Source organism: Talpa occidentalis, unplaced genomic scaffold (assembly GCF_014898055.3).
Source record: "Talpa occidentalis isolate TD23 unplaced genomic scaffold, MPIMG_talOcc4v2.1 talOcc4.2, whole genome shotgun sequence".
NCBI classification, from domain to species: Eukaryota; Metazoa; Chordata; class Mammalia; order Eulipotyphla; family Talpidae; genus Talpa; species Talpa occidentalis.
The window spans coordinates 78,100,632-78,244,810 of NW_023602073.1; the positions used below are offsets into that span (position 1 = coordinate 78,100,632).

General features: G+C 37.8%; 4 protein-coding genes across 9 annotated transcripts; 3 read left to right on the plus strand and 1 right to left on the minus strand.

Annotated features, from left to right (window-relative positions):
• The first annotated feature begins 2,034 nt into the window (after nucleotides 1-2,034).
• On the plus strand, nucleotides 2,035-5,743 carry LOC129146471 (uncharacterized). The gene is made up of 2 exons (XM_054698908.1): nucleotides 2,035-2,277; nucleotides 5,648-5,743. The coding sequence occupies exons 1-2, from the start codon at nucleotides 2,239-2,241 to the stop codon at nucleotides 5,741-5,743; spliced, it is 135 nt and encodes a 44-aa protein (XP_054554883.1). The 5' UTR covers nucleotides 2,035-2,238.
• Nucleotides 5,744-6,088: 345 nt separating this feature from the next.
• Nucleotides 6,089-11,042, plus strand: PTP4A1 (protein tyrosine phosphatase 4A1). 2 transcript variants are annotated; one of them, XM_037519921.2, is made up of 5 exons: nucleotides 6,089-6,193; nucleotides 7,358-7,450; nucleotides 7,778-7,908; nucleotides 9,061-9,135; nucleotides 9,611-11,042. In XM_037519921.2, the coding sequence occupies exons 1-5, from the start codon at nucleotides 6,089-6,091 to the stop codon at nucleotides 9,804-9,806; spliced, it is 600 nt and encodes a 199-aa protein (XP_037375818.1). In that variant the 3' UTR covers nucleotides 9,807-11,042. The 2 variants fall into 2 exon arrangements, with proteins under 2 accessions (XP_037375818.1, XP_037375815.1); XM_037519918.2 differs by having other exon boundaries at nucleotides 9,607-9,742.
• Nucleotides 11,043-40,310: 29,268 nt separating this feature from the next.
• On the minus strand, nucleotides 40,311-41,401 carry LOC119251451 (collagen alpha-1(III) chain-like). Its single transcript, XM_037518735.1, has 2 exons — nucleotides 40,776-41,401; nucleotides 40,311-40,641 (listed from the first exon to the last, which is right to left on the minus strand). The coding sequence occupies exons 1-2, from the start codon at nucleotides 41,399-41,401 to the stop codon at nucleotides 40,311-40,313; spliced, it is 957 nt and encodes a 318-aa protein (XP_037374632.1).
• Nucleotides 40,542-117,763, plus strand: PHF3 (PHD finger protein 3). 5 transcript variants are annotated; one of them, XM_037519923.2, is made up of 16 exons: nucleotides 40,701-40,865; nucleotides 52,123-52,391; nucleotides 84,558-84,719; nucleotides 90,985-92,767; nucleotides 98,414-98,723; nucleotides 101,305-101,488; nucleotides 104,636-104,783; nucleotides 104,865-105,021; nucleotides 106,780-106,896; nucleotides 108,496-108,627; nucleotides 109,245-109,380; nucleotides 110,622-110,817; nucleotides 111,317-111,464; nucleotides 112,322-112,411; nucleotides 114,468-114,663; nucleotides 114,906-117,763. In XM_037519923.2, the coding sequence occupies exons 2-16, from the start codon at nucleotides 52,148-52,150 to the stop codon at nucleotides 117,026-117,028; spliced, it is 6,126 nt and encodes a 2,041-aa protein (XP_037375820.1). In that variant the 5' UTR covers nucleotides 40,701-40,865; nucleotides 52,123-52,147; the 3' UTR covers nucleotides 117,029-117,763. The 5 variants fall into 5 exon arrangements, with proteins under 5 accessions (XP_037375821.1, XP_037375820.1, XP_054554880.1 ...); XM_054698905.1 differs by lacking the exon at nucleotides 40,701-40,865 and adding an exon at nucleotides 41,306-41,493; XM_054698906.1 differs by lacking the exon at nucleotides 40,701-40,865 and adding an exon at nucleotides 41,517-41,532.
• The last annotated feature ends 26,416 nt before the right edge of the window (nucleotides 117,764-144,179 follow it).

Sequence of the window (144,179 nt, forward strand, 5' to 3'; positions counted from 1 at the left end):
GAGAAACTCACTTTCCAATTTGCATCACTGTGCTCACCATATTTTGGAGAGTAACTGTACATTTACTGCACTATTGTATATAATAGTCAAGCTTTTCATTATGATAATATCTCTGACTATGCTACATCACCAACACATTCTTCCACTGATCATTTATACTTTAGCTTTGTCAAAAGTATTTTGCCACATGAAGGTTTTTAATTTTTACACAATGATATATTTTTCTTTATGACTTGAGTTCCCTGAATTTTTTTTTTTTTAATCTTATATATGAGCCTCCCTGGTGGCCTAGGGGCTAACTCTCAGCACTACCACCTTGATGGCCCTCGTAGATGGCTTGAGTTGGATCTCCAGCCAGGGAGCTAACCCACATGTGGTGCAACAGAACTCTCTTGCTGCTCCTTCAGCCATGTATTTCAGTAGATCTGCCTGTTCTGCTCCCCACTCTGTCTCTGGTGAATCCTCACACCCCCTCCCCTCTGGCCTATACCCCAGTTCTTCTATGCATAATCTTTAAAATAAATAACTCTTCCTATATATTTTAAGACTGAAGTCTTTAAAATCTATTGTTCTTATCATTTATTTGCAAAGGAACAAAATGCATTTCTCAAGCTCTTTAGTTTTCCTTAAATCAGATGAAGTCAAATGTTTCCTAGCTGAGCAATTTTCTTTAAACTTTTGTTCCTATAAAAGCCTGACTCAATTCTTTTTATCAAAAGCTCTTACACCGTTTACAGAGTATATGTTTATAAGAAAGTTTGATGTAAGTATACGAGCAGTCTCTAAATAGAAGTTCTAATAAATCCTAAGATGCAGCACTACACAGACTGAGAATACAATTTGATCCCTAAAGCTCTCTCCAGTGAAAACAGTCAACAAAAGACCTCAGTGTTCATGGAAAACCGAGTTCTTCAAAGCAGGTAAAAAGTCCTGTTTACGCCTTCCAGAGAGCAGAAGAGAAAGGGCTTTCAGATTATAAACGACAGAGTTGCCCTTGTGTAGCTCTGAACAAGTGTGACAAGGCTTTACTTCTTCAGGGCCTAAATCATGAAGACAGTGGAACAGCGGGACTGAAAACGAACAAAAAGGAAAACTTCTAGCTTTGACGCAAAGCATTGCATGGGTCCTTGACAAAACTGAAGATTTTTAATTTTTAAAAACTGCTTCCTTTAAGCAGTGCCTAACCTTTAATTATCTGTGACAACACGTCAAGTGAGCAGCAGTACAAAGGATGCATGTGATTTCGAAATGCCACAAATGGAGCCAAGTGCAGTTGCCCGCGTCTGTAGTATGGAGGCGTGACCAGAAATGACTGTAGGGAGCACGGGGCTTTATCTGCATCACCAGACACCACCCCATCTTCTATAGGTTAAATTTGTGAAGATAACTTTCTCCCCGCTTGGAAGTGCCCCCGGCGACAAGAATTCGCCTGGTCCAAGCTAAGGCCCTGGCGTTCAAGGTGTTGAGTCACCGGGGAGAGCGGTCCTGCGACACAAATATTACTTGATGACGGAGATGGCAGGGATGCAGGTGCCAAGGTAAACCTCTGGCGACGACGACTCTGGTCATGACTTAAGGCGGGAGCAAGCGGGGTCGGAACTACGCCACGGCTCCTGCCCTAAAGGGATTGTATTTTAAGTTGGAGGCAAACTTCAAGTCTGCACTTGTGACACGGGTGCACGCCGGCGTGGTCTTAACCACCAGCACAAGGGCCGGCCGCAGGATCCCCTCTCGTCGCTAGAAGGGCCTCTTCCCCCGGCTCCACGCGGTACCCCACCCCGGGCTTCTCCCCCCTCCACCTCGGAGTCCTCCCCCGGCCCCTTCCCTCCCCCGCCCGCGAGACGCCCGGACTGGAGCACAGCGCCATTCATCAACCGGTTCACACCGGCGGCGACCGCCGCGCGGTGACGTCCGCAAGAGGCGGGCCTCCGCCCCCGCTCCCCGGCGTTCGGCCGGGAGCCCCGGGCCGCGATTGGTGGCCGGGGCGTCGCACGTCGCGCGGACTATAAAAGGCCGGGCTTGTGACGCAAAGGCGCCTCGGCGCGCGCATTGGCTCCCTCGACTGCGGGCCGGCTCGGCGACGCGCTCTCCTCGGAGCCGCTCACTGCATGGTAGAGTCTGGTGCCCCCGCTGCCGCCTGCAACGCCGCCGCCGCCCCGCGACGACCGCCGCCGCCCCCTGCCCTGCAGCCGCCGCCACTGCCGCCGCCTGTGTCGCCGCCGCCTCGGGACCGGCTGTATGATTAGGCCACAATCTTCAATGAGTAAACATATTCCTGTGAGTATCCGTCGTGCCGCCGCCGCCCCCGGGGCCGGGGACCCGCGGCCGGCCCCGCGTCCCCGCCTTTGTTCGGGTCCCGGCGTCCGCCCCCCGCCGCCCGGCCTGCGGTGCCGGCGCGTCGGGCGCCGGCGGGATCCGGGCCGCGGCGGGGTGGCCGGCCGGCGGCAGCCGGCGGCGGGGCCGCGGGCGCCGGGGCCGCGGGCTGCGGGGCGGCGGTTGGCCGGAGGCGCCGGCTTCCTGGTCCCCGCCGAGCCCGGGGCGGCGGGGGCGGTTTGGGCCACCGGGGCGGGCCGGGCGGGGCGGCACAAAAGCCGCTTTGTGACCGCCGCCTCCGCCCTTGGCCCTCGGGTCCGGCGCGCCCGGTGCGGGCCCGGCGGGCCCCGTGGCGTCCCGAGGCCCCTTTGTTTGGCCAAAAGAGAGCGGCCCGCCCGGAGCGGGAGACGTGGCCCGGGGTGGGGCGAGGGCGCGCGTGTCACTGCGGAGCCGGATACGGGGAGGGCGCGCCGGCGGCGGCGGGGTCGCCAGCGGACCCGGGCCGGCGTGGGCTAGGCGGGCGGCCCCGCAGGGCTGGTAACGGTCTCGGCCGCGGCTCCCGGGGCTCGGGCGCCGGCGCGGGACGGGAGCCTGCCGCAGCCATCCCTGCGCTCCGCGGCCGGGACCGGCGCCTCAGACAAAATGGCCTCGGCGCTCGCGCCTGACTGAAGGCGCGGCGTGAACCCGTGATTGCGGCGCGGACTGGGGCGCCGCGGGCGGGCCCCGTGGGTGCGCGATCCGTGCGGCGGCCATTGGGGGCTTGCCGAGCGCCGCAGCCCTGCCGGGCCCTGAGCTTTGCTCTGCTAGGTGAGGAGATCGGCTCCCTGCCCCGCCCTGTTCCCTCGGTCTTCACCTGGTAATTCGAGCTGTTCCGGATTTAATGCCCCACTTCGGGCTGAGGAGAACGGGAACAAGTCGAGTCATGTCCTTCCTTCGGGGCTAGTCGTTCGGGAGCGGGCCTGGGTCTCGGGCACCTTGGAAACGGCCGGGGCTGCTGTTGCGCTGAGGGTGTCCCCGGCTGGGCACCGCCGGGCACTTTCGCTGCCAATCCCGAGGTGGCCCGGGATGGCGCCTGGGAATCCGGGACTGTGGAGAAAGAACAGTTCCTGAAATCCTTGGTGTAAGGAGTTGTTGCTTCCTTGTCGGCTGGTGGCAACAGTAGCCGGCGAGAGCCAGGATTCTGAGGTTTATCTGGTGTCGGTAGAAGCCGCTACCATTCCCAGAGTATTAAGTTGCTGTTTGCACTGGAGTTACAGCCGTCTACCTGCGGGAGCCAGATGCAGAGGCAATGCTTCCGGTTAAGTCTTTTTACATGAATTTTGTTTGCTGGCAGTAAATCACAGTTGAAACCCAGAAGTCTAGCTCACTCGCAAGTGTTAGCAGTATTTTATACATGGCTTTATTCTGGGATGCACGACCTAAAAGGTGTGGCATAAACTCCAGTGAACTGTTTGATAAAGTGGTTCCCGATACTGCCTTGACTTTACGACCTGACAAATTGACTCAAGCTTCTGCAAAGAATTTGCTCTTTTCTCCACCGTGTTATAGTATTGTGAGTATGTGCAACTGACTAGTGAGAGGTGGGAAAATACCTTGGTGTTTCTGAGCTGCCAATCATCAATAGTGTTCCCCCTCCCCCCCCATTGGAGGAAGGGCTAGCAGAAAGATACTAGTTACTAGTGGTCACTGCTGCTCTGTGGAAGTCCCCAGCCACTGGGTGGCTCCACTTAATAAAAATAAGTGGTTGACTAAGTGAATTATTTTTATATTGTTTCTTCTGCAGCTTCATGAAACTGCTTACAAGATATGGCCTAGACTCAGCTGTAAGAGAAATTTTGGCTGTTCAATATACATTGTTGAAATACTCTAACAAATCAGCTTTCGATTGAAAAAAAAGACAGTAGAACCTGTCAATTAAAAAGTAATGAAGTATAAGAGTCAGTGTCCTTAACAGTTTACATGTGATTTTCTTTAATTCTTTCTATGTCCTTGGGAAGGTACCAGAATACACTTTTTATTCTAAGGAAGACAGTTTAGGATTGAAAGTGAAAGTATCTTTTATTTAAATGATTTCCAGATTACTGCAAGCCTGCACTGCAAATAGAGTGTATGTTTGGTCACATGCATAGTCCTAATGTTAATTTGATCACTTTATTTTCTCAGCCCAGCTAGCAAGTAGATGAAATAACAATCTCTGAGGACTTTATGTGGACAAATTTTGAAATCATGAAAGTTTATCTTAAGGGATGACCTTTTAAAAAATTCCCCCTGAGGGCTAGTTCCTTTGTTTCCACAGGGAAAAAAAAAAATGGCCTGAGGTTTTTTCCTGTGATCTGCTGGAATTCCATATGATTATTCCTGAAAATTTAGCAAGGTTTTAGAAACTGTAGCTATCATGATTCTCTACTCAAAGGTGTAAAATTAAAATAGTTATGATTTGATTTTGTTTGGTTGTTTTCCCATAAAAATGAAATTAAGGTATTTTTTGTAACAACTGGCACTTAGTACCCTTGCTAATCTATTAATATTCCTTAGTCTTATCTGTATTCCCCACTACACAAGTTCTTTATAAATTACTAGCTAAAAGGAAACATTAACACAGATAATTTCTGTGTACATATTCTGAAAATTTGAATATTCATGTAATGTTTGATATTAAGACAAGGCTGGCTTAGTTTTTTACTGGGAACTTGGGGAGAATATAAGCATATTTACAGTGGTACTTTGCTTTTGACAATTAGATTTCACTTTTAAATTGAATAAGTGAAACTGGTTTTAAAATGTAAGAGTATTAAAATTATAAATGTCTTTATAGTTGTAAATGGAAATTTTTTTTAAGATTCATAAACATCCTTTCAGTACTTGACATACAAGTTGTTTAACTTCCAGAGACTCAAATAAGAAAAGTCTGTTAAATTGTTGAGGTCCAAATGAGAAGTGTGTGTGGAAGAAATTTGAAACCCTGGTTTCTTTTTTCTCGTAAGAATATATTAAGTCTATGTAAAAATAAAAATCAATATAGAAGGGTGTACAAGAGCTTGTAACGACGTGGAACAACCAGCCATTAAAAGAAAGAATATAGACGACTATAAGTGATTACCAAATGTAACCATATGATAATCTTTGTGTGACCCAAGTAATTTTGATTTAAAGTAATATGTTTGGATACTTATTTTATACTTTTTTAATTTAATCTGTTTGAGTCAGGTAAAAGTTGAGAAGATGGCTTGGGCTGAAATTTGAAAAGATACTCAAATACTTTGAAACATAACATGATCCTTTTGAATTAGAAAACAACTTTTTTTCTCTCTTTCTCTCTTTTTCTTTTAAACAGCAGTTCTGTGGTGTTCTTGGTCACACATTTATGGAGTTTCTGAAGGGCAGTGGAGATTACTGCCAGGCACAGCACGACCTCTATGCAGACAAGTGAACTGTAGAATTCATTACTACTCCACCAAGAAGCCCCCATAAGAGTGGTTAACCTGGACACAGAAGTGTTGAATTGAAATCTACAGAGCATTTTACAAGAGTTCTGACCTGGATGGGGTAAACCTCAGTGCACTTCCTTTCTATTGCCTCAGTATTACTGGATTGAAGAATTGCTGCTTCTTAGGAGGTTCATTTCATTTCCCATTACTTCCAACTTCATTACTCAAAGCACTGAGAATTTCAAGTGGAGTATATTGAAGTAGACTCAAGTTTCTTTGCATCATTTCTGTATTCAATTTTTTAAATTCTTTCATAACCCCATTGAGTGTTTTTTAACTAAATTAACATGGCTCGAATGAACCGCCCAGCTCCTGTGGAAGTCACATACAAGAACATGAGATTTCTTATTACTCACAACCCAACCAATGCAACCTTAAACAAATTTATAGAGGTAAGGTATGATTCTTTTTTTAAATGTCCTAAACTAATTGCAATTTAATGATGGTGCTTTTTATCTGACAAAATTAATGCTACTTTGGGAAATTTGAGTTGGTATGCCTATAATTCAAACTGATATAAATGAAATTTCACTGTCTTTAGGTTAGAGATACTGTTTTACACATTTTGAGAAGAACATGTACTTGAATTGGTTTGGATTTGTAAGTTAATGTCCAGTTCTTCATGACTCAGAGTGTGCTTAATTTAAATTTGCATGTGGACAATGTAACGGTATGGCTCTCACTTGTAAAAAATTTATAGGACAAAAGCTGCCACTTAAGAATTTTTCATGTATTTGCTTTAATACATTAAGTCTAAGTAAGTTGGTGTCTTCGAATCCACTTTTCACCTTTTAGTTCTGTTTCCTGGTGTTAGCTAAATAGCCAAAGTTCCTTGCCGCCTACCTCTTGACTACAAGGAAGGAATGTAGTGCTGAGTAATTCATTTGGATGAGTACACATTTTATTTCATACATACCTGCAGAAGTTCAGAAACAAATACTTTCCGGATAATAGGGGAATATTTTTTTTTTTAATTACCATCTATATTATTTAAATGCTAGGAGTTACGAGTATTGAATTCTGTGGTTTTAAATGTGGTTTAAATGGCATAGAACTTTTTACACTGTGTTTTGGGGATTTTCAAGTTTGTATATACTTGAATGACTTGAGTGTGTACTACAAATAAACATCTAAAGAATTAATTGAGTCAGATCACATTACATACAGTCATGAGTGATACTTTTGACTCTATCTACCTTTGCCCCGAATTGCCTCTAACCCTCTTTGTTAGTGCTTCATTTCTGTCTAATCAGTGTTAACATAACTGTAAATAACTTAATACATGTATGAAGGACCATTGTATGTTTTTAAAAAAAACTTCTGATTTATTAAGAATATATGTGCTGAACACTCCCTTTTCCTTTTGTGTTATTCTAGTATTGTCTATTAAAATTAGATTTTGCTTCCTCTTAAACATTGCATGTGTTATACCTTCCATTCCATGAGTTTCTGTTAACTAGAAAACAGCAATTAGGAAAGAAATCAGAATGGCAAATTGTGAGTAGTAGTATTTGCTTGTGTGAATACTTCATTGTCTTCTTATGTATTTTACCCAGGAACTTAAGAAGTATGGAGTTACCACAATAGTAAGAGTATGTGAAGCAACTTATGACACTACTCCTGTGGAGAAAGAAGGCATCCGTGTTCTTGTAAGTATTTAATAGTGACTATGGGTTTATGACACTGTACTACTAAGGTTTATTCAAAAAGCATGGACTTCAAAAAGCTTAGTATTTTAAGTTACTACAAAATTGTACAGTATCTTAATTTCCAAATAAAGATGAAAGCTAAGGAAAGGTTTGAAGTAATCAAAGACCTTTATAATTAAGATTCAGCATTTATTTGATTGATAGGTTTAATAAACCACATGTTTAAACATGTTCAAATGCTTTTGAAAACATTGGGGTATTAGAAACTTGAGATTATTAGTGTGGTTTTTATATGAAAAATCTAAGATATTTATTCTTTCGACTTAGGATTGGCCTTTTGATGATGGTGCACCACCATCCAACCAGATTGTTGATGACTGGTTAAGTCTTGTAAAAATTAAGTTTCGTGAAGAACCTGGTTGTTGTATTGCTGTTCATTGTGTTGCAGGCCTTGGGAGGTAAGAAAATTTTCCTGAATCCTTTTAAAATAATTGAATAATCCTTTAAAAATTATCCTTTAAAAATAATCATAGATCTAGAAAAACTTGATTTTTGACTTCAGTAAGACTCAGTTATCCTTTTGTGAATCAATTTGCTTTTGTAGGTTGTTGACTGAACTAAATTAAAAATGAAAATGTGGTGAATGTAGTAGGCTGGAATTAACAAGCTGTAACTGCAATTTACATTTGTCTCTGTGGGCAAGTGTCTAGATGTGTTAGATTTTATCAGTGGTATTGGAATCATTGTCCAACTTCTTTGGGGGAAAGAGCTCTTAAAGTGTTTCTTTTACATTGCATGAGTTATATTTTGATAGCATTGTTTATCCTGGAGATTCTGATTTAGTAGGAGCTCATTACCCAGTGGTGCCCAAATACACACTTGCTACATTCCTATGAATCCATAACCACCACTTTCACCCCCCCCTCCCCTAAAAAAAAGCCATATTGTGGCTTAAAAGTCAAATGAAAATCCATAGGGGAGAGGGTGGGTGGGTTTAGCTTGCAACCATGTCAGAGTCTCATTGACAATAAAGAAAGCAAACTTTTCACTGCTTGGAATCACTACTTGATTAATCCTCAAAATAAACCTCCAATAACACACTTGTCTTTTTTAAGATTTTATTTATTTTTGCATAGAACAACTCGGGTGCAGGCCAGAGGTGCGGGAGGTGAGATGATTCACCAGAGACGGAGTGGGAAGCAGAACAGGCAGATCTACTGAAATACACTGCTAAAGGGAGCAGTGGGCGAAACAGAAGAGGTCTGCTACGCCTTGTGGATTGTTAGCTCCCTGGCAAGGGATTGAATTCAGGCCATCTCTGTGGGTTTTCAAGGTGGTAGCGCTGAGACTTAACCTAGGCCACCAGGGAGGCCCTAGAATTATTTATAAATAGCCAAAGACATAGTTCATTTTGGGTCTAGATAAAAATCTTGGTCTGATATAAAAATAAGGAAAAGTTTGTAGATTAAAGATTAGCATAGAGTCAACATTTACTACCTTTAATATAGAAGTTTGGCAGGTGATAATACTTTTGGGTTGGGAATGTTTGGAGTGATGGGTTTCTTAGTCCTGTATTTTGAAAAGCTTTATCAAAATCCTTTCTTTATCAGAGCTCCAGTGCTTGTTGCCCTAGCATTAATTGAAGGTGGAATGAAATACGAAGATGCAGTACAGTTCATAAGACAGTAAGTATTTAATGAAATTTTCATTTTGTCCTTGAAAGTCAGTAAGTTTAAACACTTAATAGTTCATCTGACCATTAGTTAAGATAATAAATATACAATAAATAGGTTTCAAAGATAAGTAAGTTGACAACTCTCAAATTAAACCAGCCACCTTGTAGTCAACTTGCCTGTCACTAGGGACAATATCTTTCTGACTTCAATTACCATATTTTAATGTTGTCTTTTCTTGGACTTCACATAAATGGATTCTTAATGTTTAGTTATTATAACCACCACTTAAAGAAGTCTAGAAAATTAATTATTTACTACCATTTACACACATACCCTGTCTAGTTCTGTGTTGTGACATCAAATTAATCAAAAGATAAATTGCCACAAAAGAGGTGACAACTACCTGTGTAGCACAGTAAATGTTAATGCAGTGAGATTTTACTTTAATTACTACAGAAATTTGCCTTAATTCTCTTTCAGAAAGCGACGTGGAGCATTTAACAGCAAGCAACTTTTATATTTGGAGAAGTATCGCCCTAAAATGCGACTGCGTTTCAAAGACTCCAATGGTCATAGAAACAACTGTTGTGTCCAATAAAACTGGGGTGCCTGATGCCATTGCCTTGGAAATGGAACTTGAGACAGTACTTAATTTGTCGTACATATGGCTTGCTGAATAAGTCTAATGAAGCTTCCGTAGGAGCATTGAAAAGCAGTTTTACCAGGCCACAAAGTTGCAACCTCTATATTTGGGTTACAATCAACCTATTTGGACAGTTGACAAGATTCTTGCTGTTCACCATTTAAAATGTGCTTATCATTTGTACCAATTGATCTTTCCTGAAATCATGCAGTTTTGAGTTATGTCTTTAAATCTATTCCCATGCCAGAATCTTACCAATATATAAGAAAAATTTAGAAAGATTAGGTGCCAAAATACCCAGCACAATACTTGTATATTTTTAGTATCGTACAGAACTAAAATCCCAGGAACTATGAACACTCTGGACCTTATGTGGTTTACTCCTTCAGTCATTTCAAACAGAAAATAGGGCCTATATGGTTATTTGCCTGCTCACTTTATGTTTACATCTCCCACATTTGTGCCGGTAATACATCAGGTTTGCTCAACTCCCCCCCCCCCCTTTTTATTTTTAACCAAGTCTTACAGTGATTATTTAATGTCTTTCTATAAATCTCATTTTGTGCTGTTATGGAAAAACCTCCATTTTGAAAATTTACATTGTACAGAAGCACATGTCTTTAACTGTCTCCAGACAAAAAAGCCTTACAGTTAATTTTAATGTTTGCACTTTCGGGTGCAACTCTTAACAGGGAGGGCCTGAAAAAAGAATGGGAAGGGGCTATTAAGTATTTTTAGGAAAATGTTGCCTTTGTCTTGTGCAGAACATGTAGAATATGCTCTTTAATTTAGTAAATATTTTTTTAAACTGTAGAGATGCTTTGTTATTGTAGCTAAAATGATTCTTAATCATAAAATTTCTGAAATTCTTGTTATTTTTTTTTTTCATACTTACCTGAGGTTGTTTACCAACTTATTTCTGTTTTGGAGTGTGATTCCCCCCCCCCCCTTCCCAACCTCTCTTGCAAAAAAACAAAAAGTGGGTTTCTGCTAATGAATTGAGCAGACATCTAATATTTTATATGCCTTTTGAGCTGTGTAACTTAATATTTGGATACTTGATAATTTGTTTTATTATGTAATTGATAAAATGGTGATGTGTATTAATGTTAGTTCAACCATATATTTATACCGTCCGGGAATGTGTGGTTATAGTTCTGTGGGAGAAATAATTTGTCAGTGTTCACCAGCTTGTAAAAATCTAGTGCGAGAGCTTAAACATCTAAATAAATAATGAAATGCATTTACCATTGAGATTGCTTAAAGTTAATTTATTTTGTATAAGATGATGTGAATGAATTTGTGCTTCACATAAGTACCATTGAAGGTAAAGTATGTAGGTTTTTTTGTTTGTTTTTTTAACAAATGAAGGATTAAGTGAAGTTGGCATTTTAGTTTTTAGTAAGGTCCTTGTAGATGTTTTATTAAGGTCATGAGAGTGTTTAATGTTACAGTGCTTTCAATTATAAATTTACTTTGTAAAAGTTTAGGTAATTTTGAACCAATGTGCTGAGGTGAAACAATGTATATAATAGAGGAAGACCTTGACTTGAAATTTTTTTTTTTTAATAGAGGCATGTTTTATTTATTTGTTTGTTTTGTTTATACAAGCACTGGGTACAGTCAGAAGCGCGGGAGGGTGAAAGAATTCACCAGAGCCAGAGCAGGGAGCAGACCAGGCAGAAGGACCGAAGTGCACTGCTGAGGGGAGCAGAGGGCGGCAGGAGAGGTCTGCGCGCCATGTGGGACCCTCCTCCGGTGGCCGGGGAGCAGCCGGGGATCGAACCGGCGCCGCAGAGGCCGCGGGCAGCTTCGCAACCCAACACTCAGCCGCTGCGCCACCAGGGAGGCCCCCTTGACTTGAAATTTAGTTCCACTAATAGTGGTTTAGGGCAGTTTAATTCTTGACCCTCAATTTTTTCACTTGCAAATTAATTAAATACCTTTATAGGTTTTTAAATTAATTTGAACATAAGTGTTTGGCCCATAAGAACTTAATGTTTCTGTAACCTGACATTTCCTTTGCATAGCTCCTACTAATTTAAAAGGGACAGATAATGATTTTCTTTGCAGTAAAAGACTCAAAGTATGAATCGATGTCTTGTATTTAAAAAAATTTGCTTTTCTTTTATTTATGCCAGTTCAGTACTTTATATATTCCATTCTTAAAACTTAAGAGTATAGGGGACAAAAGTTAACAAGAGGGGCCTCTGGAGACCCTTGGTTTTCATTTTTAGTTTTTCGTTTTGTTTTTGAAGTAACAACGGTTTACAACATTGTGATTTAGAGATATAGGATCTCCTTCAGGTGGTGTTACCACACCATACCTTACCACCAAAATGCCCACATACCTCCATAATTGGCTCTTTTTTAAAATTGAAAATAGTTTATTCAAAGATAATTTTGTGTAACTGAATATGAAATAATTATTACCATACACCCCATAAAAATGTGTGTGGTGAGAGAAGGTACCATCATGAGGAATGAAAAATTCTTTGAGTTTGAAACTGTGTTTGCAGTGTTGAATTGTATACACAGTGCTAAGAATTATAGACCATATCTGTATAATATACAACTTGATAAGATTTGCTTTTCATCCAAATACTCAGTGACTTCAGATATGGGTAGGGGTATCTGTAACACTTGTAGAAATTAAGTTGAAAGTAAATAGAATTTTAGATAGAGTTAAGGTCTTGAATACCAGAGGCTACCAGATGGTATCCTAAAATATGGTGGTTTTGTATAACAAATCTTCCTCAGTAGACTGATGTGACTAGTTGAGAAGGCATGTCTAAGGAACCATAATGTTGCTGACATGTAAGTAATATGATGACTAAATTACAGACGATGCAATCTTGTTTTGTAAAGGAAAAGCTTGGAAATAAGTCTGTCTCATTTTGTAGCTCACTTCATTATTCCTACTTGTGTCCTCCTTTTCCTAGGACAGCTCATTTTATTCCCACAATGTCATACAATTCCATGCCTAAAAACATCCAGCCTAGGCATGGTATCATAGCTGGTTACATTCCCCTCTAGCTTGAGCACTTCAAAATTATGTCAGTCCCCAACTTGACTTCAGAATCTCAATCTGTTTTAAAATGCCATTCTGTTCATTTAACAAATCTTTTTGCTAGGCATTAATGACTGTCAACATTAAAGGTGGTAGCCCCAAATTTTGTTAACCAAGTACTGAGCCTTTTCCATAAGAGATTGCAAAATTGGGGTTTCCGTAATATATAAATTTATTTTAAAAGTTTATTTATTAAAAAAGTTTATTAAATGGGTTTGTTTTAAAAAGTATATCCACAGCAACACACACACACACACGCGCACACACACACACACACCCCACATAACTAATATCAAATATAAGAGGATAAAGTTCCTAAGTAACCAAAGTAAATCCATGAAATTTTGGCACTAAATTGAGTTTTAGAAATTAGGTATTGAAGTCTAATCTTTTTTTAGATATAACGTTAGCAGGCGATGGTAATTTGGTTTCCTGCCAGATTAGTGATAGTAAATATGAGGTGGAGTCCAGGGGGAAGAAGCACATGGGTAGTGATGATATATACTTGCCTGACATTGAGAGACTTGGATTAGAGAAACTAAATTTAAAAAGCACAGCCAAATAATTTGGGACATGCCAGTATAATAACAGCCGTAGGCTTACCTCAGTAGACCTTCAGGCTGGCTTTGTCTTACACACCACACAAAAACTAAAACGAGGGCCTCCCTGGTGGCGCAAGGTGTTAAGATGCAACCTATGAAGCTATTTGCAAACCACTGCAGCATGAGCCCCAGCCAGGCAGCTACCCACGTGGCGCCCGCACACCTCTCCTGACTTGCCCGCTACTCCCCTTAGTAGTGTATTTCAGTCAATTTGCCTACTCTGTCTCTGGTGAATCCTCACCCCCCATACCTCTGGCCTGTACCCCAGTTCTTTTATATATTCATAAATAAATCTTTAAAAGAAAAAACAACTATAATGATTACTCTTAGTCAACAAGATTATAATCAATCAAACTTGGCTTTATGTATTTTAGGGTGAGGAATCTTAGAATCCCATGTTTTCAAGGCAAGTTCTTTTTATTAGGGAAATGTTGCCATGAATAAATGTTTAGAAAATGCCGGGCTACACATTATTCCCATGTTATTTATAACCTTAAATGTGCTAATAAGGATTTGAATCCAAGAGTACAATTTAATATTTAACCATTGTATAGCCTCCAAGAAGGAAAGAAATGTTTCACTCAGAGTGGGTAATTAAGAAACATTTGATAAAGGGAAGTCAACTAAACAGAAAGCACTATTAACATCTCCAGGCCTAAAGAGACAAAGTAGGGGGAATAGTTAATAGAAGGGAAAAAAGACAACCAAATGGAAAGAACTATCTCAAAAAACTGACCCGTAGTAAGGAAGAGGGACTACCAACCAATGGCACTCCAATAGGAGGAGGAGGAGTAAAACCTAATCTCCAAAGCAATTTAATGTCCTACCCGTCTCCCATTCTTCCTTTTAACCAAACTCAAGAGGAAGACAGTTAACAGGAATCTTCAGTCTATATGCAATCCATTCATTGGGCACATAGCAGAAGCAATGGAAGCAAAATATCCTGAACAACTATGAACACTTTTTGTCCACAGGTGACTGGGACCTTAGTATTTTGCAGAAAACACACATTGGGAAAAGTTGGCATTAGCTATAAGAACGCCAAACTTACATACATAACTGTACACTCTTTTTGGTGGCAACATGATGGAAGAATCTGCATTCAAATTCAGTTTAATGAATCAAGTGTTGATTGGGGGTGGGGTAAATAGCGTATGGTTTCTCCAACAAAATGGTAATGTAGGGCCTCCCTGGTGGCACAAGGGATAAGCACAGCACTGTGAAGCTATCCAAAGCCTCTGCAGCATGAGTTCGATTCCCAGCTCCTGGTCAGGGAGATACCCACATGGCTCAGCAGACCTCTCCTGTCTTGTCCCCTACTTCCCTCAACAGTGTATTACAGTCTGCCTGTTCTGTTTCCCACTCTGCTCTGGTGAATCCTCTCACCCCCAACACCAATGGCCTGTACCCCAGTTCTTACATGCATAAACAAATCTTTAAAAAAATCTTTTAAAAATGGCAATGTAATGTCCATTTTCATATATACACTGCAATAGAATAGCATTTTTGCAAAAATATTTCAAGGCTTTAATTTTTCTAAAGGCCTTGATTAACTATTATTCAGATAATTTTGTTTTGAAGTATCTACTATAGTACTCATATAAATTTACCTGTTTTCAATTTTTAATTGATTTAACTCCACTAGATGTTCATATGATAATTTTTTGTGATTTGAGCAGTTCTCCAAAATCACTTCTCTGACATCATATGATCCTAAAATTTAAATTTCAGTTGCATGTGTTTTCATTATGTTATTGGTTATACTGGTTGGTAAGAAAATGACCCACTGTAGGGTAAGGAAAAATGCCAGGCTTTTCTGCCCTCCCACCATCAGGATAGATGATGGATCCTTGTGGTCCTGAATACATGCCTGATGGCAGGTACCTGGGATAGGGTGTGGGCATAGGTAGATGGGATTCACCTGGGCTGAGACTGGGCTTTTAAGGGCGGCGTCACAGGGACACCAGTAGAAGCCAAAAGAGAAGCCGAGAGAGAAGAAAGAGCAGCAGAAGCTGAGAGAAGGCCGGAGAGCCCAGAGTGAAGACCTGCTGGGGGCTGGGAGGCCTGCCAGCCTCCCGGCCCCCCAGCACCTCTGCCTGCCATATGCCTGGTGAACCCCAATAAAAGACCTGCAAAACCCCTGAGGGCTCCAGAACTCCTCCTCTACCCGGTCTGCATGGCATCCTAGAAAACCTGCTCAGTGGCCATTCCTGCTCCCCACACCCACAAATGCTTTTGGATGAGGTAATCATGTTAATTGGGGAGAAATAGTAACAATAAAATATAAAAAACTAATTTTAAAAGTGGATGTTCATTCACGAAAATACTTTTGCTTCCCAAAACTGAATTTGCATAAGAAATCAATGAGTATACAGTTATAAAGATCCCTTCATCTGTAGGATAGGCAACATGAGCTCATCTCCAATATCACAGTGATAGCTGTGACTTAGTGTAATTCCTGTATTCAGTTGTCTTTGTTCATTGAAAACCTGCTCTGCTAGCAGTCTCCCAATACTGTTAAGATAATCTCACAGAACTTAACTGATAAATGCCATTTCTTGTCAACCAGGAATGAAGCCCGAGGGAAACCACTCATCAGTTGATTTCTCTAATTCTCATAATGCAAACTCTGCAACATGATAATACCTGCAACTAGGTTTGTCCCCAGTTTCAACATATTTAAGTACCTATTTCCTGTTTTAGGGAAATCTCTGCCAGGTATGTGCCTAATTTGAATTCAGTCACAAGGAAATCAGACAGCATATGTAGGGTAAGGTTAAAAAAGTGTCAGGCTTTTCTGCCCTCCCGCCTTAGCATTGGTGATGGATCCTTGGGGTCCTGAATGCATGCCTGATGGGGGCACCTGGAGTAGGGTGTGGACATAGGTAGATGGGATCCACCTGGGCTAAGACTGGGCTTTTACGGGCGGCGTCACGGGGACGCCAAAAAAACCCTGAGAGGAGCAGAGAACAAGGCCACGAGAGAAAGCCGGAGAGTCCAGAGTGATTTGATGGGGCCTGAGGCCTGCCATCCTGCCAGCCTCCCAGCACCCCTGCCGGCTGTTCACCTGGTAAATCCCAATAAAAGCCTGAAAAGCCACTGAGGGCTCCAGGACTCTCTCTTCCTTTACCCCATCTGCTCGGTTCATAGAGAAACCTGCCCTGTCCCCTCCTGCCCCTTTCAGCATACTAAGAAATCAGCCCTGTAAGACAGTCCATTCTGTTCTGCTTTTACTAGTTTTATATACTTATATGACTTGTTATGTTTGCTAAGATTTATTCAATTATTGAATGTCAAATGTGATTGTTACTTTTCTTTATATCAGTTCAATTCAATGTGTGTATATGTGTGTGTATATATATATTTTTATATATTTATATTCCAGGAAGGGCATCGTTTTTGGAGTTGAGAGTTTCTGAGGTTTGTTGGTAGAACTAGAAATAAGGCAAAATTCTAGCCCTGAGAAAGCTATTCCATTTTTTAATTTACTAGACTCAAAAAACAGTGCATTAGCTCCACAAATGTTCATTGAGTGAACATTATGTAGCATGTATTTGGCACTGTAGACAAAATGATGAGAACAATCTTGATCTCTACCTTAATAGAGTTTTGAGTAGCACATCAAAATTTAAACCTGAACTACTGGGTATAGCATATTAAAAACAAGCGTATCTAAGGCAAAAACAAAAAACAAAAAAAACCTCCCACTTGTTCTGGATTACAAAGGAAGTGTTTTCTAATAACTCAAAAGTAATTTCTACAGTTAGCTATTAGGTAAATGCCATTAAACAGTTTTAAATAAAGCAAATATTTAGACACTAATTAAATGACAGTTGTGCCTACTAGATATGCTGTTCATGAGAATCCTGCCATGTTTGACAGGGCTCATCAGTGCCAAAATACTCAAACCCATTACGGGAGAGCCATTCAAATAGCAAAAACCTGACAGGATAAACTTTCAAGTATAAGCCTTAGCTCTGAGTTAATTGACTAAGATATACAAATCTGGTGGTCCTTGAGAAGGATCTAAAAATCACTAATAGGGGCCTCCCCGGTGGCGCAGCGGGTTGAACACCATGCTCCAGAGCTGTTCATAGCCTCTGCAGCGCAGGTTCGATCCTGGCCAGCGGTGAGAATCCCACATGGCGCAGCAGACCTCTCCCGTTGTGCCTGCTGCTCCCCTCAGCAGTGTCTTGGGTCTGGTCTGCCTGTTCTGCTCCCCACTCCGTCTCTGGTGAATTCTCTCACTCTCCTGCACCTCTGACTGTACCCCAGTTCCTGTACAAATAAATCTTTAAAAAATAATAAATAAAAATCACTAACAATTTCTACTTAGAAGATTGTTCTAGCTACTAACTCTATGTCCTGTCGGATAAAAAAAGCTATTGTGATACTTAGTTATAATAACCCTGGGGGGCCTACCTGGTGGCACAGGGGTTAAGCACAGCACTGTGAAGCAATCCACAGCTACTGCAGCAGGAGTTCGATCCCATCCAGGGAGATAACCCACACGGTGCAGCACCTCTCCTGCTGCTCCCCTCAGCAGTGTATTTCAGTCAATCTGCCTGTTCTGCTCCCCACTCTGTGTCTGGTGAATCCTCTCACCTGCCTACACCCCAGCTTTTGTATGCATAAATAAAATAAATATTAAAAAAAGAAAATTTAATCTTTTATTACTAATACTAGTAACTTTTCATTGACAAAATATGGTGTCATATCAATCCTAAGCACTCATGACATGTTAAATATTGCTTCTAAATTCAACACAAAAGAAAATTTTTTTCATTTTTATTTATATGTTTTATATCGTTCATTTTTTTCATTTTTATTTATATATTTTTACATCGTTATTCAATTTTTCTACAATGTTTTATTTCTCCTCTCAGGTGTTGTCCCCATAAAATTACCACCACCAAGACACCTGTGAACTGTCACCATAGACTTTCATGCTCTTCCCTCCGGTTTTGATCCCTCTCCTCCACCCTCCCCTGCTGAATGTCTCTGATTTTTGTTTTGCCTGCCAGTTTTGTCTTTTTTTTTTTCCTGATCCCTATGTTCCTCCTGTAATTGAAACCATCCGATATTTTACAAGAGAAAAACTCTTACACAGTGACTACTTTGTTGGAGTCCTTTTTGGTACTATCAATTTTTTTTTTTTTTAAGATTTATTTATTTATTTATACATGCACTGGGTACAGTCAGAAGCGCGGGAGGGTGAGAGAATTCACCAGAGCCAGAGTGGGAAGCAGAGCAGGCAGAAGGACTGAAGTACACTGCTGAGGGGAGCAGCGGGTGGCAGGAGATGTCTGCGCGCCATGTGGCACCCTCCTCCGGTTTCCGGTGGCCCGGGAGCAGCCGGGGATCGAACCGGCGCTGCAGAGGCCGCGGGTAGCCTCGCAACCCAGTGCTCAACCGCTGCGCCACCAGGGAGGCCCGGTACTATCAATTTTGATGCAACTTGTTTTGCAGTGCTTTTCTGTTGGAAAACTGCTTCACTTCACTTTTGAACTTGCTTCACTTACTTCTCCCAAGAATGTGAACCTGGGAAAGCTAATCTATTCCCCTACATGTGGAAGGCATGAGAATGATTAACAGAGACCTTCTTCTCAAAACTAAGTAGTCTCTGTCCCTTTGAAATGAAGGTCTTGGCGGGGTCTTATCCTAGTTGAAATATACAAAAATAAATTCCCAAACTCAATAGAAAGTAACATCATTTGCTATAATTGTAGTCCTTCCAACATCTTATTTCTTTCACTGCTTTTCAAATTTTCTTATTTTTAGGTTTTACCATAAATATTTCCTTCCCCTGAATTATGGTCCACCACTTAGTGTCTTGGATTATGGAAGTCAGAGGATGGATGGAGTCCTGACAAGCCATTGGGTCAACGTGGTAGCCTGTTTTTAAAATGGTTCCTTGTAGAGTAAGTAAAGTATCAGGCTTTTCTGCCCTCCCACCGTTAGGATTAATGATAGATCCTTGTGGTCCTGAATGCATGCCTGATGGTGGGCACCTGGAATAGGGTGTGGCATATGTAGATGGGATTCCTCAGGGCCAAGAGACTGGGCTTATAAGGGCGGCATCATGGGAACGAGAAGCCGAGAGAAGTAGAGGCCACAAGAGAAGGCTGGAGAGCCCAGATAGAGTGAAGACTTGCTGGGGGCCGGGAGGCTGGCACCCCTGCCTGCTGTGTACCCGGTAAATCCCAATAAAGGCCTGCAAAAGCCACCAAGGGCTCTCAGGACTCACTCCTCCTTACCCCATCTGCTTGGATCATAGAGATCCTGCTCCGCGTCCTCCTGCCTCTACACTCCTAATCATCTTACATTTTGCTATTGTATACATCAATGGTGCCTTTCTATATTCTTCCAGAATTTGTCTATGCGACCAACAGAATACGGCACAAAAGATGGTACGTCATTTCTGAGACTAGGTTATGAAAGAAAGCATCTTCCATTTTGGACTCTGCTGGGGGAAAACCAACTGCCACTACTTGAGGATATCCAAGCAACCTATAGAGAAGAATGAAAATGAGGCCTCTAGTGGCAGACAACAAAGAAAATAGGTCAGTCAACAACCAGCCAACAGTTCTAAGACTAATCTTAGAAATAGATCCTCCAGCCTCCAGATGACTACAGAGACCCTGAGCCTGAAATGTCAGCTAAGCTACTTCTGGAATCCTGACTCACAGAAAACGTGAGATACATGCTTGCGGTTTAAAGTCACTAAATTTTGGGGTAATTTGCTATGCAACAGTAGACGCTAATTAATACTATTTACCCACCACGCAGGGTTGTTTGAAATAACTATCAGCTATAATTTCATCTGAATATATTTTGGTGTATGTTTTTAAAAGATAACTTATCTTTTCTAAACATACTGAAGTCATTTTTGGAGCTATTGGGTTCAGACAGTGGGTTCCTTGGGTTTATTCTGGGAAAAGTTTTTTTTTTAGTCTAATTTTTTTTAAGATTTATTGTTTTTTATATTCCCCATACAATTGCACCCTCCTCATTTTGACCTCAATCCCTCTTCTCCCCTCGCCACCCCCCCATAGTGTGTCTCTGGTTTATGGTTGCTTGTTGATTTTGATTTTTTTCTTTCATATAGTTATTCTTTTTCCTGGTCCCTTATTTAGGTTTTCTAGATTCCTGCTATGAGTGAGACCATCCGGTATTTTTCTTTTTCTTTCTGGCTTATTTCTCTGAGCATGATCCCTTCCAGCTCCATCCATGTTGCTGCAAATTGCATGAGTTCATCTCTTTTGATAGCTGAGTAATATTCCACTGTGTATTATATACCACATCTTCTTGATCCAGTCATCTATTTTTGGGCATTTGGGTTGTTTCCAAAGCTTAGCTATTGTAAATAGTGTTGCTATAAACATAGGGGTGCAGGTGCCCTTTTGAATTAATGTTTCTGTGTCATTTGGGTAAATACCTAGGAGTGGAATTGCTGGATCATATGGAATCTCTATCTTTAGTAGGTTGAGGAATCTCCACATAGCTTTCCATAGTGGTTGGGCCAGTTCTATTCTGGGAAACGTTTTGCCAGAGCTGCCCTTTCAGCAAAAATGCTGAGTTTCTCAGGCAAGTTTCTCCATGACACAGAGATATTAGTTATATCTAAAAGGGCAGGTTTATATAAAAAGGGAGAGAATAAAGGTCACTTGCATAGACATAAGCGGGCAGAGAGAGCTGCCCAAAAGCGACAGGTTTGCTAAGAGAGAGGCCTGCATGGTCACAGGCGGGCAGCCTTGAGGAGCTGCCTCTGCTGCAGGTCAGTGAAGAGAAGCCCTGGCAGGGTGCACTCACAGGCAGGCAGGAAGGCTGCTGCCCTGTGGAGGGACAGTTGGTGAAAAGAAGCATCTGCATAGTCCCAGGTGGGTAGAAGGACTGCTGCCCCTGCCAGGTCAGAAATTGCACAGTCTTTTTCTCCTTGGGAGGGGCTCATTCCTTTGTGGAGTGACCTGTTTGCTGTGATTTTGGATAACTATGTAAAATTTGAAAGGGACTGGAGAATTTACAATGGCCCACAATCTCCACAATCTCTTTACCTCTGGTCTGTGCCCTATGACACTAACAGCAGTCTGACATTTTGCTTGGGTCTGTGCCTTGGCACCGGAAGGATTTTTAGTTCCTATAGCTGGTTTAATGACTATGTTAATCACTTCTACTCCTACCTCCAGCCCCCAGCATTGTGTGAGCCAGGTTTCTGGTCTTGTGGCACCTTCTTTCTAACTTTTCTGTCCTTATCTTCCATCAATACCACAATATCATTAATCATACCTAAAAATTAACAATTTTCTTAATATCAATTATCCAATTCAAATTTCTCTGATTGTCTCATGCATTTTTTTAAAATATGCACAACTAAGGATTCATATAAATTCCATGTAATGCAATTTGTTGGCATGTTGCTTTTAATTTAGAGGTTCTCCTGTGGAGCGAGATAGACTTGTAACAGGGTGGTCCCCAGGAAAAGCAGAGGGAGGTTCCAGGTTCCCTTCCCCACCCAAGGGAGGGTGGAGCTGAGCAGGGAGAGAAGAAGCTGCAGAGGAGATTGAGAAAGAAGAAAGCAGGATGGAGAGCAAGAAGGAGACCTAAAGGAGGCGCATGGAGCCTAGAGACACGTGAAGGAACGACGCTTGCCTTTTGGTGGTAGACTGGGTGACACAGATGTGGGTGAGAGACCCATGGGGAGGTGACCATGGCAGCTTTTATCTTGATTTTGATTTTGCTCTTTTCCTTCCAGGCTTGTCTGGTTGTTTCTGACCCTTTTCTGTGGGTCCCCATTGGAAGATACGTTAGACTTGTGGCAGGCTTTGAGGCCTTGCTCTGGCCAATCCCATTTGGATGGACTTTTACCCACAAGGGGATGGGTAACTTTGGGTGCTTGATTTAGAAACTAGATTCTTTGCCTTTCCTGTATTGTTTCCTAGTTGTATTAAAGTTGCTTCCCATTGAAGTCTCATGTTTTGTGTTGATGTGGCAGATGGCAGAACCCATTTAGAATAGGCAGGTTTGCAGGGTTTGGGCTGCCCCTCTCCCTGCCCTGTAACAGATGGAGGGTCTTCAAGTGTAGCACAGCACTTGAAGTGGGAGCCTATGCCTCCAAAGCATAGATAACAATGTAAACCAGTGTTACCTTAATTGAAAAACCAACTCAATTGGTTTTTTGACAATTTGTTCAAGATTTTGGGTTGTTTGTCTTATAGAATCCCCCGTAATCTGAATGTTATTCATTACATTTACATGGTATCACTTAACATTTTCCTCTGATTTTCATATTTTCTATAAATTGGCAGTAATAGAGATTTGTTCAGATTAAGGTTTGATTCTTTTTTGGTAAGATGACATCATAGGTGTTCATTTTAAATTTTGAATTATGTGAATAGATTGACTATTTTAAACAGTTTTAAAACCAACATTCTTTCTGTAAGATAACTTGTTGCTCAGTTAAAGTACAGCCTGAAGCTTCTCCTATTGTCAGGCACTAATTAAGCATGATTTTATTTTAAAAAGGTGAACTTTGCTTGCCAAACCCTAGTGAACTGGTCAATTGAAAGTTAAGATGCTAATGAGTCCCAGTGAATATAAGCTAATGCTTGATATTTACTAGAGCTTGGTGTATGCCTTCCTATGACTAATATTCTTAATAGCTGAATTTGATCCTAAAGTCACGAACCTTGATGTGTGTTCTTTTCTTCAAGTAACCTGCTAATTGGAATACATAATGTCTTACATCTAAAGTTGCATTTTTTCCTTTCTGAAGATCATAGCAAAAAACACTTTGGCAAAGATATAACTGGATTGGGATATTCTGATTACTGTCAGCTTCAGAATATTATAATTTTGTGGATTTAATGGGAGCATCTTTTATCAAATCCTGGGTAAGTTTAGGAGAAATTTCTGGAAAGCACATAAGATTTCTCCTGATAAGGAGAAATGTTTATTTACCTTTTGAAATTTTATGTGCCCCACCAAGGGCTAGTTTTTTCTTGAACTCTGTGAAATATGGATTGATAGTATAAACAGGATTGTTGGACCTCTAGTAAAAAGGCAGGGGAGAGTAGCTGATCTATTGTTATTCTTAGAGTTAATCAAAATGGAACATATGAATCAAATAACATATAAAACATGGTTGTTATTTTATATGACGTAAACTAAGTGGGAATTTTAGTCATATTCCTATCCGTTCTATAGATCATCCTTAGATGAGGTAATCTAGATAGATTTTTTTAAAAGACATTCTCAATTGCTGGCCCTACAGCTGTTTCTACCTTTGTCCTTATACAGAACTCTGATTTTTGCATGTTGTGCAGCAGCTCTGGAGAATGAATGACATTTGATCCAAGCAGTGTTTCCCAACCATAACAGCACTGTGGGAGAGAATTTTAATTTTACAAAGAATTGATTCTAGGGCACCACCCCCAGAACAATTAAATCAGAATTCCTGCAGGTTGGGTGCAGGTGAAAATATGTTTTAAAAGCTTTCCAGGTTATACTGATATGTGTTCAGGGAGCAGGACCAGAGATTTAAAGCAATAATGATAATTCATCCCCTTTGTCAGACTAGAGAAAGGTAGAATAACCCTACTCTGATTGATGAGACTTAAAAAAAAATTGCTAGAAATTTCTGATAAAATTTCTCCTCCCTGAAATATGAGAAGAATGTAAGAGAGTTCCTTTAGAAGTACTGGTCCTGCTTCTTACTTGGGGCAACATCACCAGGAGCACAATGCATGGTTTATGGTAGCCATTCTGCAGCCTTGAGCATAATCACCGACAAAGCAATAAAGACAGAGGTGCAGAAAGAGTAAAAGGTTCCAAGTCTATCAGTAAGAAAACAGCCACTGTGAATATAATAAGAATAAGAACAACTAGACCTTCCACATATGGGGGGGAAAGTTGTAAAACTGAGTATCTAGAAAGGGAGTCAGAGGATCAGAGACGTCAGCATCAAACATTCCACCTAACGCTGGAGAGGGAGAACACATTGGGAGCTCACAGAGGAAGTCAACAAACCAAGTGCAGCTGGCCCAAGCGAGTCTCCAAAGGGAGTGCTCAGTGCAGAGATCTTTTCAGTTGTTAGCTCTGGGGAAACAGTTCCCTTTGTGTAACTAATTTCTTTGGAGACAACAGCCTTATCCTTTTACAGTGAAGGGTCAGGGGCTGCTATTGGTCAGCAGTACCAGCAGATGGCAAGAGAGGCAAAAGAGAATGGAGAAGAGAAAGAACGGGGCGTGGCTCCCTCTGCTGTTACCCAGTCTGACAGCAAATGACATTCTAAGCATAATTGCATCACTTTTATTCACGTTCCAAATCTCATACAATTTTTTTCTTTTATCTTTTATCTTTTAATTTTTTCTTAACTGGGACCATATGGAAAAGGGGATTCTGGGAAATGGAGTTCCTAACCTTAGCCAAGACATGGGGATAAGCAATCTGTAATCCTGCTGGGATGTCTAAATTTGCTGGTAATAAAGACAAATTTGGAGATGAGACCAGGTGCCCATCCCTCAAAACCTTGCCATTCTGCATTATTCTAAATGAATTATCAATTTCCTTTAACCTGTAGGACCAAGTCTCTTTCAGTTGATTTCTGGTACTCTCCTACCCAAGTATATCAATCAGTAAGCACTGACTAGACACAATAAAGAAGAAGGAATAAAAATTCATAGGCTAAGAAAAAAATTTAAATGGAATAAATTAAAACTTAAAGAAGCAGACTGATATTAAAAAATGAGGATAGATAGGAATTTAAAACACTCAGAAAAAAATAGGAGGTGGGGAATAAAAACAGGAGGTTTCTATTTTTAAAGTTAGATGGCAAAATAGAGGAATATAAAAGGGGAACAAAAATAGCATGAATTTAAACAAGATTTATTAATTAAAATAGTCATCTTTGGAATGAATTATGATTAAATCCAGAGGTACTAACACTGAGAAAAAGTTAACTTGACTCCAGTTCAACCAATGTATGCTGCACCTCCCCCTGCAGTGACCTTTAGGGCTAATGGCTATTGCCAAGGTCCCTAGGTCCGGCTGGGCAAGGAACCAGAGGGCAGGGGGAGAACAGCAAAAACTCCCTGAGGCAGGGGAGTACAGCAAAGTTCCCTGAAGACATGGATAAGACAGAAGCTTATCAAAGGATTACGACCACCAGAAGTTAAAACCTTATCTCGGTCTTTCTAGAACTACAAACTTTATCCCTTTATTGTCTTTCTAAAACTTCCTTTTTTCTTCTATAAAGGTCATTTGTTGTTAATTAAAAAATCATATGAAATCCTTAACACAAGGCTGACTCAAATGAAACGTTACTAAACCCTGTAATAATTAAAATATAGTATAGGTGAAAAAAGTAGTTAGTAAAACAAAAAATGCGATCATATAGCTTAAAAACAAAACGAATGGATTATCTACTTAAGAAAGAGGCTAGGTCCAGATGTAAACCACTCAGCGATAAGCTAAATCCATTCACTGCTCCTGTATATATACTGGCGACTAACTTAAATAAAATTGCGCTCAGATTTACACTCTCTCTTGAAGTGTGTCTGTTTGTCATTTCTTCAGCCGAATCCCTGACCACCCTGCGCAGTCTCTCAACCCTGAGACGGCCTCATCGTTCACTGCTGTGCTGGTCCGCGGCAAATGTAGATAATAATTCTAAGAAATTATTATGCCAACATCTCTATTGAATATTTTTGCAAGGCCCTCATGAAGTGTCTATCATAACTATCACAAATCTCACTACTTAAGAAAACTTATAAGTAAAAAGTGGACAAAACTGCAAAATTTACAGAAAATATTTTACAAGTTTTATTGAATATTGACTAGCAAATGGAAGTAAATAATGGATTAGTGTTTGCATACAGTATTTATTTAGAAATTATTTCCTCTTAATATATTTTAAACAAATATTTAAGAAAGGATTGAAAGGGACTAAACTAAGCAATAGTTTTTGGTTTTTTTTTTTAAAGATTTATTTTCATTTATGCATACAAGAACTTGGGTATAGGCCACAGGTGTAGGGGGCTGAGAGGTTTCACCAGGGAGAGAGAATGGGAGAAGAACAGGCAGATATACTGAAACACACTGCTGAGGGGAGCATCGGGCAAACAGGAGAGATCTGCTGCACCATGTGGGTTAGCTCCCTGGCTGGGCATAGAACTCTTGTAGCAGTGGCTGGCAAAGCTTGATAGTGCTGAGACTTTAACCCCTTGTGCCACCAGGGAGGCCCTGGTTTTGTTTTGCTTCTTGAGTCACAAATAAGCTTCAATCAGCCTGTGATAGATCTGCCTTGCCACTTCTTGAGCTATGAGAATAGTCTTCTTTTCCATACACAAGAAATTGGTAACAGTGGTTGCCTCCTAAGAAGGTAAGCAGTATCTGGAGAACAGAGGTGAAAGGAAACTTTGCCTATGCTCACTGTAGACACTATACATGTTGTACTTTATTAATGTTTTGCTTAGTCAAAAATAATTCAAAAATATAAAATTTCAGTTTCTCCCCTTCTCTTCCTGAAATTGACAATCACCCTAAGGATGAAAGAAATTTCAAATTCTGGGTTCACCTCTCTGGGATTCTTTTTGTCCTAGAATGTGTTTCACAAATTGTCATTTCTTTGGTTACTCTCTGATGCCTTCTGATTTTTTTTAATCATTTATTATTTTTTAAATCTTTCAGTCACGTGTCTACATAATAACTTCAGGGTTACATTATTATTCCTACATCTATGCACATAACTTTACTCAACATCCACCAAACTTTCAGGGCAAAACCCTAGCCCTTTCCTTCCCCATTCTCTTCTCCCACTTCCCTGTTCCCTCTGGTAACCAGTGTATTTTTCACTAGGTCTAAGAATTGTTTTTGATGTGCTATGCCAGTGTGTGTGTGTGTGTGTGCGTGTGTGTGTGTATGTGTATTATTTGTATCCCACATATAACTGCTGATTATTTTTATGTCCACCTCAACCTCAGCTTTAAAATTTGTTTTTAGTAGGAAGATTGTACCAAAATACCTAAAGCAGAACTTCCATGATCACTTTTATTTTTGTGTGTGCTCGAAGTGAAAATATTGTAGTGGTTTCCAAGTTACAAAGAATTTAGTAAATTCAAATGTTAATCAACAAGTATTTCATTGCCCTCCAAAACAAGAGGAGAACAAGGACAAACGAAGTATATTCATCTCCACAGCATTTATTCAAAGCTGGCATTCACTTTGTCTGCTATAAGACAGACCCACTATCAAATGATATTAATACATCATTTTATTTAATCTTTATAACAAACTACCTGGTATTTATGATCAGTTCTATTTTAGAGATAGAGAATCACATCTCAGAGATAAGAAATATTTTTTTCTGAGTTATGTAGCCAAAAATTAATAAAACTTAGTTCAGATTTTACCACATTTTACCAGGCTCTGCAAAGCACTGTGCCATATTCTGAATTTAAAAAATAAAGGCATTAAATAAGAGCATTAAAGAAACTAACAAAAACTGCCAATGGTGTTATTTAGTTTATTTTCTGTTAAAATGTATTACTATATTGAATATACAATTTTTGCAAGACAGAGTTTGTAATTAGGAGAGAAAATTATCTCTCCTAATAAGAACACATCAACATGGAATTATTTTTCCCAATCTCATTTCCCCAAACAAGACATTTCCATACTTGCAGTGAAGTGTGAAATTCTGAAGGTGTAACACAGAATAGGAGGCGTCATCTATTATCCATTTGTTTCTCAAAACTGCTTCTGGATGTTACCTTTATACTTTATATCTAAGGCCCAAGCTGGCTTCCATTTCCTCCACACATCAGAAATGCTTAAATTCCCAGCTTCAAACAAATGCTTCCCCGGCTTCCCAGGACTGCCAATCACTTTAAGTACTGCCAGCTCTAATTTCTTGAATTAAAATCAATCCCCTTTAATACTTTTCTGCTACTGTGAAAGTTTATCCACATTATGTCACAGTCCCCATTTCTGAGTCATACTTTGTCATCTATCCGGAACCTTCATTCTTTCTTATTTAGGGTACTTGATTTCATTAGTCCCCTTCCAAAATCTGGATTCAAAACCTTAAGTCTTGTTTGAGACAAAGAGTTAGGAAGTGGGAGGGAGAGGGGCCAATGGAAGGGAGGGAAGAGCACAAAGGATTATGGTGATGGTTCTTGGGTGCTATGGTGGTGGGAGAACTATAGGCACTACACGGGAGGGGAGAACAATGATGTAAGAAAATAAAATTTAAAAAATAAAACAAAAAACCCTAAGTCTGAATCACTGTTGAGTTTCTAATTCAGTGCCAAATGCCTGCCTGCCTGAACCTCTTTGTAGCCCTCAATGTTGACCCTTGCTGGTTCTGTCCTATTGACTCCCAACACCCCCTACCCAATACTCCTGTCCTCTACTTAGTGGTCAATTGTCATTTCAGTCTACTCTCCCTGAAGCGCGATACCCTCTGGGTACATGTACCTTTCCCTATGCTGTTGAACCAAGATGCTATTTCACAAAATTACATGTAGAATGTTTTACCTCCTGGATGAATGAATTAAGCAATGAAAATTGTTTTAGAAGTAAAACATTTACTTAAAATATTCTAACCTGTCTTAATCTTTTAATGTGATAGGTTGCAGTAACCAATAGCAATTAACAACTAATCATGGTGTGACAACATACATCAGAAGAGGTCTGATCCTATACCTTTGAATCATATACAGTGTTGTAAACCAATGATAGTTACCTCAATTGAAAAAAAAAAAAGAGGAATTGGGGGTCTCCCTGGTGGTGCAGGGGTTAAAGACAGCTCTATCAAGCTATGAAGTGGGCCACTGCAGCCTGAGTTCGAGTTCATTTCCAGGCTAGCCAGGGAGCTAACCCACATGGTGCAGCAGACCTCTCCATTCTCACCCACTGCTCCCCTCAGCAGTGTAGTTCAGTATATCTGCCTGTTCTGCTCCCCACTCTCTCTGGTGAATCCTCTCACCCCTCCCCTCCCTCACACACACCTGGCCTGCACCCCAGCTCTTGTATGCATAAATAAATCTTTTTTTTTTTTTAAAAAGGACTTTATAGAGAGACAAATTCCCTAAGAGGCAATAGAGAACAGAATGAAAAAGTGTTTGAGAGAACAGATAATAGTATGAAATAAAGAGAAAGAAATATTTCTTCCAAAAGGAAGACTTGGATATGACTTAATAAGAGAGAGATAATTTTTTTTTTCTTTTAAGATTGGAGCTATTGAGTGAGAGTTCCTTTCTCTGCTGAGGATTTGAGTTCAATACCTGCTAACAGGAGAGGAGAAAGTCAATCTTGGGAGTGTGTGGTGACTAACAAGCAAAGGAAAATAAACCAAGAACTAAGGAGAAAGGAATAAAAAGGAAGAGAGGGTTGGAAAAATGACCCTAATGACATTTGAGTCCCTGGTTCCATTCATCTTTAATGCAAGTTTTTCTGTTTTTCTGAATAAAGTTCGTTTACATAAACCAACACATACTTTTTTGACCTAAATTAGTTTCCTAAACTGCGATTTTTGATTGGCAAACAGGCATCATAATGAATCTGATTACAGAGATACTATTTGTTGGGTTTTTTTTTTTTAAGATTTATTTATGTATACAAGAGCTGGGGGGTGCAGGGCAGAGGTACAGGGGTTGAAAGGATTCACCAAAGACAGAGTGGGGAACAGGACAGGCAGACTGACTGAAATACATTGCTGAGGGGAGCAGCGGGTGAGTCAGGAGAGGTCTGCTGCACCATGTGGGTCACCTCCCTGGCAGGGGATCCTACTCCTGCTGCAATCAGTGGCTATGGATAGCTTCATAGTGCTGCATCTTAACCCCTTGAGACACCAGGAAGACCCCTGATTAGAGACACTCTTTGGAATCTTACTCAGATACTAACTTTATTAATCTCAGCAAAACTAATGATCTTTTTAATGTTTGATTTGGTCATTTTTAAATTAATTTTTAATCATTCTTCCTTGGGAATCATGCTTTCTAACCTTCTTTCGAAGGTTGTTATTCCACAATTTGAAGACTGAGAAATAATAATGCATAGGTAGGATTCCCAGGAACAAGGATTACACATGCTTGTTCTTCAAATAGACAGTAACTAAAAAGTTCAGATAAATCACTTGTATTTTGAAGACTGAAGTCAGTACACTAAGTTTTACATAAGTGTGTGTGTGTGTGTGTGTGTGTGTGTGTGTATGTATGAAAGAAAGAAACCACCATAACACAAAAAATGAAGTTAATTTAACTTTTAAGCAATGAAAACTAGCAAGGCAGTATACTGGGTTGATTTACAAAAATGGTGCATTTCCTGTTTGTGGAAAGAATGAAAGAGTATACAGTATTAATTATTTTCCCCCCAAAGCAAGTTTTTAATGATGGGATAAAAGTGCTCAGCTGCTCTAAACTATTCCTGTATTTAACAAACATTGATTGTTCTCTCTTGATGGACATAACATTGTCAAGGGCCAGACCAAGACACTATGCACACAAAAAGAGGAAACAGGGAGCTTTCATTATTAGTAGTAAAACCTAGAAACCAGGGGCTGGCAAGTAGTCCTATCCTCTCTTCCACTTTTTTTTTTTTAAATATTTATTTATTTAGGCATACAGGAATTGGGGTGTAGGTCAGAGGTGCCGGGAGTGAGAGGATTCACCAGAGACAGAGTGGGGAACAGAACAGGCAGACTGACTGAAACACACTGCGGAGGGGAACAGCAGGCGAGACAGGAGAGTTCTGCCCCCCTCAGCAGTGTAACTCAGTAAATCTGCCTGTTCTGCTTCCCACTCTGACTCTGGTGAATCCTCCCAGTCTTCCGTCTCTGGCCTATACCCCAGTTCTTCCCCAAAATAAGTAAAATCTTAAAAACAACAACAACAGCAACAACAAAGTCCTGTCCAGATTGAAAGAGAGAAGTCAAAGCCTAGACACCATCTATCAATGAAAGGGAAGAAAAAATCATATTGTAAGATAAGTAGGTAGAATGAGAGATATTGTTGTGCCTATTTTTGGAATAAAATAATCTGTTACTCTACATGTTTCTTTTGACATTCATTTTTTCCTCCTTTGTTCAAATCAATTACTCCATTTTCCCCTTTGTTTTACTTATTGATCTAGTGGTTCTTTATGAATTCTACTTGTTTGTATTTTGACTATGAATTTTAAATTCTTCTAGTTTTTTTTTTTTTTTGGTGCCTCTTGTCATACAAAGTTTCAAGTGTTATTGTACCCAGTTTATCAGTTTTCCTTTGTGGATTATGGTGTTTGTGCTTTAAGAAATTCTTCCTTGAGCCTTCCTAGTGGCACAGGGGTTAAGTCTTGGTGCTGATGGACTGTTGCCAGCGACTGCAGCATGAGTTCAATGCCCAGCCAGGGAGCTGACCCACTAGGAAAACTCTCCTATCTTGTCCTCTGCTCCCCTCTGCAGTGTATTTCAGTAGAACTGCCTGTTCTGCTTCCCACTCTATCTCTGGTGAACCCTCTCACCTCCCGCACCTCTGGCCTACACCAAAGTTCTCCTATGCATAAATAAATAAAAATAAATCTTTTTTAAAAAAGAGAAAAAAATTCTTCCTTGGAGCCCATTTGCTTGATTATGTCTTCATAGAGAAGGGAATAACAATCTTAAGATTACTTTTGAAAATAATCAGAAATCTTTTAAGTAGTAAACAATGCTTTATATCAAAGGATTGTCTTAAAATATATACATAACAAATCAAATCCAGGACTAAAAATAAACCTGTACTTTAGTCAATCACTACTAGAGAAGAAGGAAAACTTAACTCCTTTAGCACATCACCATCAGCGGTACCTACAATGACAGACCAAGTCACAAAAACATGTAGCTCCTCTAAAATATCAGTTGAAAGTATGGGCCTCCCCCGTGGCACAGCGGTTGAGTGCTGGGTTACGAAGCTGCCCGTGGCCTCTGCAGCACCAGTTTGATCCCCGGCTCCTCCCCAGCTACCGGAGGAGAGTCCCGCATTGGCATGCAGACCTCTCCTGCTGCCCACTGCTCCCCTCAGCAGTGTATTTTGGTCCTTCTGCCTGTTCTGCTCCCTGCTCTGGCTCTGGTGAATTCTCTCACCCTCCCCCACTTCTGATTGTACCCAGTGCTTGTATAAATAAATAAATAAACAAACAAATCTTTAAAAAAAAAAAAAAGTAAATCATTGAAACACCTGTTAAATGCTTAGTTTCACAAATGCATATAAAGTGACCATAAGGGCAACATAGTGTTGAACAATAATTTTAATTTTTTTCCTTGCACTGTCAAAATAAGAGGTTGTAGTTCTTGCACGTGAAATGTTGCTGGCATGGAGGTGGAGGTAGAGTCCATTTAGGATATCATACACTGACTCAGTTGCTCTTCTCTGCAAATTGTTCTAATGATTTCAGAAATCCTTAAATCTACTCACCAGCCTTACCTTCTACCATTCTTGCTTTACCATTTATGGCACTGAAATTTTTCTACCTCATTCAGATACTAACCTCTTGAATCCCTTTCGCATTACACATTATCTCCTTCCTATCATTATTTCCTGTTACCCAGTTGTAGTACAGTATACATCATTATTACTTCCTAAAAACTCTATTCAACTGATTGTTTCTCTCTTCTCTACTACACTTGTCTAGCAAATCTCAACTTAAATTGAATCCAATGGTCCACATTTTCAGAGCTTGTGCCTGAGCAGCTGACTTGCTGGGGGAAATCATGCAACCCAGCTAGTTTGTCTCATTTTAAGCTATAATCACAAATCTTAAATAGGCACCCAACACTACCCAGAATATCTCATCCATCTCCCTTGGAAAGCTTGCTTTTCCACTCAGAGACATAAACTTCACTGCTTCTCCTTCTCATATATCTAATATGCTTCTGTTGCTAACTCTTGATCATTACTAAAGAACTTATCCATCATCTCACAACAACAAACCAATACGTTTACCTGCATCTTTACCCGCTCTTCCCTCTTGTTAAAATGGTGAGATTATTGTTATACCTATGTAAGTTTGCTATGGGGCAAATCTGGGGACAAAGGGAATGACCAGGTTTGTGAGTCTTCACCCATACTCTTAAAACATAGGAAAAGACACAAAAGCAGATTTGCATCGGGATTGCGAAAAGGAGAACTAAGAGATAGAAGGAAAAGAAAATTTATTGGCCAGCACATGGCAGGATGCTGTCTATTTTACCAGTCTATAGCATCCGCTAAGCAGAGACAGGAGTGTGGAAAGATAGTGGCCCACCTGTGTTCAGTCATTTTAAGGTCAACTTGGAAGGTCTGCTCTGCACCTAGTTTCCAACAGCCCCTTTCAGGGAGTCTGAGGTTCAGTTTAGAAAGCTCCACCTTTTATCATCAAGTTGGCTATGAGCACCACTCACTGGTTTGGAGGGCACTATTGTTCCTCTTATAAGGTCATGGGCTTATCGTTAGTGGACAAACTGAACACACACACACACAATTTCTCCTGCTATTGCTTCATTTCAATGCTTCCCTTAACAACAAAATTTCTCCGCTCAGCTGTTATACACATTATCTCTGCTTTCATGTCTATTAGTGATCATTAGCCACTGTTTCTCCTTTAATATCTATGGAGGAAGCTTTAGCTGCAAATCCACCTGTCTTTATTATCAAGCTTGAGACTGTTCCTTTGTTTTTTATGCACCAAAGTTATCATATGACTTGCACATCTTTTGTCACGCACTATGAGTCAAAACTGTTATGAGTACTCTAAAATGAGTTACATACGGAAAATTTCAGCAAAAGAAAACACACATTTAACAGAATATAATTGAGAAGAAGAGCAAAACTTTAAGTGCCTGGGAGGGTGTTCAACATACTTTTCACTAATGCATATTAACTAAAAATTTACAACTTACTTTGTCTAGAGTCAGTTTTCAGTGTCTTAGAGTGTGCAGTTGCACTCAGAACATACACAAATACACAAATATATCCATGTCTACTATAATGGACTGCTTTATATATGCATAATCTTAAAGAAAAAATTCAGAACCAAATAACATTATTTACAAAAAGGTACTGTATGGCGAAAAGTATTAATCAAATGAATTAGGCAACATGCTCACTGCTAGGGACATAGAAATGAAATGACATGCCAATTTGCCAAGAGCTCAAATCCTAATGGGAAAGGCGGGAGCCTAATCAGTTCTATAACAGAGGTGTGTACAGGATAAAAAGTGGAAAGTAAAGTACTGTACTTTAGGAAAGAGACAAAATAGGAAAGATTTTGCAAAAAATACATCCTGTGACAGATAGGATTTTCCACTTGAAGCAGCAGCACAGACAAATAAATGTAGGCCTAAAATCATACAACTTAATTATGAGGAGTTTGGTGATTGGACCATAGGAAGCAAGAAAAAGACTGGTGAGTTGAAAAATGTACATATTTGAAGGTTTTTATACATGTTGTCAATTTTTTTGGTAGAAATTAATTTACATTCCATCCTCAGTATATGACATTTTATCTGTGCCCACATCAACACTGAGTAGGGACATTTTTTAAGATTTTACCTATCTGACAAATAATATATAGAGTATGAAGTTGGTAATTTTCTGATACATTTATTAAACATTTTCTTCTTGAATATCGATTATATCTGGAAATTCTTTTGTCATCAAGTGTGAGGTTGGAATACAACTGTCTCTTCCACTAGCTGTTGCCAGTTATGACAACCTGTATCAGTCCTTTCCTATAGACTTGAGTTGTCACCTTTCTTTGAGACAAAATTTTTATGTACATTAATTTTTCTGCTTCTAGATTTTCTTTTTAACAGCTTTATTGAGATGTAAGTCCACATTCCATGCAATTAACCCACTTAAAATGTTTTGCTGGTGGAAGTGGTAGAGTAATATATATATGAAGAGGTACGAATTTATTTCTCTAATTCATACACATGTTGTGAACCAATGTTATCTCAATAAAGAAAAAACAAAAATAAAGAAATTACGTGTCCAATTTAATAGTTTGGGGCATAATTATATTATTGTTTCTTGTCAAATTGTGGGCAAATGTATATAATATAAAAATTGCCATTTTCACCATTTTGAGCATATAATTCAATAGCATTAATACATTGATAAACTTGTACTGTTTCCAAAAAATTTTCATAATCCAAACAAAAACTATATAACCAGTAAGCTAAAAATCTCCCTTTTCCACTGTTCCTTGACTTCTTATTCTGTTAATTGGTCCTATATTTCCCAGACAATCTCATGCTGTATTGATTATGATTAATATATATCCATATATATATATTCTTATACTTGGATTAAACAGTTCACCTACTTCAGCACATAATCAAAAAAGTTTTGATAACTCTAGTAACTCTTTTATTCTCCTAGATTAACTCTAAAGTTCACTTGCCAAATTAAAGATGCATTATTTTAGGGAGAATTGACATGTTCATTCTGTTTTTTTTTCCCTTCATAGAGTGTAATATATATTTTCATTTATTCAAATTTCCTTTAAAAATAAATTTTATTGAGAACATTTACATACCATATGATTCACCCATTTAAAGTGTACACTTTGGGGCCTCCCTTGTGGTGTAAGGGGTTAAGACGCATTCTATGAAGCTCTCCGCAGCCTCTACAGTGCGAGTTCAATCCCTGGCCTGCCAGGGAGCAACCCTCATGGCGCAGCAGACCTCTCCTGTCTCACCCTCTGCTCCCCTTAGCAGTGTATTTCAGTCAATCTGCCTATTCTGTTCCCCGCTCTGTCTGGTGAATCCTCTCACACCTCTGGCCTGTACCCCAGCTCTGGCCTGTACCCCAGCTCTTGTATGCAAATCTTGTATGCAAATCTAATTAAATAAATCTTTAAAAAAATAAGTGTACAATTCAATTGTAGATTCAGTTAACCATCGTGGCAGTCAATTTTAGAACATTTTTTTTTCACTTTGAAAGAAATTCTATACCCTCAGTCATTACCTCTAAGATACAGTGGTAGGTGGGATGGTGGTGGTGCTTTAGGGTCAGTTGGGACCATAGCATTCCTGAGAGAAGACTTAAGGTTGAAAGACAGTATATATGTGTGTAGAAAACAGTAAGAAATTAGATGCTGCTGTATTATAATTATAAAAGCAGAGACTATGGAGAGAAGAGGCTGAAGAGTTGATGAAAGACCAATTCCAAAGGTTCTTGATGACCATATTAAGAAATTTTTATTCTTTTACTTTGAAGAACCAAGGAAGGATGCCAAATAGGCAAATGACATCACAGTCATTTTTATTTTTAAAAAGATTTTATTTTGTATTTACTTATGCATACTAGAACTGGGCTGTAGGCCACAGTGTGGGGGTGAAAAGATTCACCAGAGACAGATTTGGGAGCAAAACAGACTGATCTACTGAAATACACTGCTTAGAGGGGCAGCAGGCAAGACAGGAGAGGTCTGCTGTGCCATGTGGGTTAGCTCCCTGGCCAGGGATCAAACTCATGCTACAGTGGCTGGTGATAGCTTGATAGTGCTGAGACTAACCCCTGAGCCACAAGGGAGGCCTCATAATCACTTTTGATTTCAGTTATTTTTATGGCTAGAATATGCCCAACCAAATAATGAATCATTTGCAATTCGTAAAACACACCAAATCATCTGGAACTTTCTTGATATTGAGGCATACCCTCTGCCCCTGTCCACTGCAGCCCTGGTAAAGCATAAATACATGTCTTATGCGGCAGCTGCCGTCAGAGCATTTACCAGGTTGCATTGTAATTGTCCATTAGCCCACCTTTCTTACTCTTTTGATTTCCTTGAGGCCAGGAACAATACCTTTACCTCTAAAACCCACTGGAGTCTTTCCATTTTTTCCTAGGAAAAAATGTAGTTGTAAATTGGTATGGAGAATAATGAAGAGGATTAAAAGAAGTTAGAGCATACAATTTAGTTAATGAGAGAACTGGTTAGAATATTGGTCTCAGGTCACACTTTGCTCCTTCATTGTACCTTGGAGTTGCTGAAGTCTGCAAAGGTGCTTTTATGCTATGCCAAACTGGGTGCACGGACAAGCTAGCCTTTCTAAGCTACCCTGAACTTTGGTATGCTGGGCAAATTATTTACCCTGGGATGGAGCGTGCACTTCTTTTTTTACCCATTGTTTTTTTCTAAAAGCCTGAATGACTGGAAATCATCTTTTTTGGAGAAAGTAGGTAAAGAAATGTGTGGGAAGGGACCAAGTCTGACCTGAGGAACAAAGTGTTCTGGATTAAGCCTCTAAGTTCCAAGATGATCTTGATAAAATGAGTTTAGGAAAATTTTGATCCCACTGTTTGATCTCATGTTAAGAATAAATTTATAGTTATTTTAAACTAGCATGAAAGTGTGTCTGGGTAAACAGAAAGTGTTTTCCAGAAAAACCCATTAAATAAATTTAATACTTTTATTGGTTTCCTATTCAGTGAAGTTAATTTTTCAACTTATTTTAATGTTTACTCTAGTGAACTTATATTGTAGGGACCAATATTACAGTGATGACAAGTATTTTTCATATCAAAATTAACTTTTACCTCTGCATCATGAGCTGTCTTCCATGGCCTCATTCGCTGTCATGCTCAAATTTCCTTGGCAAAGTTTGCAAAATCCAAATTTTGTCAGTTTTCATCCTTTCATATATTTTTAAGTCAATTACAAATATTGTCAATTTTAGTCATGTTAGTTGCCTTGCTTTGCATTCTATCAAATTTAATTTTCCTAAGTTAATTTGCAGTTTTTAATGTTACTAATAGGGTCTAATTTCCCTACTAGCAGTTTAATCACATTCCCAATATAATTATGCACGTTCCTTCTTCTAGTAACCTTGCTTGGATTGGGTAAAAGAGAGTTCGTGTTCATGTCTGTGTAGGGGCAGGAAGGGCACAGATGTGGTAGGGAGGAAGAAACCAGGTACATGGCACGCAGGGGTGGGGGTGGGGGTGGGAGAGCGGGCCAGGAGGCCAGAAGGCCTTCAGGCCCCAGGCAAGACTTCACGCTGGACTTCTCTGGCTTCTTTTCTCCCCTTCTCGCTCCTGCCTCTCTCCTGCTTCTGCTTCTCTTCCTGACTATCTCAATACTCCTCCCATGGCCCATAGAAGTAAACAAGACAACAATGTAACGATGTCAGGTGCCCCATCAGGCAGGGCAATCCTAATGGTGGGGGGGGGGGGGTCAGAAAAGCCTGAAAACCATTTACCCTACAGTCTGGAAGTAAAAAGCAAAGATTATTAGTGGATAAAGGTAAATCTGGGTGCTTGGCTGATTCAAGTTAATAGAATCAAAGCATCATGCTTCATGGCAAGCTTGTAGGGTTTTATAGGATTAGAAATCTTTGTTTTGTAAATGTAACAGGCTTATGGATCCTGTATTTTCTTATACTTCTATTTTGTGTTTTCATAAATTTATGAAAATTTCTCTAAGATAAAATGTCCCCAATTCTTCTAAGGGAATTTTCTGTCCAGTCAATTTCTACAGTGAGCTCTACTCTAATGAATTCCTTCAGAGTTAAATTTTGCTTATACCAAAAATCTTGTTTCCTAATGCCTATTTGAAATTTCATATTGAGTTCCAGAACAAGAGTAAGGATAATTTGATACTATATTTATTTGTGCAATTCATCCCAGGTATTCCAAGTGAAAAAAAATCTTTGATTACTCATTTCTATTTGTCTTTCTCAAAAGAACCCCATCAAAAATTGTAAAATGAAGTTTTGAGGAATTGATGAATCAAGGCAGGAGATGGAATTCTAGGATTCCGGTAGAATTAGGACAGTGTAACCTTTGCAGAAGAGCTCTTGTCATTGGGAGTGCTTGAATTACCAGAAGACTGGAGACAGTAAAGAATAGAGCTTCACCACAGGCCTGTGAGCTATTATTCTACATTGCACAAATCTTACAATGTGGCCTGTGGTTGGTGTGAGGCTTAAATCTACAAGTAATGGTTTTAGAAGAGCACAGCAGGTGCTGGCTATCATTCTTTAGTAGGTGCTGTAATGGTCTCTGCAGATTTAAGATACAATTCCTGTCTTTCAAGGGCTCATTTTGGTCAGGGTGATGGCTAGCACCAATTACCTCACAGTGCTTATTAAGGGCAGAGATAAGGGTCAGCCTTCGCTGCTGTAGAAGCACATAACCTAGACCAGCGTTTTCACATATTTTGGTCTCAGGACACGTGCAAGCGCGTGCATGCACACACACACACACTCTCAGTGAGGGACTTCAAAAAGGTTTTGTTTGCATGGGTTAGTTTCCATCTTTTGATATTTCCTGTCTTAGTAATTATACCTGAGAAAAATCAAAACATTAAAAAAGCCCAAACCCGTTGTTGTTATAAATAACACATGTATTATGAAAAATACATTTCCAAGAAATTTGATGGAAAGAGTGGCTGTTACTTGAAATTTTGCAAATTTCTTCCATATCCGATTTAATGGAAGACAGTTGCACTGTCACACCTGCTTCCAAATTTAGTCGGCTGCTACAAGTAGCTTTGATTGAAGATGAAGAAAAATTGGTTTTATACATTATGTATGCCAAACAAAGCTCCTCTAAAAGGTCAGGAGGACCCCTCAGCTGATCTGGCCACACTTTGCGAAATGGTGACTTAGGCCAGGAATATCTCCTGGCAACTTGAGTCCTGAAGAAAATCAGTTCTCGAGGGGCAAAGTAAAGGTGGACGTGGTGAAACATGCAGTTATTGTGCAGATCCAGAGCAGGGATGCTTGGGCAAGGGGCTTATCTACTCCACCCTATACCACGAACCACCAGTTCATGAAAACCACCCGGGGTGTGGGGTGCAGACTGTCCATCAATAGAGTATTAATTACGAAGTCCTAGTGCTTATACGATCGAGAAGATGAGCCCATTCACGGCCTCACTCTTCCAGGCCGCCCCCGAGGCGAAGGCTGGAGGCCCGCGGGCGGCGCCGCGTCCTCACCAGGCAGGGAGGGGCGCGGAAGCGCGGCGGAGCGCGAGGTCCCAGGCCCCATGGAGGCGCGGCGCGGAAGGGCACGCAGCGCGCAGGCGCGGCGACGGCGGCGGCGCAGGCCACGGCCTCGGGAACGGTAAACAGTGAGATCACGTGACGCGGCCCCGCTCCTGCCCCCGCGCAGCCGCTGCACGCCGATGGCTGCGGGGTCTCGCGTCGCCGCACGGTCCCCACGAGGCGAGCGACCCTCGGGCCCTGGGTGGCGGCGGCTGCAACGAGGAGAAGCAGGGCGTCGCGGAAGCCGAGACGGTGTCGTCAGCAGCCGCCGCTCGGCCCCGTGAGGGAAAGCGGCCGTGGCAGCGACGCCGACGTCCTGCGCGTACCCCCTCTCCGCGGCACCCACCGGGCCCCCTCCTCCTCCCGCTCGGCGGCGGCGGCAGCGGCCACCATCTTCCTCTTGCTGCCAGTGGTAGCGCTCGTCTGGCGGAGCTGGGTGAGTGGCGGCTTCGGCCGCGGCCAGGGAGACGGGCAATCCTCCCCTCCCCCAACCCCTTCCACACGCACGGCGCCTCCGCGGGCCTCCCCGCCCCTCCCGCGGCGGACACGCCGCGCCTTTCTCCCGCGCGGCGGGGAAAGCTCTCCGGCCTCTTGCGCAGCGTCCTCGGCCTGCCCGGGCCGTGCCTCTCCCGCCCCGCCGTGCGGACCGCGGGCTGGGGAGGGAGCCTCGCCGGCGAGGTAACCGGGCGGAGGGCCGGGACTTCGGCCTCTCCCCGCCCCAGCCGCGGGGTCCTCGGGAGGGGGTGGGGGGGGAGTGTGCGCCGCCGGCGCGCGGGCGCGCAGGCCGGGAGGCGCGGCGATCGCTGCCTGAAAGGCCCGGCCCGCAGGCCCACCGACCCGGCCGGCCCGGCCTTTCCCTCCCCGGGATCCCCGGCTGCAAGCTTTAGGCCTTGGGTCCGGGCAGCTGGGACGGGCTTTCATGGCCAGGCCGAGCCCGGTCCCGGCTCTTGAAGAGTGGAATTGGCGCTCCATCCCTCCATCCGCTACTGCGCGCTTTGTGCTCGGGACCCAAACTGTCGACTGCTTTTGCTGACTTTGAAATGAGAAGCCTAGACTCTTACCTGGTGATAATTCGTGTAATTTAATGAACCACTTGTCGATCCGTGCGTGTTAATGGTGCTAAATAACTGGTCACCTGACACCGGGGGGGAGCCGGGGAGGAGAGAAAGGGAGAGTGTGTTGGCTCGGTGCACTGTCCAGTGGTCCCGCTCTCCCCCAGCAGGGTATTGCTGGGCCCGAGGACCTTTTTTTTCTATTCGGAAAAATGCCTTTCTTGGAGACTCTTCGAGGTAATTAGAGTGTGATGATTTGTGCTGCTCACGAATGATTCGCACAATATGACCATGGTTTGTCATTAATGTAAATGGCAAAAGCGCTTTAAGATCTGCTTAGACCTAATCTTCATTACGTGTACAGGTAGCCAGTTCAAAATGAAACATCAGTCATTGATCATTCCCCAAATACGAACTTTATCTTCTTATTTTAAGTTAAAAAAAGGTAAACTAGCAATACTTAGGGAGTTCATTGTTCTACTTAATGTTTTGGAGTCGAACTTGTCTTTTTATCTAATTGGTTGTTTGAGATCTTCCAAAATTGTGCCTCCATTTCTCATTCATTTCGTACCATTTTTTTGAATCCTTGAATGAAGTGTTTGGGATTGTGAAAATGTTAGTAGGAAATGTGTCTATTGTGGTAGGAATGATATGTGAGTCATTTTAGGAAATCTTTGCCGCTTTCATCTGACTTTGAATTTATGCTTTGGTTCCAGAGCACAGAAGGTGTTGTGTAGACAGTATTATTTCAAACAGTAACTTTTAACCTTCAAATTTATTTTTTCTTCCCCAATTCTTCCGTTTACTGGCTATATATACAGTGAATTTTTTCTCCATCATAATTACTATTACTTTAAAAAAAATACTTATTTTCCCCCATCATAATATTTTATTGGGGGTGTGTGTGCATTTAGGAGTTATTATTGCACTGATTAAGCCATACATGTTCAGTTATTCATTTACGTCTTAGTAGCAAAACACTTAAACTCAGCTGAAGTGGACTCGTTTTTAAGTATGTAGAATTACAGACTTAGATTTTAAATCTCACTTGATATTTGCATTGGTAATTTGTTTAAAGGATAACAAATGATTTGGTGATGGGAATAGTTTCCCCCTGTTCCTTTATGCTTTGTAGGTCCATTTATTGAAAAACATAAAAATTAATTTATTTTATCCTTTGGGAGGTTAGTGAGCTTCCTTATCTGTTATACTAACTTAAGCATTTCATGCTCTTGGATAGACCTCAGATACCTTTGTCAGATTGATCATAGGGTAGACTCCTGTATTGTGTATGTTTCGTCAAATCTATGAAAAATGGTCTGTGTAAATCTGGGTGAAAAATCGCTTTGGCAAAACGCAAATTTCGTGATAGAAAAATGGAAATTGTCTTCAAATTAATCATTTTAAATCATGCTGTTAAGCTATATATTGCAGTGGGTTTTGGAATCAGCTAGGAGAGGTTGATAATCTTGGATTATGTGATTATTAATAAAACTATTGTTATAAATTGGAAGGCAGAAAGTGACAATTTGGATTACTACAAAATGATCTTAAATTAGGTTTTTACATATGCATTATATTTGGGGAAACAGGTGAAGGTAAATTAAGTATATAGTTCTTTTTTGGCTACTAAATGAAGATATATTGTGGTTATCTTCCTTGATGTGGTAATATGATATTTACCTTTTTCATAGATTTTGCTTTGTTTTTTAAAATTGAAGTAACATTGCTTTTTCACATACAAGTTTCAGATGTGCATTGTTGAAAATCAACATTTATACTACACATTTTGCTTTCTTAAGTGTGCACTGTTTTTTTTTTAAACAGATTTTTCATGAAATTAGTTTTGGCTGGAGGTAAGATCTGTATTTAATGAGATAATGAGGTTTACTGTGTGGCATCTCAGCTTGTGGGTTACCTATAATCAGTTAACTATGTAGTATCAGGGAGTTCAGGGTTCATCATGTGTTGATTTCTAAATATTTTTATTCATCCAAATATTTCAGGAATTCTTTAACAAGTGGTGCTGTTTTTCTTTTTCTTCTGGAACAGTACATCTTGGGCTCTTATTTCTACTTAGTATCTTTTAAGAATCCTTGAGTATTTTTTAAGAAACATGGGTTTCTATTTTTTAACTGCAAAAATAACTTAGCAAGTTATTGCACAATTATGATACTGTTGCATTTTTGAGAACAGTAAATACATTCTTTAATTGTTGCCTTTGATTACACAGCGAAAGATACTGAGAGTATTTGATACTAGCTATTTCAGATGTAGGAACTTAATACACAAGGAACATAATCTAAATTGAGAAACAACATTCAAAAACAGGAGATTTTAGATCAGTGTATTAAGAGTTGAAAAAAGAGGATATTTCAAGAGTAATGTGGCATTGTATGAGGACTTGCCAAATGTATGATTATTGCCATGCATTGTGTATTTAATTTAAATAATTTTTTAGTGGTCAGGAAATTTATTTATTTTTCTTTTATGGGATATCACTGAGAAAGGGGAAAGGGGGTTTAAAATTTTAGGATCATTTGTATAATGGAGAGGAGGTGAAGAGGTAGTTAAGTAGAACTTTCAAAATACCACTCATAGGCCTCTGGGGTGGCACAGGGCTTATGTCTGAGTGCTATCAAGCTATTGCCACTTCGTCATGAGTTCCATCCCCCGGCCAGAGAGCTGACCCACATGGCACAGCAGACCTCTTTTGTCTCACCTGCTGCTACTCAGCAGTGTATTTCAGTAGATCAGCCTGTTCTGTCTCTGGTGAATCCTCTCAACCCCCCCCCCCCCAGCCCCCAAATGGCCTAGTTTGACCTAGACCCAACTTTTTGAATGCATAAATAAATAAAATAAATCTTTAAAAAAAGTATCATTTAGAAGTTTTAATCTGATGGCACAATCTAACTTTAGTAAAGTTTTGAATGGCACAGTAGAATATAAGGAAAAGCCACACAATTTTTTTGTAATTCATTCATAATTTGTGTGAGCTGAGCACACAAAAACATTCCAAAATTGTACACTGAAAATAAGTCTCAAACTGTATAGTTGAAAACTTCCTAACTGATGATTATAGACATTGAGAATAGTGATTTAGTTTTTAGTCTGTAGGGGATGGCTAAGTGCACATTTCCTAATTTATTTTAGAAGGGTACCTCATTTTATTGCCGGTAGTTTTTTAAGAGACTTCATTCATGATATGTTGATAACATAAACATTAATAAGTTGTTCAGGTAGAGTACATGAAATATGGTAGCTTGAAAGTATAGATTCAGGAATCACTGCCTGGATCCCAGTTTGGGTCTACTGGGTATGTGGCCTGGGGCAAATTACGTAATGGTCTAGACCTTACTTTGCTTATCTCTAAGATAGAAATATTAATGGCACCTACCTCACAGGGTTGTTGTGAGGAACTAATGATTTAATGTATATGATATACTTAGCGTGGAGTCTGGCACATACTACAGTGTTAAGTACGTTTTAATGTGGACTGTTATTATATAGGCCATGGTTTTAATGGGGAGTTACTTCCACTCTTCCCTAAACTGATGATGCTCCCCATAATGTCAGTAGGATATAGTTGTAAACTTTGAAGTAATCTCCTACTACTGGGTTAGTGTAATTCTGCTTTTGAAATTTCAACTTGCACTTGATAGGTTTTATACTTCTGTTTTGGTGTTCATACAGAGATACTTTGGAATCCGTCTATAGTCTCTTTTATCTGCTAAATTCAGAAAACAAATTCCTATGAAGTCTTGCTAATAGAGTCTAATCAATGAAACTGAACCAGAATTTGAGAGATATGTATAGAGCAGATGACTAGATTGCATTGCTTTGTAGAATATATTTTGTAGACTTGTGGGATAAGGCAATGTGTTGACCATTTAGTGAATTCCTTGACTCTATCCTGGAAGGATAATCTATTATTCTTTCTTAATGTTCTTATACTATAGTGGTTAAGAACTGACGATTGTCAGTTCTGTCATTTAGCTGACACAGTTAGCTCTGTCATTCTGTGATAGGGGGCGTAACTTTACTAAGGTTTAGCCCTTTGTAAACTGAGAATACTAATAGTACCTCTTTAATTGTGTGGTTTTAAAGATGAGGTGCATTTAAGTTTTAGCATGGTGGCACATAACACACATTCAATAAATTTAACTTTATGAAAAGATAATACAAAGTAGTGGTAAGTGCATTGATGTGAATGAAATTTTGTGGGTTCAAATTTCACTTCTGCCACATATAGCAAGTAATTTAATTTTTCTGATCTCAGTTTCAAGTTTCTTATGTTGTATGATTAGGATTGTAATAGAGCATTTTTGCAAGGATTAAATTAGTAAATTAAATGTAGGGTTTCTTAACCTTGACACATAATTCTTTATTGTGGGGTTTTCCTATTGTATTGTAGTATATTCACTAGATGCCAGTTGTGATGACCAAAACTGTCTTAGATGGTCATAAGTCTTGAGGAGTGACAAAATCACCTGATTGAGAATAACTGATGTAAATAAAGCATGTGAAACAGTGCCTAGCATGAAGTTAGAATGCACTTAGTTTTATGTCTTATCCTCATCATTAGTAGTCATCATTTACCTTTCTACAGCTGCTGCTGATTAGAAATTTGTATATAGTAAGCATGCCCGATGAATCAACAGCTTGATTTAAACTAGGTTAGGAACTGCAGGCCATTGATCAGTTGCATTCTCAGGGCCTTTGCACTTAGGTGTTTGCCTGCATCCATGCTGTTTGTGCGTGGAGCACTCCCATATCATGTATTGCCCTCTTAGCAAGGCTTTCATTTATCATCATGTACAGAAAGAATGCCTTCCCCCACCCTCTCATCACTATTAACCTTTTAATATTTCTTCATAGATTTTAAGATCTCCTGATACATGTTTGTCCCTGTCCCCCTCTCACTTCTCTCACCCCCTCCATAACACTCCCCTGTAATCTCCATTCTCTTTCTCTCATGCACATACAAGAATATAGACTACAGGAGCCAGGATTTCATCATGGGATAACCTTTAGGGTCTTTGATAGCCTTAGTGATTTATTATTAGGCTTATATGTACTATTTAAAAAAATACTACGGCAACATACGTTGTTTTACTTTGAAGATGTGTCTGAAAAGTTGAATCAGTTGTAATTTACTCTTAATTTAAAGAGCAATTTTGTAGAAGTACACTTTTTTTAAATTGTTGGTACTGTCTAAATCTTTCTGCATTTTGTTGATATATGAAACACTTAGAACTAACAGTATGCACAGTTTTATCAGTGTGAGCTGAATTTGCCTGTAGTATAATTTTCCAACAGATTAAATAAACATTTAAAAGTGAGAAATGTCTTTGAACTTAGAAGAGATTTTATTTGGAATGTTAGTTCTAATTCTTTAATTGTATTCTGAAATTTTGTACATGGTCCTTTAGGGTCAAACTCAGTCATTCATAATTAGCTCTTTTGCCTGCAATATCCTCTGGACCTTCAGGATCCAGCTCACATAGCCTCTCCTTATCTGTTCTTGGTTTCATGAATTTCATCTTCCTCTGAGAGACTATCTGCAACCTCTCAGTATGACGCTTTCTTATTTTGTGATGTTTACATTTGCGTTTGTTTGTCTTTATTCTATCCAGATTGCGAATTCCTTGAATTGGAAGCAGTTTGTTTTCCTCATACCTGTAATACTTTATAGTGGATGCTAAAAATACATGAATAAATTTGAATTAAACAGATTATTAAATTCCCTGACGTAGCCGTAAACATTTTGCTGTCTTTAAACACAAGGCATAACGCAAGTTAAACTGTAAAGCCAGAAATAATTTCTAATATTTGGTATATGTTTTCTCAGATTATTAGTACTCATTTAACTGCACAAAACATATCATTACCCTAAGACATACCTAGATAGACTTGTCATGTTTTTTTAAATTTATAATATCAAATATGAAGAAACATTTAGTTTCAATGTAAGAAACATGAATTCATTTAAATCAAGCAGTCTGTTTAAGAAATACTAAGTTAGTTTTTTTCCCAAAGATTTATTTATTTTTATACAAGAACCGGGGTACAGGCCAGAGGCACTGGAGGGTGAGAGGATTCACGAGAGACAGAGCAGGGAGCAGAACAGGCAGATGGACAGAAATACACTGCTGAGTGTCAGCAGGCGTGACAGGAGAGGTCCGCTGCACTATGTGGGTATCTGCCTGGCCAGCTGGGAATCGAACCCACACTGCAGAGGCTGCAGAGGCTGCGGACAGCTTCACAGTGCTATGCTCAACCTGCTGTGCCACCGGGGAGGCCCCTAAATTATTTTTTAAATTTCTTCCTTAATTAGAAATTAGATCTGAGTATTTTTGTATATCTGCATTACTTGGCATTTCAGGGCATTGTAATTTAGAGTAGTTTTCATCTTTAGAAATAGTTTATTTTGGGATGATTTTGGATTTATAGAAAAGACACAAAGTTCCCCTATCCATTTTCTTTGGTGTTACATTTGACATAATGCCTTTATCAGAACTAGAGATTAACATTGGTATGTTACTCTTCACTAAATTCCAGACGTTATTCTATTAATAATATCATTAGTTTTCCCATTACTTTTTTCTATTCATGTTCCAAGTCAGGGTTGCATAATAGTGCATCAGATTAGTGTATTCATGTCAGGTGATTTAATATTTCTGTATCTGGCTAACATTTGTGTTTTGGTTTAGTATGGGGAGTTTTTATTTTATTTTTGGTAATGAGCATTTGATATCTGAAACTGATTTTTTAAAAAATAAAATTATGTTCCAGATAGTTATAGGATGGCTGTAAACTATCATTAGGACACATGTACTTGGGATGTCCCAAAACTAGTTGGAAGTGTTTATGAAAATCAGTTTTACTAATTTATAGCAATTTCACAAAACATTAGTTATGCGATCTCCTGTAGAAATTGTCTTCTTCGGACCTATACGTTTGGGGTGCTTTATACTGTATTCTGTCTTGGAAGATTCTCAGTTTCTTTGGTTTATTAAAAGTTCCTCACACAATTGTAACTGCTTCATAAACTGTCAAATAAGTAAGATATTGTTAAAGAAATGAAAGTTTGTTATATCCAGACTTTCTAAACATTTGATGGTGAAATCCATTTTTCTGATAAGCTTGTTTAAATCGAGGGAAACACACTTTATAAGTCATACTAGTTTTGACTAAAAAAAAGTTTCTGAAAAGTTAACTCATTTATAATATGCTCTTCTTTCTTTTTTAAATTGATCTTTAAAGATTAAATGTTGTCTTGTTGAGATTAAACAAGATGCCACAGGATCTGAAGGCACTTTTACTAAAGATGTTTGGGGATGGTTTGCTAATATCAATTTTAGTGAAAGCTATTTAGATCATTATTTGGAAATGGCTGAAATTCCTTAGAGCTTTGTGATTTCCAACCATGTGACCTTTGCTTCTGAATGTGGTGAATGTCTCTACAATTTGAAAACTCATAGCCAGAAGTCAGTGCAAAAGATCTCAGGTGAAGTTTATAGAATTTACCAGATTCGTGCTGCTGTGGAATGAGTGCATTTACAGTAGATTTAGCTTAGTGTTTTTAGAAGGAAAGTTAACCATTTGTTTTTAAAGCTAGAAATGTATTTTTTTCTTATTTTTCATTCATTTGAGGAAAAAAGTTACTTTTTGGGATGCAACTCTGAACAGGAGATTGTTTTGATATGCGGTGAACTTCAGATTCCAGCATACCTAAAATGAATGAATTTATTGGTAATTCTATCCACTTAATTTTGTAAACATTTAGTAAATTTTTGTACATTTTTAATTACCAGAAACTTTCTGAATTAAAATTTCTTTGGAACTAAAACCATTAGTGAGGGCCTCCCTGGTGGCACAGCAGTTGAGCGCTGGGTGGCGAAGCTGTCCACAGCCTCTGCAGCGGCCGGTTTGATACCCTGCTGCCCAGCGAGGGTCCCACGTGGTGCGCAGACCTCCCCTGCCTCGCCCGCTGCTCCCCTCAGCAGTGTATTTCGTCGGTCTGCCTGTTCTGTTCCTCGCTCTGGCTCTGGTGAATCCTCTCACCCTCCCGAGCTTCTGACTGTACCCAGTGCTTGTATAAATAAATAGATAGATTTAAAAAAATAAATAAATAATACCATTAGTGAAAGTAATTGGTGAATGTGTGATCTTTGAGCCTTTCTTAGAGACTGTGATCAGATAGCTTTAGGAAATTAAAACTTTCGCTGACTTTTCATCAGCATTGTGAGTTAATTTTCTTTTAATGTCCTTAATAATACATGTTGATAACCGGCATGTTAATAGTATAGTTAGTTACTATTTTGCTATTTCAGTGTTTTATTAGTACTTTAATATAAATAATTGAAAATTTGTGAGGAGACACTGAAACCCCTGATTAAAAGTGAATTAACTTCTATAAGTGAGGAAATTTTCTTTCTCTTTAAAAAAAATTGAGTTCCAATAAACCACATCCATTTAAAATGAACACATTGATTTTTTTGTGTGGATATATATACTCATAAACTCACTACTATAATTAAGAATTGGGATATTCCCATCATCCCCCAAATTACCTTCTTGTCTCTTTGCAGTTCATTCCACTGTTAATCTAAGGCCCCAGACAACCATTGATTTGTTGGGAAATTATAGAATATTGTTTTTATTTATTTTTGAATATTGTTTTTAAAGAAGCGCTACTATAGATACACTTCTTTGAAGGTAGCATGTCCTCTGTCCCAATTGTATGCACTCACCTTGGATTGCAGGTCTCAGTGTTCTGTGAACTGAACTTCCTCAGTGGGGGAGTGTGGAAACTAGGGGTAAAACTGAGTAGCCAGGGGAAGTTATATAACACCAAAGACAGTTGGGCTCTGAGGGGGCTCTTGTTTCTGTGGCATTGACTTGCACCCAGGGATTTGGGGGATGAGTTGGAGGGAGATGTATGGAGCAGAGATATATATAGACACTTGGAAGAGACACATGGGAAGGCTGTCCTTAGCAGAAGCAGTGGCAGCTGTTACCCTGATTTTGCATTTTCTTTTGTTCTTTTTGTCCCAGACCTGCCTTACCAGACTTGTGGCAAGCTGTCTGGCCTCAGCTGTCCCTCTTCGGGCCATCCCTGTTTGGCCGGGCATTTACCCAGGAGGGCATGGGTATTTTTGGCAGTTATTTTGGGAAATTATTATTTTTCTTCTCTTTTTCTATGTACAGTAAATCTATTAAAGAGCTGTCACACTAATAGATTTCTTTGCTTTTTTGCACACTGATGGCCAGATCCCTTTAGACCCCTGCCTCCCTTAACAGTTTGGGTTCCCTGCTTGTCCTTCAGTTGCTTGCTGTTAATGAGTTCAATCTTGTGAATTTCTAGCTCCTTAATTCATTGTGAAAGGGTAAGAGTTATGAACATAGGCTGTAGAATCTTGAAAACCTGGGTTTGAATCTTGGTTCTATTTCATGCTTTGGGGGAAGACATTTAAGTAATTTTAATATATTTAATTTGTGAAACAAAAATAATAGAGTTTTTATTATTGGAGAACAAGTTAATTAAATATAGGTAAAATGTTTGGCAGCTTATAATATATACCAGTACATTGTAGAGTATCTTTGAAATTCTTCTTCTATAGAGGATAGAATTCAAGGTTATTAAAGAAAATTTTGGAAGAATTGGAGCTACTTTAAGGAACTTTGGCGCCCAAGATATTCTGGGTTAATTTATCCTAGAAAATGGAATTTTAATAGATTTTTTTTGTTGAACCCCTACCCCCAAATGTGTTGGGTTGGTTCAGTTTTCTCTAAAATCCATATTGAAAATAATTCAACTTCTGATAATTGAGACTTTAGAGCATGAGGATGTCCTTTGTATTGTACATACAGTTTACGTAGAAGACTAGCTTCATAATCTGTTTAGACCACACATCTCTAAAATAAATCCTCTGATATGTTGTTTCTTGTCAGTTACAGCATTAATCCTAAAAACCCCAGCTCCCCCTCCCCACCCCCAAATCTGTGTGTATGTGCATGTCAGTGCCTATGGGTGTATAGTTTATTGAGTTTTGATTTGTTGGGTTTAGGGTCATTGTATCTTTCCGTTTTTTCCCTGCCTCCACAAAGAACTTTTTGTGTGTTTATATTATCTTCCTTTATGTAACTTAAAGGCTTCATAAATAAAGCAAGGCAATTTTACAGTTTTAATAGATACGGGGTAATAATTTAAATGGTTTGCTATTAGTGCTTTTATGTGGACTTTATTGTAAAAGCAGTGTCTGATTTTCAATTTATGAAAATGTAATGGTTAAAAACATGTGGTATTTATGCTTTAAGCCATGTAATTCTTTCAAATGTGTCAATTAATTAACTATATACATAGGTTTTTTTCCTCCTCCTAAAAATAATGAGTTGAGTAAACATTTAATAGGATTTCTGGTAAAATGATATTCTACATGCATGATGAAGAAACATTATGTAGTACAGATTTGTTCTACATATCCAAATGTATATTCTAAAAACAGTGAGGGCTTTTTAAAAAACAATTCAGAAAACATTGTGTTCTTAGACTCAAAACTATTAAAATAATTTGGTTTTAGGTGATTATCAATTGATAGCTTTATTTCTTATGGTATTTTTTTTGTCTTTCTATAGGGCTGAAAGACACACAGAAGTCTTCATGGATATAGTTGATACATTTAATCATTTAATTCCTACTGAACACTTAGATGATGCCCTATTTCTAGGATCCAACCTGGAGAATGAAGTCTGTGAGGATTTTAGTACAAGTCAAAATGTCTTAGAGGACTCGCTGAAGAACATGCTCAGCGATAAGGATCCTATGCTAGGATCTGCAAGTAACCAGTTCTGTTTGCCTGTTTTGGATAGCAATGATCCCAATTTCCAGATGCCTTGTTCAACAGGTAATTCTTACTTTTTTTTTTTTTTTTTTAGTCTGCAATTTAAAATAAAAACAATTTTCAGCAGCATCTTTTTTTTTTTTTTTTTTTTTTTTTGGATGAGAGTAGTACATTTAGGGTTCTTTTCTTTGAATTTAGAGCTTTTCCAGGCATCAGAATTAGAATTTAACTAAATTTTCTTTCAAGGAGTGTGGAATTTATGAGACTAGGGTAACATATATTATCCAAAGTGGGGCATTTTTTGAGAATTTCAGGGGGTGCTGTTATAATTATATCATGACAGCAGGTATAAATTGGAATTCTCCCTAATATAGGGATTGCCTAAAATTATGACATGATGCCACCTTGAGCTGCTAGAGTCAAGGGCAGTAGCTGATTTGACCTTTCTTAGTGTCCCTTCTGTTCTTCATATTTAATATATCATGCAATCCCACCAGATTTTTCAGTATTTTATACATGTATTTCAAATCCAGAGAAAGAACTCTAGACCTGTGCTGTCCAACATAATAACCACTAGCCACATACAACTGTCACTTTAGAAGAGTCTTGTCCTAACTGAGATGTGCTGTAAAATGCACACTAGATTCTAAAGATTCAGTATGAGGAAAATAATGTAAAATATTTCATTCGATTTTTTTTTTAATGTGATTAACGTGTTGAAGTTATATCTTGAATTTTTTCAGTTAAATAAAATTTTGTTGAAATTAATTTCACCTGTTTTCTTTTAACCTTTTCTTTAAAGTGACTACTTGAAAATTTAAAATTACATATATGGCTTGCATTGTATTTCCATTGGATAGCACTGATCTAAGATCCATAGTTGAGAGATTGAAGCTAGTAACTTTCTAGAAAGCTAGACTAATTCATAAGAAATTACGTGAGAGAAATATATTTATAGTTTTTTTTAAAAATAAAGCAAAATCATATGGTAAACTTTGGGGCAAGTAGTTATTCTTTAAGGTAAAATTAGATAAAAGAAAGTTTCAAAGGGGGAAGTAAGGCTTTCCCTCATTATTCCCTGGAGTAGCTCAACAGATTTATGTGGTGTTGGTCTGTTTTTCAATGACTCTAGACTTCTGCACTAGTTTTTCATTATATTGTTCATTTCCTTTTAATATTTTCTACCTAATATTGCAATATTAAAGTTTGAAATAGGTGGCTTGCTATTCATCCATAAATTGTCAAATTACTCTGCCCAAAGATCTCCACACTTTGGCTACTGAAAGTCTTCATTTGAATTGCTGTTATAGTGTATTTTTGAATTATCTACATTGTGTTGTGTTACCATATAGGTTTACATTGTTTTTGTTGTTGTATTCTAAATGTTTTAAAACTTCAAAAATTTTGTTTTATGTATGCATTGTTCAAGTTTTTTTACTTTGGCTCCTGTGTCAGTACAGTGTATTTAATTATCTTATTGTCAAGACAGTTTGGTTGTACAGAGTTTTACAGTTCAAACTCAGAAAAAACGATTATTGAATACTTAAACGTGCTTGTTACTGAAAATACAGTTACTGTCATTTATGTTATACTGGGCCTGGAAATCAGCAAATATATCATCTTGTTAACCTTCTTTACTTATACAATTCCAGCCTTTTAGTAATACCAGTATTACTACTTGCTACCTTTTTTTAAATTGAATTTTGTTGATATGAAAAGCTTTAATTACGTAAAAAGTCTCTTTTTGTTGACTATTTCTTTTGCTAATAGGAGACTTAGAGCATCTTTATTAAAGTACTTAATTTTTTTTGAGGTATGATAATTACTGTGATTCACTTATCTAGTAAATTTTAACATTTTATTTAAGAACTTAAGTAGAATTATTTTCTAAGTTTTCTTATTTTAAATTTATTGCTACAATTTATCTTTGTTCTGAAGCAGAACTGTTTGTGTGTATATATGTATATATAGTATGTATGACTTTAGGATATGTAAGAGGATATGTGGGGGAAACTTAAAATACAAAACTGTCTAGAATTGTTTAGATTTCATTGTGCAATGAGGTAGGGTATTTATCTTGATTGCTTCGATGTTACTTTTTCCCATGGGGATATTTGATTTAGTATATATTTTCTAATGATAGCAAAATGGAAAACACTTTTTTAAAATTTTGTTTAGAAATAATTTTAGATTTGAGAGTTGCAAAGAAGAAATGTTATTGTAAATCATTTAGTGAAAACCCTCTGTGGCCAACTTACAACTTTCAGCTATACAAACTATTTAGCATTTTGCTGTAGGATAAAAAGGACCTAGTTCTACCTAGATGTTTGCTTCTGGCTCTGTAGATTTTTACTAATTGTCTTGACTTCTGAAGCTGAGCAGGGAGATGACTGTCAGCGTTCCTCAGGCTTTCGAGTGAATCCTATTGATTATGGTTAACCTTGGTTTTGACAGTGCTAAAATTAGCAAAGAAAACAACTGCTATATCTTGTTCTCTTACGCCAAACCAAGCTGATTTGTTGTAGTTGTTAAGAACAGTTTTTTGTTGACATGGTTGAGTGACCTTCAATATATTCCAACATCTCCGGAATCATAAAGTAACTTTTAAAATTGTAAGACTCGGAAAGAAACAGGAGATTACTTCTAGTGTTGTCAGAAGCTCAAAAGTCAGGATGCTAATTATTTGATTTTGATTCTTTTGACTGTAAAGTTTTCTTTATGTAACTGCAGTGTCAGCATATGGGTTTTAGATTTGTAATGAAGTAATACATTTTTTAAAATAAAACTTCAGTGAGAAAAATCATTTAAGTATTGGGGAAATGTTTGATCTTGTTGATCAAACCAATTACTAGTATTAAAATCCTGTTATTGTCTTTTTCCTACTAAATCTGTCCTTTTAAAAAGTAAAAAAAAAAAAAAAAAAAACCTTCTTGTTATTAATACAATATTTTCCCAAGTACTAGGTTCAAGATACTGGGGGGGAAATATAGATATATGTGTGTGTGTGTGTGTGTGTGTGTATAAAATTTTGAAAGGTTGATGATTAAGTATTTCTAGTTATACTTACAGGGTTTTGGTGAAAGTGCTATGTTTAGAAGAGCAAACAGAAAAGAGACACTTTGTAGAATTAGAGATATAATATACTGGACAAGAGGAAATGCTTGAAGGTAAAAAGAGGACATAATAGTAGCCAGAGATGCTTGAAAGTTTGTCACTTTGGCAAGGGATTTTACTTCTTTTTGGATAATGGGAAAGAACTATATCTAGTAGGTAGCAGTTAGAGAGAGGTAGAATTTGATTGGCTAAAATGAAAAGCCTGCAGTTCCAAAAAATAGCGTAATAGTTTTTCTAGGGAAATGGGATTTACCTTCTTTGGGGATATCATCCCCTATACTGAGGTTTTTTCAGGGATTTATGCATCAAATAGTTGTTCATTTAGTAGGCGACTTTAAAGTCTGTTTTAACATAGTGTCTCAGTTACTTCTTCCTTACTAAAAATTAGACCGTTTAACCCTAAATCCTGCAGGCTTGATACACTTCATTGCTGCTTTAAATTATTTGAAATACAACCTCAAAGCACAGTGATAACTACATTTATGCAAGCAGCTTTCATTGTTCTTAATTCATCACTTCTTACCATCTTATTTCTTATGCTTACTCTGTGTTATAGGCTCTTCTGTTTTGACATTTTTAACAGGACATGTCAGTTCTTCTCAAACAGGTATTTTCATTAATTAATGATTGTGTCCTTAATACCAGAATTAACAGAATTGAACTCAGTTAAAACAAGATATAACATAAATAGTAAAATACCACTGTGTAAATTGAGGAAACCAAAAGGAAGTGAGTTTCTAGCAAAGGACAAAGATTTGTAATTTATGTTTTTCGTATGTGTATTTTGTGGCTTTTGTCAGATTTATCTCTACTTGATACTGCTGACTTTGCTTTCCTTAGCTTGATACAATATAACACAAATATATTTTAATTTTACTTTGCACTGACTGAGCATTTAATTTTTTCTTCTTAATTTAAAATGTGAAATAAAATTAATCTTGTATTCATTACTGTGTTCCTAATATCTTACATTCCACTATTACTCTGAAAGCCTGTTGTTTCACTTAAAAACAAAAACCAAAAACTTTTTGTCAAGACAAGGATATAATTTTATTCTCTGACCTGCTGATTGCATTAAAACAAACTTGTATTTCTATGCTGTCACATCAGACTTCATTTTCTAAGGTCTTGGGCAATAAAATTCTAAGGCATTATGTCCTAGCCTTCTAATATCTGTTGTTGCTGATAGGTGATCTGATTCTTGCATGAGATTTGTTGTATTGTTATGTAGCCTTCCCTACACTTCAAGCTTGGTATCTTATTATCTTTTGGTGGTTAATCTTTATTTTTGTGGGGGCTCTTTGGTGAGACTTCTTCATTTGGGTAGTGATTATTTCAGCTCAGGAAAATTTTGTCTTTTCCCTACAAATCCTGGTTGATTCTTCTGGTTTCATTGCCTATGTTTCTTACCTAGTTTTAGAGATACGCTGTCATATTTTCCATCTTTTTGATTTAATATTTTAACAAATAATAATTTTAACTATTGCATTACTATTTCTGGAGTCCTTACCTTCTCTTTATTCATACTGTATTATACTGATAAGAACAGATACTACACTTGAGCTTAGCCAAAAGCTGAGTTGATCATACTATTTTTGAATAGTGTTCTGTTGTTACAGAGATAGTGTCTTTTTATGCTCTTTTTTTTTAAAGATTATTTATTTATGCATATAAGAGCTGGGGTACAGGCCAGAGATGCAGGGGGTGAGAGGATTCACCAGAGACAAGTGGGGAACAGTACAGGCAGGCAGACTGAAACACACTGCTGAGGGGCCAGCAGGCGAGACAGGAGAGGTCTGCTGTGCCATGTGGGTAGCTCCCTGGCCGGCTGGGGATCGAACTCATGGCTGCAGAGGTTGCAGATTGCTTCATAGTGTGGTGCCACCAGGGAGGATCCTTTTTTTATAGTCTTAATAACTTACTTATTTTGATTTTTCTTATATTGTTGCAAGCTTCCCCCAGATATCTGAGTAGTTTTGGTTGCTGATACCTAAAATGTGAGGATACAGAAAATTTAAGTCAAAATTTGAGTGGGATAATTGAATTTAACTAGGGAGCTGCATTTATTGTAGGGAACTTTTTTTTTTTAAAGATTTATTTTTTATTTATACAAGAGCCAGGGTACAGGCCAGATGTGCAGGAGGGTTAGAGGATTCACCAGAGACAGAGCGGAAACAGAGAAGGCAGACTGACGAAATATACTGCTGAGGGGAGCAGAGGTCTGCTGCGCCATGTGGGACCCTCACCAGCTGGCCGGGATCGAACTGGCGCTGCTGAGGCTGCAGACAGCTTCACAGCGCTGCGCTCAACCACCTGAGCCACCAGGGGAGGCCCTGTAGGGAACTTCTAATACCAGGGTGAGATGCATCTTTTCAGTTAGATGGTTACTGTCCTATTACCTCCAGCTTGTTCATTCAGTTTCAGGTTAGGGTGAAAAGATTTTCTTTCTTTTTTTCTTTTTTTTAACAATACTATTTATTTGAGTGGTCAAAGACCTTATCAAGGAAGTTGGACTTCAAGTCTTTTTTTTCTTTTTTTTTAAGATTTATTTATTTATACAAGCACTGGGTACAGTCAGAAGCGCGGGAGGGTGAGAGAATTCACCAGAGCCAGAGCGGGGAGCAGAACAGGCAGAAGGACCGAAGTACACTGCTGAGGGGAGCAGCGGACGGCAGGAGAGGTCTGCGCGCCATGTGGGACCCTTGCTGGTGTCCAGGGATCGAACCGGTGCTGCAGAGGCTGCGGGCAGCTTCGCAACCCAGCGCTCAACCGCTGCGCCACCGGGGAGGCCCTGAAAAGATTTTCTTGCCTTGTATTCAGTGCTTGGCTGTGGTTTTGCTGGCTACTAAAGTTGGGGAAGGGATAAAGTTGAGCTTTTAAAATTTAGGCCTCTTATTTATTTATTTATTTATTTATTTATTTTTAAAAAGCCCACCTCACTGCCAGTGCTCACTATCATTCTGTTCCTAGAAACTAACATTTGTTGAATGAGGTTGTTCCCTTTTCAGCTGCAAATTTTTGGCTCTAGGCTATGCTGTTCATGCTTTCTATTACTAATACCAGTTTTTCATCTTGCAGAAATATGTTGAAATCTTTCATGTTTCTTGGCTTTCTAATCCTTGTTGTTATAGAGTTTTACCTTTTATTTGCTTATTCTCAATTTAATGTGATTTATGGAGAATGAGGGGATATGCAAATCTGCCATATTCAATCAGAGGCTCTTTTAATTAAGCTGTAATAAATAGAAACATTTTGATATTCATTGATTCTTACTTGAAGATTTTGGAACCCTGTCCATTATTATCTTGCCTTTGTCAGTGTTGAATTGTACCCTGTAGTTTAATTTTTTTCAAAGTTGGTTGTATTTGTTCACTTTTCAAGATTTCTTGACCTATTAGTAATTTTAGTCTTTGGTTAGTGATAAAGCTACTAACAAACTTCTCAGAATTTGCAAGATGTTATTTAGGGTTCATCAGAGAAACAAAACCAATAAGGTATTGTCTGTGTAGGTAGAGAGTGAGAAATATTGATTAATATTGGTTTATTTTGAGAACTTTGTCTATGCAGTTGTGGAGGCTGGCAAGCTGCAAATCTGCCAGGGTAGATTAATAGACTGGAGATCCAAGAAAGAATTATGTTGCGGCTTTCATCTGAAGGCTGTCTGGAGCCAGAATTCCCTCTTTTGGGGGAACCTCTGTCTGTTTTCTCTTAAAATCTTCTGCTGGTTTGATGAGACCCTCCCACTGTATGGGGGGTAATCTTATACACTCAAAGTCTACCAGCTTAAATGTTAATTGCATTTAAAAAACACCTTCATAGGGCCTCCCTGGTGGCGCAGTGGGTTGAGCACAGCACTGTGAAGCAGTCTTCAGCCTCTGCAGCGCTGGTTCAATTCCCGGCCGGCCAGGGAGATACACACATGGCGTGGCAGACCTCTTCTGTCTCGCCCGCTGTTCCCCTCAACAGAGTACTTCAGTCTGTCTGCCTTTTGTGCTCCCTGCTCTGTCTCTGGTGAATCCTCTCACCCTCCCATGCTTCTGGCCTATACCCCAGTTCTTGTATAAAAATAAATCTTTAAAAAAATAAAACACCTTTGTCGTAACATTTAGATTGGCTTTTTCACTGAATATCTGGGCACTGTGGCATTACCAGTTTATATCAATATGTAAAATTAATTAAAGCAGGCCTACCAAACTTTGAGAGCCTAATAAATTATTCATTGAACTGTCAGTTTATGTATGTTGTCATGAAACTTATTTTAGTGTCACTTTTTGAGAAAGTGGTTTCAAAGGGGAATTTCTGGCAGAGGCTCCTTTATAAAACCCATGGGTCTTTTCTTTCATAAAGGATTGTATATAAAGAAAGTTGATAAAGTAGCTAATATGTGTGGATGTTAATGTACCAAGTGCTATAAAAAATACTTTGTCACCATTATTTCATTAACTATTGACAAATCCCTAAGACCCTTAGGTTTTTATTTAAAAAAAAAAAAACCACAACACTGAAGACTGAAGTGAAAGATTCACTGGTTCAACATGGCAGATTTAGATAAATATTTTTAATCCTTTTTATAGCTGAATAAACTGAGGGTTTGAGAGTGCTTAATTAATTTCCTAAATTCACTAATAGTTAAGTTATAGAGCTTGTACTGGAATAGATTTTAAGTCTTGCTTTCAGAGATCAGGACTCTAAACTGCATCCCAAAGTTCATTTGGCTTCATTCAGTAAGTTAAGATGAAGTTTTTTTTTTTTTTTTAATTTTGTTTTTAAAAGAACAAAGGCCATAGTTGCTATCTTTCCTTTACAAAGAATGTGTTTTTATTGGAGGGTTTATAAATGCCTGAAATAGTTTTTAACTATTTAAGACTAAGGGGGTTTTAGAGAGAGATATCAGCCACTGATTTAGTCACTCATGAATTCTAGTATACTCTAATGATAACCCTTTTTCATGTGCCAACAGGTAGAAATATAAGTCATATAAATCATAATCAGACATAATATTAAGGATGCTATTGGGTGATATATGAGCGGGAAATCTGACTTCACTGTACATACAGTTGAAGAAATTAAAGCTTACAAATAAACCTTAACTTGAAGAAATTTTGTTAAAAATGTTTTATTCACTTACTGAATTTCTGTTTTGTAGCAGTTAGTTTCCAGAGAGTGGATATAAATATTGTATAAAACAAACCTGGTCCCTGTTCTTAGGGAGCTTAAAGTTTAGTATAGAAATATTTTTTTCCTGATTTTACAGAAGATGCTAAAAAGGCTACTTATTTGACATACATTTATTCAGAGAGGTAATGTGCCATTGGCCTTGCATGTCATTTCTTGCTTGGTATGCCAAGAATGTAAGGTCCTGAAGACTGACTGAATCATTTTTGAAAGCTTGTCCATTTTAAAAACTCGTTTATAGCAAACAACCTTGAAGTATAAGGTGATGTTTATACCTTTACCCGAGAAAATGCACAGGTTTGCTTACTGGCTCTCTATAAAGGCTATAAATTTTTCACACTGTTCCTCTTCCTCTTGTATCTCAAACTCATTGTGTGTGTAGACATCTGTCTAGACCCACCAGTATTGGCCATATGGAATGTGTTCTGGGGGAAGGAGAGGGGGTTGTAAAGGGAACTAATGGAACATCAAGATCATCCTGCTTGCTCATACTACTCACCTGTAGTATCATGTCTTTCGTCAGCAACATGAATTAATTTTTTAATTTGCAAGTAGTGTAAAATCCCAGGCCCTTCATAGTTGTTATTATTGTGTTTAAACTTAGAAATGATTCATGTGGATTTATCAAGCACTTTAATCATTAAATGATAAAGAAATAATTTAAATAGTGCCATCAAGATGAAGATTGCTTTATCTGTATTGTTCATACAGGCAGTAAAGTTGTTTGTAGCCCATAATAAATTTTCAGTAAATTAAATTAAAAACAGTAGCAACAAAAACACAAAGAAAGGCAAAAAGTAGGGCTACATAGTTGCTATGTAAGTTGTTAGGATAGTAAATAACATGCTTGTTGCAGCTATGACATAGCTTTTGCTCTCAAATTTTTTGTGGTCATTATGGAAGGGGAAAGCATTCTAAGATAAAAAATTGGTTTCCTCAAGGCACAATCAAATCCAGTGTCCAGGAAAAGGAGAACTGTTTCTGACACTACAACTAGAAAAAGGTTTATCATGACATGTAATATATTTTCAATGAAAATAGATCGTTTCACTATAATTTTTCTCACTACAGTAGTATTATAAGGACTAAAAAATGGTTGGATCCAATCCCAGGGTAGATTTTAGACTATCTTTCAAACAACTTCCCTTGAATGTTGTTCTTCACACCAAATTTTTTAAATGTATTAAAGGCAAGGTGAGTTACAGAATACTTCCTGAGAACTGTTGGGAATGTAGCCATTCCCCACTACCCACCTTTTTTTTTTTTTTTTGCCAGCTAAGCACATAGGCATAAGCTTTACAAACAGAGTCCTGTATAGGATTATGTAAATTTAAAGGCTCTGATGGGGCATTTAAGTAGGAGACTGTTCTGTTCTCCCTGGGTAAAGGAGGACAGAGCTAAGATTTTCCTAGGAAAATCTTTTGGAATCCTCTGTGATATGCAGGTGGACAGGAGAAACCTTTAATCTCAGACAAAAATGAGTTCATTTTCGCATTTATAATTTTTGTTTTATAGCTCATGTTTTAAAGTGGCAACTTGAATAAAATTCATAGATTTGTGTTCTTTAGTACCAGTCAGTTATTCTTGCTGCTTTCTTTTAGTCACAGGTAAATTGCACAAACCCTTGTTGCCGTTTTCACCATAATCACTGCCTGGATTTCTTTGGTGTTTTTAGGGCCTGTGCTTTCTAATACTTGTACAAACTCTTGTACTTCTTTTTTCTTCCATATTTATTTGCCTTAGTTGGAGAATGTTTTTGAATAGATTAGGAGCTACTGGTATTGCTACTGGCCTCTGCTGTTTCTTTTCTACTCTCTTTTTCTAATTTTGATTTCTTTATTATAGGCTTGTTATTACAGTGTTTTTGTACAGCTTGAATGATGACTTAGTTACCAAATGTATACTTATATAGTAGGAGTGATAAATTGTCATGGCATGATTAGTAGTAAAATAAAGAAATAGCCAAAAATAATGACATTGTTCTAAGCATGATTGATTCACTCCTTTTTTCCTGGTAAAGTTATCTTCCTGTAACCAAAGTCTAAGATAGGGCCAGATCATTTTACCAGTTGCATTGCACAACTTCAGTGGCTACCAGTCAGAGAACACAGTGTTTATGAGTTGAGGGATAGCTTCAGGGAGTGAGCATTAATTTATACATACGTATTTTTATGTAAAATGATGTTGGGGTTGGGGGTACTTCCTGGTGGCCTAGGGGTTAAAGTCTTAACACTACCACTGCTTCAGTCAAATGGTCAAAGCAGCTTGAGTTAAACACCCACCAGGGAGCTAACTCACATGGCAGAGCAGACCTCTCTTGTCTTGCCCATTGTTCCCCACAGGAGTGTATTTCAGTACATCGGCCTGTTCTACTCTCCACTCCATCTCTGGTGAATCCTCTCACCCACCCCTCACCTCTGGCCTATACCCCAGTTCTTATACACTAAAATAAATAAAAATCTTACAATCAAGGAATAATTCTTAAAAAAAATAAAATGATGTTTGGTAATCATTTGATTGTATTGTGATTTTAAGTTTTCTAAAATAGGAAAGTGGCACATGTGACAGACAGTAAAGTAATACTGTTAGTTTGAAAAACTAGTTTACAATTAGATTTCTGTGTGATTACTGAGCTACCACCACTTGGTGGTAGTGTACTCTGATTTCAAGAAAAAAGAAAATATCTCCTGTTTTGAGTTAAAAAGGCCAATTATTTCTCTTCCCAGAATTAAGTATGATTTTATAGCTGTTCTCACAGACAAGAAATAGTCATTTTTTTGTAATTTAAAAATGTGACAAAAGTCATAAGAGCTGAGTGGCACAAAATTTGGGGGGATTACATATCAGATATTAAATGTGTATTAATATTCAGCTAAAAAGAATATAACAGACATGAGTCAGTTTTCAGAAAGTATGAATTTGAATTTGCTTTTCTGTAGTCATATTTCCAGGTTAGCTTTCTCATGCTTTTTCAAAATTCATAACTCTGCTGATACAGGATGATACTAGGGTGAGCCTGATTTCTGAGTCTTGCTTTTGTACAGATACATGAAAGTGTTTCACATAGTGAAGTAAAAATACTTCTGTGGTACTGCATATGGATAATAGGTAGTTTTTGGAGTAGAAAGATCATTTTTGTGATTTAAAAGACCCTATCATAGGGTTCTATATAATAATTGTTTAATGTGATAGCAACTATGACTTCTCAGAGTCATAGAATATTACTGCATACTGGAAGTATACAAGTTGATATTTAACTTAAGTACTAAAAAAGGAGATAATGTATGAACAGCTTTTAAGTCTTTATTACAGTAGTGAATTATTCTTGCTTGTAATTTAAAAATCTGGTATAAAGAAAGTCAAGGAGCCTTGAATAAATGCTTTTTTTTTTTTTTGGAATTTCATTGTTTTATTTTTTATTTTTTTAATTTAAATTTTATTTTTATATTCGCCATACAATTACAACCCCCTTATTTGACCCCAATCTCTCCTTTCCCCGCCCCCACCCCCCCAGAGTGTCTCTGGTTCATAGTTGTTTGTTGGTTTTGATTTTTTACTTCTTATAGTTATTCTTTTTCCTGGTCCCTTATTTAAGTTTTCTCTAGATTCCTGCTATGAGTGAGACCATCCGGTATTTTTCTTTTTCTTTCTGGCTTATTTCGCTGAGCATGATCCCTTCCAGCTCCATCCATGTTGCTACAAATTGCATGTGTTTATCTTTTTTGAATGCTGAGTAATATTCCATGGTGTATATGTACCACATCTTCTTGATCCAGTCATCTATTTTTGGGCATTTGTTAGCTATTGTAAATAGTGCTGCTGTGAACATAGGGGTGCAGGTGCTCTTTGGAATTGATGTTTCTATGTCCTTTGGGTAAATACCTAGGAGTGGAATTGCTGGATCATACGGAAACTCTATGTTTAGTAGGTCAAGAAATCTCCACACAGCTTTCCATAGTGTTGGACCAGTTTGCACTCCCACCAACAGTGCAGGAGAGTTCCTTTTTCTCCACAACCTCGCCAACATTTGTTGTTGCTAGTTTTTTTAATATGTGCCATTCTCACTGGTGTCGGATGGTATTGTAGTTTTGATTTGCATTTCCCTGATTACAAGTGATGTTGAACATTTTTTCATATGCCTGTTGGCCATTTGCATTTCTTCTTCAGAGCAGTTTCTTTTTAGTTCATCTGCCCATTTTTTTCTAATTTATTTATTTTTTAAAGATTTATTTATGCAAGATTTATTTATTTATACAAGCACTGGGTACAGTCAGAAGCGCGGGAGGGTAAGAGAATTCACCAGAGCGGGGAGCAGAGCAGGCAGACTGAAGTACACTGCTGAGGGAGCAGTGGGCGGCAGGAGAGGTCTGCGCACCATGTGGGACCCTCCTCTGGTGGCCGGGGAGCAGCCGGGGATCAAACCGGCGCTTCAGAGGCTGCGGGCAGCTTCGCAACCCAGCGCTCAACCACTGCGCCACCGGGGAGGCCCTTCTGCCCATTTTTTGACTGGATTATTTTCTTTGTTTTTGTTGATTCTCATCAGCTCTTTGTAGTTTTTTGTGATCAGTCCTTTATCATTAGTGTTGTGTGCAAAAGAGTAAATGCTTTCTTGGCCTTTGTTTTGATCTTTGTTTAATTAATCCCATTAGCTTTATTACTGGTTTTTGTTCCCAATCGGGAGAAAAATGAGTAATACATTTACTAAGCCTGTATTTTACCATCTTTTGAGGATGTTGACCAAAGAGAAGTTCTGATAAAAGGTATGAATTAGTCTGAATCTGTGATTCTTTTTTTTTTTTTTTTTTAAAGATTTATATATTTATTCATACAAGCACTGGGCACAGTCAGAAGCGCGGGAGGGTGAGAGAATTCACCAGAGCCAGAGCAGGGAGCAGAGCAGGCAGAAGGACCGAAGCACACTGCTGAGGGGAGGAGTGGGCGGCAGGAGAGGTCCGTGCGCCATGTGGGACCCTCCTCCAGTGGCCGGGGAGCAGCCGGGGATCGAACCGGCGCCGCAGAGGCCTCGCAACCCAGCGCTCAACCACTGCGCCACCGCGGAGGCCCTGATTCTTCTTATGGAATCTTGAGGATGAGACTGCTGGCTCAGTGGCCCCAGAGAGAGATTAGCTTGTTGAGGACTGTAGCTCTGGCCCAACTTCCTTATCCTAGCAGTGGATGAGTACTTTCCAGCCATGAGTTAAATTTCCTAATTTCTTTGCAGTGGCAGATTCTTACTAGAGAATACGGAATCCCTACTTACCTAGATTTCCCCAAAGATCGAGGTATGCTTATCCTTTCTGGCTGCCTGGTTTTCATTTCTGTGTTCCCTACGTCAGACTCACTATTCTTTCCCTAGTCTGTTGCTGCCATGGATTTGGTTCTTACGGGTTTTGGCTCATTGGGTCATATTAATAAAAATTTTTAGCCTTTGGTTTGTGGCTGAATTCAGCTGGGAGAGACAGAAAATGCCAAATAACAGTGTTATAAAACTAAAAATGATTTATTTTGTCATGCCCAGGAATGATTGAGAGTTGCTATGGAGCTGTATGGTATCAGAGCAATAGCTCCACCATGTATGAGTCCTGTTTCATTTCACCTCATAGTTTGAAATGGCTGTTCCAGCTATGAAGTTGGCCTCTGGTCAGTAAAAGAGAAAAGGGAAAGAGAGAGGTATGCTCTCTTTCAGTATAATCGCATCCTGAGCTGCTTGTACCATTTCTCCTTACCTTCCATTGGCTGTAACTTAGGCAGTGGCTTCATCTAACAGTAAGGTAGATTGAAAAGTGTAGTCTCTAATATGGGTGACCATGTGCCTGATAGAAAAACAGGAATTCTCTAGTGAGTGAGGAAGACTGGCTGATTGGATATTGAGCAGCAGCTAGTATTGTCAAGCATAGTTTTCAGCTGTGGCTTACTTATTCTGTCGGGAGACTAAAGATCAGTACCTCTTTCTTGGTAAGCCCCACCCCAGGTCACAGGTTATCCTGAGTAAGGGGTAGGAGTTGGGGGGAGGAGGTGTAAAATACTTCACTTGTTTTCAGAACTGTTCCTGCTTCATTTGTCAAAGACTTTTCTAGGTTACATTTCTACTTTTTACCTCTAACTAATGGAACTTGTGTCTCAGTTAATAAATTTCAGGTCTTTGTTTATAGATCATGATTTTCTGCATCAAAATTTTAGATTGGGGTTGGGGGTGAGAGAGTGAGTGTCAGAATTGCTACTTACGTTTATGAAGCTTCTTTTAATTAAGGTGGCGGTATCGAAACATTTTGAAAGAATATGTTTATCATTTTGGGATGTTCTTTGATACTTGTATGTATATTTATGCAGTTATTACATGTTTATAACCCATACAGTAAACTTAAAAATGACATGCTATAGATAATATAAATGGTATTCATACTTAAAATTATTAAAATAAATTCAACGAAAACTTTTTATTTCAGTCTGATCATTTATTTTTGAAAATTTCATTTGTCATTCTGATATAATCTTTCATATATCAGATTCTAAGTAGAGTTAATTTAGATGCTTGATTTTAATAACTATCTTAATGAATGACTGGAAGAAATTCAATTTATTCTCTACTTAGTTGTAATCCTAAATTTTTGTTTCTGTCTGCCAAGTGTGTAAATGCTTTCATTGCAGCTTAGATGGAACATTTCTGTCATCTTCGGTGTGTTTGTTCTTTTCAACCAATAGAAAGTTGTTATATGTTTTAAAATACTAAAGCATTTTGGTTCAAAAAAATCACTGAAACTTTTTATGTGTAAAAATTTCAAAGTGCTAGCTAAGAGTATTTATAGGTGCCATAATTTATTTTTAGTCACAAATTACATAATCATGGAAACAATTCTAAACATCAGTTTTCCTAGCCCAGCTTTCTTTTAGAAAATTATTTTTTTACTCATTACTAAAATGTCACCTTTATCTACAAGGGACAGATTAAAGATGTTTATTTTTAATATGACATATCACATAGAGCTATGAAGCTTGACCACTACCTCACACCATACACAAAAATCAACTCAACATGGATTAAAGAACTAGACATAAGACCTGAAACCATAAAATACATAGAAGGAAATATAGGCGAAACACTACGTGATATGCACATCAAAGACATCTTTACAGACACATCACCCAAAGCAGTGATAGTGAAGGCAAAGATAAACAGCTGGGACTACATCAAATTAAAGAGCTTCTGCACAACAAAATAGTCTAAAAATTCTTAAAGAAATTTTCTGTGAGTTATTGGAGAGCTAAGATTTTAATAGTCACTTCTCATCATTAAAATTAATATAAACCATCAGTTGTGTATCAGGATTTTTTATAAAGATGTTAAAGGAGTTCATACTGATGACATAGCAATGCAGTGTATTGAAGGCAAACCAATGCATAAGGTTATCAACTTGTACTTTATGGAATTCTCACTTAGAGTCTAGATAAATTTTGACTGATATGAATCTAGTAATATATAGCAGTTTGATTAAATGTTATTAGAGCTTAATTTCTGACCTTACGTGTACAGTCTCTTTGGAAGACCACCTGTTTGTTTATTTTTTAAAATTTATTTTAATTGAGGTAAGATTTAGATACCCCATCAGGTGTTGCCACTGTAGTGCTTAATATTATTTATAGTGAAAACTGTTACAGGGTATCTATTGAAATGGTAAGGTATTTTATTTAGAGGTAGTACTTTTTAAAAGTATATTGACTTATTTTTTTCATATATTCTCACCTAAAGAGTTTTTGTTAATTGGCTTACCTTCATAAAACCAGGGAATTCCTGGTAAAATGTAAATGTTGTAAGTCATTTTGGTCACTGTGATCATCCTTGACTTTAATTTTAGTTTCTTGCCCATAATTTTCTTTTGCTTTTTTTTTCTTATTTTCCTTCTTTTTAATAATACTTTTGCTTATAATATTTTAAGGCCACTTTACATTTGGTTTGAACAAAGTTGTTTGTAAGTCAATTACATTCTGTTTAATGCCCAACAAGCTTATTTTTTATCTTAAGCTATTATTTTTTCTAAAATGTTACTTTCGTATTTTGAAAATTTAAAACATACTGAAACAGAAAGACTAGGGAATGTATATATACATTTAATCATTATCAAATTCAACAGTTATTACAGTTTTTGCTATATTTACTACATCCATTTATTAATTTACCAACTCATTTATCCAGTCTCTCCACTTGTTTAGTGTTACTTCACTGTGCATCTTTCAAAAAGGATTTCTCAACAATACCATAAGAAAAGAACAATTTCCAAAAATCTAATGTACTGATTTGTTCAATATTGCCACTGGTCCCTAAAACAATCATTTTCACTTGATTTGTTAAATCAAGATGTAATTAAACATCTGGTATTTTATTATACTTGGAAGCCTCCCATATCCTTTTCCAAGTCACACTGGATTTTTGAAGAAATGAGACCCAATGTCAGTTAGGGATATCCCATATTTTGGACTTGGATGTTGTTTCTTTGTAATGTCTGTGGACTTGTTCTTCTATTTTTTTTATTTCCTGCACATTGTAAATTAGGTTTTAAGCTTGATTAGATTAAAGGTAAACATTTTGGTGAGAATCCTTTATAGGTGATACTCCAGTTCGTATTACATCACACCAGAAGTCTTTTTATGTTTGATTTTGATGCTAGATTTTGTTACTGGGTTAAGGTGGTGAAAGACAAATTTCTCCTTCCTAAATACTTGAGATAGCAAATAATCTATAGGGATCTAACTTTGGCAACATGAAACTATAAAGTTAGTGATTAACCATTTCTTCATGCATCCCTTGATGAAACTTGGTAGGATCAGTTGTAGCCAAGTGATGACTATTATTTACTTTGTTGCATTCTTCTGGCAAAGAAAAGTTTATTTCCTGGTTACTCTGAGTTATAGTTTCTACTGAACAGGCAGATTAAAGGGAAAGAATTAACATTTGAATACCAATTTATAGAGTAAGGAGTTCATGAAATGATCATATATAGTGCCACAGATGACATATTACTACTTTCGACTTTCAACTTTTTGTCATTAATGGCTCATGTGTTGTTAAAATAAATTGTGTTACAATCCTTTTTGTTTTTGATGCTCAAATAGTCCTTTTTTCAATGCTCAGAAAATCTTGTGTTATAAGATGCAGAATGTTTTCTTAAAGTACTCGAGTTGCCTTTTATACTCTGAGATTATTTTGCTTTAATTTTGGCTTCAGAACCCTATTTTCCTGTTCTGTATGTATATTTGCAGTCAATTTCATCATGAAAAATTTCCTGATAAACAGCTTCATCAGGAAATCAAAATGTAAAAAAGAAGTCAGTTTGGTAGGTGATTTTTCCCCAAGGATTAACATTGATAGAAATGTTTTAAATCAAGTTTGACACACACTGGTCATAGGAGAGACGAATTGTCAAATAAATGATCTTGACTAATGGAGAAAGCGATATTAAAAAATTTATGTAATATTTTAGTTGGAAAATATTCCACCTAAATTCCCCAAGATAAAGATAGTTTTAAAACCATTTTTATTTTAACCGTTTTGAATGGGTTATTTTCTAAGATATATTTGATGGCGCCTCTTTAAAAAAATAGGATGGTGAACGAAATACAGCTTTTAACTATTGACTGAATTATTTTAGGGAATAAATTTTGTATCATTCATTTTCAGTGATATTCTTAGATTCTATTTTATCAAGGTTTTTGGTCCCTACATTAGTTGAACATGAGAGAAATACACTTGGAAACAATGTTTTTTAATGACTCATTTTCCCTTTGTTGTGTATTGAGGTAATATACTGGTTTATAACACTTAATGTGATTCAGAGGCATAGTATCACACTTTCTCTGTCCTTTTATTGTATAATGTTTTGACATCTTTTAGTTGCTCTTTCTCAAATATGAGTTAATAGTGTGGTCTGTCCATCTACTTGAAAGGTCAGAAAACAGATTACTAAAAATAAATGAGCTAAAGTAAGGGGAAGTGCACATTTATGAATAAAGGGGGGGTGTGTGTGTAAGTGCACATTTATGAATAAAGGGTGTGTGTATGTGTGTGTGTGTGTGTGTGTGTGTGTAGCACATGGACCAAAATAAACCTCTTTAAAGTTGTTTTTCTCCAAGAACTGTATTTATTTGATTTTTCTTAATACAGGCTCTAGAATTAGTCTTAGCTACAGTGAACTTGATAAGGGGTCACCCACTCCAAGCCACTCATAACAGCCTAGAGAGAGTTTTTTTTTTTAAAGATTTATTTATTTATGCATACAAGAGCTGGGGTACAGGCCAGAGATGAGTGAGAGGATTCACCAGAGACAAATGGGGAACAGAACAGGCAGATTGACCAAAGTACACTGCTGAGGGGAGCAGTGGGAGAGTCAGGAGAGGTCTGCTGCTTCATATCAAAAGATCCCCTTGGCCATCAGGGATCGAACTCTTGCTGCGGAGGCTGTGGATTGCTTCATAGTGCGGTGCTTAACCCCTTGCGCCACCAGGGAGGCCCCTAGACAGAATTATTGACGATAACAGATATTTGATGGCTTCTAAATCTGTTATGAAAAGGGATAAGATATATTTTACTGTATATATAGTTGTTTCAGAGCTATATATATATTCATTTCTTTCTCATTAAAACCCTTACCTAGCCACATTTATGTTTACTTAACAGATTTTTTATATTTTATATTTATTAGAATTCTCTCCTTGTGTCTTCGAGGTTCTTATAATACATGTGTTCTAAATTTATTCCTGAGTTGACCCTTTTTTCCTTGTCTTTGAAAAAATTTCACATTATTGAGGTATAATTGACATAAAATTCTAAGATTTAAAATTCACTTTGTGTTCATTTCTTCATTGGAATTATGTAAGGATTCCATCCATTTCTGTTAGTTAATATGTCCATAACATTGTATATTTATCTCATTTTTTTGGTGAGAACATTAGAATTATATTCTCTAAACAAATTTCAATTGCACAGTACAGTGGTATCAACTTTAGTCACCTTTTACATTAGATTCTGAGACCATATTTTTCTAGATGAAAGTTTGGACACTTTTGCTAACCTTAGCCTTTCCCTGGTTGCCCTGTCCCACCCCTGCCAACCATTTCTATTCTGTTCCTGTAAGTTTGACCTTTTTTTTTTTTTTTTTTTTTTTAAGATTCCACATGCAAATAGTACCATTCAGTATTTTGTCTTAATCTGTCATATTTCATTTAGGATAATGCCTTCAGGGACTATCCATGCCATTCCAAATGGCAGGATTTTTTTTTCTCATGGTTAAATGATAATATTCCATTGAATGTTTTTCTCTTTTTAAACTATTATTTTATTTAGGTAATAGTGTTGTATATAATTTGTGGCATTGTATATAACTTGGAGATACAGCCTCAAACCTCTTCAGATGTATATTACAATACCATGTCTGCCACAAAAGCACCTAGAGTTCTCTTTCCTTCTCCCTCCTCTTCTGGTAGCCCCTGTTCTACAGTCAGACTTGAGGGTTTGTCTTGGTTTAGTTTTTGTATTTCTGTGTTTGTCTTTCTCCTTGTGACTTTGTTTAGCATAATCTGCTCCATTTCTATCCACGTTGTTGCAAATGTCAAAATTTCATCTTTTTTAATAGCTAAGTAATATTCCATTGTGTATATATATACCACATCGTCTTAACCCATTTCTCTGTTCTTGGGGACTTAGGTCGTTTCCATAATTGGGTATTTCCATAATTGGGTATAATTGGGTATTGTAATTATGGTCGTTTCCATAATCGTTTCCATAATTGGGTGCTGCAGTGAACATAGGAGTACACACACACCCCCTTTCATATTAGTGTTTTTGCATCTTTTAGATAAATACCTAGGAGTGAGATTGCTGGATTGTAAGGCAGATCTATTTTCAAAACTTTGGGAAGCCTCATACCATACTGTTTTCCATAGGGGCTGAGCATTTCTACCAAAAGTGTGCAAGGGTTCCATTTCCACCACATCCTCACTAAATTCTTGTTGTTTCTGCTCTTTTTCTTATGGACTATTCTCACATGTGTGAGATGCTACCTTATTATGTTTTTGCTTTGTATTCCCCTGATGACAGGATAATTAGCATTTTTTCTTGTACCCGTTGACCATCTTCATGTCTTCTTTGGAAAAGTGTCTGTCTAGCTTTTCCAACCATATTTTCATTGGATTATTTTCTTTTTGTGGGATTTTATGAGTTCTTCATAGATTTTGGATCTTAACCCCTTGTTGAATTTATGGTATGCAGCTGTTTTCTTCTGCTCAAGAGGGTGTCTTTCCCCCCCCACCCCCAACAACAACCTCCTCCCTCCTATTACCCCCCCCCCCCGCCCTCCAGTTTAGTTTGCTGGGCTGAAGCCATTTAGTTTCAGGTAGTCCCATTTTTTAATATTTGCTATTGATTCCCTTGCTGTTAGTCAAGTCCTTAAAGACATCACTGAGGCCAGTGTTGTGGAATGTTTTATCTATGTTTTTTTTTCCTATTTATTTCAGGGCTTCAGGTCTTGAGTTAATTTTTGTGTATGGTATGAGACTCTCCACTTTTCCTAGTACTATTTTTGAGGCGACTCCCTTCATATTCTTGGTTCATTTTAACTGACCATACAAGTGCGGGTTTATTTCTGGGCTCTCAGTTTTATTCCGCTGTTTTTATTTCAATACTATAGTGATCTAAAAACTGGATTTGTGTAATTTGAATTCTGGGAGTGTGATACCTCCATTATTCTACATTTTTGTCAGAATTATTTTTGTTATTTGTGGTTTTTTGTGGCTCCACATAAATTTCAGTAATGTTTCCTCTGTTTCCTTGAAGGAGGCCTTTAAAACTTTGCTGCAACTGCATTGAGTCTGTATATTGCTTTGGAGAAGATGGCCCTTTTGACAGTGTTAATTCTTCCAACCTGTAGACAATGAATATCTTTCCATTTCTTTTAATTTTCTGTTTCTTTTAGTTATGCCTTGTCATTTTCATCATACTGGTCTTTCACCTCCTTTGTTAAGTATTCAAATCTTTTGATGTGCTTGTAATTGCATTTCCTCCTTGATTTCTTTCTCTTCTAGTTATTTACATGCAGGAATAGAACAGATTTTTGTATATTGATTTTATAGCTTTGTACTTTGAAGGCTTATGATGCTAAGAATTTTGTCCATTACTTCTAGATTATCCTGCTTTTTGTTTTAAAGATATTTACACTAGTCTCTTATCCTCTGTTCCTGAGTTATCTGTTGTAAGTTGTCCTTTTTCATTTTTTATTCTATTTATTAGAGTTTTCTCTTTATTTTTTCCTGGTGAGCCTTGCTAAAAGTTTGTCTATTTTGTTCATTTTTTCGAAGAACCAGCCCTTGGTTTCATTGATCTTTTGTGCTGTGCTGTCTTTTTAATTTCAGTTTTATTTTTCCACCCTTGTTTTTATATTCTTCCTCCTAAGGTGACTTTTGGTTCATTTGTTCTTGTTTTCTAGAGCCTCAGGGTATACAATCTGGCCTCTCTTTTTAGTTTCTTGATGTGGGCTTTTATTCCTATATACTTTATACTCTTAGCACAGACTTTGTTGCACCCAGTAGGTTCTGATAGTTTGTGTCTTATTTTGTAATTTATTTGTACATATTTTTTGATTTCTACTCTGATTTTCTCATGTATCCAGTAATTCAACAGCATGATATTTAGTCTTCACATATTTGAGCTTTTTCTTTCGCTTTTTTTTTTCCCCTGTGATTGACTTCTAATTTTCATGCCATTTTGGTAGAAAAGATAATCTTAAGTCCTTTAGAGACTTTTATCAGTTGAACTCCTAAAGAGGCTTTGGCTTTTATGCATATAGTCTGAAAAATGCTAATTGTATCTTTCTAATTAACACTTTTGGTTGTTCATTTTTTCTTCCTTCTAATAGTGCTTTCTAAACTATTATTCTTATTCTGTGTTCTTTAAGGAGTCATTCAATATTGTGATGTAATTAGAGGTATTTTATTCTATTTCTTTTACTTGCTAAGGGTAACTTCTTAATTTAAGTCTAGTTTAATTCTGCTTTCTTGAGCTAAAAACTTGGGAGCCCCCACAAGAGAGATAAAGGTTAAAACCACAGTGAGAATACTTGTCTCATGTGTGAGTGTGGCACATATTAAAAACTTAAGACATAAAATGCTGGAGAGGATGCAGAGAAAGAGGATTATTACACTGTTGGAGGGAATGTAAACTGGTGCAGCCATTATGGAAAGCTGTTTTACCTTGAAAAGGTTCAGTTTTTACCTTGAAAAACTGAAAATGGAAATACCACATCACCCAGCAATCCTACTCTTTGGTGTCCAAAGAATATGAAACCATCAATACAAAAATCTTTGTGTTCTGCAATGCTCATAGCAGCATTATTTCAATAGGTAGGACATGGAAATAGCCTAAATGCCATGTCCATCAGTAGATAATTGGATCAAGAAGATGTGCTATATCCAGGCAATGGAATACTGTTCAACCATAAGGAAAGCTGAAATGTATCATTTTAAGCAAAATGGAGTTTGAGGGAATTATGTGTAATAAAGCAGGTCAGAACAATAAAAACAAATACTGGGCATTTATGTAACATACAATTTCCTAAAGTAAAATAGTTTCAAAAACTAGTGGATATTAATAAACACTGTGAAGACTGATGTTAATGGGCGGAAGGGAGGGGAAGAAAAGGAAAAGGGAATAAAAACAATCCTGGGACCATGAATTCTTTGTATATATTCATCATTTTTCATTTGAGTTGTGCTTAACACTGAACTTCATGTACCAACTGCTGTTCTAGGCTTTGGTGATATATCTGAAACCAAAAAGACAAATTCCTACCTAATGGAGTTTGTTTTCTATTTAATGTTGAATTAATAACCATTAAAAGTCTTTTGCTTTACTGTGATAGAGTAGAAATTGTTTTAAGTTTTATCTACTAGAAAATACATAATCCTTTGAGAACTTTTTGCTTGGCCTTATTTGTCTTTGTTTTTTTGTTTGTTTTTGTTTTGTTTTATGATTGAATAAAAGTTAACATGTTACAGAACAAAGTACCTAGTTGGGATCTAATTCTTTGAAATGTGACACTCAATATATAATGGTAAGACCTATGTTGTTAGGGTTGAGTTGCATTTTCCCAACTGATTTCCTGTTTTATGGTAACACTCTCATTAAATAGCATTCCAGGCATTAGCACCTTACAGCATAGGTCCACGGTTGTGAGGTATAATGACTTGCTTTAACATAATATGAAAATGTTAAATGTTCATTTTACAAATATTTAATACACACCCAAAATGTGCTAAACTGTTTCTAGTATTTGAGGATACAGTGGTGTTTGAGACAAAGTCCCTGTCTTCAGATACTTATAAGTATGTGTAAGGTGATAGAAAATATCTTGGTTGTTTGGTGGTGGAGTCCCTGGCTTTTTTGAGTTGGATTGTCAGGGTATACCTCTCTGGAGGTGACATATTAAGAATAACAGCAATCTTACAGATATAGAGTGCAGCTTTTTGAATATCTGGGTAAGTGAATTACATTCCATGTAGAGCAATAGTAAATGAAAGGTATGCAATAATTTAAGTGGTGACTAGTCAGTGTTTTTGTCAGGCCAAAGTAATCCACTATTCATAACTAGTTCTGGTATCCCCTTTGGTTGTGGTTTATGTAATTATATTCACAGTTTTTGGTAGACTGTGTAAATGAACTCAGTGTGAGACAATGATTGAAGAACCTAAAGAATGAAATGAAAAATTTGAACAACCAAGAAGTATCCTTAAGCGACTCAATTGCTCCCCAACACCCAAGTTTTTATCAGCAGTGTTTACTTGGTCACTGTACACTTCCCAGAGTGAGTTGGCTACCGATGGACGATCTTACTGTTTTGCACATCAAGCATAGTGTTGGAAACTGTATTAAGTGAGTAGAAGCTAAATTTAATGAATTCAATTTTTGTCACAATCATTCAGTGAAGGATGGTAATACCTACATTTTTCCAGTGAAGTGATTGAATTTCACTGTGGGAAGTGGAGGGGAAGTGGTGCTAAGATTAATGTTTTTCTGCAAACATTTGGAAATAAGACAACTCTTTAAAATCACTTCATGTATAACTTGGATAAAAAGAAAGCAATTTAAGAATAAAAAGTGTGTCTTTCCAACCTTCTGTTTCTAGGTATTCACATGTATAATCACAATTTTGGGGAATTTTTTTAAACAAAACATTTTTAATATGAGATGGACTGGGCAATATGAATAAAATTATAATGGGAAATATCTCTGAAATAACCATTATTTTTATTTTGATATGTATATATGTATGAGAATATAAGACTTGGGAGACAGTTATACTAAACCATTTGCAGTTCTTTAACTCATATAATGCTCTTTAGCATTATATTAAAGCCTTGGAAGATCTGCAGTGAACTAATTGTTTTAGCTTCATTTAACCCAATGTCTTTTAGACTGGTTTTATTGGAAAAGCCCTTTTCCATGAAATATGCTATAAAGTTATCCTCAAAGTATGAAGTTGATTGAGTTTGGCAAAAGTTGAAGTATTTGTGTTCATTTAAATTTAAGGTGTTAGAATGTATTAAAATAAGTGTGTTAGAGCATAAAGAATAGATAATATTGTTGGATTAACTAAAGATAGCATACTGAAGAAAAATTAGGTGAAATTGATACCAAGTAATACTAACATAAATAAAAATACACCAAATAGACAACACAGATGATCCATAAAGAATTTATATAAATTATTGAAAGACACATTAAGACCTGAGTAGGAAGGTGTAGGGAAAGCTAAATGTAGTCATTTACTAATATTATTTATTTTCTTACATTGGTATTAATTTTGGGCAGTGTTTTGATTTCTCCCCACTGGTGTAGTGTCCCCCTAGTTCTCCTACCATCATAGCACCCGTGATCCATCACCACAGCCCCTTGTGTTCTTCCCTCCTCTGTTTTGACTCCTCTCCCTCCTGTTCCCCTGCTGTATGCCTCAGATCTGGGGTCAGCTTCAAGTTTTGTCTTTTTCCTGACCCTTTGTTCAGTTTTTCCCATATTCCATGTGTAAGTGAATTTTCCTTCTGATTTATTTCGCTTAGCATGATCCCTTCCATCTCCATCCATATCGCTACAAATGGCATGGTTTATCTTTTTTTGATTGCTGAGTAGTATTTTATTGTGTATATATACCACATCATCTTGATCTATTCCTCTGTTTTGGGGCATTTGGGTTATTTCCATATCTTAGCTATTGTAAATAGTGCTGCACTAAACATAGGCTTGCGGGTTTCCTTTCTAATTAGTGTTTTTGTGTTCTTTGAGTAGATTCTTATGAGTGAGGAAAGCTCATTTTAAAAGGTAGTTTACACTATATGAAATACTCAGATTTTTTAGTACTAATTTTTTTCTAAATCTGAAACACAATGCCGGTGAGTCTTAGCTTTTTAAATCCCTTATAATCTTAGTTGAAGGTCATATGATGAGATATATATAGAATAGTAAATTTAAATGTGTTTGTCTTTTTGATTCAGTAAACATTAAATTTATTGTAAAGGACTCGAAGAGAAAAATAAGTACATGTAATAACTTTCCAAAGTAGGAATATGCTAATGTCTGAAATGATAAATTCATCCCAAAATGGGTAATTTGTATATAATGTACAACTTAATGTTATATATCTTTTATAACCTTTTTGGGGGGTGAATGTATGAATCATCCATGTTGTAAAAAAATCTCACATCCATGTTGTAAAAAATCTCACATAGGCAAGTGGAGGCTAGGTAGTCTTTGGTAATGTTAAATGAGAAAGATATAGAGGCTCTGTGAGGAGGATGTAACCATATATTTTCTTATTCTGTTTGAAAACACAATTCCTATAAAATAGATTCTTGTTGTGACACTGCAAAGATAGCATGCTGTTTTATCTTAAATCTAACACTTAATGCCAACTTTTATAATAGAGGAAATAACTGTTCTTGGAGTGGGTGAATTAAGGCATGTCAATCATGCCTTACTGTCCATCATGAATTAAGGCATGTCAAAAGGGAAGAGTTCTATACTAAATTTGTGATTCTCCTTTTGTAATATACTTGTGCTTTTCCTTTTGTATGGTATTAAAGTGTTTTAAACATCCTAGTGTGGAGAACTTCAGTAAATTTAATTCCACATGATTTGGTTTTACTCTCTGTTAAACCTCCTTTTCTCAGAAAGATAGATTGGAATTTGTCTGGGGTAAAGTAATATTAATATCAGAAGGATTTAGATTTAGGAGGTTAAAGCTGATTGGTGATGGGAATGGAAGGAATTTTAATGTGATTGGTACTCAGACTCAAGGAGATTTCTGAATATGTTTCTATATTTTATGCTAAAATACCAAAATGACAGTGACGACAAACTCTGGAACATGGGCGAGAAGAAAAAGCATATTATGTATGGCATGGTTGTGTACTTGCTTCCTAAAGAATTCACACCATTGCATTATTTTGGTAACTCACTGGCCACTTTTTTTAAAGTAAGATATCAAATAGTGAATCTTAGTTTGCTTTGTGGCCGTGGGAGTGGGAGTTGTGGATCTATGTAGGAGTAGACTCAGCTGTGTTCTGAAAAGAACTCCAATTCTTTTGCTTCTTTTCATTTTCTTACCAGAAGCAGTTGAATTAACTACTTTTTTTTTTAAGATTTATTTATTTATGCATACAAGAGCTGGGGCACAGGCCAGAGATGCGGGGGGTGAGAGGATTCACCAGAGACAGAATGGGAAGGAGAAACGGCAGACTGACCGAAGTACACTACTGAGGGGAGCAGTGGGTGAGTCAGGAAAGAGGTCTGCTGCGCCATGTGGGTATCTCCCTGGCCAGCCGGGGATCGAACTTGTGCTGCATAGGCTTCGGATTGCTTCATAGTGTGGTGCTTAACCCCTTACGCCACCAGGGAAGTGCTGAATTAACTCTTTAAGACATAACTGCCTGCTTGGGAGGGTCTTGCCAGTCATTCTGCACTGTGAATTACTTTAATCAGGTGAATGAATGAGAATCAGGCCTTTATTAAAAATTGAGATATAATTGATGTGCAATATTGGCTTCAGATGTGCAGAGTAATGATTTAATATTTGAATGTATAGCAAATGCTCACTTAACATTGTTGATAAGTTCTTTGAAACTGTGACTTTAAATGAAATGACATATGATGAAAGCAGATCCTTGAATAAGACATTGGGCCAGGATAGTTTTTTCCCTCATGAGTGTTAATAACAAAATGGTGTTGAAGAAAAGGACCTGCTGTATTGTGAATGATTGCCCCAATAAGTCTGTTATGTGACACCATATGTAGTTACAAGGTTGTTTTCTTGTGATTTTTAAGATCTACTTTGTTAGCATCTTTCAGACATGCAAAACAGCGTTATTAACTGGTTATAATGCTGTACATTATACCACCAGGACTTAACTAATTTTGTAATCAGAAGTTTGTACCTCTTGACAACTTTCACCCATCAAGTGCTTTTTTTTTTTTTTTTTTTTTTTTTTGTGGGACTCTGGCTGGTGGTCGGGGGATTGAACTGGCACTGCAGAGGCTGTGGGCAGCCTCGCAACCCAGCGCTCAACCACTGCGCCACCAGGGGAGGCCCCATCAAGTGCTTTTTAAATAGTTGATTTGTTCTGGAAGAGTTAAGGAAAAAAGGGAGAAGGAATATATAATTTCTGATGGAATATATAATTTTCTAAGGGGGAGGGGAGTGGATGGAACCTCAGTGCAGCATTTCAGGTTTTTTCCAGCACAAATATGCCCAGGTATTTTCGTCTCCCCCGCATCCACTTACCTCTTTTGCATTCTGTGTCTTTCCATTCCCCCATTTCCTTCTTTGTAAAGGTGATTCTCCCTATCTTAATCATCTTCCCTTCTCATCTCTCCTTTTTTTGTCATAACAAACCATGATTTGTTCCTTTAACTTGGCACCTTTTTATATGTCACAGCTGTCATTCTTCACCTAATCATTTTTTAACCTCTTGTCATCTAATCCTCTCCTGTTAGTGGATTTTTCTTCCTGTGTTCTCCCTATAGCAGTTAACTATCCCATTCCTACTTGCTTGGAAATCTTCTTACCTTTCCTTTGTGATATTGTATTACTCTGCCTGCTCTTTTTTCTTCATGCCATCAATATATCAAAGTGAATTTATTATCTTACTTCCTCAGTTCTTTCCAACTTTTCTTGGTAAGTGGAAACATTTTTCTTACTCATCAAGGTTTGAATTTTCCCAATTCTCTTTTCCCTAGATTTTTATTCAGCAAATATTTCTGGAGTACCTACTATATACCAGTTATTCTTGGATTCTTGGGTTCAAACAACAAATCAGAGACACAGTCCCTGATTTGTAAGGTTTACACTCGGGTGGAGAAGAAAGTTAAACAGATACTGGGTAGTGAAACATGTTTTAAAGGATAAAGTATGGTAAGTGATGGGAGTATATGCTGTTTTGGATAAGATTGTTAGGGAAGATTTCTCTGAGAAGCTAATGTTTGATTGAAAACTGAATGGAGAGAGTGAGCATATGGATATTTTGGGGGAAAGCACTCCAGGCAGAGGGAATAGCAAGGCCAGAGATGGCCTTATACTTTACAGTGTTCAGAAAAGCCCTGTGTGACAGGAGCAAAATGAGTCAGAGTGGTAGGCGGTGAGTTAGAGAACAATGGCTAGGGAAGATCCTCTTAGGACCTTGTGGGCCCTGGCTCAGATTTTAGACGTAAATCTAAATGTGTTAAGGGTTTGGATAGTCTTAAACTAAAGAATGGTGATATGACTTTACTTATTATAGAAGGATCACAGTGATGATTGAGTGGAGAAGTTGTGTGTGTGTGTGTGTGTGTGTGTGTGTGTGTATGTAGGGCTCGGCAGTAGAGGAACCTGGGACATTAGGAGACTATTACAATATAGTTGGTTTTGTTTTTTTCCTTCCCAATAGTACATTTTAATGAGAGATGATGGCGATTTGGAATAGAATATCTGCTGTAAAGGTGTAAATGGTTAGATTACTGATAAAATTTTTACATAGAGCTAGCAGAACATAAAAGATTGTGTGGATGTGGGATATGAGGAGAGAGGAGTTAAGAATGGTTTCTGGAGTTAATCTGTTACTGGAATACCCTAGGAAGAGTTCTATTGAGAGGTGGAGGAATGGGTGGAATGAATGTATGTTTTCAATATATTAAACTTGAGATGCCTGATGGACACCCTAGTGAAGATTTCAAATTTCACTCTTCTGGAGGTTAAATAAGAACTTGGAGGTAGAGAAAATAACTTTGGGGAGTTTTCCAAATATTGAATAGACTGCATAAGTTAACTTAAGGAGGAATGACTGTTGGTTAAGAGGAGAGATGGGGGCCTCCCTGGTGGTGCAAGGGGTTAAGCACTGCACTATGAAGCTATCTGCAGCACGAGCCCTGGCCAGGGAGCAACCCACATGGCACAGCAGACCTCTCCTGTCTTGCCTGCTGCTCCCCTCAGCAGTGTACTTCGGTCAGTCCGCCTGTTCTGTTCCCCACTCTGTCTCTGGTGGATCCTCTCGTCTCACCCCCCTCATCTCTGGTCTGTACCCCAGCTCTTGTATGAACAAATAAATAAATCTTAAAAAAAAAAAAAAAGAGGAGAGTTGGGAGGACTGACTCCGTAAGTCCTCTAATGTGTAGATACCTACAACAAGAGAAAACTGCTGTCAGAGGATATTGAAAAGTGACATAGATAGTAGGGTATGATGTCCAGAAGCTTAATGGCGAGGAGGAGTGAGGAGCCAATGGTCAGATGCTGGTAAGAAATGGAGTAAGATAAGGCCTAGTAGTTCTTTGGATTTGGTGTGCTAAATTCTGTTGATTCTGCTTTGCAATATAATCTGAAAATTCATTACATACCTTTTAACACCCTCCTAACAGTATTAATTAGACAATAACTTTTTCTCCTGGACTAGTTTACATTTTTGAATTGTCCCTTTCTCTTGTACTTACAACACACAATAATACATGCTCATTATAAAAGTTAGGAAACAGAGAAAATATACTAATGATTAGAAATACATCTGTACCTCATATCCACCTTACACTAGTGGTAAGTGGAAACACCCTGGTGCCACTTTTCCTATCTGTGCACATTTGTAATGCATATATTTGTTTTACATATGCCTTTATATAAAATTGAGGTGAAAATAGTCTTAAATTTTGCTTTTTAGAATGAACATGGTAGAACTATTAATCTTATTTTAAAAATTTATTGAGAATGTGTGAATATGGCAACATAAGTATTCTATCAAGGTAGAATAAGCTCTTAAAACTAAGTACCCCCACTTGTTTCTTCCCTCATTGTATTTTAAATGAACACAATGAATTTTCTTAAAAAAATACTCTTGTAAGCTATTAGTACATAGCATAGTGACTAAAAGCATGAACTCTTTTTATAGAGAGCATTATAATATTAGAGCAGGAAATTTGGAAAACAGGAAACCAGTCTAATCTTTCATAGAATAATTATTATAATTTTCATTTATTTCTTGCTGACTTTTTTGTGTATCTGAATGTACACACACATCTCATTTGTTACTAACGAGAATCACACTGTTTTTAGCCAGCATTTTTTTCATAATCTATTCTCTATAATAGAGAATTCCTTTATAATTTGTCAAAGTGTATTCTTCATAATTTGTCAAAGTGTCTAAGTAGTTTCATGATTCTTTTTGTCAAATTGCTCTTTAAAAAGATTGTACCATTTGAAAGTATATTTATAAAAAATTTTGTTTTCTTTAAATTTTAGGATAGACCACTATCTTGTTGAGCTCTTTTAAATGAAGTTCTACTTGGATACAAAGATGAGGACTAGATAACTTCTTGAGGTTCCTTCTAACCCCTAGGATGAAGATAATAACTAACATTTGTATAGTGCTCTAAAGTTTACAAAGTGAGTTCTCATACTTCATACAACATCTTACTTGATCCTCACAACAACCCTGTGAGGTAGGTAGGACAGGTGGTATTGTTATTCTCATTTTAGAGATAAAGAAACTGATAGAGAAGTTGAGTGATATGGTCAAGTTTTATTTAAGTATCTTAGCAGGGATTTTAATCTAGGTCTGATTTAAATCACATTCTTTTATAAAATTGTATACAGGCTACACATTTAGAATTGCTCTATATCAGCTAGTTAAATGACATTTGTTATATATAGTAATAAACTCAATGGCAATATAGTGTTAATATTTCTTACAGTGTTCTCCAATCCTTTTCCCTATCTTCCCTGCCCCAACCCTTCATTCATAAATGAGTCTTTCTTTTTTGACGCAGAGAAGGTAATTTAATTATGTAGATATTTAAAATATCTACCATTTCCACCAGCATTTGGGGGAGGGGAAAGTTTTTCTTTCCTTTGTGTGTGTGTGTGTGTGCTCGCGCGCACGTGCACATGTGCACATGCATGCTTGTATGTGTTTGCTATCATTGAGAAGTATAATCTACATTGCTTATTTTCATACCTGTGGCATAAACTCTATGCAATTTCAGTTAGAACTGAAATCTTTTGGTTTTAGCATGAATGAATCTACATCATAAGCTTTTCAGGGTATTAGATTCTTGCACTACTTTATACTTTAACTACAATTGGAATAATTGAACACTCCAGATACAGTTGCCTATGATATTCACAAGGTGGTACAATGAATACTAAGTGAGAGTAATAGTTGAGGTCAAATTGAGAGATAGTTAATCTTCTCTGACCTGTTACTTCATAAGGTAGAAGTTGGGAGCTTGGTAGTAGCAAAATCACATATATTAGGAATAAAACTAGATTTTCAGATTAGTAGGACTATATTAAGCTGTTGCACAATATTTTCTATACTGCCTTTAAATACTTAACATCCCTGATGAATTTTTTGAAATTAATATCTTCTTTGTTTTTGCTTTTTTCTTAGTTGTTGGTCTTGACGATATTATGGACGAAGGAGTTGTTAAAGAAAGTGGCAATGATACCATTGATGAAGAAGAACTGATTTTACCTAACAGGAATTTGAGGGACAAAGTAGAAGAAAATTCAGTGAGATCACCAAGAAAATCTCCTCGTTTAATGGCACAAGGTAATCCTTCCAAAGACCTCTAGCTGGAAAATCAGCGGTATTAAAAACAGATGTGATAGATTATAAATGGAGAACATACTTTTTTGGTGATTGCTAATCTGAGTATTTTGATCATTAATTTTGAGATTATATTGTTCTGTTAGTAAAATTTAAAACATTTTTATTGAAATTATGCAGTCACAAAATTTAAGAGTTTATTACTTCTATCACTTTCCAGTACTTGCCACCGTACTATTTCCCCTTTCCAGAAGAAAGTATTTTTTACTCTTCAGCTGGTTTTATTTAGTTTATTAGTATTACCTTCGTGTCTCTAAGTAACATAAATATTACTACTTTTTTATTATTCTGTAGGTGTTTATTAATATCCCACACTGGATGATGATTTAGCATTCTTTTTTCCCCACTCACACAAAAGTACATATTTTTAACCTTTAAATGTAATTTTGTTAGATCACTAGTAATTTATAGTCTATTAGAGATGATTCATTTAATTTGCTATGGTAACATTTTGTCTAATCTTGTTGCTCATTTGCTTATAGTTTTGTACATTTGTGAACACAGTTTTTTGTGTATATGTCAATAATTATATCCTAGTCACTGTAAATCTTTCCTAAAGATATTTATGCATATCAGATAACATTTTCATTTTTTTGAGAGAAGTATTTCTTTTGAACCTGCTCTGATCTGCTTCTATCAATATATGGATTGGTATTTGCTCTATAAGACTTGTGACATAACTTATCCATGGATCTCTCTTTTTTGTTCTTCTGAGACGTCTGTGCAATGTGCAGTTTCTATTTCCTCTTTTTTATTTTATTTTATTTTATTTACTTCATTTTGGTGACACACGTATTCCAGAAGTTCAAGAAAAAAATACGATATTTTTAAACCTTGTATGAACTTACTGTATTCTTATATTGAAATCTTAATCTAATTGAATATAGAATTCAAGGTTGGAAATCATTTTCCTTCAGAAATTTGAAAGTGATGCTCTATTTTTTATTAAATTCTGTGTTTTTGAGAAGTTATTCTGATTATTTTTTTTTTTTTTTTTTTTGGCTCCAGTGCTTTGATATTTCTGATGATGTGTCTTTATGGAGGTGTATTTAATGTATCTAGCGGGGTACTCAGTAGGTGATTTTAGTCTGAAAATGAGACTAAAAATTTCCTGAATTGTTTCATTGACAGTTCCTCTCTGTTTTCTCAGAATTTGCTTCTGAGACTCCTATAATTCAACTGCTAAATAGCAGGAACTGACCTTGAATTTTTTTTTTAAACTTATCTACATTCTGTCTCTTTTATCTTTTCCTCTATTTGCTGAAAATTTCTCATTTTTTTCTTCCAATTTTTCCATTAAATTTTGCATTTCTAATTTTCAAATGCCATTTTGTTGTTTTGGGAATTGTTCTTTTTGTGATGTCCTATTACTGTTTTAGGGATGCAATGTTTTCTGTTGTCTTTCATGAAATACTTAATGGTATTTGAAAAACAAATTTAAATATCCCTTCATAGTTTTTTTTTTTTTTTTTTTTTTTTTATAGAGGCATGTTTTATTTATTTTGTTTTGTTCGTTTGTTTGTTTTGTTTATACATGCACTGGGTACAGTCAGAAGTGCGGGAGGGCGAGAGAATTCACCAGAGCCAGAGCGGGGAGCAGAGCAGGCAGAAGGAACGAAGTACACTGCTGAGGGGAGCAGCGGGCGGCAGGAGAGGTCTGCGCGCCATGTGGGACCCTCCTCCGGTGGCCGGGAAGCAGCCGGGGATCGAACCGGCACCGCAGAGGCCGCGGGCAGCTTCGCAACCCAACGCTCAACCGCTGCGCCACCGGGGAGGCCCCTCCCTTCATAGTTTTAATTTCTCTTCTTCCCCCTTTTTTGATTTTCATCTTTTGTGTCGGACACTTTTCTAACTGTCTGATCCTTGATTGGTTTGCTTATGTTTAGGAATAGGAAACTAAAACTATATGGAATGTCATCTGGTTTTTATCAACTACGAGTATTATAGTGTGCTATTTTTTGGTGTATACCCTGATGTCAGAAGTTAGGTCACTCTCTTAGGTTCATTGGCTTGCTGGCATATTATGGAAGCCTTTGAGGGAATCTGACTGGGGCATCTCAGCTTTCAGTATATACTTAATTGCACAAGTTTTAGTATATTTTATTGCCATTATTTTCTGTGTTCCTTAGTATAGAAACCCTGAAACTATAGAAACTAAGTCCCCATTCTTATATTAAGACCAGGAAGGTTATTTGCCCAGCAGATGGGCTGCAGAGAAGGAGGAACTAGGGATCTAACTGCTTCTTATTCATACATTCACTTCATACTAACTTTAACTACCTTTCTTGCTTCACTTTAGGGTCAACTGGGGTTACCAATTCCTAATCCTTCCCCTCTCTATCCCCATCTGAAAATGACTACTTTTTTAGAAAATGGATTACAGGAAGGTTAAAAAGCAATACTGAACAGTAATTGGTACAGAATTGGATGTAGTCATTCAAAGAATTCATTTAAGCATATGGTAGTATAAAGATGAAAAGCATATATTTGGTGTTCAAAACAGCTTGTATATATCATTCCTAACTGATTTGACCTTTCCTAGAGCACAGGGGATGACTGGTAACAGTTCTGAAAACTTTTTTTTTTTGGTTAATTACATGACATGGTTTGTCTTTGATCAAATTCTTCCTTTTAAACCATAGGTAAAAGTATTATGAATTGATTTCATTTGGCATGTCTCCCACCTATTTTTTTCCCCCATCATAGTCCTATATACTCCTTTGACCCATTCTCCCTTCCCCCATTAACTTCAGAAAATCTCACTTTATTAGTATCTGCTAGTTTTTATAGGTATTTTGCTTTGTAGAATCATCCATTGTGTATTTGTCCAGTATTCATCTTTGTCATTCTGACTTGTACTACATGTAATTCCCTCAGCCTCCTTCTATTTTCCTGTAAATGGTAACATTTCATCTATCCTAATGACTGAATAGTTGTTCTCTTATGGTCCTTTATATTTCAGTGCCATTTTCTCTTTTGCGTCTAATTCTGTTTATTAATGTTTTCTCTATCTTGGTCTCTTTTTTTTTAGCCTAGCTAGAGGCTTATCAATTTTGTGTATCTTCTCAAAGAACCAAATCTTAGTTTAATTGATGTTTTGTATGGTCATTTTTAAGTTGATTTCTGTTATTGTTTTTATTGTCTCCATCTTACTGTTAACTTTAAATCCTGTTTGTTGCTCTTTTTCAAGTTGTTTTAGGTGTAATATTAAATTTTTTTTAAGATTTATTTATTTATACAAGAACCCCGGGGTACAGGCCAAATTCGTGGGAGGGTGAAAGGATTCACCAGAGACAGAATGAGGAACAGAACAGGCAGACTGATGAAATAAACTGCTGAAGGGAGCAGCGGGCGAGACAGGAGAGGTCTGCTGCGCCATGTGGGACCCTTGCTGGCCAGGATTGAACCAGCGCTGCAGACAGTTTCACAGCACGGCGCTCAACCGCCTGCGCCACCAGGGGAGGCCCTATATTAAATTGTTTAATGGGATTTTTTTTGTTTCTTAATGTGGACTTGTAGTTTTCTTCCCTCAAGACACTTTTGTTGCATCCTGTAATTTCTGATAGCTTGTGTCCTCATTTTCATTAATGTCAAGGTATTTTTTGATCTTGTCATTTCTATGTTTCATAGGATTCCACAACTTCTTGGATGGCCTCACATTTATGGACATTTATTCCGGGATACTTTATTCCATTGTTAACAATGTGTTTTAAACTTTTAATAATGCATTATATTTAGGATTCAAAATGACAGTTAAAGCAGTCAGTAATGCTATTATCACCTTTAATGTTCCAAATTCTATCATAATGTAATAATCTTGTGTTAACAGCATTGCAGGTGTATTAGACAGCTCAGTTATTTAAAGAAAAACCTACTGTAGGAAATGCCAAGCCTGTGTTTGTTTAATCCATTCTCTGCTATTAGCTTTCATGAACAGTTTTCCAACTTCTCACAGATTTCTCTCAGTGTCATCCAAGGCTTGATCCAGCTCATAGCAATTTTCTAAATTGTCCGTGTGTTTCTATAGCTTCTTGAAAATCATTCTAAAACTCTAAATTAGCTTTATCGTGTGCTTTCTTTTCTTCACTAATAGTTTCACTAGCAACTGTTTGCCCATCATGTGGGCAAACTTGCATTCTTGTCCTTTGGGAAATACACCATGAGAATACAAGTTCGTAATAGAACTGAGGGAGGGTCTCTGACTTTTTCCTCCTCTTTCTCTTTTTCCCAGTTGCTCCATCTCCACTATTATTTATTTCTTTTTCTTCTAGTGTTTGCCTTTTCGTTTGTTTTGCTACATCATCAGTTCAGTCTCCTGATAATTTGTTAGGTTCCTCTTGCTCTGTGGTACCCCCTTTACTACTCTTGTTTTTGTTTTCTTGGCTGCCTACTCAACTATAGAGGCACCTCTCTCCTCCCTAATGCCTGGACTTTAGGTTGCTATTCAGGTACTGTCAGGGATACTATGTCTGTTTTAAGCCCATCATGTTGCCAAATGGCATGGGAGCTATTCCTAAGCCTTTTGAAGTGTTAATGATGTTAGGTCTTGCCAACATTGTCAGTTTAGTGCTCTGTTTTTTGTTTTTTTGTTTTGATCTTCTATATTAGTTACTTGCTATTTTTTCTTTGACATCCAAAATTGTCACCGTTTTCATCTGTTTACTTTTAGAGTCATACCTTTTCAAAAAGAACCCCTTAGTATATAGTTTTAGTGGAATTTTGATAAGTAAACCTTAGATGCATCTATTTACTTGATTTTTTTCCCCCAATTAATATTTTTAAATCAGTTTTTAGATTATATACTTGTAAATTTGGGAAAGAACAGAAGAGTCTACACAGTAACAATAAATAGTGATAATCAATGTATGTCCTGTACAGCCAGGCTTCAAATTAAGGCAGTTTATATTTAGAGAGAAAAAGTTGCTTTTTATATTGCTCAGTAAATCAGTCATTGGTAGAAGACAATATTTTATCTGAATGCCATCACAGTTGAATATGGTGTTCATTTGTCAGTCTTAATTGTTTTAGGTAATGGGTATTAAAAGTTCTGTTTTATTTCAGGGTGGATGAATGATGTAGAATTGTATGTTATTATAAGCTGTGTTCAAAGCTTTAGAAATCATCTAAATATTGATAATAGGCCATTAAAGTTTTAGTTATTAAAAATTTTATGTATTTGAGCATGTAATCAACAGTTTAAAATCCACCAAATAATTTATGAATCTTATAGCTTAGGGAAATGTTCTAAATATTGGTGCATGATAGAGTTTTACATTGAATGGAGGGAGACTTTTTAAGTTAGTACTGTTCAATTTTCATGCAGATTCAGAGTGTTGACTATATATAGACTTAGAAATAGCTTATTTTATATTTTTGCTAATAGGTTTTCTACCTAGTGAATTTCTTATTTAGCTTTCATTCTTTCCAGTTTCTTTTCACTCGTGTTTCTCTTTTCTCCTGGAAACATACCCAGATAGGAGGAGGAGGAGGAAAAACTCATTTATCGATTCCTTATTAGGAATCTGTGTGCATTTTCCCACATGCATTTTCTCGATTTAAATTTTTTTCATTCTGATTTCTCTTTTTTGGACATGTGTCTAGTACTCTGGTATATATGTCATTCTTCTCTTAGGAATAGCTTGATTGCTAACATGTTGAAATAAGTGAAACACATTCATAGAGGGATTAGAGTTCTTTTGAAGCTCTGCTATGAAACTCACGCAGATCCTGTTTGTGATAGGTGGTTTAGTTCAGATTTAATTGGTACCTGAATTTGTTTTCTTTTGTATGTTTAAAAATACTTAATATTTGAAACTTTTCTATAAGATGGGCATTAGTAAAGGAAATTCATTTTGCTCTCAGTTTACTCCTTATGAAAAAGAGACTTGATGACAGTGTTTCTGTCTTGTTTGTAGTAATGTGTATCAGTCTGAATTTTAGAGAGGCATTTTCCCACTGCCAGGATTTATAGAACTTTGGTGAATATAAAATGTAACATATATATGTTTAATATATATTGTATGTTACATATAATTTAACATATATATGTTAAAATCACTATCACAAGTAACTTCAGTGCATTTTCATTGAAATGAGCAGATAGTTTTATAGCTCAAACAAGGAATTGATATATTCTAAATTGAATTGAAATAAAACAAAATGGCAACATAGCTAAGTTATTTTTATTTATTTTTTTCCCTTGTGCTAGAGCAAGTAAGAAGTTTGCGACAAAGCACTATTGCCAAGCGTTCAAATGCAGCACCTTTAAATAGCACAAAAAAAGCATCTGGGAAGACTGTATCTGCCCCGAAAGCAGGGGTGAAGCAACCAGAAAGGTGTCAAATTAAAGAAGAAGTTTCTACCACACTGAAACCTGAGTACCATAAAGAGAGCAGAAGAAGCAGTCGACATATTGGACAAATTGAATTGGTACCAGAAGTATCAGTGTCTCCAAGTCATTCTTCAGTGTCATCTTGTCTTGACATGAAGGATGAAGCTGGATTAGATTCTAAGCCGAAATGTAATAATCAGGGAGAAACAAATGTGCCATCTCATGAATTAAATTGTTCACTCCTCTCAGAGACTTGTGTTAATATTGAAGACAAGAAAAATGAACCTCTGTTGGAATGTAAAATCAAAACTGTTAGTAGCCCATTGTTTAAGTTTTCAGATAAAGAAGAACAGGAACAGAATGAGTCTATTTCTGATAAAAGAGATGAGACTATTGTTGAAGTGAGGGCAAAGGAAGAAATTGAACAAGAATCAAAGGACATAGTAAAATTGTCCCATGAAGAAGACCAAATTATTGAAGAATCTACATCTGCTGTGACTTTCTCTGGTGATGCTGCTTGTACAAATCCAAATAAGACAGAAGACAACGTTGTAGATATGTCTAGTTCTGTGGGTGAAGTAAATGAATGTAATTTGGAATTGAAGAATACCATGGATGTTTCTGATCAAACCAAGAACTCCCTTCAGAGACTTGAAATAGAGCCACTGGGATATTGTAAAGAGACAGAGTCTAATGATAATCAGTTGGAGAGAGATGAATTTAACAAATCAAATGTAGAGGTGGTAGATACTAGTGCTTTTGAACCAGAAAGTAACACTTCAGAAAATGCTATTTGTGATGCCCCTGACCAAAATCCAAAAGGATTGAATATTGTTGAAAGTATTAAAATGGGGACTCACAACACAGCAAACTTTCAGAATGACAGAAGCAGCCAGTCAAGTAGTGTTTCTTGCTTAGAGCCAAAAAACATAAAATCCAAACATATGAAACCAGTAATTCATTCTAAGCAAAACATGACAGATACTCTGAAGAAAATTGTTGTAGCAAAACATGAATTAACGCATAACAAAACTAAAGTTAATGTCAAAAGTGTAAAGCGAAATGCTGATGAACCAGAATCTCAGCAAAATTTTCATAGATCAGCCAAAGTGAGAAAAAAACATGTTGACAAAGATTCAAAACTTCAGAGTTGCAATTCTGGGGTCAAATCTGTGAAAAATCAAGCTCATTCTGTATTGAAAAAAACATCACAGGATCAAAATTCACTACAGACTTCCAAACCCTTACCTCATTCTTTGAGCGATAAGTCTCATGGTCACCCTGGTTCCTCTAAAGAACCTCATCATCCTGCACAAACTGGACACTTACTACACTGCAACCAGAAACAGTGTCATAAGCCCCAGCAGCTAGTTACAACAGTGAAAACCAATAGTCATGTGAAGGAAGAGCTTGAACATGCAGGTGTAGAGCATTTTAAGGAGGAAGATAAATTGAAACTGAAAAAACCTGAGAAGAACCTACAACCCCGCCAAAGAAGAAGCAGCAAAAGTTTTTCTTTGGATGAGCCACCATTGTTCATTCCAGACAACATAGCTACCGTAAAAAGAGAAGGCTCAGATCATAGCTCTTCATTTGAAAGCAAATATATGTGGACTCCCAGCAAGCAGTGTGGGTTTTGCAAAAAACCACATGGCAACAGGTGTGTGTGTGCGCGCGCGTGTGTGTGCACGTGTGTATGTGTGATGTGTACATTGAAGAGAAATTGCTTTTTAGGGTGGGATTGTGAGAACATTTTTATAGAAAGAAGTTATTTCCTATACAAAGACTTGTGCAGAAACAGAATCCCCTTATCAATCCTGGATAAATGATAGAAAGATGTGGAGCCACTGAATTTACAAGTATATCATCCTAAAACATTTGAAAAGCATAGCTTGACCAGCAGTTGATATATATGGAAATGTTTTTACTATTGTAACCAGTTAGAGAGTATAATTTAGTCATTGCATCCGAAAAAGTAAAACTTTCTGTTAATCAGAAAATTGTTTCACCTTGCTGGGTCCTGTAAGTTCTTTATTTTATTTGGTTTGAGAGGAACTAGTAATAAAGTGTGAAGGTTATAATTGAAATTCTTTTTTTCTTCTCAAGACTTTTTTGGGGGGTGGATAAAATGAAGCACATTCACTATGACTTAATACCACAATTTCATAACTATCAAATCTGATCTTGGAATGAAATTTGATAGCAAAAAAAATGTTAAATTATCCAGATGAATTGTATGTAACATGGAATGGAATGAAAACATGTGTTTTTTTTTTAAATGTTATGATTTGTAGAATTTCCTGTGAATTCTTATCTTTCAAGAAATAACCTTAACCTTATTGCACTACCCATTGGCATTCTTTCCTTAGGAGTCACTGTTACGTAGTCTCATGACATTGTTGGCCCCATCCACTCCCTTCCTCCAGAGTATTTTTTATTTGCTGTCTTTTTAAGAAAAGGATAACAAGAGATGAAGTGGAGTTTCAGCTATAAAATTAACCCTGTTCAAGTGTTGAGATTGCTGTTGGAACATCTATCAACGCTGATTTTATAAAAGAATTGTATCACACTGTAATATTCTTACTCATGAAAGTATATATTTGAGTAGCTTTACCCCAATATTATCAGGTTACATAAAAGTGAAATTCTTCAGGGAGAGACAGTTTAGTAAAGTGTTGTGATACATTACTTTGGTATATATGGGAGTAGGGTTTAGAGAGTTTGGTGGGAGATCTTGGGACTATGCTGAGGGAAAAAAAAAGTATTCCAAAGGTTTTCTTTTGTGATTTAACTTGTGACATATTTTCAGTGTTAGTTATAACATTGAAAATAGCGTTAAACTTTGCAACAACATACTTTAGTTTTAAAAAATTGTGACTTGTTTGACTATAGTGCACATTTGCCCTCACTTATATACTCTTTATGCTTTTTTATTTAAAATAACATGCTCATATTTCAAAGTGGGCCTGCTAATAAAGGGCTAGGTGGAACTTCCAAGTGCTCTGTTAATCAGCCCCTTTTCTGTTAGTCAGGATCATGGTGCTGACCCTGTCAGACTTATGGAATAGGAGTCTTAAAGTGAATGAGTCTCAAAAACAAACTTTGTCCTAGGTTTGAAAGCCATGTTAAGTATGTTATAATGCAGCTTTTTTTGTAGATGGACTTCTGTTCTGATGACCTGGTCCCCCTGAGTTTGTCTAGGCTTTTTATTGATGAGTACCACTTCACCAGTATCGTTATTTTCCTAAAATGAAGATTAAATGTTCAGTCTCCACTCATCCTTTCGTTACCTACTGTCACTTTTGGATCTGTTCTTTAAAACCTAGGGTTTCTTTGCCTCAGTCTGGAGGATGACTTTAAGACTATTAGATGTGTAGGGATTTTGAATTCACTCTATATGTAATTGACCTGAAAACATTGGAGACAATTTTGGAACCAACATTTCACATTAATTTTGTGAATAAAGAAACATTGTTTTTTTCTTTACATGCTTACTAGCCTTTTACTACTACTTTGATAATTGTGCTTATATACGTTGATGTTACTCAAAAAATGCACTTGTCATGCAGCATGTAATTTTCCTATATTATTCCATGTGTAATAATACAAATTTTTTCAGAATGGCATTTCTGAAAATAATTTTCATCTTTCTGATCTCATGCATTAGCTACAAATGAGAGCTATTTGTTAATATGACATTTTCTAGCTCTTGTAACAGCTTTACTTCTATAAAGGCTTGACTTCAGCATTTATACCTGTTTCAGTTGAGGTTGGTAGCTTCCTGTATGTGCTTCCAGTTGGAAATTACATTTTGTAATACAGATTTAATTATGGCATAGTCAAATGTAATGTTTGATCATAAGTGACTTCTGTACATACACTTAAGTCAGTATAACAAGTTTTATGTCATGCTGTTTTTGTTTCCATTTATTTACCTGATTGAGCCTTACAACAAAGGTGTCTTCATTACTTTAGAAACCAGTCTATTCAATATCCATTTAAAAAAAAAACAGAGTGTGATCTGTGAACTTCTTTCAAGCTTAAGTCTTTCGGAAGGAAGGAATTTAAGTCTTGTTTTATATATATATATATCGTAACTTCTAGTATTTATCTCTTCACAAGATATTTATGCTTTTAGTTTGTATTACATTTTCTTACCTAGTTATAGAAAATTAGTGTATTGGATGAATTTAAATACAAAAACAGAGAATGGATTCATGGTTTTATACTCAGTTATAAGATACCTTTTCCTTAGAAGGAAATTTTCACCCTAGAAAAAATGATTCTAGACTGCGTAGGTTAAGTTACTCAACAGATTAGATTGTTGGTGATGAAAACTGTGGTGTGACTTTGTTTGGAATATAATCCTTTATATCTCAGAAATGAGAGATATATACTCACATATATGTGTGTGTTTGTGTATATATATATCAATTTATTCTAGATAATCACTTAAAACACCAGAAATGAGAACTCTTTTTGAGAATTCATTGTCAGTGAATTTTTGACATGGATTTGCTAAGAACAGGAGTTCTCAATGTTGCCTCTCGTTTACTTTGAAGAAACAGTTTTCTAAGAATATATTTTGGTTTAAGCCAAAAAGATTACAAAATTAAGGTTAGAATTTTAAATTAATTTTTAGTTGCCTTGTCTAGCTTAGTTGATTTTTTTTTTAAATTTTGTGTGTATAACACAAAACAGGATACAAACATCTCTGAACTCTTCCATTATAACTTTCATACTGATTTAGTCTAATTAATTGTTTCTGTGCTGCACCCACACAATAATTGATTTTTTAAAATGAAAGAATTGACTCCAGGCTGTAGTTGTCCTTATGTGATTTTGCCTATTAATCAGAAATTTGAAAATGGGAGAGTAGTTCTGTTATGTGATCCATTATTCCCTCTTCCCACATTTTTAAAGCAGGAGGAATAATTAGAACAGGGAAGAGAATTATTCTCCTTTAGTAATAAGCTATCTTTAAAAAATACGGTTCATAAAGTTCTCAGTACTTTTAAGGTTTAGACCTAAAAATGTTCCATATTTACATTTTTAGGCAATTTATCAAGTGAAATCATACCCTATGGCATGGAAATCAAGTCATTTTTTTCTTGATTTCTCTTATATAGCTGCATTATTTCACATAAAATCTAGAGTATTAAGCATCTGTAGATGCCAGAGGATTTTTACATAACCTCTCAAGTTTGAGAAGACATTTCCAAAATGAACTTGTAATGAAGTATAGTGAAATAGTTGTATGTTTAATTTCATGGTCATAAAGCTATTTCATGGTTAACTAGAATGAACATTTGAAATTCCTTATTATGTGGCTTATAGTTAGATTTTTAGATTTGAATTTGGTACAAAAGCATACTCCAGGTAATGGTGTAGGTTATTTAGTGGTGTCTTACTGAAGCTGTTCAAGACATGGCTTTGAGGAAAGCATAGTATAGCTTTGGAAATAAAGGAATAAATAATATAGTTGTGGAAATAAAGGAAAATCACTAACAGCTTTCCTTCAGTGTTTCAAAGACCTTCATATTAGACAGTTACTTTTCAGAAACAGCAATTCTTATGTCTTTGCAACTTGACACAGAAGAACTTCTAAGCGCCTATATTTTTTTAAACTGTATTTTTCTGTTGACTGGAGGATCATTGTCACCAAAACTTGGACCCATCTAATCTCTAAAACACAGAGAAACCATTCCTTTTATGTAAACAAATGACCATATTATTTAATTTTTTTCTTATTTGTGCTTAGGGATACATTCTATATTTTTTACACCTAAGACATGAGGGTCCCCTCCTTCACTCCCAACTCCCAACCAAATGAGTCACTATGGAAATAGTTATTAAACTTAGCATGCCAGCACAGTCATTACCGGTTAGGGTCAAGAATGGTGAATTATAAACCTCAAGTCAAATTTTTTTAATGTAGAGTAATATTTTAATACACAACAGAGGCACACAAAGTGTTACTATTAGGGGTTGAGGTATTTGACTTGGTCATTTTCAAGAGACCCTGTATGGACTGAAACTCTGCCTTTTAGAGTTCCAGCATTATAACAGAATCTTGTAGAATTAGCCATATCACTAGTAACTTAAACATCTTTCTATTAGAACATACATTTTTAAAAGGGATATTAACAAGATCAAAGTTATCATAAAGCCTTTATATTGTAAAAGAATATGACTAAATTCCCTTAACATTACAAATATAACATTAGATGATCTGAAGAGAAAATGTTATTTTAAGCTTTTGTTTCTTCCTAACAATGGGTTGAAACATGTAAAGAAGATACTTTCCCTCAAATTTCCACACTTGTGACTTGCATTGTTACTTAAAATTAATTCCACATTCCTTTTTTAGAAAAACCTTTTAGCATCAATCTCACATTCCTGGGATTTTTCATTGGTTCTTAGATGAGAGGGAGTAAAGAGAAAGCTTTTATAGGGAATAATTGGGAAAGTAAAAAAAAAAAAAATTCAACCAGAATATTAATATTTTCATGTTATAATATTGATTTCTGGGGAAGTAAGTTTTTTTTTTAACATAATAAATTTTATTTTTATATTCCCCCATACAATTGCAACCCCCCCATTCTGACCCCAATCCCTCCCCTCCCGCCCTCCACCCCCCAAAAAGTGTCTCTGGTTCATAGTTTTTTGTTGATTTTGATTTTCACTTTCTTATAGTTATTCATTTTGGGGAAGTAAGTTTTTATTGAAAGCAAAGGGTCAGTAATAAGGAAGTCCACACACAAAAGGACATGCCAAAACTGACCTAAATTAAAGGTGATGCCATGAACTAGAATATTTTGACCAAAAAAAATAGTTTTATAGTATAACTGTTTAGTAAGAAATAATTTGAGACTCCATTATATTAGTTTTTTAGTTGCATTTTTGTTAATACCAGTTTTTGTCATTTAAAGTGATCTGTATGATTTTAAAACTGGTAAGTAACTGATCAATTCTGATTAGATTATCACAGATCTTATCTATCATCATCCTCATTGGAGAAATAAGTATATAGAATACTGACAAAGTCAGTTGCCCTTGATTTTCATACATTTTTTTTTTTGCCCCCTTTCAGTTTTTTTCTCATTCTTTCCAGAGAGGAAATAGTTAAAAGTTTTGTCTTTATAGAATGGTCTTTTCTTTGAAACTTGTTCCATGTTGATCTGATAGAATGTGTGAAGGTGGAAAATACACAAAATAGCACAGTATCAAATATTGAAAATTTAGTTGAGGCTCACTTTAACTTGTTTTTTATGAAAATGTATCAAATAAAAATTTTTTTTTTCAGGTTTATGGTTGGCTGTGGGAGATGTGATGACTGGTTTCATGGTGATTGTGTTGGATTAAGTCTTTCTCAAGCACAGCAAATGGGAGAGGAAGACAAAGAATATGTGTGTGTGAAATGTTGTGCTGAAGAAGATAAAAAGACTGACATAGTGGATACGGATATTTTAGAAAACCAAGCTAAAGTTGAAGGCCAGAGTGAAGATAAAACAATGGAGTATGAAAAGCTTGGGCTATCAAAGCACACACTAACAAATGACAAAACCAAATATACTGATGATACAGTGAAGCACAAGGTCAAAATATTAAAACGGGTAAGCTCATTAATGCATTCTTTTGTTAAGAATTTTTAATTAATATTTTATATAATTCTTACATCATTTTTCATTTTTGTACAATGTATGCATTTTCGTTTTGGTAATACTCCTCATACAATTGCACCCCCCTCCCCTCTTACTTTGACCGTAGTCCTTCCTCTCCTTGCTTAGTTAAGAATTTTGAATGGACTAACCATGAGAATTTGAAATTTCTCTTTAGGGTTTATTGTTCTAGTGTACATTTTCCATTTTATTTTTTGATAATACTTTTTTAATAAAATACTTCAGCCTCATTTCTTATGATTTTGTGATGTTGCTAGTCTCTGGTTTCAACTTTTTTGGTGTGTGGTCTTGATTAAGTATAAATTGTGCTTTGCTGGTAAGTTTTTTTAATATTGAGGAATTTTATTTTCAAGAAAAAAACTTTTCCCAAAAACTTTTAAGTGAATGTTCTACAGTGCTGATAAGTTTTTTGAAAAAAGATTTTCAGTGCATAAATATCTCCTAATTCTTAACTGTACCTTTCAAGTGAAAGTTATTTTCTCTCTGTATTTTCTCTCTGTTATTTTCTCTCTGATCTTCTTTCCAGTTACTTGATTGAAATCCTCATCTCCTTATTTTTCTCTTAAAATGTGAAGTCTTAAAAAAGGTTGTTACCTTCTAGAAGTATCTTCTAACTAGAAATTTTAAGATAGAGGAGAAATTTATAAAGAACACAGTACTTTAACTGATGACATTTTATTATCATTGTCTACCTTATAACCTATAATTTTTCGAATCATTGATTTACTATTTACGTGCAAAGGAGGAGATACAGTGACATCAAATATATATGGATAGTCAAATATAATAATCCAAAAGACAACATGAATTATAGAATTGGGAACAACCTTGCAAATCTTTCAGTCCATTCAGATTGAAGAGCATAAAAACATGTTTTCTCTAAAATATTCTTCAATATTTATAAACTCAGTTCTTCACATATGACGGTAATTCCAATTTTCCAAATCCTTATGACATACAGCATTTGTTTTTCTGCCAAGAGTCTGAGAAGCAGATGTTGTCCTTCCAATAATTTGCATTGTCTATTGATTTGATTAGTGCCAAAGTAATTGATAATGCAGACCTGGGAATTCCATAGCACACCTTTTGAAAATTTCTGCTTATCACTAACGGATATTCATCACTTACTGGATACAATTTCTTGGCCATTTGAAAAAATGGCTTGTTGTATTGTAATGTAGCTAAATTGTCTAAAAAAAGTACAAAACATCAACATAATGTTTTGAGAAACCATCCATATGTATTAGAATTGTTTGATTTTGAATGTGCATGTGCCATCTAAGCGATAGCTGCTTCGTTTTCTTTTTTATGATGGACTGTTGGATCTTATTGGGACTTTTCTAATTATAGTTTATGGAATCTGCTTTTTAATTATTTCTTCTTACCCCTACCTTACATTAAACCATTTATTGAGTTCCTGTTGTGTGCCAAGCCTGCTACCAGGCTTGGGTGTATAGCACTGATTGAAATAAGTTCCTGCTCTCAAGTTAAGTGTGTGAGGTAGGAAATAAATGTTTAAGTAAGTTAGAGGATTCCTAGTCTAGAGAAAATCAGTTGTGTTTTGTCTTGTTTTATTTTGCTACTCTATCCAGTTAAAATCTATGATTATATTTCTATGAATACAGTTTTCTGTCTTTCAAACACTAGTTTGATATGATTAATTACTTTTTTTTTTTTAATTTTTACAAGAGCTGGGGTACAGGCCAGAGGTGCGGGAGAGTGAGAGGATTCACCAGAGACATAGCGGGGAACAGAACAGGCAGACCAAAGACACTGCTGAGGGGAGCAGCGGACAAGATAGGAGAGTTTTGCCTCGCCATGTGGGATTCTCCCTGGCCGGCCATGAATCCAACCAGTGCTGTGGAGGCTGCAGACAGCCTTCACAGCACTGCGCTCAACCTGCCACTAGGGAGCCCCCGATTAATTAATTTTAAGGGTGTAAGAACTCTGGTTTCACCAGTAGTTCTTTCTGGGGATAATTAGGATAAGAATAGCAAGTATGGTTTATTCTATCTTCTGGTAGTTATATTGCCATTAGATACGTTGAGAATTTGATTTATAAACCCATTATAGGTGATTATAACTTCGTGTGTTTTGAAAACAGCGAGTATATAGATTACCTATTTATCCACAATTTCTGCTGCTTCTGCCATATCCATAGCTAACTAAGAGAGCTCTTATTTTCTTACATACAATTTTCTTATATCTTTGGCAGCATGATCTTTATGTATTTTTGTTTCTGTTTTATAGGCTTTCAGGTAGTTATGTAGACTATAGGTGCTAAACATGGATTTTGAATAAAAGGGTGAATGAATCTCCCTTTTGTTAATATTTGAGTTTTATATCTTAAAAACTTTTTAAACAATTTTTGTACTAAAGAATGAAGTGTGTATGATATCTTAAGTTGAATGCTAATTAGATTTAATTATTTTGAATCCACATACTTTTGTAGCTTGTTTTATATTTAAAGTTAATTTATTAATTTTTATTCTCATGAATTAAATATGTTTTCCAGGAATCTGGTGAAGGCAAAACCTCATCAGACTGTAAAGATAGTGAAATTAAAAAATGGCAGTTAGCTCCTCTTCGAAAGATGGGACAACCAGTTTTACCTCGAAGATCTTCAGAAGAAAAAAGTGAAAAAATACCAAAAGAGTCTGTAACTGTTACTTGCACAGGAGAAAAAACTTCAAAACCAGGTAGTAGGACTAGTAAGAGTTAATATATTATAATGTAGTTACATTTCATTTCATATACCATCAAGTAATATATTTTGAGAAACAAAAAATGTGGCATTTTAATGGCAATACAAATAATTTAGGTGATTCACCTATTTGAAATTTGAAGCCATTAACTCTAAGATCTAGGGAAGTACTAATGAACTTAATAAGATAAGGCCTCTGGCCTCATAGCACTTAAATGCTCATGGAGAAGACAGACATTAAGTAGATATGGCTGTTAATATTATTTTGTAGAATTTAGGCATTTTGAAGGAAAAACAGTAATGGAATGGAAACCCAAGGTCAAGGAGGGTGGTGGGAGTTTGTTTTAGGTAGAAAGGATAACTCATGGAATTTTGTTATTAAAGGGAATAGGTAAAGGTTATAATAACAGTTGAAGGGCTTTGAGTTAGAAACATGCTTATCATTTGAGCAACAGGAAAGCCCCTGTGGAGTTATTATAAGGTAATTAATGAGGGCAGGATGGTTGTCGGTGAATTAAGAGTTATGTGGGAATTTTGAGGTTATAACAAAGTTCGTATTTTATTCTGAATGTCGTAGGAAACCTTTAGAGGAATTTGAACAAGGGAATGATGGATTGCTCTGATTTTTTTCTGTAGAGATTGACCTTTAGGAAGATAGGAGAGAAAGATGGTAGGAGTCAGTGGTAGTATCCTAGGAAGGGAATGATGGTAGTGTGGAACAGAGGGAGTCTTAAGAGGATGACTAGGGAAATGTTGGTGCTATTTATTGCTATGAGAAATACTGAGAACAAAGATTTCCGGAGGAAAATAAAAAAATTGTGCTTAGTCCATTTTAATGTTGAGACGCCTAATAGCTAGGTGAAGGTGTTTGAATAAACTTTGGCTGATGAGTATGGAGCTCAGAGAAGATCAGAGTAGTATATAAACTTGGGATTTATCAGTACATAGAAGTAATGGACCTAGATATAAATAAACAGCTACAGACAGAATTTGATAATGAAGAGGCAGAGAGTTCTTGGAGCTTGTCAGTGGTATGTGAGGTAAGAAAAGTAAGAGACCTTGATTGCTTGGAAGACAGTGAAATTTTAAGGAGGTTCTAATCAGCTGTCAAATGCTGTTTGGATAACAATAAGGTGAACATAGATTGTAAAATATATGTATTAATGAAATGAAAATCATTGGTGACTCACTAAAATGATTTTCCTGCAACAGTGGCGACAACAATTACAGTGGCTCATGGAAGAACAGAAAATGAAAAACTAGAGATAGTACTTACAGATAACTCTGAAGGAATTCTGCTGTTAAAGGGAACAGAAGTGGTGAGGTAGCTAGAGGTAGGGTCAGGGAATTTTTTTTTAAGGAGCTCGCTTTTTTTTTTTTAAGATTTGTTTATTGGGCCTCCCCGGTGGCGCAGCGGTTGAGCGCTGGGTTGCGAAGCTGCCCGCAGCCTCTGCAGTGCCGGTTCGATCCCCGGCTGCTCCCCGGCCACCAGAGGAGGGTCCCACATGGCGCGCTAGACCTCTCCTGCCGCCCGCTGCTCCCCTCAGCAGTGTGCTTCGGTCCTTCTGCCTGTTCTGCATCCTGCTCTGACTCTGGTGAATTCTCTCACCCTCCCGCGCTTCTGACTATACCCAGTGCTTGTATAAATAAATAAATAAATAAATAAATCTTTAAAAAAAAAAAAAAGATTTATTTATACAAGCACTGGGTACAGTCAGAAGCGCGGGAGGGTGAGAGAATTCACCAGAGCCAGAGTGGGGAACAGAACAGACAGACTGACGAAAATACACTGCTGAGGGGAGCAGCAAGCGGCAGGAGAGGTCTGCACGCCATTTGGAACCCTCGTCGGCAGCTGGGGATCGAACCTGTGCTGCAGAGGCTGCAGGCAGCTTCTCAGCCCAGCGCTCAACCGCTGCACTACTCTCCTTAAGGGGAGGCCCTTAAGGAGCTCTTATAGCTCTTATTTTTGTAAAACTGTTGAACTGATTCAGTGAGAGAGAGTTTAATGATGTAAGAGAAAGGTAGTTGAGGTTCAAAATCCATGGGGTCACAAGAGGGGGTGGGAGCCACTATACATGGAGGGAATTGGTCATAGAAAGGGACGAGTTTATGCATTGTACTAATAAGGGCGATTGCATGTGGTAGGAGGGAGGACAGATGCAAATCAGTTAGTAGTTTTAATGACGGGAAATGTGATAGTTAACACTTTTCTGTTTCCTCAGTGAAATATAGAGTGAGAAAATCAAATGAAGTTGAAATTTGGAAAGGAGGTATTGTTGGTTTGAGATGAGGAGAAAAAGTGTTTTGTTTTTTTTTTTTTTTTTTAAAGTGGGAGAGCAAATTAACCAGGGAAATTTAATAGGATTAGGACAGCAGATTGAGTTATCTACTTGAGATTTGTGGTTATGTATTTTAAGTAAGCTCTAAACACTGGTGCTCGTATTTCTCCAGTTAGTTTCATCTGTGTTTAGGCTCTTTGAAAGATAAAAGTTTGCTTTCAAGAGGGATATAGCTTTGGTAATACAAGTGTTTAAAGGAGAGTGAATGAAGGTGTTAAGTATGCAAGGGAGTGGTAATAGTGTTGGACTATCAAGGCCGGTTATGTGCAAAAGTGAGGAATGTGGATATAAAAATGATAGTTAGGAATTGTTGGAATGAGGAGTTCTCAAATAAATAAGCTGGTATGATAGCAGATCAGAGTAGTAGGATGTTTTGAGATTTTGGAGGTGGGAATTAGTGATAGAATGAAGAATCATTCAAAAAACTTAACATTCAAATTATCAATTACAATTAAAGCCAGTTTTAATTTTGTGGTATTAGTAAGGTTATTAAATTATTTGCTAATACTTTCAGATCACTTTATGTGAAAAGTAACTAGATCTAAAAGCCATTATCTAAAGTGGAAAAAGGGCATAGATATTTCATAGCTCTACGAACAATTTTTTAATCAATTTATCATTTAAATTCATTTAAATTAGAATTTTGGTATCAGGAAATTTTCAATATGGAATTTGGGTTCTGATTTTATTTTTAAATGGTGACTTATAATCAATTAATTTTATTTATAAATTTATATTAATAATTTAGTGGAAAAATACTTTGTTAAAAACAGTTTGATGCTTTTTGATATTATTTAAATTAGGTGCTCATGAGAAGCAAGAAATGAAAAAGAAGAAAATTGAAAAAGGAGTGCCTAATGTGCATCCTCCTGCTGCTGCTGCATCTAAGCCTTCTGCAGATCAGATTAGACAAAGTGTCAGACATTCTCTCAAAGACATTCTTATGAAAAGGTAATGCACATTATTATTGGAGAAGGTGGAATAATTTATACTTTATGTATTTGAAAAATAATTGAATTTTCTAATTTTAAGACTTACAGACTCAAATTTGAAGGTACCAGAGGAAAAGGCAACAAAAGTTGCTACAAAAATTGAAAAAGAGCTTTTCTCTTTTTTTCGGGACACAGATGCTAAATATAAGAATAAATACAGAAGTTTGATGTTCAATCTGAAAGATCCAAAAAACAATGTAAGTATGTTTCGTATGTGGGTAGGTATTTATGCTTCTAACTGTCCTAGTACTTAGGAATTTAAGATTATAATAGATTTATAATTTATTTTTTGTAGTTTGATCCTGTAATTTTAATAAAATATGCTACTTACCTGTGTTAGGAATTCTAGTGGTAAATTAGTGTTATATATTAGTTTCTTGAAAATATATTAAGTCTTTCTCACCCTGGTTTATGTGAATTTTCTGTCCTTTATGTCCTTGTTTAATCCATTTTATTAAATTGATTCATATATTTTCTTCAAAAATTCTTTTAAGCCAAAATTCATAAAACTATATTAATCCTTCTGATTTAAATCTGAAAATAGAACTCTGCTACTTATGAAAATAAGTTGCATTTAGATAAAAAGAAAAGCTGTTTTTTTTTTTTTTTTATAGAGGCATGTTTTATTTATTTGTTTGTTCGTTCGTTCGTTTGTTTTGTTTATACATGCACTGGGTACAGTCAGAAGCGCGGGAGGGTGAGAGAATTCACCAGAGCCAGAGCGGGGAGCAGAGCAGGCAGAAGGACCGAAGTACACTGCTGAGGGGAGCAGCGGGCGGCAGGAGAGGTCTGCGCACCATGTGGGACCCTCCTCCGGTGGCCGGGGAACAGCCGGGGATCGAACCGGCACCGCAGAGGCCGCGGGCAGCTTCGCAATCCAGCACTCAACCGCTGCGCCACCGGGGAGGCCGAGAAAAGCTGTTTTAACACATTCTTAGTAAATTAAATATGACTGACTTCTAAATAACCTTTTAGCAATGGAGTAAACATTGAGCTCTAAACTTTTCTTGGGATTTCTTGTTTGGAACTTAAAGGGAATCTGAAAGCTGTTTGTGTAGATGCAGGCACCTTGTATATGATATGCTTAAATTCTAATAGGTTTTAACATAAATGATATCAGTTTGTCAACTTGTATCATATATTTGCTATGGTATGCATTTTCTTGAAGTATACTAACAGCTACTTAAGAAACATGTACACGATTCAGGATATCAGCTAACTTTTTGTTTTTCCATTTAAAGTCAGTAATATTTTAAAGAGATTTATGTAATAGAATAATCTTTTATTTTTACCTATTTTCCATTTTTAATGCTAGACAAATAGATCAGATAGGGAAAATGTAGAAAAATATATCAGAAGTAATCAGTGGGATAGAGAAGAGATTCAGAACTATGCATCCGTATACATATTAACAATTGATACTTGCCAAAGGGAAAATGATGGCTGTTAGCTGAACTATTACAGTAATTACTTTACCATATGTTCGAATCAAAATACAAAACCCATTTTTCCCCATAAAATAACTTTCATTTTGTCAAGAATCAGTTATTTCAGATCCTCCTCAAATTATATAATCTGTAAGCTTTTCTTCAGTAAGTTAAGATTTATTTCCTTTAGATTCTTTCTTTTAGTTGTTTCTTTGCCCTGGAATCTCCATCAGGCCTGTTAGGATTTAAACCTGTGAAATCTTAAAAATATGAACGACATCCCATTCAGTAAAGTTTTTTTTTTGCAGTACCTTACTGTATTATTGGTTATTGGCTATTATGACAGTGTGTGTCCCTGGAAAGATTGGTGGGGAATTATGTAAATCATTAAACATTATGTGTATCAGTCTCCAAAATTTGTATATCAGGTTTCAAAATTGCATCTTTATTGTGTTTCTATATAGCAGCTCCCTCTTTTTTTAAGAAGTGTTTTTCTCTCCTTTCCTTCCCATTTTTAAATATTTTCAGATACTATTTAAAAAAGTACTAAAAGGTGAAGTAACCCCTGATCATCTTATAAGAATGAGTCCAGAAGAACTAGCTTCCAAAGAATTAGCTGCATGGAGACGAAGAGAAAACAGACATGTGAGATTCTTTACCTATGTATTTCAGCCAAATTACATACAGATTGCACAGTAATGCAGACTTTCTGTGCTTCTGTTACTTAAACCTTTCTTCTTACCTAATTCTTAAATGGTATCTTTTGCTTTTCCTGATCTCTGTGGCTCTTTTTATATCCTTCAGTTACAGAATTACCTTGTGTTTTGTGTTTTATAAATCAGAAGGGTGGGAAAATAGGTGCATCCTAATCATATCTATGCTTTTCAAAGCACAGTTTGAAAGTATTATGAATATTGGTAATTTGTAGAGCTAGTTTAATGAGAATGAAAATTTTACAGGTTTATGCTACCTTAATATTCAAAGTGCCAAATGATGAAAAATAAGGCTTTTCCCTGTAACAAATTCATTGATAAGTAGTGAATGTTCATATTCACAGATACATTGTATGTTAAGTAAGTAGCTCCATCCCATTATGTGTACCATACTGCATTTTTAAAACTAAAAATTTCTGAAAATTACTAATGTCAAGAGTTGTGAACTTTAATTACCTTTAAAGATTAAATACATGACTTAGATTTTGTGACAGTGAGATAGCCACATTACCCATTATCTTATTGTAGTTGCCCTTTATTCTAAAATACTGGTTACTTGTAGTTCATATTAATCCTACATGATACCTGATTGTTCCATAACAATTGCATTTTGGGCATTGAACCTCCATCTAGAAATAGAAGTGCAAGTGGTGTTGATTTGATATGTTGTACTTACTTACATAGTATTCACTTCATGTGGTTTCTTCTTTCATTTTGAAAATAATATCACCTCCTCCTCTTTCCCTTCATATCTCATATATGTACACACCTTTCTTTTGCTTTGAGACTGCGTTGGAGACAGTTTGTTCTTTCTTTAGATTACTTACCTGGTTTCTTTCTTTAAAGGATGATACGCATTTAACAAAGGCAAGGGAGATGATGAGCCCCATCGTTACTTTTCTTACCCTGTTCCGTGCTCAAATATCTTTTGCTAATTTTTGTCATACTCTCTTAAATTTTATATTTTGTTGCTAAGCTTATTTAGTTGTGAATTATCACTGCCACAAAAGCTGAGTCAGGAGACAACTGATAGGAGACTACCTGATAATTTTTGGTCTTTGAGTAAACTGCTCTCAAGGGGGGACATGTGAGAATATCAAATTAGGAAACAAAGAGAAAGGTATGTTTCATTTCCCTGTGACTACTGTTAGAATACTAAATCAGAAAGGAGATTTTACATATAAATATCATTCCATTACTTTGCAAATTACATTACACTTTATTATTGCTTCCAGTTAATGTAAATAGGAACTTCTCGAGACTGAAGTACTGGGTCTAAATCTTAAAACCGCAGCACTTGAGGCAGTTTCTGTGCACATACACATACATTCTCTCTCTCTCTCTCTCTCTCTCTCTCTCTCTCTCTCTCCCTCTCTGTCTATCTCAGTATGTTTGTTGTTTGAGAGACCACTTAAAGATTTTAAATTATCTGTCATTGTATTTTTATAAGTTCATATTAGTATGTAAAGCTGTTCATTTAGAAATATATATGTTTAATTATAAAGTATTTCCTTAAAATATTTCCTGTTAGACCATAGAGATGATTGAGAAAGAGCAGAGAGAAGTGGAAAGGCGACCAATCACAAAAATAACTCATAAAGGTGAAATAGAAATTGAGAGTGATGCCCCAATGAAAGAACAGGAAGCCGCCATGGAGATTCAGGTAAATATAATCAGTGAATATAATATAAATATAATGTAAATATAAATATATAATATAATATAAATATAATCAGATTCAGGTAAATATAATCAGTGAAGAAATAACATGACATTTTGTTAGAAGCCTTGAAGAATAAGGAATGTTTGAGTTTTTGCTTTATTTTAAGTCATTAATATCTAACTTTTTTTTAAGTTTTTACATCTTTTTTAAGATTTTTTTATTTATTTATACAAGAACAGGGGTACAGGTTAGAGGCGCAAGAGGGTGAGAGAATTCACCGGAGATAGAGTGGGGAGAACAGGCAGATGGACCAAAGACGCTGCCGAGGGGAGTAGCGGGCGAGGCAGGAGAGGTCTGCCACGCTATATGGGTTTCTCCCTGGCTGTCCGGGAATCGAACCTGCGCTGCAGAGGCTGCGGACAGCATCACAGCAAGGCACTCAACCCACTGCCCAACCGGGGAGGCCATTATCTAACATTTTTAAAGAGAGAGTGAAAGACAAGCTATGAATAGAACAGATTTATTTTGGAAAAAAATAACTTTGAAATATGTTGGTTTTAATAATTGAAGTAAAGTTTTATCTGCTAAAACTAATTCTTACTCTCATTTTCATTTAGGAATCAACAGCAAATAAATCATTGGAGAAGACAGAAGGATCTGAAAGGCAAAAAGAAGAGATTGATTCTATGTCTAAAGATACCACTAGTCAACACAGACAACATCTGTTTGATCTGAACTGCAAAATTTGCATAGGTAGTTTAAAATATTTTTTTCCCCTAAAATGTTGCTTTCATTTGGAAGGGGATACTTGTATTTGTAATGTAAGTAGGGTCTCATTTTCCCAGTATTAGTGGTGAGGTACCTACCATTCCCTTTGATAGTGTAGTTTGTGGTATAGTTTACTATCTACAGTTAATTATATTATATAAAATCTGAACCTAGCCAGCCCAGGGGCAAATGACTAGAATTTAACCATGAGAATAAACATTAGAAATTTCAGACAGTTTCAATGGTACTGTTATTTATGTCTAAGTGAAGGAATGAAGTAGTGTTCAAATTTTATTATTATATATGACTTGAAACAAATCAGAAATTACCTTTTCACTAATACTGTTTTTTTATAGACTCAAATACAAATTTTTTGTTTTCAAGAATTATTGAGGAAGAGGTGCTGCGGGTCATTACTAAGTCAGAGCTTACCTGAGAATAGGTGGAGGAAGATACTGAACCCTGGTGATATTCCCCTCCTTTCCTTTATCCAGCCTTGTCTGAAGCTAATATACTCTTGGGCTTTTCACCTTACATGCTTTTAGCACCAACCTCTCTGTTGCGTGCTCTTTCTCTCTTTTGTTTTTAATAAAATTTTATTGATTTGCTATTTGTTTACATAGCTATTACTGTTCTTATCTGTGGTCATTTGTTGAACAAATATTCATTGAGTGCTTGCTCCTTGCAGGCAGTTTACTTTTCAGGGAATGTAGTGGTGAGAAAGTAAAATGTTATCCTGATGATGAATAGAGAAAAAAAGATCTAGTAATAAAGACAGGCAGGTGATAATTTAAGTTACAAGTGTAACTAAAACCAATGTAATTTTCTATACTTTAATAATATTTTTAATGCTTAGTAACTTGCTATTACTACACTATGCATATAGTCATGAATTGATGCTGTATGAAACAAAGTAAGATAAAAATTTGTTGTCATTTTTTTTTTAGGTTACTTTCAAGACTGAATTTTAGTTTAGTTAAAAATTTTGTTAACTCTATTACAGATTATAGTTATAATGTTTCCATTTTAGACCCAGTTGTTTAGCATCATCTTGGTCTAATTTTTACATCAGTAATAGAGGTGGAAAATAGTTTATGAGAAATGATTGTCTAAAATTACTTCTGGAAATACATAATACACAATAGTTGCAATCAGAGAAACTGTATAAACTCCATCAGTTATTAAGTAATAGAAATATCATTTAAAATGATTTCTTCTGGTTATAGGTCGAATGGCACCACCTGTAGATGATCTTTCTCCAAAAAAGGTGAAAGTTGTTGTTGGGGTATCTCGTAAACATTCAGACAATGAAGCAGAAAGTATAGCAGATGCATTGTCTTCAACCTCAAATATTTTGGCTTCTGAATTCTTTGAAGAAGATAAACAGGAATCTCCAAAGTCAACATTCTCTCCTGCGCCACGGTAATTTTCTGTTAACTTTAATTTTTTATTGATAATCATTATAGATCCTTGCCAAATTACACTTGGAGGTCTTTAAAAAACAGATAAGTGACATATTTTTTAGGATCCTTTCTTTTGGAGAAAGTAACTGTACTTTCGTATATTCTAAACTAATTGAGATAACAGAAAAAGACTCTGAAGGGTTATTTGAAATTTTGAGTATATGTGAACTTTATTTTAAAACTACTTTTAATTATGTTGGTCCCAAGATAGGTCACTAATGGAAAATTACTTGTACTTCTCTGGATCATAGTTTGACAAAGTCAACAAAGAAGGATAACTTTGTAAAATGTGATTATGTAAATACGAACATAATTTTATAAAATGACAATATAAGCTCTTTAATAGCCTTTACATATTTTGCTCTTTTTCATGTGTAAAAGTAGAATTGATGACTAAGTAGAAAATGAATTTATTCATGAGCATATCTTAGTCTGAAAACTTTAATATCATTTTTTAGTCCAGAGATGCCGGGAACTGTTGAAGTTGAGTCTACTTTCCTGGCTCGATTGAACTTCATCTGGAAAGGTTTTATCAACATGCCTTCTGTGGCAAAATTTGTTACCAAAGCCTACCCAGTGTCTGGTTCTCCTGAGTACTTGACAGAGGTACCGTGAACTTCTTTCCCTTTCCTTGCCTGGGTTGACATAGATATTTCTGAAAACAGTAGACAGGGAAATAACATAATAAAAATATTTCATTTTAATTCATAATAAAAATATTAACAGTAGTCCTTAAGCCAATTAATTAATGGAAGTATGAGTTCACAAATGGATTTTAAAAACTGTACAAAACTGCTCTGAAAGTTTGAAACCCACGTGTCCTATACTCTTTTGAAGATGTATGTACTTTACTGTGGCAGTGAATTAAAAATTGAGACACTGCATGGATATATAAATTTTTCTTTAAATATAAAAGATTGACATACTCGTGGCCTTCAGTGCTAGTCCATCAGGAAGATTTTTCACTTTAACAAGTCTTGTGAAGTTTTTCTCTACTGCGTGTTTTCCCAACTCCATGGCTACAGTTCTTATATGCTAATTTCTGTAAGCAGGATAGAGGATTAGTTGAAACTATAGTTAATTGTATGTTCCATGAGACCAGTGACCATAGTTGCTGCAACTTACCCTTGGTTGGGTTTATAACTCAGCGATAGGAAGGAGCTATGTATCATTCATAGAAAATAAGCAATTATAGTATTATGTGCTATATAATTAAACTTAATAACTTCTGAAATCCAATTGTTAATGATAAACAGCCAGTAATGGTCTATGGTTGTTTGAATCCATGGATGTGGAGCCCATAAGCATAGAGGCTGACTGTATTTTCTTATGTTCTCTATTGCATTTCATCATCTTTTTATTTGTTTATTTTCCATTTCAAATAAGTCTAAGAGCTAAATTTGTGTGAATTATGAATATTAAAATTATTTTTTATTCATTGACCACTTTCATTTTTACCATAGGATTTACCAGATAGCATTCAAGTAGGTGGCAGGATATCACCTCAGACAGTTTGGGATTATGTGGAAAAAATTAAAGCATCAGGAACAAAGGTAATGAGAGCATTGTTGTTGTTTTTTTTTTTTTTTTCCCTTTTCCCTAACTATCCCAGTAGGAGAGACTAATTGAACAGTAAACCGCTAAAGAGTTCCTATACACAGTCCCCTGGGGAGAGAGCCAGTACAAATTTTAATCTATATAACATATATGCTAAACTAAAGCCATTTGCTGTCTCAGAATAGCCTATCTTTCCTTTCGTGGGATTCCCCCGACCCCTACTTTGGGTTTCTTAGTGACTTCCTCACTGTTTTGGAAAAAATGTTCTACAGTGATTTTGAAATTTATCCTGGAGTTCTTCCTTGTTTGATTATAGGTATTTGTTTTAATTAAGACATGGGCTAATCTGTTGCAATGAAGAGACTCTCAATACAGTGACTCAAAGAAATAGAGAAGTTAATTTTTCTGTAAGGTAGATCTGTTGTTCAGGGTGATTAAGTTGCTTTAGTTCTACAATGTCATCCGGGGCAAGGTCCCTTTTGTGTTGTTATTTGACAGTTTACTGTTGTGTTTTATTAGTAAAACACTGTCAAAGCCCACTCATAACTAAGTGGGGGAAAAATGAAACCTGCCTGTCCAGTTTTTTAAGAGCAAGACCTAGAAATTAAGAGTTTTCATTTTGTTTCCTCTGATTTCCACTGGCAGGCATTTCATCATGTAGCCTCACCTAACTCCTGAGGAGACTAGGAAATGTAATCTCTACTACATGGTCATGTACTCACCTAAAAGTTAAGGGTTTTCCTCTGTAGATAGGCAAGGAGGAGACTAGTTGCTGGGAGATAATTAGTAGCTTCTTTAATATTTTTCTTTTCTCTACCTGCTATCATTGCTTAACTCATAGAACAGCACTACGCAAGAACATTTAATCTTCAGAAAAAATTGTTTTTTCCCTCCATAGATATTACTTACCATTTTATAGACAGTCAAAAAACAAATCTTGAATAAATGAACATAAATTTTTAAAATCTTAGTAATTCTCTGTAACATTAGAAGTTAATGTTACAATCCAAATGGATGATCCTAAGCTGAAAATATTTATTTTTCGGTGTAGATTTTAGAATTTAAACTGGTAAGTGTTGTAATACAAATAATCATTAAAGCACTATAAAAAAAAGTTATATGAAAGTCACTGTCACAGCGAAAGTCATATGAAAGTCATATGAAAGTATTGGAAAGTTTTACTCAGATATTTTGGTAATCTCGCATGGTCTAACCAGATACCACTGACAAATACTTTATAATGTGCCTCCAACTTGAATTAACTAACATTGTAACAGTTGTTAACTCTGTAAGAGGACAATTTATATGAAACACTTTTTATAGGAGACAGAGCTATGGTTCCGCTTATACACGTTTTCTGTAGGGTATTGCATCAATTTGACTTTGCAACAAATCTGAATCTGCCCATTTCACTATTTACCTTCCTGAAAAAGTTTCCATTTTTCACATTATAATTTAATACCAAATTGGGAATGTCTTTAATATCTGCAACATAGACAAGAACCCAGAGGCAAGCATGTAAGTTCCTAAGTAAACCAACTGAATTTAAGTTGTATGTCCTATGTGTACTTGAGGTCTTTTTACCATACTCCCCATACCATACAATTCAGCCCTTGTAAATTTGATTATTAGTGGATTTGTGTGTTTGTGTACATGGTAGGGTGGTGACAGTAGTTGCTATTAATTTTCATTGTAATTAGAACACAGGCTTCCCTCTGTGTAGGTTATACCAACTGCAAATATAGAGTATAGCTATCAAAAGATTTCAGTTTAAGTATTATCTCTCCCATGATAAATATATCACCTTTAACAAATCAGTTAACTTTTGAATTCAATTTCTTATGGGAACCCTTTAGATAAAACAAACGTCAATAAATGGTTTCCTAAGAGTTGTTTTCTGTTAGTATACTTCCCTCTTTAAGTTGGTATACTATGTTATTTGGTTAACCATTATGAAATTCAGATTTTTTTTTAATTAAGAAATGGTATTTAAAACCAACCCATTTGTTTAGGTTTTTGTTTAAACAATCATTTTTTTATTTTCTTGGATAGGAAATTTGTGTTGTTCGCTTCACACCTGTAACTGAAGAAGATCAAATTTCTTATACTTTGCTGTTTGCATACTTCAGCAGCAGAAAGCGCTATGGAGTTGCTGCTAACAACATGAAGCAGGTTAAAGATATGTACCTTATTCCTTTAGGTGCCACAGATAAAATTCCACACCCTCTTGTGCCTTTTGATGGACCTGGTAAGTATACATTTTAAAAACACAATCTGGTTGAAATAAGAGAGCTGAGATCAAAGTGCAAAAAACAGATTCTGGTTTCTTAGAATCCAGTCTCCTAGAACTGACTTGACAGGGACCAATTTATTAGACTTTTTTAATTAGACAATTTATTAGCAATTTATAATAAATTGCTAGTTGCTTAATTTTACCTTTTATTGTAATAATTTAAAGTGACTATTAATTGATGTTTTGATTTTATACAGGCCTTGAACTGCATAGACCTAATCTGTTGTTGGGCTTAATTATTCGTCAAAAATTGAAGCGGCAACATAGTGCTAGTACTAGTACTAGTCACACAGCTGAGGCTCCTGAAAGTGTACCCATAGCGTTGCCACCTGATAAGAAAAGTAAAATGGAAGTATCCACAGAGGACGCACCAGAGGAGGAAAATGACTTTTTCAATTCTTTTACAACTGTATTGCATAAGCAGAGGAATAAGCCTCAGCAAACTCTTCAGGAAGATCTTCCAACAGTAATTGAACCTTTAGTGGAAGTCACCAAACAGGAGCCACCAAAACCTTTAAGATTCCTGCCTGGGGTATTGATTGGCTGGGAAAATCAACCTTCTACTCTGGAATTAGCAAATAAACCTCTTCCTGTGGATGATATTCTTCAGAGCCTTTTGGGTACTACTGGTCAAGTATATGAACAGGCTCAATCAGCAGTAGAACCAAACACTCTTAAAGAAATTCCATTTATAAATGAGCAAGCCAACCCCAAAGCTGAGAAAATAGATAATGTGGAAGTAACTGATGGTGAAGCCAAGGAGGTAAAGGTTAATGTAGATAATCTTTCAGAATCTACAGATAATTCAGTAGTAGGAGGAGAAGAAACATCAGTAGTGGGGTCCTCTTCTGTTTCTCCTGGACCTTTGACAAGTCTTAGTCTCAGAGGTAAACCCCCAGACGTTTCTACAGAAGCATTCTTAACAAACTTATCAATTCAGGCAAAACAAGAGGAAAATGTGGACAGCAAAGAGAGAACATTAAAAAGACAACTGCAAGATCAAGAGAATAATTTGCAGGATAATCTGACCTCAAATACTAGTTCTCCCTGCAGGTCTAATGTAGGGAAAGGAAATACAGATGGTAATGTGAGTTGTAATGAAAATGTTGTTGCTAATACGACAAGGTCCCCACCATTTATCAACCTGAAAAGGGATCCGCGGCAAGCAGCAGGACGAAGTCAGCAGATAACTACTTCAGAAAACAAAGATGGAGATAGTTGCCGAAATGGAGAAAAGAGCACCCTACCTGTTCTGTCACAAAAGGAACCCTTACCAGAACAAAGCAATGTGGAGGAAAAATTGTCTTCTGTTGACAAAAATTCATCTGTTCAGCAGAGTGATAATTCAGGGGCTGCACAGAAATCGCCATCAGGAGAAAACATACACACTTCTCAAGCAGAACAGGCAAAATCCTTACAGGAGGATATCTTAATGCAAAATATTGAAACTGTGCACCCATTTCGGAGAGGCTCAGCAGCAACAGCATCTCATTTTGAAGTTGGAAACACGTGTCAATCAGAATTTCCTTCTAAAAGCATCAACTTCACTTCCAGAAGCACCAGCCCCAGAGCAAGTGCGAACTTTTCACCTATGAGGCCACAGCAACCCAACCTTCAGCATCTCAAGTCTAGCCCCCCTGGATTTCCATTTCCAGGGCCTCCCAATTTCCCCCCACAAGGCATGTTTGGATTTGCACCACATTTGCCACCTCCTTTATTGCCCCCTCCAGGCTTTGGATTTGCTCAGAATCCCATGGTTCCCTGGCCTCCAGTTGTTCATATGACAGGCCAGCCACAACGTATGATAGGTCCCCTTTCACAAGCATCAAGGTTTATAGGGCCACAAAATTTTTACCAGGTTAAGGACATTCGGAGACCAGAAAGGCGCCATAGTGATCCCTGGGGTAGGCAAGATCAACAGCAACTGGATAGGCCATTTAATAGGGGCAAAGGAGATCGCCAGAGATTTTATAGTGATTCACACCACTTGAAAAGAGAGCGGCATGAAAAGGAGTGGGAGCAAGAATCTGAAAGGCATAGACGCAGAGACAGAACCCAAGACAAGGACAGAGACAGAAAAAGCAGGGAGGAAGGGCACAAAGATAAAGAGAGGGCACGGTTGTCACATGGTGATCGAGGAGTAGATGGCAAAGCAAGCAGAGATAGTAGGAATGTAGAAAAGAAACCAGATAAACCTAAAAGTGAAGACCATGAAAAGGACAAAGAACGAGAAAAAAGTAAACATAGGGAAGGGGAAAAGGACAGAGATAGGTACCACAAAGACAGGGACCACACTGACAGAGCTAAAAGTAAAAGGTAAAATCTGCAGGCTGCTTCAAGATTACATTTACATAACTTAAATGTCGTATCTTACAAACTTTGATTGCCTGCTAGGATTGTGCCATCTTTAAAATTTTTAATATTGGTGGTTTGCAGAACAATTGAATTCTGTGTGTTGGTGCAGAGTTCTCTGTACCAGTGTTCATCGTCCCTTCTTCATACCAACTGTCCCTAGTTATAGGAATTTAATATTTTTAAAAGTTTTACATTGCTGTATATTCAAAGATTTGTTTTATTAATATGCAATAAAGGCTTAGAAAATTTAGTTTTATTCCTTAAGTGGAAATATGGTTAACTATGGAATATATTTACTGCCTCTAGTGAATGTCCTTTATATAATGACTAATTTGAGATGTGTGCTCTGTAAGTTTGTTTCCAATTGCACTGTTTTTAAAGAGACTGTAAAGGAGCAACAAAAAAGCCAAGCAAACTTCATAATCAGATTATATTAATCATTTAGTTGAGCAGTTTTTGACCAAGAATCAAAAGCCTAAGGAGTACATTATTGCTTTAATCTGCACTCATTGGAAGGCGTTTATTACCATATGCTACAGCTTTGTGGTAGACCATTATTTTCCTTTTCATTTTGGCTCTTCAGAAACTTGAATACTTAAGCTTGTACATGATCTTGTGTTTTGCTATCCTTTTTACTGTAAAATGTAAATATTTTAAGGGATATTTTGATTCTAAATATGATAAAAGAATTTCTCACCTATTGTGTGTGTGATTTGAAATTCAATAGCAAATTATTTCTTTGAAGCTTTAATTACCTTCAGACATTTTTCTTCTCTTACTCAACTAAAAACATGTAGGCACATCTCTATGTCAGGCATTGGGGGGGGATAATAATTTGTTTTAGATCATAAATTGCTGAAATAAATTGTGTGTGTTTTTCTAAAGAAGCTGGAATTTAGAGCTGCCAGTGGAAAAGCAATGCAGCTGTAACTCACTTTATAGGTACATTTCTGAAAACTTGTACATCATCAAAATTGGTACACTGATCATTGTGAGACCACAGAACTTTTATTTGAGAAAAATGTGCTCTTTTTGTAAAATATGTAATTAACTCAAATTTGTTTTATGGGTAACTGCAATTTTTTGATGCTAGTTTTGCTTAAATAGCACATGAAAGATTTTTAGTGCAAATCTAAATTTTTTTACACCCTAAACTACATACTGCATTGATTGCTATAATTTAAAGCCATAGCTGCCAAATAATACTAACACTTGGAGCCAAAGAAGAGGAGAAACACTTTTTATTTACCTGTTAATGAAGGAGGACGGAATTTCACAAAATGAGGCTGTAAAGTTAGTTTTCCCAAACAGACTAAAGATTAGAGTTAAAAATAGTTTTGAAACAGCCTGCTATTGTCACTGGAAAGAAAACTACTGGAGATTCAAAACAGAGCATTGTCTAATGTGCAACAACTTGCAACCCTTTTTTTGTTAGCCTCTGAAAAGTATCATCATATAAGTTTTGAAATAATGTATTTGTATTTAAATAAAGTTTGCTTAGCTCTGGTCTTCTTTTAGAAATTAGCTTGTTAGAAAACAAGTTAGTCTCCAAACAAACCTAACCTCCTAAGGTCAGTCATCTTCAGTAGAGATTGTCAGTTTCTTTACCAAAAAAACTCCCAAACAAAAGAAAGTTAACTTTTTGATTTTAAATGTTTATTTTGTCGGTAGATCTACTTTGATGGATTTATCTGGTAGTGGGTGTGGGGTGGTTTTGATGAGACACCAGATTGGTTTTGCAAGATACAAAAAAGAACGGGTTAACCAAAAAACCAAAAAAGTAAGTTACTATGTCGTAGCCAGTTATTTCTTATACATGTTGTTGGATCTTGAAGCATCCCATATAGAACCTAATTAGTGATGGCCGTAACCTGGGATTACAGGGTTACTAAATGTTGGAGCCAGTTTCTAAATGATAGGTTGACTGAAATGTTGTGGAGAGTAGGGAAGAGTGTGGGCATATTGGCTGAGGTTTTCGCTTGTGAGGAATGAAAGGGAATGAGAATTTTTCAAGTAGTGTTAGGGGGAAAGTGTTATAGGGCAGGGAGAGGGGGGATGTCCTGAGCAAACTCCATACAGACTTTGTGGACACCATCCCCATGACACTGGGAACTACAAGTCCCATGATCACCAAAGGGAAGGTTGCAGGAATTGAGGGCGGAGTTAAGCAGCCAGGCTCTCAGTTTGAATATTTAACTTGCCATGTGGCTGGGATCGCCCTTTTGGCTATGCAGCCTGCCTGCTGGTTTTTCGCCAGCTCTGTGGGTCATTGGGATTCCAAGTCAGCGGAACGGGTAGGACGCATTTACGAACTTATCTCCCTCTTTTTCTCCCTGAGTTACTCATTTCCCATTTCCCCTTCCCTTGTATATAAACCTTTTATCAACCTTTGTGTACGTCTTCAGTTCAGCATTAATAAGTCCCCTTTAAGCGTGCGGGTGGGGACCCACAATTTTATATCAGGGTTTGCCCTGTAACAGTAGTAGTAGGTCCAACGCCATTTTCAGTCTTTAAGTTTCTTCCAAAACAACCTTAAACTTGTGTTCCATGAAGTTCATCTCTCAGTTTCTGCTATGGAAGATTTGCTCTTTAAAAACAGTTTGATTCTTTTTGAAATTTAGAATGATTTATATGCACAATAAGTAAAATGTCTTAGGATATCTAGAAACCTACAGTCTACCCCTTGTAATCTGGTGTCAAAAAGAAAACCTTCATGAATCCTCTGTATGTCAAACTTCGTATTTAGTAGTTCATATAAACTTTGGCCAGTTTGAGTGGTAAAAACTTAGAATTGAGGAAATTGGTACTTGGAAATGTTGAAAAAATTGCCCAAAGTTAGATTGCTATTGTTAGAGCTGGCATTCTAGCTCAACTCTCTTTTTCTCCAAAGTCTGTGTGGCACTTGTGTTCTGAGAATTGAGAATGAGAGAGAGGCACAAAAGTTTGGTTATTTGTGTACATGTGTACAGATTCACATACAGTAATAAAATTAACATTGTGTTATAATTAGTAATGATAGTATTTTCAAATTCTGATTCTCCAGTTCTCACTAGGTTTCTATTGCTGCTCTGCTCTTTTATTGCAAAATTAGTAATTTAAAATGATACAAATTTATTATCTTACAGATCTGTAGATTTAGAAGTCTGATGAGCACATCTCAGTGAGTAAAGATGAAGGTGTTAGAGGGTGCATTCCCTTCCTGGAGGCATTTTTCTTGCCTTTTCCAGCAAAGTGGGGCTTCCAGCAACCACCCACTTTACTTGCCTCACTCTTCAAAGCCAATAAAGTGGGACTAACTCCTGTTGCCATTGTGACCCTTCTCATTCCTCTTCTGCTTTGAAGAGTCTTGAAAACATTGGGCCACATAATACCAGATAAATTTGGCTAGCTGTCCAGATAATCTAGGATAATTTTAACCATTTTAACATCCACAGGTTAGCTATCTAAATTCCATCTGTGACCTTAATTCATTTAGATTAATTTGCTATGTAACCTAGCAGTTTATAGGTCCCAGAGATTAGGGTGTACTTTTGGGAGCCATTCTGTGTCACAGTTTTTGACTCACTAGTAATGGGTGCACTAATCTTAAATTTGGGAGGTTATGAAACATCTAAGACCATAGTAAATAAGTTATAATACTAAAAATAGAGATGAAAAAGTGGTCCAGTTACCATTTACAGATGACTACAAAAGGCAGTATGTGCATAAATAACATTTGTCTCTTAAAGCAAATCATGGTCGAGATTTGTTACTGCTTTTAAAAAGGGGCCAAATACCCTGATTCTTTGATTCCTGTTTCATAAAGAATTTAATTCCTGTAGAGAGCAAGAGGGCACATGAATAGGTGAATTGAAAAATACTAGATCGATACCTAGGAGCATTTTGAAAGCAGGAGTCCCCTGGACCAGTGGAGCAGTGTCATGGAGAAACCCCAGCATATGTTAAAAGTGAATCTAATAAAACTCTCAGTATCCCCAGGTACCTTCACTGTTTCTGTAAATCAGTTTATATAGAGATTTATATGTATCTTCCCAAACTGTCTTAAAACTATTCTTAAGAGAATGGTTTTTTTTCCCCCAAAAGTAATGATGTTGTTAGAAACTCAATGTTCAAAAGGAGTTTTTAAAGGGGTAAATGATAGTGTTGTCGCCTTGCAGATAGCTTCCAATCTAAATCAGTTTAGTAAGAAGAGTGTTTGTAAATCTCCAAAGTCTGACTTAAGGCAGCTGGCTTTATTTGTTTGTTTTAATCTACTCCTACAGTCAGTGTCTTACAAATTCAATGTCATTTTGTTTTCAATATATGACGAAAATTGGCTTCACATGGATTGTTGTTGGGAAAGAAAGTACTCTGTGAAGCCTCTGAAAAAGTCTAGGGGACCCTCAGAGGTCCCTGAACTCCAGTTTGGGAGGGAGTGCTTTCAAGAAAGACACATTGTAGTCTAAGACAGGCATCCTAAAGTGAGGCCAATGCAGCTCAGCAAAGTTTCCTTCAAGTTTTTGTAGCCTCCCATACAAGAGCTTCCGGGCTTTGTAGCAAAAAAAAAAAAAGTTACTTTTGATTATCAGCTATCAAAGACATTTTAGAGCTGTTACCCTTATGATAACAGCATCTCCAAAGTGAAATGGTGTAGACCAGGTTTATTTCAAAAAATTTTAGCCTCCATTTGGATGGAGCTGTATTGTGTGATTTCTGTTTAAAAACATTTGATTCAATGTAAAAACATTTGATTCTGCATCTGTACTTTATGTTATGTTCACACACTATGATGAACATTCTGTGTATAGATGGGGACCTGCACACATTTTGCTTATTAATAGTGATGAGAAGTTTACTGTGCATCAGTCATGGTCTTATCTGTAAAGTCCTCGCCCTTTAATAGTTATTTTGCTCTTAAACTCGTTGCTTATTGCCAAGATTTTCTCCACTTAGTCTTATTCTACCTATTAGTGCTTTGTGTCAGTCATGTTATTAGTTTGCTTTCTTGATGGCAAAATTGTCATAAATCAAACTGAAAGTGATAGTAACAGCAGAAATAACTACCTCCCAGTTGCAATAGTGGAGTGGAGTCAGGGCTGAAATGCTGTTAATGTTATGTCAGTAAGTGGTGCTTGGGCAACGTGGATACTCTTGAGTTACGCTTTTAATAGGACAGATATATCAGAAGAATACTTTTTGATGTCATTCAGAATCTGTTTTATGCCCAATTTTTACACCTATAGAATTGGAAAGTTAAACGTAAATGAGGTTTAAATGGGAATGTGATCAGTTGCCGAAATATACAATGCTTTAAAAGTCAAGTAATTCTACAGGGTTTATAGACAAAAAGTACACTAGAAGGAACCACTTCACTTCTTTTAGATATTTCTCAGGATATTTGCCTTTGTATTTATAACTGATGTGCATATGCTATTTTTTTTTTCAAAAAGTACAAAAACAATATATTAATGACTGACTGGGGAAGAAAACATTTAATTCTCACCAGGCAGCTCTCTTCCTTATCTTTTACTTTCCCACACACAAATTTGGGTGAAGTCCAGATGCACATTTCATTATTTCAGTCATATTTACAGCTCATCCATGTAATGGAATATATTTCTTTATATAATTTTTATTTTTCCTTTGGTTAATAAATTTTGCTTTTTTTGTATTTATAACTGATTCATTCCCACTCAAATTTTATTTAAAAACAGTTCATAGATGAATAATGAAGATGAATAAATGAACTAATAGAATGAAACTTAGGAATCAACATGTAGTTAAATTGGATATAGGAAAGAGAACCAGTTTCTTAATTAGCTGTATTTTATAAACCTAAGAATTTGTGCTATTTCATATAATATTAAACAGTTGATTTCCAGTAAACATTGTGCCAAAGGAATAACTATCAAAGCAACTACATTAATATTTTGTATATGAAAATCATTAGTTTGTGTAACCTAATTTTGTTGATCTCCATCAAAAATATTGTATCCTTCTAATTAACTCAATTTTTTTCTGAATGCTGAAAAAAGACATCTTTAACATTGCCAACAAAATCTCTCAAACAATACCTGAGTAATGATATTTACATTTCAGCCATATTTAAAGACTCCTATATAAATAACACCATCATAGTTCAGAGCAACACATTTTTTGTTTGGATAGGTATCTTCAAAGAGGGTTAGATTGTCATCCAGGTAGGCCTTTATAAAACAGTTTGATTTTGAATTATAACTACATGGTGCCATTTATTACAACAGGGCATGCCACTGCTATAAATCAGGCACAGAGACACTGTCTCCTAAGTTAACTACTATTTTCACGGTCTGATTATGGAGACCAATTGCCAGAAAATCATTTTCTTCATTTTGACCTTTTCCTATCCATACAATTAAGCCTTCTCTTTCAGTAGCACTGAAATTTAAGGATATGGTAGTAAACCGAAGGTTTCTTATTTTGTAATATGAATCAATGTATTTAATGTAAGAATCACCCATAAATTTTGCAGTTGAAAATGAAATTTTTTTTCACAGTACCTTCCCACCCAACCCAAAGTGCATAAGCAACTGTAAGAAAATGATTGGTTAGGTATACATAGAGATTGGTGGAGACAAAGATCATTCAAACAGTACACACTCTGGTCACATGTATTTCCAGTCCGGTGTGGCAAACATTTGCAAGAAAAAGCTAGGTCATTTACTATACATTCAGCCTTATTTCTGCACACATTATAGCCACAGGCTGTACCATCACAGCTATATTTCATCTTTCACTCCTAATTCAGTTAATTGTAATTCTTGATTATTTGTAATAACTTCTCTTACACACCTCAAAGACCCACAGGTTTATTTGCTATAGCCATGAGATTTACAAGATTTAAGGATGACACTCCTCTGATACAGAAGTCAGTATTTGTATCCAGGGAGCTCATTTTAGCAGTGGTTTTTTTTTCTGTTACATTTATGCGATCAAGGTCCAGGTAGCCTTCTGCACCAACTCTTCCTGCTTTAATCATATGCCAACTACTTCTATTAAAAGTCAGTTTTTGGAGAGTTTCTAGAGTGATAGCTTTGTCCCCAAGGTTGTAGTGACGTTGAACAGAACCATTTACTAAGGAGAGACAAAAAATCACCTGAAAGAACACAACCAGCTTAATTAGTAAATGTAAAATGTTATAAAAAGCTTTTGTACTTTTTGACCACTTACTCAAGTTTTGGGGGGAAATGGTAGCAAACCTTGATCACAGTTATTTTCGAGAGTTTTGTTCCTATTTGCAGCTCAAAATATATGTGTAGATATTCATACACATATCCTGTTTTTTGTTGTTGTTCAGGAATTGGCCACATAAGTTCTCCCTAGTGGTAAATATTTCACACTGAATGAATGCCTTTTTTTGTACTAAGTTTAAGTGAGGTTTTTCTTGAATGATTTTAGTTTAAGGGTGAATGTGGAAAAATAAATGACTTGGTTGTTTTCCTCCAAGCTAGGATTCTGTTGCAGAGGTTAGGGAGGTAGGCCAGAAAAATAACAACAGTCAATAGTGGTGCAATGAAAACCTATATTGTATGCTCTCCAAAGTTTCAACCTTGCCCTTGGCATCAAGCTCCATGTACAACTCCGCAAATGGCTATTTGAAATCTGTTTAGTTGTTTTAAAGAAATCTCAAGCTCCAAAGTTCATAGCTCAGTTTGTGGATTTCCTCCCATAAACCTGTCCTCTTGCTGTCTTCCCCAACTCAGTCTTGCTTTCCCATCTATTCAGTTCTTCAAAACAAAAATTTTGGTGTGTTTCTTAATACCAGCCTTTTCTGCCCCACACATCAACTGTCACACAAGATAGGTTTTGAATCAAGCAGATTAATTAGTGTTTTTATTTATTGTGTACATTTCAAATCCACCGCCTTGTTTCCTGCCACCTTAAATTTACTGTCTAGCTTGAGCTATTGCCAAGGCTCACCACTCTTCTTCCTGTACAACTGATTTTTCAATCTACATTGAAGCTAATGTGAGCTTTTCAAATGAAAGTTTTATTGTTAATGCTACCTTTGAAAGACATTTCCTTTTGTTGGGATAACCTAAAATCTTTAACATATTTATAAAAACTGTAGGCCCTTCTCTCCACCTTATCTGAAATGTAATCTTCCCTGTTTCTACATTTTTATTAGTCCAGCAACACTAACCCTGCTCGAGTTTCATTCAGAAACTTTATGCATTTTTTTTTTCCCCTCTCCCCATTTCTCCTTATTGAGTTAACTCCTATCCATCTTTGAGGTCTTAGAGCAAATGATACTTCCTCAGAAGTCTTGATTCTCCGGAGTTGGTAAGACATTTTTGGATTGGTGCTTTAGTAGCACCAGATTTCTCTCCTTCACTATCTCTTATTTAGTCATACATGAATAAATCTGAACAAATGTGATCTAGCATTTGTATGAAGTTGCAATGAAACCTTCAGAGAAAAAGTAAATGAACTATGGGCCTGAAAAAAGAATATAAGAACTTTAACGTAAGATTGCTTCAATTAAGAGCGCTTCAAGAATGTAGCAAAGTGGTTTACATATCAAACTAGGCAGAAATCTTCCTTGAAACTCCATTTCCCGGGCCTTCCTGGTGGCACAAGGGGTTAAGCACCGCACTATGAAGCAATCCGCAGCCTCTGCAGCACGAGTTCGATCCCTGGCTGGCCAGGGAGAAACCCACATGGCATGGCACACCTCTGCTGTCACGCTCGCTGCTCCCCTCAGCACTGTATTTCAGTCAGTCTGCCTGTTCTGTTCCCCACTCTGTCTCTGGTGGATGGATCCTCTCACCCCCCACATCTCTGGTCTGTGCCCCAGCTCTTGAATGCATAAATAAATACATCTTAAAAAAAAAAAAAAAACAAAAAAAAAAAACTCCCTTTCCCTCTAACATTTCACAACAATTAAAGTTACCTTTTCTTATCCAGAGAAATTTCTTGGCACATGCTGCTCATTTTGCCTCTTCCTCTTTCCACAGCGCCACATTGCCTTACCTCCCGCCCCCAAAAAGTGTCATGAAAAGGCAAACAAATTTAATATTGTGTTTATCTCATTCTTTGACTATCCATTACAGATAAGTAGGCCTTTAAAATATATATTTGGGAGGGCTGAAATTATCCAGATGAATTCAGGTTATTTATAATTTTTGAATTCAGGTTATAATGATTCAGGTTATTTATTAATTTGTATTTAACAATGATAAATTTTATGTATAAAAACTCATTTTAAGGTTTTATATATCTAGCAGAAGCAAATAAACAGGGACCAATGTTTTATCTCCCCAAGAACTCTTTCCAAAATCAGAAATCTAAAATCAGCTATCATCATTTCCGAACTATCATTTTAAATTTCATGCTTTATTGAGATCATTCAGATGATTAATGTGTAAAGAGACACAAACCTTGTCAAGAACTTGGTTTGCCAAGTTCTCTACAGAGATCTAAATTTGTGGTTTTTGACATTGTGTATTAAGTGTTTTGGTATATTTTTACTAACATCCTTTTAGGAGAGAATCAGCTGGAAGACTTGGTTAATGATTACATCCACCAGCTCTTAGAGAAGGTACAAAGTTACAGGACAATAAACTGAATTTTTACTTTAGATAAACTTTTACCACTTGATTGTTAAAGAAACAACTTTATGCCTGTCATTTGATAATTACCTCTGAGTTAAGACTGAAAATGTAAAGCTTAGATTTTTTAAATATTTCAAAGTTTTCATGATTTCCTTACATAAATGAAAAAAGGAAAATCTTTACTCATGAACTGAAATAGAATGCCATTTAATAAATAATAGATGTAAGAAAATATGCCCTTGCTTTCCTGTTAATGCGTGTTAGCTTTAAGTTTATAAACATAAATGCAAATATGTATCCAGGGTAATGATCATAAAATTACAGTGCAATATTCTTGGCCAGTCACAGTTCCAAATATCTTTTGATTTTCTGTCCTTGTACAAAAAGGCAACAGTGAGTTGTTTCTTTTTTAATTTCTGCCTTAGGTTCTTATGGTGACCTTAACCAGTGACGTATCAAGACAGTCCCATTAAAAAAAAAAAGGCTGCTTGCATCAACATGAGAGTGTTCCTGCAGATGTTTCTCACATCACAACTCCTAGTTGACGGGCAAGGACTTTGTCATAACCTCCTGAACCTTGAGTTTTTATGAGCAAGAGAGTTGAAGTTGATTGTCTTTTCATGTCTCATTTTACAAGTAGGAATTTGCTGTTAGTGTAAGATTTTTCCCATTTGACATTTTCACAGGGAAATTTAAATTATTCATGAATTTAAAACTATTTCAGGAGAAAAATTTCTTGTAGGATATATTTTGTATCTCAATCATGTTATATTTTTTGTTGGAATTTATCTTTTCTCCTTGAAATTGTTTTTGAAGGTATTTCACCAGTGCATTGAGATGGAACCACTTTGTTCTAAACTTCTTTGATATTTTCATCACTTATCCACATCTTAAGGCACATTTAAAATAACTATTTGCATTGTGAAAATCAGGGCACCACTTTTGATGACTATGTAAAACAAAATTAACTGATTTAATTATTTCTCAATACCAAAATATTTTCTGAGAAACAAGATGAATTTGAAAAGTCAAAGATAAAACTTTAAAAATGTATATTTTGCAATAGAAATATAACTATATGCAAAAATCTTTCTCAGAAGTTCTGGAGAAAGATCTTATGAAAGTGGAAAATTCAAGACTTTATAATATTTTTGCATTTTGTAGTTCAACATTTTTATAAACTTATTTTGGAACTTTTTATAAACTTATTTTGGAACTTTTTCTGCTTCTAGCAGAAGCAAATAAACAGGGACCAATGTTTTATCTCCCCAAGAACTCTTTCCAAAATCAGAAATCTAAACTAGGTGACAAAAAACTTAAAAAAATTTGAAACCATAGATGTGGATGGATTTCCTGGAAATACATCAGTGATACATCCATTTCATTTATCTTTTACAGGCAGATCTTGTCTTTTTTGGAGTATTATGCAAGGCTTCATCTTTTGATGAGGTTATTACAAAGTTGAGCATGTATATACTGTATATATAAAATATGTCTATAGTATGTATACTATGTCTGGATCTTGCTAACTTTAACAAAGCTCTTACTATTTTTATTAACATTTATATTTAGGGACCTAAATTCATAAACATACACTTTCAGTGACAACAGAATAAAAACTTACCATTCAAGGGATGCATCTAGCTGAATACACTGAACCTTGCTAACTGTTCCAGTCTCACCAATTGAAGGGTTTTTGTGATGGGGCCAATTATTGAAAAGCCTTCTATGCTTTTGATAACTGTTCCTTTTGACTGGTGCTGTGTAGCACAACTTTTCACTCTAGATTGTGTTACAGAGAGGCAGCAGATGCTTAGATTCTGAGAATGTCTTATTTTCTCAAGAATGTGAGATTTTTGGAAATGTCTAACATTAATACTTTCAAAAAGATGATTCAATTAGTGGGAGATGTCCTGACTATATGATTTATTCTTGTGTTTCTATATTTCTGATTTTAAGTGACTATATAATAATGGAAATAAATGCCAGTTTACTTAGTGATTTAAATCTATATCTTCAGAAAGTGCTAACTCCTGGGTTGTATTTCATGTCAAGCATGTGAAAATTCATTTCAGTGTAAACTGAAGTAGGATTATTATATATTTATAGTCACTCAGATATTACTTGTTGTGTCTGTATAATTGACCAGATGGGAATTATGAGATGAAGAAAGGGAGTTTTCCTCATTTTGCAAATTTTATCCTTATGAAATCTATATTCCTTCTTATTTTATATTAATAGTGCTTTTAGGGAGGTGCGTCACCACATGTCTTGAGTCATTACTCGTTTAGCTTTTTCTCCTATTGACCCTGGTCTGTACTGGCTATTGTCTTTCCTTTTAGATTAATAGGCAACTGGTTGGTATTTATCCAAAAGGTTTTGGCATTTACGGATTTTTAAGGAATACATCACTCATTTTGACTTTCTGCAATTTGGAGGTTAGAAGTTAGACTCAACTGGTGTGAATGCTAAGACACAGTCTTTATTTTGTTTTTGTATTTTTTTGAAGATTTATTTATTTATGCATACAAGAGCTGGGGTACAGGCTAGAGATGTCGGGGGCCAGGAGCCGTGAGAGGATTTACCAGAGACAGCGTGGGGAACAGAACAGGCAGACTGACTGAAATACACTGCTGAGGGGAGCAGCGGGCAAGTCAGGAGAGGTCTGCTGTGCCATGTGGGTTGCTCCCTGGCAGGCTGGGGATCGAACTCATGCTGCAGAGGCTTCGAATTGCTTCATAGTGTGTTGCTTAACCCCTTGTGCCACCAGGGAGGCCCAAGTTTTTTGTTTTTTTAAGATTTATTTATTTATGCATACAAGAACTAGGATACAGGCCAGAGGTGTGGGGTGTGAGAGGATTCGCCAGAGACAGAGTGGGGAACAGAACAGGTGCATTGACTGAAATACACTGCTAAGGGGAGCAGTGGGTGAGACAGGAGAGCTCTGGTGTGCCATGTGTGTTAACCTTGTTGGGGATTGAACTCATGCTGTAGTAGCTGCGGTAAGCTTCATAGTACAGATGCTTAACCCCTTGTGCCACCAGGGAGGCCCTAAGATACAAAGTTTTATACCTCACCCTTTGATGGAGTCTAGGAAGTTTATTTTTAATAAATACTTAGGTGTTTCCATCCTAAGTATTAGTTGGGCCATATTTTCATAAACAATTAAAGTTTAAGAATGTAAGAGTGGTTAAAAAATTGGGTGTCCTTTTGAAATTGTTTTTGTAATTTTATTAAATTAATACATTTTCATTCTAAGACATTAAACAAGATAGAATAGTAAATTTAAAAAATGAAATGGGTTTTATTAGTACCCCTGATATTGAATGTTTCAAAGACATACCCAATAGCTACTTCTTTATATAATGAAGGAGGTTTGCTTTAGCCCTGTACCATTATTTGTTTAAGAATTCAATCATATTTAGAAAATACTGGGAGAACTAAATTTTCTAATAATGACACATATTCAAAATATTGCTGTGAGATATCACTAAATGGGGTACATGTTTATTTGCAAGAGTGCAAATACTGAGGCAAAGTGGGTGGGCCTCCAGCCAACCTCTAGCCTGCATAGCCTCCACATGCAACACTGGGGTCAGGCTGGGGTGGTGTAAGCTTGGGCAAGGCAGTTCCCTTCAGTGCTGGGGAGGGACTCAGCTTCAAACATCTGCTGGCAATATTCCCAGCAATTGAGGGATGGGGATCCTCATATAGAAAGAGGGATGGGGATCCTCATATAGAAAGAGGGATGGGGATCTATAGTATGTACTAAAACACTTTAGAAGGATTTAACTTTGACCTTTGTGGATACCTTATTTACTTTATACTTTAGAACGTAAACGTCTTAATATACTTATTGTAGCCCTTATGATAACATGAAAATGTTTAGCACTTTTAGAAGCACAAGAATTCCAAAAAGATAACTATTTATAATAAAGCATAATCCTATTTAAATTTTTATATTCCAAATGGCAGTATGAGGACTTGCACTCTTTGTTTTCAAAATACCTTGCTTGAAGTGCTGCAGATAGGCTGGCACATTCCATTTCTTTCACTGGTGTGAAATTATTATAACTTGAAGCTATGTATACAAGGACTTTAATGTCCTGTGTTTTTAGATAAGGGATGAATGTATATATTTTGATAGACAAGATACTTTCAAATGACTGTACCTTTGGAAACAATGTATACAGAGTTGATAGCTGTTATTGCTGAATTATGAAGATATTGCTCATTAAATTTTTATAGTTTGAGAGGACTAAAAGTTCTGATGCCTTTTAGATGTGAGTGGGTCTGCTTGTGAAGACAGGTGGAAGATACAATAGGATTTCAAGAACTCTGACTTAAGTCATTTGTCATCGCTAAATTAGCTGTGAAATATTTTCTCTATTGTGTAGAATATTTTCTCTATTGTGTTCACTGTGTAGTAGAATTTCAGAAAAGATCAGATTTTCTAGTGACTCATGCAGAGTCATTCTGACAGTGAATCATATTTAGGAGAATTTATTAATCAATGGCAGGTTAATTAGAAGAAAACTACTCTCTTCTTGGATAACTGATCTATCTGGCTAGCAGCCTCTGGGCTGGGCAGTGTGAGGAGCAGTTCCAGAAGGGATAGTTTTCTGGGAGGCATAATAGCTAATAATTGCGGTGATTTCCAAATTACACAAACTTCATCCATGCCCATCACTTTTATGACCTTGTTTATTATAAATAGAACCCCTAGAAAAATTACTAATATTTTTATTTACCACTGATTAACAACTACAGCATTGACTGGCACCAGGCCAGTACAATCTCATAAAAGGAAAGCAGAATGGGCCAATTAATGAGGTGGAAACACTTGAATTGCAATGATGCACCATCTGACTTAGGGAATCAGTAGACTTCTAAAACAAGCAATTATTTGAGTAAAGATATCTCTTCAAAATATCCAAGAATATGTGATGTGGGACATCAGAGGAAGACTTTTTTTTTTTTATTTTTTAGCATGAGCAAAGATTGCTGGATGTTGGCATAATACCAAAAATCAAAGGAAAGATACAAGGATTTGTAATGATTTATTGAAAGGACTGCATTTTTGATAGAAGGCATTCTGGAAGTAATTTGACTTTTCCTTGTGATTGCCTGTTAGACATATTCTGTGGGTTTTTCTGTTCTCTTTATTATCTTTGGCTAATCCCACAACTATTTGATCATTTGTAGGACCCAGTGAAAAGTTTTCATTTTCAGGTATTTTGAAATTCCATTCACTATGAATTAAAACCCCAATGTCTTGATTATTTCCAAGTTTCTATCCTGTCTCCCCAGCCCAGATATGATCCAAGCTTGGAAAGTGGAGTAGCTTGAGAATTGTGGGGTTTTCCTGTTGTTGTTTGTACTTACTCTCCACCTTCCACTTAGCTATTTTCAGCTTTTCCAAGATAACATTGGGGATCACTGGTAAGAGGACAAGGAAAATGTTTTTCTTGTCTGTACGCAGTTTTTTAATGTCTTCTCTCCATGGAAGATAGTCTTAAGTGTTTCAAATCTCCACTGGTACCTCTCTCCTATAGTTCCTGATAAGACTGATGTTCCTTGGTGATTACAAATTCAGCTTCTTTCTGTTTCAGACAGTTTACCTTTTTGGCTAAATTGCTTTCAAGTTGACTCATGCCTGCTTACTTTAGTTGTGCCATGTGGCTTTTGCCATGTCCTCAGTGGAGGGTCAACCTCTGCTCCCTGATTCTCTGAATCTAGCCCTGCCCTCAGAGACAGCTCCAGCCAGGCTTTTACTTTCAGGCTGTGTTGAATGCTGACAGGTACTGGTTTTAAGTCTTTCCTCACTCCAGGAGACATGGGTCTGTTTTTCTTGAATTCTTTCTCCCATGCTTCACTCTGATATCATAACCAGTGTCAGCTTAGCTCAAACTGATAGCTTAAGGAGCGAAATGTTAGTTTTCTCTCTTTCTGGCAAGGGCCCCTATTTTCTATGAATACTTTTTGGGGGTGCTCTTCTACTCTATTTTTGAGGTATCCCATTTGCTATTCCTACATCCAACAGTTCTCTTTTTTAAAAAAAATAAGTAGCTTTCTCTGACCTCTTTCTCTCTCTCTCAGTAAATCATGGACCAGAAGTGTCACCTTTTGATACTCTGTATGGATTGTCGATCACCTCTTTTACTTGGCATAATGTCCTTTAGATCCATCCAGCTGTTGCATGTATCAGTATTACTTTTTTCTCTTGGAGTATTCCATGGGATGAATATATTAGTTTGACCATCCACTGAAGGACATTTGGGTTGTTTCCAGGTTTTGGCTATTACAATAAAGTTACTATGAACATTTATGTGCATGTTTTTGTGTAGACATACATTTTAATTTCTTTGTATAAATACCCAGTTGGTGAGATTGCTGGGTTGTACGGTCAGTGTGTATTTAGTTTTATAAGAAACTGCAACGCTATTTTCTAGAGTAGCTGTACCACTTTACATTCTCGCCAACAATGTATGAGAGATCTAGTTTCTCTACATTTGACTAACACAGTTTTACTATTTTAAAACTATTAAGTTGAAATGTATTAGTAGATTTTTTGTTGTTGTTGTGCTCTATATGATGGTTTCCAGAGATTCAACAATGATGAAAGCATTGGCAGGGTCACTGCCCTTAGTTCTGTGAAATCAGGAAAGGCTTCCTAAGGAAGTAATATCTGAACTGACATCTGAAGCATAAACAAGTGTTAGTGGGCGTCAAGGAAAGATGAGAGCATTTTAGATAGAGGAAAAAGTATGTGTAAAGTCCTTATTCCAGGAAAGAGGGTGGATTACGGCATCTTCCAGGAACTAAGAAACCATTTTTTAAATGTCAAGATCTCTCTGTGTTATTATGAAAACATTATTTCCACAAGGCAGACACAAAACTTCACTCATTATTTTATATTCACGCCCAATGACATCATTAAAAATTTATTTTACTAAATCACTTGTGTACTAACTTTTCATTGTCTTCCAATCATCACCAAATTTTACTTTTGGAGGAAAGTTAAATACACATAGAACTTCAAAGAATATAGAATTAGAAAGTTTGCATTTATATATTTATAAAGGGATCTGAAAAAGATTAAATTTATTACCCCACATATATGATATTGCAATTAATCCCAAATTTTTCAAAGGTAGAGATAACACAATTGGTGATTGGGACTAGATTACTTTTACCCTGACCTTTGTTCCTAAACAGGAGATGTAAAGTCCAAAGTTTTATCTTCTACGTGAAGGGTGAGGCAGGAGAAATAGTGTATTATCTAGTCTCAGGAAGCCAGGAAATGGTAGTGGGACCCATATTGCCCTTTTTTCCTGCCTTAATCTATCCAGATTTGCAGTTAAGGAGGGAATTTCCTGAAATCCCTGCTACCCTGACCTGGAAGTCTCGGTCAGCCATAAGACTCAGAATCATCCCTATGGATACAGGCTGCAGAGGACAACAGCCACCAGCTGGCAGCAAACTGAAGCAGGAACAGGATGAACTTGGATTGTGCAACTAGATCCTGAGTGACTGGCTGATCTGAGGTCATTCCATTCCCCTCACAGTAACACAGCTGTGTGACACAAATGAGTTTTTAGGATGCTGAGTTGTGTGGGGTTGCAGAGGTCTTTTATTCCAATTTTGTTCTGCTACTTAGAACTATACCAAAGATGACCAACTGTGAAGTACTGATTTTTAAACAGTGTGTGACTTGAGACATGAATAGCATACACTTTCCTGGTTTTCTCATGACACCGTATTCCAATGTCTCCATCTAGCCCTTATATTTTGTAGTCATAATTTGCCCTGGGAGTTCTTAGAGTTTTAGCAGAGGACTCTAGTGTGATGGATGAGCTCAAGAGGTAACTAGCCTTTTACTGACCCTCGCAATAAGCTTGCGAGTAAGAAAAGGAGTGGTGCAGGGAAAGGAGGCCAGGGAAGCTTTAAGAGGAGATAAAATAAAATGTACAGTGGAATTCTTGCTTGCAGTTGGGGAATGAGGGGCAGTAGAGAGTCACATTCAGTGTTTGCTGACTTCATGAAGTTCCACTCCCCACCTCCATCTTATAGTATTTGTGATTTGGAGGAAATCTAGAAAATCTTAAGCTGGGAACTGAAGAGGAGTTAGCTCAGACACAATCACATGGCGAACACTCAGAGACTGTGGGGCTCCCTCAGAGGCAGTACCATATTTTGCCCCAGTGGTAAGGACATTATCAATTACAAGGTATGAGGAAACACTAAAGCAGAAGAGACCTAAAAATTGAAAGCTCCTTCTTATTCCCACTAGGCTTTGTGGGGTCATTTCACCCCTCAAAATTTTCTTTTACACCAGAGCTGATGTATCTACCTTATGATACTCTTGAGAGTCCTGAATCAGATGGAAGTTGCAGAAGGTAAAACTCAGAGGTAGAGCCTTGTTCTAGAATTAAGTTATAACGTAATCTCAATTAGACTGCACCTAGCACAAAAGAATTTTGAATAAACAGAGGTTTAGAGTTAATGAACTAAAGCAATTGTAAAAAGATAAGCCTCATCGTATACTGCTGAATTTTGAGTATTATCTTATCTGAAATATAATGTCAATTATATAGAGAAGAGAATGGACTCCATTTTTATTATTTTGTATATTTCATTTTACATTCCCCAAAGGAAGTTGCCTTAGCTCTGTTTGTAGACAGTGCAGTTGAACTTCTGCCTCACCTTGTTCACAGTGAAGTCCAATGGCTCCTAGGGGACAGTCACATGTGTATCCATGAGACCACAAGTTGCTCCCTTGCTACAGCCCTGTGGAGGGTCATGTTCAGGATCGCAGGTGGAGATTGTCTCTGTGCAGTACACTTCTTTCCACCCAGTGGGACAGTAACAGCTGTAGGAAAGACGACAGCATGAGAAAAGCACTTGAAAAGGATCTACATTGTGTATCATCCTGATGTTAACATGGGAAGATAGAAAAGATTTTGGATATCAAAGTGAATTTCATTTTACGCATGGAAACGTATTGACTATTGATCATGTATATAGGACTATCTTTTTAAAAAATATTTATGCCTACAAGAACTGGGGTCCAGGCCAGAGGTGCGGGGGGTGAGATACAGAGTGGGGAGCAGAACAGGCTGATCTACTGAGAGACACTGCTGAAGGGAGCAGTGGGAAAGACAGGAGAGGTCTGCTGTGTCGTGGGGAGTGAACTCAAGCCTCAGTGGCTCTCAATAGCTTGATAGTGCTCAGATTTTAACCCCTGAGCCACCAGGGAGGCCCAGTGTATAGGACTATCTTAAGCAAGTGCTTCTTAGACATTTTTGCCAAGGATTCCAAAAGTAAATATCACACTTTCATAATATTCACAAGTTTATTTGAATAACAATAACAATTAAGTTATTAACAGGGAGACATAAGATCCCATCAATACTGGGAGTGTTTATTTTGGTTAAAATTGATGCCTCAATTAAAAAAAAATAAAGTGAATTATGATTCAAACCATCAAGATCCAAATTACTAAAGAGTTACTAACAGGTTGTGAGATTACTGGACTCTGCATCAAGGATTTAAAAAGGTTCAGCCTGTGAAAATTGAAAGATTTTATGAGAATCACTTTCTTTGGCTAAAACAGCAGTCCTTCCTCCCAACCCCACAGCATCACTAAGAGGGAATTCTGTGAACAAGGTTGCTGTGTCCTAGCCTCATACCTGGAGAAAGGAAATTCAACTTAACATGTGTTCCCTGACACAGATGAACACACAAACCCAGCTCCTGTGCTGCAGATGAACTGCATCTCCCTTCAAATGGTCTTGAGTCAAATGGTCTTGAACCCTGGGAGGGTTGTGGCTCTCAGACTTAGAGGCACATAAAAGGCATTGATCATGCCTGGAGGGTATCCTGCTAGGTGAAGATGAAACTGAAGCTAAATGATTAATTGATCTCAGACCCTAAAGCAAGAGAGGGGGAAAAAATACCTTATCTAAAATTTTCCCTTTGAAACATATTTACAGACAGGAGAAATCCAGACCTGCTCTGACACCCAGCTTAAGCACGTAGAAGAACATCTCTGAACTAAGTTCCAAGGCTGGAGACTGAGCACACAGAGGAAGAGGTGCACCAATAGAAATTCAGAACTCTAGTTATCTGAAGAAAAGCCTCTTCATCTTCATGTACAAAGTGCCCTGTGACTAGCCTTTGAACTCCAGCCAAGTCCACATTTCTTTGCCCTTAACCTGCTTTCCAGCCAATAAAATTTAACTCCTCTGTTCTCAACCTGGTTCTTAAAACTTCTATACTCTAATTTTTTTTTTAAATTTTTTTACATCATTGTTAAATTTTGGACAGTATTTGATTTTGATTTCTCCCCTCAGCAATCAGAAAAGATAAACTCATGCCATTTGCGGCAACATGGATGAAACTGGAAGGGATTATGCTAAGTGAAATAATTTTTTAATCAGAGAGGTAGATTGGAATTTATCACCTACCTCCTTGCCAATTGGTTTACAAATAAAGCTGATTTCTCAAATACTTGATGTGAATATCTGACTAGGCAGGCTGGATAGAAACCCCATTGCTGGTAACAAAGAAACAAGCAATAAGAGGCAGTAAGTTTACGGGCCTCCCTGGTGGCTCAGCGGTTGAGCGCAGCGCTATGAAGCTGTCCGCATCCTCTACAGCGCGGGTTCAATTCCTGTCTGGCCTGCAAGGACCCCACAAGACGCGGCAGACCTCTCCTGCCTCGCCCGCTGCTCCCCTCAACAGTGTATTTTGTCAGTCTGCCTGTTCTGCTTCCCGCTCTGTCCCCGGTGAATCCTCTCAACCTCCCGCGCATCTGACCTGTACCCCAGCTCTTGTATAAATAAATAAATCTTTAAAAAAAAAAAAAAAAACAGGCAGTAAGTTTATGGCGAGGGCTGAACCTGAGGGTTGATGGGAAATACCCAGCTCAAAGAGAGACCTTGTCTGTTTTCAGAGTTTGGTTGGGAGGGCAGTCTCTGATGAACCCACTAAAAGTAGACTTGCCTGAGAAAGAAGTGTAGAGATCCCAGGGGCTCGGGAGCCCCAGACCCCGCCCCTGGCTCCCCCGTGGCCCCCCGGGGGCCGGAGCGCCCCTGGGCAGGAGGCCGGCCCCACGGTGGGGAGGGGGTGCGGCAGCGGTCGGGGTTCACCCTGGCGGGATCTAGCGCCCCCTCCCGACACTCCTGGGTTCAGCATTTTTTCTTTCTGCTCAGGTCTGCACAGTGGGCCGGGCGGGGCCTCTGGGCATCCGCTCAGTGGCTGCACCTGGCGGCCTCTCAGCTGGTCTCCGGCAGGTGCCGGCATTTCGGATCAGGGACGCCTGTTGCGCGCAGCCCTCGCGGGGTGGGGGCATCTGGGTCACTGATTTGCATTTCCTTGTATCAGGGACGTTCATGCATCTGCCCCTGCCTACAGAGGCGGGGTGTCTGCCTAGAGAAGTGACCTCGGGCTCCTTCGCCCACAGCTTCTTCGGGTCATTTGTTTTTTCGTTCTTGGATGTGTGAGGTGTGTGGATGTTGGAGATGACACCTGTGTCAGATGCAGGGTGTGCAGGTGCTGTTTTCAGTTCTGGGGATTGCCTGTTTTGTGATGGTTTCACTGAGTTGGAAACAGTTTTTACGTTTGCGTTGATCTTTGTTGTTTATCTTTCCTTTTGTTTCCATCGCTGCGGTTATATCCCAAGTCACCTTTGCTGACATCCAGCGTCCGGGCTCAGTTTCCTCCCACCAATGAAAAGAGACAGAGCAGGAGAAGGAAGGTAGTTTAATTGTGGGCACACTGAGGACCGCAGCCCTTCGTGTCTGCCCACCCCGTCCTGCTCTTGGGCCGAGGGCAGGGGCTTGTAGCAAGGAATTAAAAAAGGGTCGCCCAGGGCGTGCTAGGAGGAGTCGGCAAGTCCTGGTGATGCAGCACGTGGAGATGTGGGGAGTTTGCCCAGGGTGCGTGTGCCCCTGCTTTGCTTGGTGAAATCCCCTGGTGTTTCCTGGTCAACCCGTGGCAGCCTTGAGCAGCTGCCTCTGCTAAGGGTGGTCAGGTGAGAGAATCCCAGGCCTAGTTCAGGTCTCCCACAGGCAGGCAGCCTGCTGCCCTGTGGTGGGAGAGAGTTGGTTAAAAGCAGCACCTGCATAGTCCCAGGTGGGCAGATGGACTGGTGCCTTGAACTTTTTCTTTCAGTCATGATTTCAATGTTGGCTAAATCTCTTATACAACTCAGGTTTTGCTAAGCTGAATAATCAAAATTTGTTGACCATTTAAAGTAATCTTGTATGGGCCTCCCTGGTGGCGCAGGGGTTAAAGACAGTGCTCTCAAGTTTTGGCCAGCCACTGTAGCATGAGTTAGATCCCCCACTGGGCCAGGAGCTGCCTACATGGCACGCAGACCTCTCCTGACTCACCTGCTGCTTCCCTCAGCAGTGTGTTTCTGTCAGTCTACCTGTTTTGCTCCCCGCTCTGTCTCTGGTGTATTCTCTCACCCCCCCCCCACCCCTCCAGTCTGCACCTCAGTTCTTATATGCATAAATAAATCTTTTTAAAAAAAAAAAGTCATCTTCTATAAAATCACTGAATTTTCAGGTTTTCTTTTGGCTCCTCATTGTAAGGCAACTAAAATTTAATGCCATCTCACCTAAAAGACACTGAAAGGACATATTTGAGCATTTATCTACCTATAGAGATATCGCATCCCAGCTCTTACAATGTTTTCCAGTAAAAATATCAGGCTGAGGGCCTCCCCCGTGGCACAGTGGGTTAAGCGCACTGCTGTGAAGCTGTCCGCAGCCTCTGCAGCATGGGTTCGATTCCTGGCTGGCCAGCGAGAGTTCCACATGGTGAGACAGACCTCTCCTGTCTCACCTGCTGCTCCCCTCAGCAGTGCTTTCGATCCATCTGCCTGTTCTGCTCCCCACTCTGTCTCTGGTGATTCCTCTCACCCTCCCATGCCTCTGACCTGTACCCCAACTCTTGTATAAATAAAATAAAAATCTTTTTTAAAAAATGTCAGGCTGACCAGTGAATCAGCTAAAGTGATTTTGGGACAATGCTTTGATGGAGACTAAAAGTTTCAGGGAAGAACTGATCATGCCTGACTCACACACCCGAGAGAACAGCTTAAGGGTCTCCTGCTTCTATCCTCCCTGCTGGCTTTTGAGTGCCAATGCCCTGCTGAGGCAATGAATATCTCATCGCTGGAGGCTCAGACTTTGGAGAAAGGTCTCCTCTGGGCTTCTAAGGTCTGCACTCTCAGTCCCTGTGCAGTTCAGCCTTCTTAGGACAAAGTCCATTGGGTCAGTTATCTATCCGCCTCTCAGAGGTGCCTCTTCAGTGAAGAACAAGAGCGCGGGATGCTTCATCCCCTCGGACAATGTGTCCCCATCACAAGGCAGGACCAGGAACGCTTGGGAAACCAGGGGCGAAGGTCTGAAGCTTGATTCGATCTTCAAATATGGGCCTTGAAACTGGGCTCTAAATCTAATTCGGATTCACAGGCTTGCTCCCCCTGCAAAGTGAACTCACCTGACCATCCATTCCTTCTGCATAATCCTCTTCTCTGTTCTCCTTCTGCCCTGAGTCACTGACTCTGCGAAAGCACTCTTTGAAAAGGTTGCTCCTTGTCTCCCTGGGGGCGCAAGGGGTTAAGTGGTAGCACTGTGAAGCTATAGGCAGCCACTGCAGCACGAGTTCAATCCCCCGCCAGCATGGCACAGCAGACCTCTTGTGTCTCTCTCACTGCTGCCTTCAGCAGTGGATTTCAGTCAATCCACCTGTCCTGCTCCCCATTCTGTCTCTGAGGAATCCTCTAACCCCCCCCCCCACCTATAGCCTGCACCTCAGTTCTTGTAGGCATCAAAATAAATCTTTTTTTTTTAATATTTTTTATTTATACAAGAGCTGGGGTACAGGCCAGAAGCGCGGGAGGGTGAGAGGATTCCTCAGAGACAGAGCTGTTTGCAGAACAGGCAGACGGACCGAAGGCACTGCTGAGGGGAGCAGCTGGCGAGGCAGGAGAGGTCTGCTGTGCCATGTGGGACTCTACCTGGCCGGCCGGGAATCAAACCTGCGCTGCAGAGGCTGCGGACAGCTTCACAGCGCTGCGCTCAACCCGCTGCGCCACCAGGGAGGCCCAATAAATCAATCTTTAGAAAAAAGAAAAAGGTTCCTCTGCGGGGCATCCTACAAAAGCCATGGCCAACACCCGTGGGCTCAGGGGACCTAGATGGGGGACTCCTGAGACAGGGTCGAGGCCCGCCCGTGGCCCAGGGCGTTCTGGGCGGGGCGATGGGGGAAGAGATCCAGGACGCGCGCGCGCGCGGGGCAGGAGAGCCCACGGCGACGTGTGATCGCAGAGCCCAGGAGCCGGCGCCGTCCTCCAGGCCGCGCCCCGACGGGTCGAGCGAGCACACACAGGCGGGTCTTAAAGCCCATCACTGCCCCGGTGCCCAGCGGCCGCCGCCGCGGAGAGAAGCCGAACTAGAGCCAGACCGACGGCAGTAACTGCTCCAGCCCGCCCGCCCGGCAGGAGAGCCCCCGGCCCCGGCGGGAGATCCCAGCGCATCCCCCGCTGGCAGGAGAGGCCCCGCCGCCCTCCCGCGCCGAGAAACCCCGGCCGTAGCCGAACCCTACGAAGACCCGCGCCCCCATTTGGGGCGTGACTCGTGGCCTTCAGAGAGTCGTCACTTCGCGGACTTTCAATAAAGCCCGTTTTTGTCTGAGCCTCGTGGCCTCCGTTCTTTCCCGACCGCGGGCGGCCTGCGGGGCGGAGCGGGGACGGCCGGCGCGTCTCCAGGAGCGCGATCCCCTGGGAGGCCTTTCGGGAGCGGGTCCCACGGCCTCCGGAGTTCCCCGCGGACACTTTTTGGAGGACATGCGGGCTCTGGGGCTCCCCGCGAGCGCGCAGGGGGCCGGCGGCACCGCCGCCGGGGGGCGGGAGGGACGAGGTGGGCGGTGGGCTGCCCGCGGCCACCAGAGGCTTCCCGGCTCCGCGCCCGCCCGGCGGCACCGGCCCCTCAGGACCCCGGGGGGCGCCGGCCGCGCTGTGACCCCGCGGGACGGGGGACCCCCGACCGGGGGGAGCGCTCAGGCCCGGCCGGGCCGGATGTGGGGCGCCGCGGCCTTTGGCTGCCTCCGAGGCCCCGGGTCCGGCCCCAGCCCTGAGCGGGACACACGACCCGGCTCCGCCGACGGCAGCGCGTCCCCTCGCGGGCTGCGGCTGCTGCGCGGCCGCCCAGGGCGTTGGGGCTCCCGGGACCGGGCGCCCGCGGGGTCCGCCACAGACGGCCCGGCCCGAGCCGCTCCCCGTTCCCGCCGACGCCCGCCCGCCGGGTTGCCCGGGGCGCGAGGGCCAGTCTGAGGCGGCGCCGTCGGGGCGTGAACGAGCCGGCAGGAAGGTCCGGGAGCAGCCCCCACTCCTCTCTGGTTCCCCCTCTCCAGCCTCCGGGGCTGCCCGAGGACCCCCGGGAGGGCTCCCCGGGACCCGTGAGGAGAAGCGTTGGGGCAGGAGGGACGCCCCAGAGCAGGTAAGGGCGCGCTCGGGAGAGGACGCGGTGAGGACAGGGCGAGAGGGGCCTGCGGACCGGCCCACGCTTCAGCCCCCGTCTCTGCCTCTCCCGGTCTGTGACACACACACAGACACACACAGACACACACACACACCCCATTACTGCACCCGCGCTAGCCACACTCACACAGCAGGTCCCTCCACTCCCCGCTGCCACCGTCCCAGCGCCGGACTCCCTCAGCCAAAGGCGGGACACAGCGTGAGCAGGAGGACAGCAGGTTAACGTGTCCACAAGCCGAGGAGGCAGCGACTCCGTCCTGCCCGCTGGCGGAGGGCAGGGTGTGTATGCAAAGGGGTAAAAAAAAAAAGGTGGGGGGCAGGTAGGCGAGAGTCCGCAGAAGGGAGGCGGGAAGGGGCGGCCTGTCCTTCCCATGCGGGCGTCGGGAGATTCAGGCGGCGCCAGCTTGCTTTGGTAGCACCCGCTGTGTAACTTCCTTTTATCCCCTCAGGGCAGTCCTTCCTTCTCCTCGGACTGCGGGAGACGGACTTGTTAAATGCAAGAGAGAGGGAGGCTTCTCTGGTGGGGCAGATGGACAGAGAGAAAGGTCCTGTTTTACTGCATCATGTAGATACATACGCCGTGTGATATCTTTTTGTAAGATTATTTTTGGGTAAAGAACTGGGGTGTAGGCCAGAGGTGGGGGGTGTGTGTGAGAGGACTCACCAGAGTGGGGAACAGAATAGGCAGATCATGAAATCCACCTCTGAGGGGAGCAGTGGGGAGACAGGAGAGGTCTGCTGCGCCATGTGGGTAGCTCCCTGGCCCAGGATAAAACTTAGGCCTCAGTGACTAGCCATAGCGTGAAAGCACTGAGATTTAACCCCTGCACCACCTGATGTGGCCCAGGCTGACTTTGGGCTTTTTGACTGTGATGACTTCTTGATCTTTGCCTAAGAGGGGTTTGCAAGCCAACAATGGAACAGCTGTGATTAACTTAGCAAATGTATGTCTGGCTGCAAGGTAAAAGAGCCTTCCTTCCGCAGTCACTGGTAATTGCTGGTAGCCCCCATAATTCATACTTGGAGATAACTTGGGTTTTTCCAAGGTCTGTATCAGAAAAATGAAAGCGATTTTGTCTGCATTTGAAATAATTTGCTGTTGGTAAATTTTGTCTATATCGTTTGTTTGGGGCACGTTTTCCATTCCAATTCTGGATTGGGTTGATTGCTTGTCTAAGACAAGATTCCAAGGGGGACTCCCTGGAGGCCTAGGGGTGGAGTCTCCGTGATAGCAACCTGAGGGCCTGAGTCCCATCCCTGGCCAGGGAGTGACCCACAGGGCACAGCAGACCTCCCCTGTCTCCCTGCTGCTCCCCTCAGCAGCGGATTTCAGTGCATCCGCCTGTGCTGCTCCCCACTGTATCTCCGGTGAAACCTCCCCCGCACCTCTGGTCTGTACCCCAGTTCTTATAAGCATACATACATCTTTAAAAAAATGATTAAACATTGTTGTTGCTGCTGTTTTCTAATATTTATGGCAAAGTTTCCCAACAATCTAAAGTAAAATTGGGTTGTCTGTCACTTGGTTGATCAGAGGAGATTTTGTGAAACCTCAGTAGAGCTCCTGAGACACTTCGCAGAGGTTCTCTCTTTCCTCCTGGGAAAGGCATTAGATAAATTTGTCCTATTTGGTTTACCTGGTGAAGTAAAACTAAAAGGGAAGCATTTGGTTTTCTGAAACTTGTATAAAACCTTTCAGTACCTGATCTGTATACAAATTGTCAATTTTGATTGTTGTCTGCAATATTATATACTTCATGGTTTAATAGCCAGAAAAATTGTTTTGAAGACCTCAACTGATTCTGTTATAGAGCAACCCCGATATTAAACGGGTTCCTGGCTGTGGGTCCTCACCCGCGCTTTAAAGGGACTTATGATTACTACAGACACACACAAAAAGGTTAATAAAAGGTTTATTTACAAGAGGAAAGGAAATAAGGAAAATGTACAACTCAGGGAGAAAATAGGGAAATAAAGTCTTCAATGCG

Coding starts and splice junctions, on each gene's coding strand:
- LOC119251451 (XM_037518735.1), bottom strand. CDS start 41,401: ATGGAGCGCCAATTCCACTCTTCAAGAGCCGGGACCGGGCTCGGCCTG. Junction 40,642..40,775: donor CGGGAGGAGGAGGGGGCCCG/GTGGGTGCCGCG, acceptor TCCTCGTTGCAG/CCGCCGCCACCCAGGGCCCG.
- LOC129146471 (XM_054698908.1), top strand. CDS start 2,239: ATGATTAGGCCACAATCTTCAATGAGTAAACATATTCCT. Junction 2,278..5,647: donor CAATGAGTAAACATATTCCT/GTGAGTATCCGT, acceptor TCTTTTAAACAG/CAGTTCTGTGGTGTTCTTGG.
- PTP4A1 (XM_037519921.2), top strand. CDS start 6,089: ATGGCTCGAATGAACCGCCCAGCTCCTGTGGAAGTCACATACAAGAAC. Junction 6,194..7,357: donor CCTTAAACAAATTTATAGAG/GTAAGGTATGAT, acceptor TATTTTACCCAG/GAACTTAAGAAGTATGGAGT. Junction 7,451..7,777: donor AAGAAGGCATCCGTGTTCTT/GTAAGTATTTAA, acceptor CTTTCGACTTAG/GATTGGCCTTTTGATGATGG.
- PHF3 (XM_037519923.2), top strand. CDS start 52,148: ATGGATATAGTTGATACATTTAATCATTTAATTCCTACTGAACACTTA. Junction 84,720..90,984: donor TCCTCGTTTAATGGCACAAG/GTAATCCTTCCA, acceptor CCCTTGTGCTAG/AGCAAGTAAGAAGTTTGCGA. Junction 112,412..114,467: donor TTAAAGCATCAGGAACAAAG/GTAATGAGAGCA, acceptor TTTCTTGGATAG/GAAATTTGTGTTGTTCGCTT.